The 125,910-nt window shown below is 38.2% G+C and overlaps 3 protein-coding genes and 1 pseudogene across 14 annotated transcripts; all 4 read left to right on the top strand.

Moving 5' to 3' along the window:
* Positions 1 to 1,036: 1,036 nt before the first annotated feature.
* LOC148863771 (uncharacterized) lies at positions 1,037 to 22,891 on the top strand. 2 transcript variants are annotated; one of them, XM_088976230.1, is made up of 8 exons: positions 1,037 to 1,587; positions 2,058 to 2,183; positions 4,853 to 5,053; positions 15,918 to 16,014; positions 20,524 to 20,627; positions 21,116 to 21,205; positions 21,598 to 21,649; positions 22,429 to 22,891. In XM_088976230.1, exons 1-8 carry the CDS (start codon positions 1,373 to 1,375, stop codon positions 22,639 to 22,641), a joined length of 1,098 nt encoding a protein of 365 aa, XP_088832356.1. In that variant the 5' UTR covers positions 1,037 to 1,372; the 3' UTR covers positions 22,642 to 22,891. The 2 variants fall into 2 exon arrangements, with proteins under 2 accessions (XP_088832356.1, XP_088832357.1); XM_088976231.1 differs by lacking the exon at positions 21,116 to 21,205.
* Positions 22,892 to 31,534: 8,643 nt separating this feature from the next.
* On the top strand, positions 31,535 to 100,650 carry LOC148863772 (Transducin/WD40 repeat-like superfamily protein). Of its 8 annotated transcripts, none has more exons than XM_088980078.1 (21): positions 31,535 to 31,846; positions 31,958 to 32,066; positions 45,834 to 46,119; positions 46,236 to 46,320; positions 50,387 to 50,489; positions 50,587 to 50,671; positions 50,835 to 50,921; positions 51,052 to 51,155; positions 62,346 to 62,505; positions 62,588 to 62,690; positions 62,775 to 62,994; positions 65,355 to 65,413; positions 70,365 to 70,914; positions 80,950 to 81,031; positions 81,116 to 81,292; positions 81,367 to 81,420; positions 81,686 to 81,778; positions 81,857 to 81,922; positions 93,234 to 93,280; positions 93,515 to 94,225; positions 100,151 to 100,650. In XM_088980078.1, the coding sequence occupies exons 3-21, from the start codon at positions 46,003 to 46,005 to the stop codon at positions 100,527 to 100,529; spliced, it is 3,282 nt and encodes a 1,093-aa protein (XP_088836204.1). In that variant the 5' UTR covers positions 31,535 to 31,846; positions 31,958 to 32,066; positions 45,834 to 46,002; the 3' UTR covers positions 100,530 to 100,650. The 8 variants fall into 8 exon arrangements, with proteins under 8 accessions (XP_088836204.1, XP_088836203.1, XP_088836206.1 ...); XM_088980077.1 differs by having other exon boundaries at positions 31,579 to 31,846; positions 31,961 to 32,066; XM_088980080.1 differs by having other exon boundaries at positions 31,581 to 31,846; positions 31,961 to 32,066; positions 50,408 to 50,489.
* Positions 100,651 to 105,298: 4,648 nt separating this feature from the next.
* On the top strand, positions 105,299 to 109,557 carry LOC148863773 (xanthotoxin 5-hydroxylase CYP82C4 pseudogene; annotated as a pseudogene).
* A 5,035-nt stretch (positions 109,558 to 114,592) lies between these two features.
* On the top strand, positions 114,593 to 117,750 carry LOC148863774 (cytochrome P450 CYP82H23-like). 4 transcript variants are annotated; one of them, XM_088975090.1, is made up of 2 exons: positions 114,593 to 115,661; positions 116,985 to 117,750. In XM_088975090.1, exons 1-2 carry the CDS (start codon positions 114,679 to 114,681, stop codon positions 116,995 to 116,997), a joined length of 996 nt encoding a protein of 331 aa, XP_088831216.1. In that variant the 5' UTR covers positions 114,593 to 114,678; the 3' UTR covers positions 116,998 to 117,750. The 4 variants fall into 4 exon arrangements, with proteins under 4 accessions (XP_088831216.1, XP_088831218.1, XP_088831215.1 ...); XM_088975092.1 differs by having other exon boundaries at positions 116,998 to 117,750; XM_088975089.1 differs by having other exon boundaries at positions 114,593 to 115,647.
* The last annotated feature ends 8,160 nt before the right edge of the window (positions 117,751 to 125,910 follow it).

Below are 125,910 nucleotides of genomic sequence, written 5' to 3' on the forward strand. Positions count from 1 at the left end.
GAATTTCCCTTTTAATAGAGAATATTTGGATCAAATTGTATACACAAGTTGTTTTTAATTCATTTATTCATTACAAGTAACTAGTAAATATAAAATATGCATGAGTGTTGCATGTGGTTAGGGCTGTAATAGTCTTGGACTCCAATACAATTATGGAAAACTTGCATTCGAATCTGATTTGAAATCCGATCAGATTTAAAGGCCTCGGATTCAAATCTGAATCCTAACAGACTCAGATCAGATTTGGATTTAATCAGACCTTGAATTTTTAAATATAAAAAAATTAAAATTTAATTACTTTTCAACTTATATATATATATATATATATATATATATATATATATATATATTAAATTAATGTAAATATATATATATTGAATTTATTATATATAATATATATAAAAATATTATAATTTTAAATATAATTACATAAAAATATATATTAAAATCAATAAATATTATAATATGATTGAATTCGGAATTTTAATCGAAACAGATGGAGTCAAATCCAAAAGAGTTAGATTAGAATTACACAGTTTAAATACAAACCAATCACATAAACACATGGATCTAGTATCGAATTTTTAGGTATCATTAACAACCCTACAAGTGACAATCTCATATCACAATAATAACCTCGATATCCTTATCAAAACCATTGAAAAAGATGACATTGTTTTTCAAATAAACAGCCACATAACCAACGTGTTAGAGCAAACCATAAAGTGCTACGGGGGCAGCACCAGCTTTCAGTAAATTGTTAGAGTCCACGGGGGCAGGGTCCAAGAGTTAATTTCCAAAATGACATTGTTTTGACTCAGACCAAAGTGTTAAGAGTCCAAGACTTCAGAGGGGGGTTTTGTCGCAGAACAAAGTTACGGGGGCGGGTGCAAAATCAGGTTCCGTTTGAAAGAAAAAGAAGTGTTTGGTTTGAAAGAAAAGGTAGGGAAAGTAAGGAAAAGGTAGAAAACCCTCATACCAAACACAATTAAGAGAGAGAGAGGGATTTAACACCAGTAAAGTAAACACTAACGCCGTATGGGCACTAGGCGGACATCTTCACCGCTGAAGTAGAATCGTGCAGTCGGCCCCGCGCTGCAGGTTGGTCAGATAAATAATGGGCTGAATTTCAGGATTTGTTGAGACAACGCGCGCGTCGCTAATTACATCCCTTGGCTAAAACCAGAAAAAACCAGACGATGATCATCGAAAATCGCACAAGTGCACATTCGGTTTGACCTTGAGGCCTTCTATCAGACTATCATTGTATCTATTTAGCTGACATTCATTCTTTCATGTCCGACGTTGAATACTCCGCTGCTACTTATTCTAGGGCTTTCCTGTTTATCCCTGTGTGAGTGTGTTCTTGATCATGGCGGGAATTCGTTGGCCTCCCGATGATTCGGAGCTTTCTCAAGCGAGAATTCCGAGCACCTCCGACCTCATTTCTGATGACGATCGCTCCATCGCTGCGGATTCTTGGTCCATAAAGAGCGATTACGGAAGCACTTTGGACGACGAGCAGCGACACGTCGACGCCGCTGATGCGCTCTCCACCGGCACCTTCCGAGCTGCATCCGATTACAGGTTGGTACCTCTCAGTTGCTTATGTTTATTTATTCTTTCGTTTCTGTTTGTTATTCTTCCACTGTTCGCTTTAAGGTATTGTTGAAATTTGAAGAAAAGGAACTATAATAACTTAGATTAGATGAACAAGCTTTCTTGTTTGTGGTTCTGTGTTTAGATGCATAATGGCTAATGCATTGGTATTGGTTTGCCATCCTTGAATATTGGATGGGATTGAGTTTTGGTTCCACATTTCTTTTATTTACCCCAGTGAGAGAAAAGGCTTGTAGAGAGCTCGAGATTATGGAGTGTATGCAGTGGGATGTGAAAATGTGTTTTGTTAAAAGTTAAATCATTAAGCAGTAAAGGTAAAATTGATTGTGAAACGAGGTTTTGTTGTTTAAATTTGAAGGCGGGCAATTTCATGAATGCCCACTTTCATTACTAATTGATGGATATTTACTTATCCGTACACATATATTTGGAAACAGTTCTGACAAGGAGGAACCGGATCCTGAAGTGGAGCCATCAGTGTTGGGTTTGCAGAGCTACTGGGATGCCACATACGCAGATGAATTGGCAAATTTTCACGAACATGGTCACTCTGGTGAAGTTTGGTGAGTGCTAATCGTAGCTCCAATACAACTTTGATTTGTAAAATTAGAGTATCCCCACATTTATCTTTAGCCCTTGATCATTCTAACCCTTAGATCTCATCATTTTTATGGTGAGGCTAGTTGAACCATATATGTACTTACCTCACTACTCTTTTTTTGTCATAATGAATGATGCCAATAGATACAAGGTTTAAGTATAACAAAATTTTTAGGTATCTTCTTGGGATTTTGCTATGGGGTCCAAAAATCCAGCTTGCTCTTGAGAAAGGAAAAAGGCAGTACAAGAAAGACATGCTGAAAATGATTGAATTTTCATTTATGAGATAGATTTGCACTCAAGAAGTTGCTAAATTGCCGGTGGTGGAAAGTTTGTGTATTGGAAACTGCATGGTCATCATAGTTGACAGTTACGATACTTAGTAAATGAAAAAGGAATAGTGTTTAATATTTACCTCTGACAAGGAAGAGGCAGAGATGATATTTGCAAAAGCATTGCTAGTTGAAATGCTCAAGTGAACTGTGAACAGCATCTGATGTGGCCACTGAAACTATTTCGAAAGGTTCTTTAATTGTCTTTTGTTGTAACTTTGGAAGAACTGGAGTAAAAAATTGAAAAGAGATACCGAGATACATGGAAACAAACTGTGCTCTTAATTGAATTTCAGGACAAGCATATGATCTCATAAAACTAATTAATCCTTTGCACTTACTTCTTTTAGCCTATTAGCTAAGAAAGTATTTTTATTCCTTATCTCATTTCCCTGTTCTATAAATAGGAAATAGCTAATTGACTGATATTTTAATTGGTACAAGGTGCGGCATCACTTTGGAAATTTATATTCCTTTTCCTGTTCAATCAGTTGTCAACTAGGGGTTCTTTCTATTAAAAAATGCAGAGGAAGCCCAATATGATTATTTTCTCATTCCTAAAACTATAATACTAACTTCCAAGCCTGGATTGATCCAACCTGAAATTTTAGACAGGCTGGGCTTGGGCTCAAAACCCTGTTTTTTTTTTCTTTTTCATTTTTTTGATTGGGCCTGGGCCTAGCCCTTGGGTAGCCCGATCATGACCCCACCTGAACCAGCCCAACTATAAAAACATATACACATATATACACATACATGCATGCATATACATAATATTTCTGTCTAATGGCACAAATACATAGTTACATACATACAAAATATACAACTGCTATATAATGATTTAGATTATTGATGTGAAACAAGTTTAGGCCTTCAGGGTTATAGCCTAGTAGGTATGCCAACTGACCAACCATAGTTGTCTAGCCGCCTTTGAAGTCTCGCCTCGCCTCGCCTAATCGCCAGGCAGTTTTCTATAGCGTGTTAGAACAAACTTTTATATTCTTAACTTTTTGAGGCTATAATTATAAAATAGACATTTTTAAACTAAAATATTCATTTTTTGTGTTTATATACTAATTTCTTTTTGTTATTTTCTTAGGGTTTAATAAACACAAACATTGCTAAATGCTGTATTGAACCCTCAAAGACTTCAAAACCTGAAGCAATAAGTAAGAAAGAACATAAAATGTTGTCCAATCAACACATTTTCTTCTTCTCTCATGAATATATTGGAATATGTTGATTTTCTGTACTTTAACATGAAGTTTATACTTTTCTTATGAAAATTATGGATATTTATTAAGGAAATATGATTATGGAACCTAGGGAACTACCCTAGGATACATGTTTTTACTTAAAAAAAATCCATCGCCTAGGCGACTAGGCGCCCCCCCTGTTGCCTAGCCTCACCTTGGCGCCTTGAAAACTATGTGACCAACCTGAGATTGGCCCAGGCCTGAGTCTAGGTTGTATAGATCTGTCTTGACCTTCAGCTCAATCCAGGCTTGAGCCTTAGGCCCAAGTCTATGGATTGGGCTTGGCTTGGACTTTATCTAGCCAGCCTATTGTAGTTGCATCCCCAACTCTGACTATTCTTTCCACTCAGTGCCTTTGCCTGCAGCTTGACTGTTGGCCTGTTATGTCTGTTTTGGGTGCTTATCATTACCCACCTACAAGTAATAGAAATAGTTGTCAAGATTGTCTTCTTTTTTTTTGGTAAGGAATTTGTCAGAATTTTCAAATGCAGGATTTTTGAAAGTAATGTTTCCTATAAATGCTTGTTCTGCTTGGTTATGAGATACACAACATCTTATATCTGCATCATAATTGACTAATCTGACTGTTCATCATCTTTGAGGTTTGGAGCTAATCTCATGGACATTGTTGCATCTTGGACCAAAAACCTATGTGATGACATTTTGCAAGGTCATCACATAAGTTATAAGATGCACATCATCTTATATTTGCCTAGGAATTGATTAATCTGACTGTTCATTGTCTTTTAGGTTTGGAGCTGAGGTCATGGACATTGTTGCATCTTGGACCAAAAACCTATGTGATGACATTTTGCAAGGTCATCACATAAGTTATGAGATGCACAACATCTTATATTTGCATAGGAATTGATTAATCTGACTGTTTTGTTTTTTAGGTTTGGAGCTGAGGTCATGGACATTGTTGCATCTTGGACCAAAAACCTATGTGATGACATTTTGCAAGGTCATCACATAAGTTATGAGATGCACAACATCTTATATTCACATAGGAATTGATTAATCTAACTGTTCATTGTCTATTAGGTTTGGAGCTGAGATCACGGGCATTGTTGCATCGTGGACCAAAAACCTATGTGATGACATTGCACAAGGTCGGTTGCAGGGTCTTGCTGATGGTGCCAAATCCGAGTCAGTTGAACAGGATGGAAAAATTTTATCTAGCTGGAATGTACTTGATATTGGAACTGGCAATGGGCTGCTTCTTCATGAGCTTGCAAAGCAAGGGTATTATTTGCAATTTATTATACTTTTACCTATACGCAGTTCAAAATGGTACTGTCTGCTAGTGGCAAATATTGTTCATCCTCCTTTTTTCCTTGAATTTTGAAGGACATTTGTGCCATCTCTCCCTTCCCCCTTTGTGTGTTTTGCATCCATGCATGATTATATAGCATATTGTTGCTTTGCTTTTGAACACTGGAAACTAAATCAAACACCATTCAGTTGATACAATAAAATCACTGAATTGCCCTCTTCAACTGAAAGATTTCACTTTTTTTCCTTTAACCTTGGTTATAATTATTTAATAACGAGTCTGCCCTTCCCTCAACTATGATACCCAGATGCCTGTACATACTTAGCGTACCAGTTTCAGACATGATGCTTGCTGGATACAACATTGGATGCTACATGGACACTTTTAGATATACTCTGTAGCATTAACACTTGTAAAATATGTAAAAGGGTATGCTCTAGAAAATTATACTATAATAAAATCTATTCATGTTAGAAATTTAATTAAATATAAAAAGATTTTTTGTTTCCAAGAAAGGTAGAGTGTATTGTATCAATCAAAAGTAAATGTTCCTCTGTACAATGAGTTGTTCTACATGTGTAAGCCAAGTGAGGACCTCAAAAAAGAGTCCACCTTCAAAAAAGAAACAGAAAAAGCATCATCTTTAAAGTTTAAATACATTATCAACAGGCAACCAGTCTATAACTTTTGCAACCACCAAATTGATCACCTCTGCTTCAGTTGTAGATTTATGATAAAAAATTATATTGTTTTTCTCATACCATATAGCATACTTTAGATTAACAGCCTTCAAAAAAATAATAATTCAACACAGCTGCACTGAACTTGCAATATAAAAATAGGTGGTTTGAGATATCTGCTTCCTGATTGCATACGGAGTACCTGACTCTAGAACCTTGTTAAGCATCATATCACTTGAACTGTTATTTACCTGAATCTGACCTTCAACAACTTTATCATTCATCCGCAGCAACTCTCTCTCCACTTACCCTGTGCAGCCCCATCTAGAGATTCAGCTTCTGATTTGTTAGGGCTTAAATCTATGCTGTCTTCCTTTATAATTTCAACTTTGAAACCACTGTCATTCTCAATAAGTATTCATAGCAACAAAAAAAAAAAAAAAAACTATTGTCGTTCTCAATAAGATTAATCTCTTTGTTGCCTTTCTTCTCTGGCATATCAACAATCTCCAGAGCAAGAACATCAGGTTTTCTCATGGGGACCATTGACCAATCACCGAAACCGCTGATCTCTGTTGTCAGCACAGAAGAAAGCCAGTGCTTTTCCAAGCGATTCTTATTACACTCTGCAGCTTCCTTTTCTTTCTTGTCATCTTTTCAGGCATATCTTTCTCTTTTGTTAGTTAGAATCTTCAACTAGATTGCTGCTAGAAGCACAATCAGGTACCTTAATAAACCAGCAACTTTCATATCTGCTTGGCATATATCCTGCAACTCCATTTTGTATGTTTAAGGATATCAGTAACCATCCAAAAAAGTTTGGTTAGTCACTAGACGAATCAACATTATCCAAGTATAATATTTTATTTGTTGGTCTCTGAAGTTTGTAGATCACTGATACCCCTCCTACATGTTTACAACCGCCTGTAAGACATTCCCATGTATCCTTGAGAAATCTCCATACAACCTGTCTTGGTAACCTAAGCTTCCATATGAAAAGCTGCCAAATAGACCCTACCTTTTTAATGCCAACTAAAAGTACTCCTAGGCTACAAAAAAAAAAGTCCTAGACTACAAATAAAAAAATCTACTCTGAGGCTCCTCCATGGTCGTCTAGCTCTCAGTCCTAGACAGAATGCAGATTTTGTTCTTAGATTTGATGGCATCTGCAATTCCTTTTTCCAGCCATGGGGTAGTGGCCGGCATCATATTGAACTCTGATGGGAATCTGCTTTGGGTTTTCAGTGGGCCAATTGAGACCGCAGATGCCTTGGAAGCTGAAGTTAGAACTCTTTTGTTCAGTTTAAAGGCTGCCACTTCCATTTCTGCTAGTTGCTAAGCAGTTGAAGGCAACTCTAAAAATGCTATCAGTTGGGCGGTTAATAGGAACTTTGGTCTGTGGAGATTAGCTCACTTCCTTCATGAGTCATGACCTCTCATCTATGTGTGCTCCTTCAGATGAATCCCAAGAGTAATGAATTCAGTGACCAACTCTCTTGCCAAATATGGGGTGGATAGAGATTTTTTTGTATAGTGCTAGTACTTTACCCCTGTAATTCTTTTTTTTTTTTGGTTTGGGGCTTTTTGCTCTTTGCTTGTACATCTCCTCATGTACATCCTCCCTTCCTTGAAAAGAACAGTTACCTTTTTTCAGGAAAAAAAGTGTCTCCAATTGCCCTAAAGGTTTATAATCACCACATATTGAGAGGAATTCCTGTGATGACAAGACAATCCTGACCAATTTTGGGAACTTCTCATTTCTAATGCAACTTGCAGAAGGACACCACTGAGCAATCCTAAAATCAGGGAGGTAATAATGAGACAATTCCTAGTTGAGCACTGCAATAGTATCCTCCTTACTGTAGAAGCAAAACAGAAAAATGTCCTTACCTATGGCTTTAACCTTGACTTGATAACCCAGCTTCCATTCATGAGAAACCCAGTCAGAGACAAATTTCTCTTCTGGGTCAAAACCTAAAAATACAACACTCCAGAAAAAGTAACTTGATTCCATTAATTTCTAACATCTTTCACCACCACTACTGGAAGACACCTCAACAAACTGCTAAGTGCTAACCTCCCTCGTCATCTTTCAGGCCTTCAAAGAACAAAGTTTTAATGCACAAGTGCACTTCCTTGTTTTTCCTCTCATCAAAAATCTTTTTTTTATCAGCAAGAAAAATCGTATTAATTATATTAATTGGTGAGAACAAATTAATACATCGAATTGGCTCTAGCCACCCATAAAGACATTAACCAAACCCAACCCCAGACAAAATTACAAAAGTGCCCAAAACAACTGCTTTCTATAGATCCCCTGTTTTACTAAACTATCAGCCATCCTATTTGCAGTCTTTCTTACCCAATTAAAAGTAATATTCAGCTCCTGTGACAGGCTCTCTATTTTCCTAAAGGCATGTCTATAGATCCATAGCACAAGATGCTTACTGGCCCAAGAAACAACTAGTTTTGAGTCTCCCTCTAATTCCAAGTATTGGAAGTTTGATTGCTTACCTAGTCTTAAGCCTTGCAGCGACACCATCGGTTCAGAATTTAGTGAGTCTCCCAATCCTAAGGGTCCTGAAAATATAGCCACCGCCCTGCCTGCACTGTCTCTAAAAACCCTACAATATCTGCCATTCCCAAACTTCCTGTGGAACTCCAATCAAAACACCTCCAATACCTTTCATCAAGAATCTTTACATAAGAAAAAAAATGTAGAGCTTTACTCTATTTTCTTCTTTTCTTTTATCCTATAAAATTCCTATACCAATATCATATCATAGCCACTATCTAGATTTGAACCCACTTGTTGTCAACTCCAAAAATACACATATCTTTAGGCTTTTCTTCTTTTCCTTTTTGAAACCAATCTGATTTGTACAATCTTATCCTGCAAGACCTTTTTTTTATAGTAAAATAAAAACAAATTTTCATTAAAAGAAAAGAAAAAAAGTTACATCATATCCAGGTGTTAAGGCAACACCTGACTTTAGTGAGAAACACAAAAGAACCTTTCAATTCCTCATCAAAACAAGCTATTCAAATTTCCATTTGAGAACTCAAAATTTCCCCAAGGTCCTCACTAGTAACTTATCTAGACTAGCAATACAAAGATCCAATCTGCAATAGATTTGCTAACAGCTGCCAGAATTGATTCCAACTTGCAAGCTTTGTCTTAAAAAATCCTTTAATTTCCTTCCCTCCACATGTTCCAGCAAATTGCAAATGGTATGCTGATGAGAACCCAAACTCTGTGAAGGCCGACCTAAGCCCAGCCCGGTATGCTAATGGCCCACGAACCCCTGTTACAATGGTGTATACACGTAAGAAAAATCACCACCTTGCACTTGAGAAGCTCTAGACCACGATTGAGGGAATTGCAACTGAGTTTGTTAGAAATTGCAATGTAACGGCCAACTACAATCTATATATGCTGAACCCCTTACCGAGGAACTCAAGTAAATAATAATTCCTCTCTCTCTCTCTATTTTAGGAGGTTGGGTCTCCCTCGAAGGGACCCCTGTGGTAGCAGTTCTCATCATTTTGGTATCAGAGCCTTATCATTTCACCATGACTAACTCACCAACACTCACTCAGCTTCATTGGACGACTGGATGGACTGTTTGGAGGTCGACCTGCACCAGGTGACATCTGAATTGAAGGAGCTGAAGAAATGCAGTCAGTAGTGGTGTCCCAACAACGTGAGAAATTGGTAGCTGCGAGCAAGGACAATGATGTAGAAGAATCAAGCAGCGGCAGAGGCAGATGTCCTAGAACCAATGAGGGACTATTTGCCAAGCTCGTTTTTCCGACATTTGTCAGCAGGGACCCCATTCCATGGATTTTTAAGGCAGAGCAATATTTTGAACACCATGAGACCCCTGGCCATCAGCAGGTGACCATCGCCTCATTCCATCTTGACAGCAATGCCATCCTTTGGTTCTAGTGCTTCCAGAGATCACACCCACAAGTTTCCTGGTAGGACTTCACTAACGCCCTCTGTGTTCACTTCAGGCCGACTGCATATGAAGATTGGGACAAGGTTCTCTCGAAGCTCAAACAAGTAGGGTCCGTTCGAGAAATACCAAGTCAGATTCGAGAGGCTAGCAATCCGTGTTGAAGGATGGATGGAGAAAGCACTTGTGAGGAGTTTCGTCGACGGGCTAAGAGAAGACATCAAGGTAGAATTGAAAACTTGGAGGCCTTCCACCTTACTAGCAGCAATGGGATTAGTACGTCTACAAGAGAAGTGACTGGAATGGACGAGGCGAGCAAACTGAGCCACGGGACAGATCCCGAAGTCTCTGCCTCCCAAGTCGAATGGGCTTTTGCCCAGGCCCATCACCGAACCAAACAGAGACACAGTTCAGAGCCCCAAAATACCTTTTAGACACCTATCCTAGGCCAAGACATAGGCCCGGAGAGACATAGGGTTGTGCTGCAAGGAGAAATTCAGTGTGGACCATAAATGCAAGGTACATCAGATTTTTCTCTTGCAAACTGAAGACTCTGAAGGAGAAGCGGAGGTTTCGGACTGAAGTGAAGAATAATTTGTGATCACTGAAGCAATGGAGAAAGAGATCTGGAGGTATCTCTCAATGCCCTAAACGGATTGACATCCTCCAGGATGATGAAGGTACACAGGAAGCTTTTGGGACAATCGTGACTGTTCTAATAGATAGCGGCAACACCCTCAATTTTGTAGCTCAGATTCTGGCTCACCAACTAGGTATGGTTGTTCACTATGATCCCTCCTTTGTCGTTCATGTTGCAGATGGGAACAAAATTGTATGTGATGGAATTTGTAGAGATGAGAAACTATACATTCAAGGGCACAAATTTACGGTGGACCTCCACCCCCTGTAATTTAGTGGGGCAGATGTGGTGTTAGGGGTGCAATGGTTGCGCCAGCTAGGCCTGGTAATGTGTAATTGGGCCCAAATGGCCATGGATTTTGAATTGGGGGGAAAGAAGGCCTTAGCTCGCCTACCCTGGAATATGAAGATGCCCAAACCATACTAAAGTTGTGCAAGGGAAATGGGTATCTTGTACTCATGCAAATGGACCATGAATCCATAGGCCCAACACTCAGCTTAGATATGAATTGGCAACCTAGTAACCAAGATTTTTTTTGATAAATAACCTAGTAGCCAAGATTTGATAGACCTGCAAAGTGCAAATTATTCTAAATCAGTATGCTGATGTTTTTGGGGAACCTGATCACCTACCAACCACCCGAGCACAAGACCACCGTATCTTTAATCTCGGGAGCAGCACTCACTAATGTTCGCCCCTACTGTTACTTGCACTACCAAAAGTCGGAAATAGAAAAAATTGTTGGGGAACTGTTGGAGAAGAAGCACATACAGCCCATCACCAACCCGTTTTCCTCTCCAGTGTTGTTAGTAAAAAAGAAAGATGGATCCTGGAGATTTTTTGTGGAATACCAGACCTTAAATAAAATAACATCAAGGACCGGTTCCCAATTCCGGTGGTTGATGAGCTTCGGGGGGAGTTGGGAGGGGCTCAATTCTTTTCCAAAATGGACTTGTGGTCAGGTTACCATCAGATAAGGGTTCACCCAGAAGACATACCCAAGACGGTCATTATGTATTCTGGGTTATGCCATTTGTGCTGACCAATGCACCCTCTACCTTTTAGTCCATCAGATAAGGGTTCACCCAGAAGACATACCCAAGATGGTCATTATGAATGACATTTAAGCCTTTCCCAAGGCGTTTCATATTGGTATTCTTCGACACCATCCTAATATGCAGCCAAGATTGGCCCACACATTTACAACATCTTGAAAGAACCTTGAAGGTGCTGTGGGAAAGAACCTTGGAGCTCCCCCCAACCTCCCACCTTCACCCAGTCTTTCACATAAACTTGCTCAAGAAATGCACAAGCCCACAGCCCATTGTCAACCCAACGCTTCCCACTTTCACTGAAGATGGAGAGCTGATCACTGAGCCCAAGCGCATCATGGATTTCAGATGGATTAAGAGAGGTAAGCGGGTCATTCAGGAGGCCCTGGTGGAATGGGATGGGCTACCTGCAACTGATGCTACTTGGGAGCCATATTGGGAGTTGCAAACCCAGTTCCCTAATCTCGAACTCAAGGCCAAGGTCGATCTGAAAGGGGGAGGAGATTATTAGAACCCAAACTCTGTGAAGGCCAACCTAGGCCCAGCCCAGCATGCTAATGGCCCATGGCCCCCTGTTACAATGGTGTATACATGTAAGAAAAAACACCACCTTGCACTTGAGCAGCTCCAGACCACGACCAAGGGAATCATAACCAACTGAGTTTGTTAGAAATTGCAGTGTATATATGTTGAACCCCTTACCGAGAAACTCAAGAAAATAATAATTCCATCATCTCTCTCTCTCTCTCTCTCTCTCTCTCTCTCTCAGGAGGTTGGGTCTCCCTCAAAGGGACCCCTGTGGTAAGCAGTTCTCATCATATGCACCTCCAAACCATTCTTGCTTTCTTCCTTCCTCTTATCTTTGGACATGATGGAAACATGTCTGTAGGTATCGCACCCCCTTCTTCTCCCCAACCTTTTTAATGACTCTTGGGTCCCAGAAGACCACCAACACTACCAAGAGATCCACTGCATTCACTTCCACCCACTCCCCATCCTTAGACCTCCATATCTCCTTCATTTTATATCAAAAGACTATAGTTTTGTTTCCTGCAAAAACACCAGATCTGGATTTTGTTTTCTCAAAATGTTCCTTGCTACCATTCTCCTCCATCTGTCAGGCCCTTTACGGTCCATGAAACCAGCTTCATCTTCAAATTCAACCTCCAAACTTCACTCCCCCTCTATTCCTCATCAGCAATTCCTTACTTCCCTCTCCTCCCCTTCTATTCTGTCCTTCCCTTCTTCTCTCAAACTGTTCAATTACTTTCCTCACCACTCATTCCCCTCCTAGGAAAAATAGACCCAATATTTTTTTTATTGGAATGGTAAGTTCATTAATGATAATCCAAAGTACAACTGTCAACCCCAAGAATAGTGTGTTGACCCAAGCTGCATGTTGATTACAATATTGCCCAAAACATGTTTTCCATAACAGTCCCTTGTTTTACTAAAGTATCTGCTAGCCCATTTGCTGACCTTCTTGTCCACTCGAAACACCCACCAATCTCCCTTGTTATGCTCCGTATTTCCCTTATCAACTGTCTTTGTTTCAAAGCTCCCAAGCAACCCGACTGCATCCAACGAATTAGTAACCTAGGCTCCCTTTCAATCTCAATTCGATGCAACCCCAACTGTTTGGCGTATCTTACACCTTGAAGTAAATCCAGCACCTCCGCTCTCAATGAATCTCTCGCTCCTATTGATCCTGAAAACATAGCAAATTCTGTCTTCTCCATCTCTAAATACTCCCCTTATACCTGATGGGCCTGGATTACCTATAAAGCTTCCATCAAAGTTCAATTTCATCATTTGTTGTGAGAAGTCTTTAAACAACACACTTGATTTCAACTAGTGAATAACCTTAATTGGCAGGGACCAAAGTTCCTGTACCTCACCCCAATTTCTGTAGATTTCAACAGCTGAGAAGTCTGTAAACAGCTCATTTGATTTCAACTAGTGAATAACCTTAGTGGTTATTACTTCTACAATTCCCTCCTTGGATCTTTTAGCATTTTTAAAAATCCTATTATTTCTTTCTTCCCAAACTGACTACAAAATAGCTTCTCTTGTAGCTCTCTACATGATTCTTCCACCTATTTATCCACCAACAAACCAATGCTCACTCTTCGTTTCTCTGAATTATCTTCCCCAACAGCCTTCTCAGCTTCATCTCCCACTTTCCTCTTCTCCCTCCCTTGTGGTTTCCCCATTCTCCCTCTGTTCCTCCGTTTCCCCCTTTTCAACCTTGATTCCTATCACACCTTGCCCCACCATTTTTTTTCTTCCTGTTATAGACCCTGTGTAAATCCTCCCCAGCCCTTCTTCTCTTTCAACTATTGCTCCCTTCGACTGCTGCTTCAAACCCAACTCCCTTGAGATTTCCTTCCTTCTCCAAAGACCCCCATCGCAAAGGAGAAGTATCAAGTGAACAACTGGAACCTACCTGGTTATTGAGTTCAGTGATGATGTCTAATGTTTTCGCTTCCACAGTTGTTACCAAAATTCCTTGTTCCCCATTCGCTGAACCTTCAATAACCCCTTCAATTTCTCCCTAAAGCTCTTCCCTTCCTCTCATGTGCTATTGGTCTATTGGTCCCCAACCGCTGTGTGTCCAGTCGACTCAGGCTCTTGAGAACCTTCCTTGCTTATTGCAACAGTTCATCCTTTTGATCACCATTTGCTTGGAACAGCTTTGTCTTCCTTCCTTCTGAAACTCTGATCACTCTACCATTTTCATACTTTGTAACCACGTATATCCAATTGTTTCTGGGATCAACCCCTATTTTCTGAGATCCACCCTTCTTTGAGCTAATACCTTTTTTTTCCAAATATACCCCTTAAAATTTGAGACTTTTTGTTCCGGTTTCACATTTGAAACTCGTTGCAAACTTCTTAAAAAAGTGGTCCCCACTCCCTTTTTTGTACTAAAGCTTACCTCTAATCACTAGTTCCTTATCCCCCTCCCCCGCCTCCCCTTCGAATGACCCTTGGCCTCCCTTCGACACCTCACCCGCACCCACTACCTGTCCATCTCCTCTTGTCCCACCCAAACCCACTTTAACCACATCTTCATGAGATCTTCTATCTCATTGTCTCCCCCTTTCATACAACTCTTTGTCTTCTCATCCCCTTCCTCCTCTGTTCTGCAACCCAATGGCTCTCCCTCTTTTGCAACTCCAATCTCTTCTTAAATATGACTCCTTTTCTCCTCCAGATTCTTCTTCTCTGCCTTCTAAAATGTTCTGTCTGGACCTTCAAATTATTCTCAGATCATAACATTCTCCTGCAAATTGAAGCATCAGTTTGTTTGGAATTTTAGTAATGTCCCTGACTTCGACCAGAATCCTTGCCTGATTGAGCTTCTCCAAAGCTCTGTTTTTATAATCAAACTTCAGGAATTTGCCAAAGCAATTTCCCTCTTCTTTGAAAGTTAATATGCTCCATCCGTGCAAAGGGATGCCAACTATACTCATTTCCTCTTGCTTGCTTTAATCTCTCCAGCTGCCATATACCACCAATCCAACCTTAAATCCTTTCTTTTTGTTTTTTCTGAATCCAACACCCACTCTGCATACTGTCTTCTGTGAAACATAAACAACAGCAGACCTGCATTCAACTTCCTCACCTCTATCACCTTCCCTTCCCCATTGCAGCGCCACCCAAGCTTCAAGTTTATCCGCTGTTGCCTCCTTTCCCACAACTCCACTGACTAAACTCGCTTGTAACACTTGCATTCTATCCTCCATCTTCCCTACTTTCCTCACATCAACCACAACCTTCTTCATCTTCCCTTTGATCAGATCCTCTAACCACTACTGTATCTTCCTTTCTGCTCCTTTGCCCATTGCTATATACTCAAGTTTTTTTTCACTATTTTTCCTCTCTGAGTTCTCTCCCAGTCCTTGATTCACAACATTAATACTATCCTTCTCAACTTATTAGACTATTTTCGCTTTAAATTCTTCAAGCATTACACAAATTAAACTCCAAATTATGCCAGCCTTTTCTCTATCCTTCGCTATCCTCCCTCCTAATTTCCACCCCTTTTCTGCTACTGCTACATCATTGTTCCAGAATCCTTCCCAATGATGATGCTTTTAAGAACAAAAAGCTGTGTATGTTATATATATACATACATATATAGTTCAAGTGAGCATATACTATTTGGGAGGTATTTAGCAAAGCAAGTTTTAGATTGCTCTATAAGGTAACTATAGTTGCTAGATATGCATAATTTTCATTTTTTTTCTTTCATTCTTCTTTCTTCTGGTCAAATTTATCCTCTTGTGCTTCAAATTAAGTCTCCTATTGTGTAACTAGAGTGTTCAGCTTAGTAATGGGAATATGTGTTTTGAATTTTTAGCTTATGTGGTAGTAACTTGTTAAAAACTAACATTAAGATATATTTGAAGCATTTAGTACTTCATATTTATTTCTTCCTTGGTATTATGTTTTGGATTTGAAGCAATAATAGACTAAATCGTGATGTGCTCCTCCAGGTTCTCTGATCTGACTGGAATTGATTATAGTGAAGGGGCAATCAGCCTTGCTCAAAGACTTGCTGATCGTGATGGATTTAGTAACATAAATTTTTTGGTATGTAATGATTCGTATTTTTTATTTTATGTTATTTTCCATACTTAAAAACCTTAGCCTCAAACTCGAGAGTTTTTCTCCATTTTTCTGCTGGCAGAAAGAACCTTTTGTTTTCCATTTCTTCTTCTAGCCCACTAAATGACTAGATATATTAAAGTTTGTAACTGTTATTTAAAAAATAAAAATAAAAAATCATCATGTAAGCCATTCTTTTGGATGCTTGCATAATATTTGAGTTGCTTGAAACCAATTCACTTAAAATGGCATAGAGTAAGTTTGTTTTTATTTTTTATCAGTCATACAATCAAAGAGAGCCCTCTTTCTGCAAGAATAGGAATTGGAGTATTGGATTGGATTCTGATATTACCAGAATTTAATGAGGCTTCCAAAGAACCATTTGGGTCTGACTTTTGGTCGGCACTAGAGTTAGAAAATGGAGATGTTGGTTGTTTAAGTTTCTTGTATTTTCTTTATTTGTAATATCTTTTATTTTAATGAATTTTTCTTTTTTGTGGCTTCTGCACCCTGAATTCTTGCCAAAGGTGAAGGAGTGGTGGGAGGAAGATCAAGTAGATTTCAGATGGAAGGGCTATAGATTCTATAAGAAATTGCAATTGTTGAAAACATCAAAGCAAGAATTAAGTTGTGGAATAAAGAGAGTTTTGGAAAGATTGAAGAAAGAAAACAGGAAATTCTAGGCAGAATAGAGGAGCTAGATGGTGAGGAAGCTGAGAGAAGTTTGAGTTCAGAAGAGAGGAGAGAGAGATGGGGTTTGAAGAAGGAGTTGGAAGACATCCTAAGAAAAGAGGAAGTTACTTGGAGACAAAAAGCTAGATGTCAATGGCTCAAGGAAGGGGATGGCAATGCCAGTTTTATCCATATGTTGGCAAATTGGAGAAATCAGTGTTGAAATTGGAATGGAATGGGCAAGTATTGACGAGAGATGAGGGCATAGCCCAAGCCTTTGTGAATCATTTCAAAACTCTCTATGGGAGTCCAAGGAGGTCTGGAGAAAACTTAGAGGACCTATATTGGAGGGTTGGGAACAGAGAGTTGTTGGACTCCTTGGAAAGGAAATTTGAGGTTCAGGAAGTCAAAAATGTAGTTTTCTCAATGGCGAGATCTAAAGCCCCAGGACCTGATGGTTTTATGATGGCTTTCTATCAAGATTGTTGGGAAATAATTGAGGGTGACTCGATGGAGGTGTTTGATGAGTTCCATGAGAGGGGCAAATTTTACTCAGGTGCAAATGCAACCTTCACTGCTTTGATACCAAAGAAAGTGGATGCAATTCAACCGAAGGATTTTAGGCCCATAAGTCTGATAGGTAGCCTGTACAAAATCATTTCCAAGGCTTTAGCCCTAAGAATAAAATATGTTCTTCCCTCGATGATTTCTCTAAATCAAGGGGCTTTTGTGTTTGGGAGACAAATAATTGATCAAATCCTTATTGCCAATGAATGTGTAGAGGTTAGAAAAAGGAAAAAACAAAAGGGATTGGTGTGCAAATTGGATTTAGAGAAAGACTATGACATGGTGGATTGGGAGTTTCTGTTGGAGATTCTTAAGCGTAGGGGTTTCGGAGAGAGATGGTGTAAATGGGTGAAGGGATGCATTACTTCGTGTCATTTTTCAATTCTAGTAAATGGAGCAGCAAGAGATTTTTTTCCTGCCAAAAGGGGCCTAAGACAAGGAGATCCTCTATCTCCTTTCCTATTTACTCTGGTAACTGATGTGTTGAGTGAGTTGATCATAACAGAAAATGCCAACAATATGATTAGAGGCTGGAGAGTTGGAAGGGATGAAGTGGTGGTTACACATTTACAATTTGCAGATGACATTATTATGTTTTGTGAAGGGAAAACTGAAGAACTCATGAACCTAAAAAGGATAGTCCATAAATTTGAGAGGATCTCTAACCTAAAGATCAATTGGGGCAAGAGTTTTGTGGCAAGAATAAACTTAGGGAGTGAAGAGGTGATTCGATTAGCTGGAATATTGGGGTGTGAGGTAGGAGATTGGCCATTACAGTATCTAGGACTACCTTTGGGAGGAAATCCTAATATGGATAGTTTTTGGTACCAAGTGATTGAGAGATTTATAAAGAGACTTGCAAATTGGAAGAGAAATTACATTTCTTTGGGAGGTAGGATAACCCTGATAAAGTCGACATTGGCTAACTTACCAGTGTATTTCCTATCTACCTTTAGGGTACCAGTGAAAGTAGCAAACCAGCTAGAGATGATTATGAGGGACTTCCTTTGGGAACCAGGAGACACCAAAAGGGACCACCTAGTGAAGTGGGAGGTGGTTTCTAGAAGTAGAGATGAAGGGGGACTAGGAATAGGAAATCTTAGGCTAAGAACAGCATTATTGAGGAAATGGTTGTCGAGATTACCTTTGGAACAGGACAGACTTTGACATAGAGTGATTATTAGCATTCATGGATTGGCAGACAATGGTTGAGATGTAGGAGTTGACCCAGGGGCTTCTCGGTGCTCTCCTTGGAAAGCTATTCATGGTATTTTACCTTCATTCATTCCTTATGTCAAATTTGATACTTATGCAGGAAATAAGGTCTTGTTTTGGGAAGATGCTTGGGTTGGAGACACTCCCCTTAATGAAAGGTTCCCTTTTATTTATTCACTCTCTGAAAATAAAAGAAAAGTGATCTCTTCAGTCTTTACTGATAACTCTTGGGACTTGGGTTTGAGGAGAGGTCTAAGGGAGTCGGAAATGACAATGGTGGATGAATTAATTAAACTTCTAGGGTCAACTTACCTGGATCAATCTTGTGTGGATAGTAGAATTTGGAAACCTTCCCCTTTTGGTGTGTTCACTTGCTCTTCCTTTTTTGATATCCTCATTCAATCATCAAACCCTACAAGGAGCTTTCCTTCAAAGGAGATTTGGTGTCAACCTGTACCACCAAAAGTTCAGGCTTTTTGTTGGGAGGTGGTTATCCAAAAAATCAATACTCTAGATTTGTTGCAAAGAAAAAGGCCAAATGTTTACCTATCACCTCATGTTTGTAGCCTTTGCTTGGGATCTGGTGAAACGATCACAAACCTATTGATTTCTTGTCCATTTGTATGCTTTATTTGGACTTGGTTCTCTTCTATCTTTGGTTGTAGGTGGACACCTCCCCCAGATGTGGCAAGCCTTTTTGACCCAAGCTTTTTCAGGCAACCGAAGAGGTGTGGAAGATTAATGTGGAGAGCCACAAGAGCAGCTATCTTATGGTCAGTTTGGGAAGAAAGGAATAATAGAATCTTTAAAGGCGTGGAGAAGTCCGAGGAGGCAATTGTAGAAAGGATAATTATTATGACTATTCATTGGTTGAAAACTTTGGATTTGTTTAAAGACTTCTCAGCTGAAGACATTCACAGGAATTGGGAAGTGGTGGCTTCTACAATTTTCGTGAAACCTATTGTGCAGGAATTGTGGTCCCCATCAACACAACAAAGAGTGAAATTGAATTTTGATGCGAGTTCAAGAGGTAACCCGGGCCCTTCAGGTATAGGAGGAGTTTTCAGAGATGAAAATGGCAGAATTGTGGCTTTGTTTTCAGGACCAATAGGAGTGGGGGACTCATTGAGAGTGGAGGTGATGGCCTTGCTTCAAGGTGTAAGATATGCAAAACAGTTGGGATTAACACCAAATTGAGATTGAGGGATTGTTGATCGAGTGACTGCAATCTGGTAAGTTGGGAGCCTGGATTTGTAGACAGTCCATAAGGGAAATCCGCAATACAACAAGGGAGATCGGTGCATGCTTCAAATGGACAAGGAGATCAGCTAACGGTTTATCTGACACGTTGGCTAAACAAGGGACTGTGAGGGAGAGTATGTTCTGGGCAGTTTTGTAATATAGATAACTGGGGCTCAACACCTACTTAGGGGTTGACAGCTGTACTTAAATCTGGAAAGTTATTTAATGAAGTTACTGTTTCCAATAAAAAAAAAATCTTTTTTGTTTACTTTCAATCAAAGAGTACCAAATTGCTGCAATAAATGTTAAATATAAGAGATACACCTGCACCCTGCCCAGAATAAAGGCTCCCTTACAGTCCCTTGTTTTACTAAGGTATCAGCTAGTCCATTAGCCAACCTTCTTGTCCACTTGAAACAAGCACCAATGTCCCTTGTTTTGCTAAGGAATTCGCTAAAGGACTCTCTATATATCCAAGCTGCCAAACTACCTGACTGCGACCATTCAATTAGCAATTTAGAGTCTCCTATCTCAATTTAGTGTAACCCTAACTGTTTGGCATATCTTACACCTTGAAGCAACGCCATCACCTCCACTCTCAACGAGTGTACCACTCCTATTGGCCCCGAAAATAACAAAAATTCTACAATCTTCATCTCTGAATACTCTCCCTATACCCGAAGGGCCCAGATTGCCTTCTAGAGCTCCCAACTCTGAATACTTTTCTGCTGATTCTCTATACAGTTTTTGTTCTATAGAATTTTTTACACCTATTTTTATTAAATGTATTTGTTGTAGGTTGATGATGTTCTTGAGACAAAATTGGAGAAGCAGTTCCAACTTGTTATGGATAAAGGTACTTTAGATGCAATTGGATTGCATCCAGATGGCCCCTTGAAAAGGTAATAATAACTTGAGTATTTACTTCATTGATTGTCAATTTGCCATGCACTTATATTTGTATGCTGAGATATGTCATGCTAAGCATCAGTCGTTCTTCACTGGACAGACAACTAACCTAGATATCATAATTGGGAAATTAGTTAAGATTTCAGTTTCTTTTGACTTCTTTTCTTCTTGCCTAGGTTGTATTTGGTACCATTGCCATTTCGGGCTCAAACATTTAGTGGCATTTCATGTCAAAACTCCAATACAGACATTTTGACACGAAACTTGTTTGGTTGGTACTTATATGCTTATGTGTTGAACAAATGTTATGAGCAGCATTGTGTTTGGTATTGACATTGCTAACTAAAACGTTAAAATGAAATTTTGATATTCAATATTACACCACTCTGCTATGCTGATTCTCATCCAATGGTCTAATTTAAAAATAAATGTTTTCTGCTGATTAGCTCATTATTAAACATAGATTAACATCTGGATGCAGATCTAATGGTTCTAGAAGCATGAATCAGGAAAAAGCTTTTGTTTTGGCGGTAGAGTTGATGGGTTTCGAACATGCCAGAACTAAGATGCAGTATGTAATGCAGCAGAATGTATATCTACACTGCCATATAGGACATGAACTAAGATCCGGGTCATTGGACTGTTTCTTCAAACGTGTAGCCAATGGAGGAAACATCAGTGTCATTTCCCTCAACACCCCCTGGTTTATGTTTCTAGTAGAAACGTTTTATGACTGGTTTAACTCAAAACAGTCTCAACCAAGGAGAAAATTAATGTTTAAACTCAAAACACCCAAGTGGTGTTGACATAATTATGTAGTTTAAACTTCAATGTTTTTTAGAAGCAATTGATTCACCTCCACTGCAACTAAGAAAGCTAAAGCCATGCATTTCATGATTTAAAATGCTGAAAGAAATACGAGTTTATTTTATTTTGCTCATCTTCTCTTTTCACTTTTTTCAGGATCATGTATTGGGATTCAGTCTCGAAGTTGGTTTGTCCAGGCGGAATATTGGTTAGCACTGTATCTTCTCCAAGCTTGTTTTTGAATGCAGACTCTTATTTATTGTGGTGTCTTCTGAACTGGTTTAACTATATTAAGTACCATCTGATCATCCATTTCCTTTACTTTTATATCTAGATTGGTAATGGGCTAGTTAGGATTGATGAGGTGGAATTCAGTCACAGGTCTGGGCCTCTAGGGTCCAACTCCTCTAGACTTCACCAACTAATTGAGCTGGAATATGTTCTTTTCAAAATCTATCACCCATTATGTTCTGGCTCCTGACCGTATTTGTGGTCATTTATTGTGGTGTCTTCTGAACTGGTTTAACGATATTAAGTACCATCTGATCATCCATTTCCTTTACTTTTATATCTAGATTGGTAATGGGCTAGTTAGGATTGATGAGGTGGATATCAGTCACAGGTCTGGGCCTCTAGGGTCTAACTCCTCTAGACTTCACCAACTAATTGAGCTGGAATATGTTCTTTTCAAAATCTATCACCCATTATGTTCTGACTCCTGACCCTATTTGTGGTCATTTATTGGGGTGTATTCTGAACTGGTTTAACGATATTAAGTACCATCTGATCATCCATTTCCTTTACTTTTATATCTAGATTGGTAATGGGCTAGTTAGGATTGATGAGGTGGAATTCAGTCACAGGTCTGGGCCTCTAGGGTCCAACTCCTCTAGACTTCACTAACTAATTGAGCTGGAATATGTTCCTTTCAAAATCTATCACCCATCATGTTCTGACTCGTGACCCTATTTGCGGTCATGGTTGCAGGTGATCACATCATGTAACAATACAAAAGATGAATTGGTGCACGAGGTGGAAAATTTCAACCAAAGAAAACTCGGAGGCTCCCAGGACCCTGAGGTCCCCAAGGACCAACAAGCTCTGTTCCGATACCTAAGTCATGTTCAGTCATACCCTACATTCATGTTTGGAGGATCAGAAGGATCACGTGTTGCCACTGTGGCATTTCTGCGGAGCTGAACCAGTTTTTGAAGATTCAGATTGTTAATGCTTTCATCATTGTGTGGGTGTGAGATTTACGTCTTTGTACGTGTGAGAGAATGAGGGATAGGAGCTTTTGTTTGGTTGTTTCAACTGAACATATTTTCGTTGATGCTGTAAGAAAGTTTTCAGTTCACTGACCTTTTGGAAAGTAGAATGATCCTTCTGGACTTTTGGTTTGAGGGTAATACTGAATCATCCCCATGGAGGAGAGAGTTTCCAACCAGCATATTTAAGATCTTGTATGAACTTTAAAGTGGTCTCTCCAGTTCTTGGGCTAAATCATGCAAAATGACCAATCTCAACTTGACAGGGCATTATTTTACACAAAGAAAAACAAAAACAAAAACTTAACAAGGGATTTACTTTTTGCCCTAGGAAATGCTATTATATGTGAAGTGTCAAAATTATTGATTATAGAATGGGCCACGAATCTAGGAGAACTGAATGACCACTTTTCTTTTTTCCACCCTGTTAATGCGGTTCTTGAATATGGATTATTATAACGGGACAAGTTGGGGGTACTCAGTTGGTTGGTGGTAATGCTTGTATTTCATTTGGTTTACGAACCCAACCAATGTTGTTATGCAATTGCTGGTTCAGCAATTCATGGTTCCAAACCCATTTGTTGATATAAACATGGCATTTGGCAATTATGTGGATATTTCACACATCTACAAGGCTTCAGTTATAGGTTATTTTTAAAGGGGGTGTTCTTTTTTTGGATTTTGAGAGGGGGAAAATAGGTTAATGGGATTTTGGCTCTCATTGACCGAGAACCACATGTTCTTTTTTCAGATTAATGTGGGGATTAGGGAAAGTTTATTTTCCTAGGTATCACTACTCATTTAGGTGGATAAATAACTTTCCCACCTTGGGAGAAAGTTTTTAACACTTATATGGGACAAAAATATCCCTTTTAATAATGGATTTTTATTATTTGGGAAATAAAAGAACATGGGTATACATATTAAGTGTTTTCTAGGAAAAACTTCCCCACGGTATTGTATTTACCCGAATAAATAACTTGCCAAAAAGCTAATGGGGCTAAGTGGTATTTGAAGAAGCCATAGATATTAGACTTGGCTGCCATGAAGCTCTTACTTCTGGCTTAAGTAACATCTTAGTCAAGTCAGACTCTCTATTGGCAATCTATTATAATTTAAACAAGCAAAGTTTAGAGTTCTCTCCTCTAAAAAATATCAAGGCGTGATGCGAATAAGCTGGCCCATCACCCAGCCAAAGCGCCATTTTCACCTATGAATTGTTATAGGGCAATCGACTTTCTCCTTGTGCTTCGACCCATTTGAATACCTCTGTTTTGAAGACTTGTATCCTCCTTGATTTTGTGGTATTCAATAAAGTTCTCTCTTTTTACTAAAAAAAGTATCATATAAGATTTTAGATATATCTTTTCATTTTGCCCATCCTATCCTAATTTTATGGGCGGCATCCTTTCAATCTCTTTTTTGTTGTGAACTAGCAAATATGCATATGCTTTGCCAATTCTTGATGATGTGGCTAATTTTTTACATCTTTTATGCTTTTATGTATATAAAATAATTATTGTTTATTTCACGCATAAAGTTTATAAATTTTTTCATAATTTTTATATTTTATATTTTTAATTTTTATTATTTAATTATAACATGGGAGGTTGACCTATTTAACCCTAATGGTTGAATTGCTTACCCATCACCTAGATAAAATAACCATTTTATTTTTTTTGGTTTTATATTGTAGAAGGAATCGGATATAGATCTAATTAATAAAATTTATTGGTGAGAAAAAAATTCTTAAATCAGTGTTTTCAAGCCATCGTTGACCCAAACAATTGGACCATTTCGCTTGGGAACAGTCCAGACAATTGGTTCCATTTCACCCTTGACCCATTCCTGGACCAAAAACCACTGATTTGGTCAAAGAACTGTTGGCCCAGGTTGGCCCATTCAACCCGAACAGCAGTTTGCCATTTAGTAAGGAAATAGATGATGTTGAAAGATGGAGAGGGATTGAGACAAGATTGATCTCGAATCAAAGATCACCGAGATTCCATAGAGAGAAATATTAAAGAGAAATGACATGAGCAAGATTGGAGTGGAGAGATCTCATATTCGAGATCTCAACTCTCAAATCAGTCTCTAAGATATGAGACAAGAGAGAGATACGAATGGTTGATGACTAGTCACTGTGTTTCTGTTGTTGTTATTGCCATCGTCATCAACGTGAACATTGGATCCCCCTCCTCCTAGTTCCTTCATTCCCTTATTCTTTTCTTTTCTTTATCACTTTCATTCCCTTTTTTCTTTCATTTCTCTCCTTCCTTTTTCATTCTTTCTTTCTCAGCCAACAAGATATATATCTCAGCCTCTCTTCTCATAAAAAGAAAGACAATGAAATATTTGCCCTAATCTAGCCAAACCATTGACCTAGGAACCGGTGGCCATTCCATTTCCAAATTTTCTTTTAAACCTTGCCTTAAACATAAGATTTAATGGGAGAGAACGAGAGTTAACTCCTAAAATATAATACTGAATATGGAAGGAATGAGGTGAAAAGTAATAGTTCAAATTACATTTTTTGCTCTTACAATTATATATGAACTGCCTTCAATGTTTATCACACTTATTTTTGTATAATATGATGAATATACAATATCATGGATATATCCAAACGTTTTCTACAAATTTTATGTATTCTTTGCTTTTTTTTTGTATTTTTTATCTTTTAATTTTTACTATTTCAGAATGGCATCAATGATTAATACATTTGACTCAAAAGTTAAACTATTAATGCATCACCAACCAAGAAAACAATTTCACTTTTTTGTTAGTTTAAATTTTTTATATCATTTCCATCATCAATAAAAAAGCTTCTTTGTCATCACACTTATTTTGTCTTTAATATGATTAATATAAAATATCAAAGATATGCCCAATTTTTTATACAACTATTTTGTATTCATTTCTATTTTAAAAATTTTATTAGTTATGTATAATATCATGGGTAGATCCATTTGACCTGAATGGTTGAATTCTTACTTGCCACTTGGGAGGAACAACATTTTCATGTACGAGTCATTTTTTTAAAAGCACAGGTTTTATGTTATTAAAAGTATTGGATATAGATCCAATTAATAGAAACAATTACTGATAAAAATACCTTACATATAAGATTTAATGAAAGAGAATGGGAGCTAATATATTATTATATAACAAATTAAAATAAATTGGTTTGGGTCAATAATCCTCTCCTTCGTCTATTTCCCCTTCCTAGTTTTATCCCTTGTGATTATCCATTATAGTTATAAAATCTGATGTCTCTCCAACACGTGTTTTATTGGTTTTTACACCATTTCATACTATTCTTACCCATTGTAATTAGCCATAATAGACTTACATCTCCCATAGCATCACATTCTTTTGCATTATTCTTCTCATGTTGCTTGGTGACTCTCATTCACTTTGGTGGTCCCATTTTTAAAAAGATGCATGCCGCATTTTTATGCTAAAAGGATTATAGGAAGAAGCAAGGTTTTTAAAACTGAACCGGACAATGAACTGTTCAAGGGTCTGGTTTGCAAGTTGAACGGTTTGACCACTCGAACGAAGCAAGGTTTATAGGAAGAAGCAAGGTTTTTAAAACTGAACCGGACAATGAACCGTTCAAGGGTCTGGTTTGCACGTTGAACGGTTTGACCACTCGAACTGAATGGTCAGCCCGTTTTGATAAAAAGAATTAAAAATTAAAAAACAATCAAAAAACCGTTAGACGGTTCAAACAATTCAGTCGCCCAAATCAGCGGTTTGCTGACCAAATCAATGGTTTTTGCCTAAAAGATGGTTATGGGGTAAAATGAAACCGATTAGATGATCAATTATCGATTTTTCTGGTCCAATTGTTCGGTCCGATCTGAATTTGAAACCATGGGAAGGAGTAACTAATCCCTCCTCCACTGGCACCTTCTACGCGTTTTTCATTTGATAATTTTTCCATATTTCCTTAATTTCCATCTTGATCTTTTATTATGTCTCTTAGATATTTCTCTTGATTTACTTAACTTGATATTCTTCATTAATCTATTATCATGCGATAGTTTTATTTTTGGATTATGAACTCACCGGAGAATCACATCCCCACAAGGTTTAAAATGTTGAATACAATAAGCACAATAGATAGATGTCATATTGGTTGCATCATATCATACTGATTCTGTATTAGTGGATACAGAGTGGTACCCGTTGATAGTGGGAAGTACATATTAATAGTGCACAATTGAAGAATCTTTGAGGAATGCTTGCACTAATAGATTTACGGATTGTTTTGTATTTTAGAAACACTATAATTATAAATTATAAAAATAATTTAATTTTTAAAGTGCTAAATGATTTTTTTTTGTGGAAACACAAAGGAGAGCTATGCAAGCCCGAGGGTAGCTCTTCCCCACGAATCAGTCAAGCAAATAACCCTAAACTCACAAGGAAAATTATTGGAGGAGAATACAAGACCACTTAACACTTTACGAGCCAATCAGTCCGTTGCATGATTCACCTCCTGATCATAAGCATGCCTAAAGACAATGTTAAGGTTGAACACGGAAGATAAGCTAAGGCACTCCTTGATGATGTTCTCCAATCTCCAAGGGGTCTTAACTTAACCTTTAAAACAGTCGACGACAAACTTAGAGTCTCCTTCAATGATGATGGGCTGATGTCTTAAATGATTTTGATGGTAGGAAATAACATAATATATGTTCATGGATACAAAAAAATTATGGAAAAAATGTTTTTTATTGATAACTAATAGAAATAAAAGTCATAAAATATAAAATAATTATTTTTTATCTAATTTCTTTTGGCATTAGACACTGTGGGCTCAATGGCGGGGATAAAACAAAAGTACATGGAGTATATTTTGATATAAGAAGGTGAATATTTCTTCACTATACTACATGCTGCCTTGAAGTATATCTATAAAAATTCAATTGGTGAATTAGTTAGACAAGACCATCGACCCGATATATGTATGACTGACCAAGGTTTAAAAGAAATAAGACCTGATACAGAACTGTTTTGGCCACCTGTTCTCATGTCAAATGGTCTGATCATCCGATTCAAATAGATGGTCCGTTCTGATTAAAAAAAAAATCAATAAAACATTGTCTGGATCAACAGGTCAAATGATCCAACTGTTTGGATCAGTAGATCGCTGACTAAATCAACAATTTTTTTTTGCTCTAGACAGATTTTAGGTTGAAATAGAACCAATTACCTGACCGATTCCTGAATCAACCGGTCTAACTGTCTAGTCCATTCCAATTTCCAAAACCATGTGAATGCTTGAGGAGTGAGGAAAGAGCAAGGTGGTGATTGAGGAAGCTAGATTATATTGGTTTGTGGGGTGTGGCATGAAGAGATGGAAGTTGGAGGCCATGGGGACAATATGGAGTGCAAGCATGCATTTCATTTTCATGGAGCAGTGTTTTTAGAGTTAAATCAATCACAATTTCCTACTTTCACTCTTTGATTTTGTTTGGAGTTTGATGTAGTTTCATGCATGCTAAATCCATCGAAATTTTTCTTTTGAAATTTAAGTCGTGGGAAGAAGAGAATCAAATTGGTTAATTTTGACCTATTTTGTATTGTTAGTATATGGGTTACCATGTATTGCACTGCTACCACATTAAATTAATTATGTAGCTATTTTAAATTATGCCATAATACAACAATAATATAATATTAGGAGTTAAATATAATAATAATAATAATAATAACATCATGATAGAATATTACTATTATGCCCTTGTTTGATTTTACTTCTAAAAGTACTTCTTTTAAGAGCTGAGACCATACATTAAGTGGTTATTAAGTGTTTAGTAAAAAAGTGGAGAATAAATATTTTTTTGTTAAAAGAAACATTTATTTAAAAAGTGACTTAAGTTAATTTTTTTTTTAGCACTTCTTGGAGAAGTACTCATTCCAATAGAATGGGACGAATTAGTCCCTTGTATTTTTTTAATACCCAAAATACCACCTATGCAAGGGTTTTACCTCATTCTCTTCTCATTCGAACATAGCAAATCAGCGGTGCACCTAGTTACAGGTCCACCGACGACGATTAGCAGTGAAGAAAATTTGTCAGCGGACCTATCGTTTTGCCATTTTCTTCATATTAAGCCTTTTTTTTTACTTTAAACTCCCATGTTTAATGTGTTCACAAGTCTGCATTTTGGAAGAGTTTAATGACGACAATTTCACCATCCAGCCACTGGCGACGATGAGGTTAGTTCGTCAAATTCCTCCCCTCCATGTTTGGTGTTTTTTCTTGTTTTTTTGTATGATTATTTGTCTAATTCGAAAATATTTTGGCTTCATATGAGACATCTTTTTTTTGGTTAAAAATCATGCAAAAAAAATTGTTGAAGTTGGATGAGTATTTGGTTGCATTTTGAGTGAAGTGATGGATAAAATTGTTATTTATGTCAATATAAACACTTATGAGAAAAGTAGTTTACCAAACATCCCCACCCCAATAAGTGCTTAAAAATATAATAAGTGATTTGGTAAGTGGGTCACCAAACAACCTTAAGTGGTTGTTAAAATAAGTACTTCTTTAAACAACCACTTATTCATCAAACAATGTTTATAATTAATTACATAATCTTAATTTAAATCCATTTAAACTTAATTTAACTAAGTAATTGGTAAAAAATAATAAATACTTATACACATTTTAACTTGGAACTTATTAGAAGAAAGTTATATAATAATATAATACTAGTATTTAAATATGTTGTTCTAATTAACTATAATTAGTTATATAGTGTTTTAAAAATATATTAATTATTATAATTTAACATCACATTTAATTATAAATTAAAATCCATTTAAGTCGGTTAACATTATTATATCAATAAAAAGTTAAAGTATGTAATAATCTACAATTTCATTTAATTGTAAGTTAAAATAGGTTTAACTTACATTAACAAAAATTGATTAATTCTATAGAGTTTAAATAATTTATCAAATTTAATTGATGTAAAAATGAAAACAAATGAATAAATAACTTAAAATTCTATACAAATATAATATTAGGATAAAATATTTTATAATAATAGCTATAATGTTATAATAATTATAATATTCTCACTAGACTTGGACCAAGTTGGCTCGATTAGGGGCATTCATGGTCCAGTTTGGAGAATATCTCCAACCAAACTAGTAAATTACAATTTGAAAATTTCTCAAACCAAACCAAACTATCACAGTTTGGTCCGATTTCTATTATGGGTTGGGCCATTCTTTGGGGCTTAACCCAGTTAGAAAGCAAACAAATAACATGCATACCTACATGAAATAAGAAATATAATTCAAATATCAAATTAAAAAGTTAATAAGCGTCATCTAGTAGCTATTACTTACATACATACATGTACATATGTAATATGTTCAAACATATTTATTATATACATTAAAAAATATATTTATTAATGATCTGGGTTAATATGATTTATCAAAACAAAACAAAAAAATTACAATTCGAGTAATTCTCAACCCAAGCTAAACCATTTTAAGGCCAAGCAAGGCCAAACCGCCAATTTTGATTTTATTTGGTTGTCTAGACCATATAACGAATATAGTCCGGAAGATTAGGTTTTCTTTCTTTTTTTTTCCTTCTACTTTTCTTTGTTTTTTATTTAGGTTGCATTTGTTCGAGGTGTAAATTCAAATGTTACACCATGGAAAAATGTGAACCAATTTAGTGATCGATGAAAATTGGGACCGATTGATTTTGAAAATTTACACGGATCATGTTTGATTTTGTATGGTGTAAAATTTCAAATGAGTCTCAACGGAAAAAGGTGAGCAAGCAATTTGCTTATGCAATGAATCTTACTGCTGCACAGTGAATCTTATGCAGTGCTTCAATGTGTATACAGACAAGGTTTGCGCTGATATGCCACTTGCCACCGCTGGAACTAGGTCTCAACGGAACTGATACGCCGCTCACCACTCACTGATAATGTCGAATCATAATTCATTTATCAGTGAGGGGGATTGCAAGATTTGCGTTGATACGCCGCTCGTCGCTCACCGCTCACTGATACACTAGAGTTGGAGAAGATTTCAGGCTTTACGTTATCTTCACTGGGAGTTCTGTGTTCTTCGGAGAAAACAGTGAACAGGGCAGGTCATATAGGTAGGAGATATAAGAAGGAGAAGAAAATAGAGAGAGAGAGGAAAAGGGATTTCAGTCGGAGGTGGGGAATGCTGCCATCACACTAGTTCACTCTCTTCTTCGATCAAACAAAGACATACAGCTATTGGACAGAAGAGACGCGAGGTAACCGTTGGACATAGGAAGAGGAAGATAAAGTTTTACATCGATTTTATCGATATAAAATTTCTACTTATTTTCGATGAATATACTGACAATAATGAACTTTTACACCGATTGATGAGGTATATTAACACCTCTACCAAATACTGCAAAATCAAAATGGGGTGTAAAATTTACCCCAATTCGATTTTATACCTCTACCAAACGCAGCAAAAACAAAATTAGTACAAGTTTATAACTTAATGGGAGACTTGCCATTTGGTCTTCTCCGCACACTTCAGTGATTTGTCATGCGAACACATGACGTGTTCGATTTTGATTTGTTATGCGAACACATGACGTGTTCGATTTTGATTAGAAGTGCACCCATGCCCACACCATTCGTAAGTCCAGGAGAATAGCTAAACGCCCTCAGCCGTTGTCGAGCGGGCTGTGGATGCAATCAGAAGATTCTATGTTAGTTTTACACGTAATTGACAACTCTCATGTGCGGACATTACAAAACCCTTTCCCTCTCCTGTTCTCTTTCCCTCCCCTGTCGATTCCTAATAAAAACGTCGCTATATATTAATTTTCAAGCATCGAAAAGTGAAGGCATATTTGCCGTTGGAGAACAGATACACGAAAAACAAAAAAAAAAAAAGAAATCCAAAGAGCCCGCTAAATGTTTTCTCCCGCGCAAACGAAACCAGTAACTTCTCTCGTCTTCCCTCAAACCGCACCAGCAAAAACCCTTTCAAAATCTTCTCTTTATTGATTCTAGGTTTCTAACCCTCTCTCCCATCGCATATTCGCATTTTCCTAATTTCTTCCGCAGCTGAGAAGCACCGAACTGAATTAAGAGGTAAGTCATGATTTCTCTCTCCCCCTTTCATCTTCTTCCTCTCATTCATTCTCTCTCTCTCTCTCTCTCTCTCTCTCATTTGTTTCTTTTTATTCGTCCCTTTTTATGCAGCAGACCATCAAACCTTCTCTTTGCCGATTCTAGGTTTCCATCCCTCTCTCCCTCATCTCTTGCCACTCCTTCGGCAGCTGAGAACCGAACTGAACTCATCCACGGCGAGGTAAGTCATCGATTTCTCTCTCCCCCTTTTGTTTTTTTTTTCTCTCATTCTCTCCATTAAGCATGATGCCCACAACTGTATGTCCTGCCAGTAACCCCTCACAAGAAACCCTAGAATCTGTTAAGAGGCTGATTGATATTTTTTATAGATTTTCTTTTCTGAAAATTTCAAAAAATAAGAATTGATTGCAGTAAGGAATACGTTCAGATGCTGTTTGTTTTTTTTTGCTTAAGACCACTTATGTTTGATCTGTAACATATTTCTGAAGACTATGGAAGTGTTCCTATATTCTTTTTTATCGTATATGAAAATTTGGTAACTTTTTCTTCCCTCTGTTTTGCTTCCTATCTTTATCAGTCCTTTTGAGTTGTTCTTGGTTGAATCGTGACTGGTTCGAGTAGATATAAAATTCAGAACATTATCACAACAATGCTGCCGATTGGTGATGATGTTGGAAGCATGATTTCAGTCTCCGTTGATGTTTGAAGGGGCTGAATTTCTGTTTATTGCGTTGTGTTTGCTGCCAGAGTGTTTTGATTCTAAGGATTAGGAAAGGATATTTTTTTGTGTCCCAGAAGATGTGTTTTTTGTGGGACTGTTATGTTTTGTCAGTAAATTGTAGATGGTGTTTTGAGTTTAGTATTTTATATGACTGCCCCCTTTGATCCTATATTTTTGTCTTTTGGCGTCATGGGGCTACACAATGGGGGGTAGCCCATCCCCCATTCCTTTACCCCCTAACTGGTGGCAGTGGGATTTGATTCCAGGTATCTGCTACAACTAGTCAGGGATCCTACCAACTGAGCCACCATCAGCTGGTCCTCTTTGATTCTATAGCTGGTTCAAGTAGTCAGTAGTGTTATGGGAATTTAAGAAGGTTCTAACATTCAGTCACTAAGTTATGTTGGATGGAAATAACTTTTTAGAGTGGTCTTAATCCGCGAAGTCGTCTAATGAAGGCAAAGGAAAGCTAGGATATCTTACAGAATAACTTACTGTTATGTCCTGGCTAATATGTTCTATGTGGTAGCATATGGCCAGGAATTACATGTTCTTGTCAACTTTCAAGGAGATATGGGATAGAGGTCATGCCACTTATTCTCAACCCCAAAATGTTGCCATTGTTAGAGTCTATAAACTAGGAGGGAGACTTGTAATATGCAGCAGGGAGAGGCTAGAGAGGTTTATTGTTGTATATTTCTCCTCATTATGGGTTGTTTGGGAGGAGAGTGATCATTTGGAGGCACTAGAGTTGAGGGATCCACTTGATGCTAAGTAGTGTAGGAAATCGAATATTTGATTTCATGGCTGGGCTGAATATGTTGTGTTGGCTAAGTAACATATTTGAACAATTTAACTCCTGGCTGGGCTGAATGCTAATTGTGATTTTACCAAAAAACACATTCTAAGCTGATATTCCCATTCCTACTCCTCAAATGAAGGAATGTGCCCCTCAGAGAACCATTTGGCTTCAACAAATTAAGTAGGCTCTAACCAGAGCTTTCATCTGTCATAAGATCAAAATTAAAATTATATGTGAGTTTATGTTTTTTATATATATATATATATATATAACCATATCCTTAATTTCTTCCATCCCTAATCCCAGGATGCATGAAACTAATCACAGAGGTAGAGCCATGTACGACTTACTGCTTCTTTTGCATAGGAGACACAATATGATCTTTCTTCCTTTCTCATCTGTTCCTCAATTTCATTGTAAACATCTAACTATCTAAGAGTGCAAGATATACCACTTTCATATATTCTGGTAGCTGATCAGTTTCACCAATATCCCACCTAAATACATGAATTTAGAATGATGGGAATGCCAAAGCAGAAACTCCGCAGTGACAATCTTACAAAATCCATTCAGTATGTGGTATTTACTTGAAATTAAATCCAACTTGTTACCTAAAATTTCATACAGTAGTCAATAGATATTAGAGATGTATTGATATCAAACCTTTCCATTGCATCTGTAAAGAGCTGTAGTTCTTCAAATGTACCATATGCATCATAAGTATCATCTAGTATTGAAGTCATTGCTATTACTTTGGTTAGAATCATCCGACCAACAGAGTACTAAGGTTCTGGATACACTCCCATCATCCAAAAATAACACTCTACCACTCTGTTTCTAGCATATGGTATCTTTGATCCGAATTCTTAATCTTTCCATCACCTTTAATAAAGATAGATATAAACAAGCTTGAATTAGCTGAAACTTAATTACCTTGAGGGAGTGGACTGTGGAGGGGGAACAGTGAAAGAAATTAACTCACTCACCTTGATATTTGGCTTACCTCTGTGAGATGTAACGACTGTAATCGACTGAAGATTCAAGCCATAAACATTTTGTTGGTGGGTCTCTTCCATGTCTCTAGCAAGAGAATGCCATAACTATACATGTCTCTTGGGTAAATGCCTTAGCACCCAAACCATACTCTTTAAATTAAGCATTTTGGTCAATTTTTCCACAAGGAAAAATTATCATAAAGCAAAATAATTTTTATAACTATTTAAGCCCTAGATAAAAAAACTCCTTAAAACAAAGAAGAAACACTTTTGACAAACCAGTTTATGAGTCCATAGCTTTTTCCTGTTTAGTTGGTTCAACATAGCATTTGAATTAAACTAAAGCCAACCTCATCCAATTTAGAAACACAAGACAGAGATGGCAATCATGGATAGGTTGTTTAAGGAAAAAGAGGCGAGTGTTAACATTGTAGGCAACATTTCATTAGTTTCTTTTTGTTTGGAATCTCACAATGTACCTGCAAAAGGTCATTCAGTTGATAAATAAATGAGATAGTGGCTTTGTCTCAAGGATACCTCCTTTTGCCATTTATCTTTCAATGGCAGTATATGTAGATGAATTCATCTTGGCTACAAAGTGACACATAGAAAATGAGTTTTATTATTCCTGGTCATATATCAGAGGGATTTTTTTAGAAAAAAAATGAGAAGTCTATTGGAAAAAGTTCTAAAAGATTTTTGTTACTAAGATTTCCCTTCCAATGGGATTTCCACAGTTTTTTTCCTGTTCACTTGGCCATGTGCATGCTCTCTTGTGGAGATTTTTTGCATTCTTTTCTGGCTCTATATGATATGTGCAGTAATTGTGAATATATCCTAGTAGACCTGTTTAAGGGCCGGACTCGGGCTTGGTTTTTGCCAAAATTTGAATGGGCCTGGTGCAAAGATTGAGCCAAAACAGTGCAAATCCAAGCCCGAAGCCTGGTCCATGATTAGGTCTATATATTAGGGCCAGTAACCCAGGCATTTCACATGCATAAATGCATATATGAAGCATATGTACCTTTTTTGCAGTAGATCTTATTGCATTGATAACTAAATCTAAATTTTTTTCTTTGATTTGTAATAAACAATATTTTATTTAGTATATGTACGGAGGATATTTATAGAGGACATTAAACTTGAGAAAGGTCTTTATAGCTTACCACACTCCACACCCAAAGCAACATCCTGCTGAAATACAAAGCCACTTGGTCAAAACCATTAATATCCTTCAAGGATATAATCTAATCCATCAAAAAATCATTTACACCATATAAACAGTCTTTAAATTATTTCAAAAATTTCTGTTGGGCTAAAAAGATTGTTGTTATTTATCTAATGACCTTGCTAGACAGGCATAATAAATAATCAGTGTAATACCTTTGAATCCCTAAAGCGAAGGGGCCACTTTAATATTCTTGGAATTGCATCAATCAGTGTTTTGTGTATTTCTTCCTCGTTTACTGCACAAACCACATTAGATGAGGGAGATTAAAACTTCTGATAACAAACATCTAGGATTTTGTAGCTGCAAATTCATTTAGTTGGCAAGGATTTGTATTCAACAACAGGAAAAGGGAAACTCTATCTCTATAATGGTTTAAAAGATATCAACCTCCACATGCATACAAGTTGTCAATGTATTTCTGGAGTATTGCCCTTGCATATTCCTCCAAAAAATCTTTTGTAGGTAACTCTCTTAGAAGTCCAGCCTACAAGAAGAAAGAAATGCCATAAAGCAAGTGATGTAAACCAAATTATCCTTTTGTCTAGGGATCTCAATGGGACAGATTCAATATAGGCTCACCTTATCCTATTCCTAATGCTAAGGCACCCACTAACAATCTCATGACCCAACATGATGAAATATAATTACTAAATGTGCGTTGGTTCTGTATCAAACAACCATCATGGGAAAATGAACAATGTTACCATCCTCAACTAACTGATCGATTGAGATCAAATTCGTTGTAAGTTTAGGAACAAAGAAAGTTTTAGGTAGATGAAAGCAAGAATTGTCAAATGTAGTCAAAGACAAATCATTGCAACCAACAATATTCAATTTCTCTCCATTATCAGTAATAATATGTTTATTCAGGGATTTGGGTTTAATGGACTGACCAGTGTGTGCCCCTGTCATATGGTTAGAGGCCTCGAAACCAATGATCTATAAGTGACTGGGAGAGGAACAATAAGAGGATGACTCACCCGAAAGACCGATGGTTGAAAATGCAGAGGAAATAGCTGAGGATACTAGCTGCCACATTCTTTCTTTTGTAAGAGTCCTAGAATTTTCATCCATTCCTGCTGAAGCTGTATTCCCTGTATTTGCACCTTTAGTTGCCATTTGGAAAGCTGCTGACTCTTCTTAGAACTTGAACCATTCCCCTTTGCTGGCCGGGTAGGACAATCAGGAATAATATGCCCATGTTGTTTGTAGTAGGTACAAAATTTTTTCTTCCGATAGTGTGAGACAACAAGTCCATATTCCTTGCATTCATAGCACTATACACGGGACAAGTCCTTCTTGGGCTTGGGTTTATTCATCAGAAAGGTTGTCTCTGTTCCATAATCAGATTTCGACCTCAAGGTCGGTTGAGTAATGAGTCTAGTTTCCTCCCTGAGAAGCTCCCCCAAAACTGTGTCAAGTGTGGGAGGAGTTCCCATAGTGAGAATGTTGGACCTTACAATTTCATATTTAGGTCTCAAATGCATCAGAAAATGCATGATCTTCCTCCTATCGAAGTGTTCTATCAGATTTTTGATGCAACAAGCAGAGGAGCTATTGATAAAAAAAAAAGCAGAGGTGCTTTCACCCTGTGAACTAGTTCATATTCTGTCCACAAATTCACGAAGCCAGCATAGTATTCCTGTATTTTCTTCTCAACCTGGCTGTAAGAAAATATCTTTGTCTCAATCAGATACTGACGAGAGATGTTGGACTGTTGGTACACCTTTTCCATATAGGTGAAAATCTCACTGGCAGTTTGATAACTTCTCATTGGAATAGCAATCTTAGTTTCAACAGAGCCAAGAAGCCAAGACACTACTCTGGCATTGTCGATCTTCTGCTGTTTCAGCCCCTTGGAATCAGATTCATCAGGTTGTTTTGTGGAACCATCCACAAATCCCCATAGGCCATTTCCCTCAACATAGAAATGGAACTAGAATTTCCAGAAGGCATAGTTTGCCCCATTGAACTTTATTAGTAGAATATTTCTTTTCTCCATGGCCATTTTAGCAATGAGTAAGCAAAGAAAACTAAGAAAGTAGAGCATCTGAAGGTCCAAATGAATCCAAAACTTGATGGAATATGTGTGCCTAATCACACACCACATGGAGGAATCAAAATCCAATAAAAGAAAACAACCACACAGGGTTTTCAAACTGATAACAATCCAAAAAAGGAATGTTTTCTGGACTGTCAAACAAGAAGAAGGGAAAAACACCCTTCAAAAGGAATCTGAACTGAAACTAAATTATAGATCTATATAGATCTGACCTGGGTGATTTCAGATCTGAAGTTTCACAGAGTTTGGAGTAGCTGATCGAGAGAAAAAGAAGAAACCCTATTTCTGATGGCGATCTTCCATAGAAAGAACAACAGAGATGTGCAGATCAGTACAACAACCTACGAGATCCAAAACTGAAGTAGATGGGTCGATCTCATAGGCCTAAACTGGTTTCAATCAAGGACAGGTTGAAAAACCTGCTCTGGTTCCATGTCAACTTAGTTCAAATCAAAGAAGAAAAGCTGAGAATGAAAGGGTGTGTTCTCTCTTGAATCACACACCCAGAAATGATTAACTTATATAAGAAAGAATACAATGTCATGGAAAGGACAGTTGTGCCCTTATCTTACAAGAAATAATAAAACAAAAAGTAATGCACATAAGTTACAACATAAGAGAGTGGTCCCAAGAGCCAAAAAAAGAAAGAAGATGTAAGAAACATAAATCAGTCTCTACAGGTTTTACGATGGATTTTTATAAAGACTGCTGGGAGATACTAAAAGAGGACCTAAGGCTGGTGTTTGATGAATTCCATACTAGAGGAGAGATTAACCTTGGGCTAAATTCCACCTTCTTTGCCTTGGCACCCAAGAAAAGTGATGCAAAACATTTGAAGGACCATAGGCCGAACAACTTAGTTAATAGCCTGTATAAGATCATCACTAAGGTGATGTCTATTAGAATTAGGAAGGTGCTCCTAGAAATCATAGCAAAAAACCAAGGAGCTTTTGTGAATGGGAGGTAGATAACAAATCATATACTTGTAGCAAATGAGAGTCTGGAGGATTTCAAGAGATCTAGGACAAAAGGGGTGGTTTGCAAATTGGATTTGGGAAAGACTTATGACTTGGTTGATTGGTCCTTCCTGTTGGAGGTGGTGATCAACTTTGGGTTTGGAGACAACTGGTGCAAATGGGTGATGGGCTGCATTAGGAATTGTCATTACTCCATCTTGGTAAATGGGGCAATGGTGGACTATTCTCTAGCTTTGAGAGGGATTAGACAAGGAGACCCTCTTTCCCCTTCTTTGTTTACATTGGTCGCAGAAGTGTTGGGGAGACTAATCTCCAAAGCAGTTTCTAGGGATTTAATAAGGGGATTGAGAGTTGGAAGAGATAACATACCAATACACATTCGCAATTTGCAGATGGCACAATTCTTTTTTGTGAAGGAGGGGACCTCAATAGGATCAGAAGCCTGAAGTTCACTATACAACTTTTTGAACAAATGTCAAACCTTAAAGTGAATTTTGAGAAAAGCTGTATGATTGGAGTCAATATGGGAGAAGGAGAGGTATGTGAGTGTGCATACATTTTGGGGTGTGTAATAGACCTGTTCATGGGCCCGGCCTGGCTCCTGGACGGGCTTGGACACACAAATGAGCCCATGGGCTTGACCCCGGGCCAAAAAGCCTGACCCACAATAAATTCGAGTTGGGCTCGTGATTTGCCAAAATAGCCCGGCCTGACTTATAAACTAAACCAAAAACCCTAATATCCTAAGTGACCCTTCTCATTCATCTCTTTCCACTTTTCTAGTTAGCCTAACTGCCTAGTGCCGAACCTCTCTTCTCTTCACATCCTTCTCTTTCTCTCTTTCTTTCTCTCCCTCGTTCCTCTTCTCACTTCATCTCTTTCAAATCTCAGACAGCGGCGGTGAGTTCTCTCTCTCTCTCTCTTGCTCTCTTGCTCTTTCTCTCTTTCTCAGACGCGAACTGATTCCACTTTTCACAGTCAAAATCGCATCTCACCGCGAACTCAACATCGACGGTGGTGGTGAATCCTCTCTTTCTCTCTCACACACATAGACACGAACTCAACATCGACGAACACAGTCATCGGCGGTGAGTTCTTTCTTCTGTTAGGTCGGGCTTCGGGCTCGGGCCTGGGCTTCAGGCTTTTTATTAGGGCCGGGCTTGGGCCCATGTTGTAGACCCGTTGGTCGGGCTGGGCTCGGGCTCAGGCTCAAGCCTAACAAAATCATGTTTATGAAGAGTAAAAGCCCGGTCTGACCCATGAACAGGTCTAGTGTGTAGTATTTAATTGGCCCTTAAACTACCTTGGTCTGCCATTGGGAGATAATCCTCAGAAAGGTGAATTTTGGGTTCCGGTTGTGGAGAGGTATGAAAAGAAACTTGCCAATTGGAAGAAAAACTGTTTGCCTCTTGGAGGGAGAATCACTCTAATTAGGTCAACGCTAGCTAACCTTTTTGTATATTTTTTGTTAGTCTTTAAGATTCCGGTTAGGTGGGAGGTTTTCATTGGGAGTCCGGGGAGAAGGACCATAGGGTTAGGTGGGAGGTGGTGTGTAGGAGTAAGGAGGAGGGAGGTATGGGAATTGGGAACAAAAGGAATAGGAACTTAACATTACTAGGGAAATGGCTATGGAGGTTCTCATTGGAGAAAGAAAAACTTTGGGTTAAGATAGTGGGAAGTATCCATAGGGTGGTAGACAATGGATGAGATTCTGGGATTCTATCAAGGACTACAATGGCATCTCCTTGGAAAGCTATTCAAGCTATTTTGCTCGTGTTCTCTCCCTGGATCAGGTATGACTTACACTCAGGCAACCTAATTAAATTATGGGAACATTTGTGGGATGATGATTCTTCCTTGAAAGATCAATTTCCAACTCTTTTTGCTATCTCTATCCTTAAAAATGAACCAATATCTTCCTTCCTTGTACCTTCTGGATTCGGCTGGAGCCTAGGGTTGAGAAGAGAATTCAGGGACACAGAGTGAGGCTGTACTTTAGTCTTATTAACCATCCTTGAAGGGATCTTTCTAGAGCCAACAAAGGCAAACAATAAAATTTGGACACTCACTCCCTCGGGTTCCTACACCTGTCCCTCTTTCTTTAAGGCCTTAATACAAACTTATTTTGTTAGATTGCCCTTCCCTGTAAAAGAGGTGTGGTGTAGTAAAAGATCAAGACTGTAATCAGTCTTGAATCCTAAAAGGTTTTAGGTTTGTAAAACAGAAGAGAAGATGAGAGAAAAAGGAGAGAATAGAAAAGAAGCAAGAGAACACAAGTTGCTGAAAGGAGGGACAGATTCTAACAGATCTGTCGCCGCCACTCTCTTAATATTTATAGGTTTATGTTTAGTACATGATGAAAGGACACATCCGCCCTTGGTACTTACATAATAAAGAAAGTAAATAAAACTGAAATAAATAACAGCTGAATTAGCAAACTGACTCAAACTGACATTACTATAACTGAAACAAGTAGTGCTGTCCTACGAACACAGTGGGGACCACTACAGTGGGGCCCACATCAGTGTTCTCTACACTCCCCCTCAAGTTAGGAGTAGATATCTATCATGCCCAACTTGGATAGGTCTGTCTCTTACTTTTTCCTTGGTACAACCTTGGTGAGGATATCCGCGAGCTGCATATTGGATGTGTTGTACGGAAGACACACTTTTTGTGATATAACTCTTTCTCGCACAAAATGTCGATCAACTTCGATATGTTTAGTTCTGTCATGCTGCACTGGGTTGTGGGCTATATTAATAGCTGCCTGGTTATCACAATACAACATTAAGGGCTTTTCATAGGCAATACCCAACTCTTCAAGTAGTGACCTCAGCCATAAGATTTCAGCCACTCCATTAGCTATTGACCTGTATTCCGCTTCAGCACTGGAGCGGGAAACAACACTCTGCTTCTTACTCCTCCAAGAGACAAGGTTACCTCCCACAAGGGCACAATATCCAGAGGTAGACCTTCTATCATCAACACTTCTAGCCCAATCGGCATCTGTATAGACTTCCACCCTCATGTGATTATTGTTCTTGAGTAATATACCTCTACCCGGGCATCTCTTCAAGTATGCTAATATTCATTCTGCCGCAAGAAGATGAGAAGTTCTAGGGGAGTGCATGTACTGGCTGACAACACTAACTGCATAGCTGATATCCGGCCGAGTGAGACAGAGATATAGAAGCTTTCCAACCAACTGTTGGAACATAACTCTGTCCTCAAGAGGGTCCCCACCCTCTGCACTAATCTTGTGATTTTGTTCGATGGGTGTATCGGCCGGCTTAACACCCAGCTTTCCAGTTTTTGCCAACAGATCTAGAACATATTTTCTCTGAGAGATAAAAATCCACTGCTTGGATCTAGCAACCTCAATACCCAAAAAATACCGTAGTGCACCAAGATCTTTTACCTCAAACTCTTGATGAAGGAGCTGCTTGAGAGACTCAATCTCATGATTGTCATTTCCTGTCACCATAATATCATCTACATATACTGTTAGTAGTGTCAGAGAGGACTCCATCCTTTTGATGCCAACTGTCACGGGGGTAGTTCTACAGCGGAAGAACCCGTGCGGCGTCCATGCCAAGGTAGGCCAGAACAAGCCTTTATAACGCATAGAGGCTAGGAGTTGCCCGATGGGATGGCTCCACCAAAGTTAGTAGCATTGGATCATGACCTTAAGTCCAATGGCCGGGGCACTCTCCTGGCTCAGACCGGTCCATGGGAGGCGCCACTTACGTGCTAAAGGGGGACAACCATAATGCAAGGCGACCATGCGTCGATGAGGTGACTTGGCACCGATGTGATGGGTCTCCTGTATGCCGATGATGACAGGCACCTGTGTGCCATGATGATAGGCTACTGCTTGGGCCGGAACACACTCGTGTGCCAAGGGCAACGAGGTAGCTCACTCAGCTTGGGCAAGGGACTGGCGTGGTGAAGGGACGTGCTTGAGCCAAGCCCGCATGCCAAGCCTCCCTTGAGTATTGGCAGCGCACTGCCGGTCCAACACTATCCCCATGAGTAAGGGTGCGCCCATGAGGAACCCTGGTAGCCATCCTAGCCATTAACCAGGGTTGCCTCGCAAGGGGATGAAGGTCTAGGAGTGCCAAGGTTAGGCACCCAAGGAGGTCGACCACCCCTCCTCAAAGAGTGCGTTAAGCTTCTGGTGGTCTGCCTGAAGATGACATCAGTTCTCCCAAAAATCTTACAGGCGAAAATGACGAGCATGTCCCTAACGTAAGCCTGCCAAGCGTAGGCAAGGCTAAGCCTGTTTCAGACTGTCACAGGCTCCCCCACTCAATCCATTGTCGACCTCGAGAATGGTCTTCACGTGAATGTGTGTTTGTGTCCCCCGCCATCCACTTCTCCACCAGTTCCTGGGCTCACCTGGTCAACCCGGGTCTTGCCTATGTTGGTGTCCATTTATGGGGACAGAACCATTTCACCATGCCGACTTGCCTGAACTTCACCCCTCCAATGTTGAGGTTACTCAAACCGCGCAATGGCTATGCCGTTGAATTGTGAAAGAAGGGTCCTCGAAGAAATGTGTGTGGTGCTTCGCGGAGGTCCGCCCCATGTATCATCTCACCTCAAGGCTCAACCGTCTTCTTGGTAGCTTTTCAGTGATGCTACCGAACACGTTGATAGGTCTACTCCTCATGTTGGCGATGATCTGGGTACCCTTTCACCATGCTGACCTGCAGACTTCACCTCGCCCTGTGCGGGTTACTCAAACCTTGCCATGGCTTATGCTCTCTTAGCCCTCGAAACTACGCTTTGCCTCGCCGACTCGGGCTACATCTTCACTCCGAGGGGGCCCCACTACTGCTGCCTCAAGGAGACTAGACCGCAATCTGTGCGAGTGTGGCAACTTTCCCCCATTAGTTGCCGAACATGCACTCGCCTTGTGATGCGCTTTCGCTGTTGCAAGTGATCCACCTGAAACTTTGTCGGTGTAGGGCTGCCATGCTCCAACGGCCAGCGTAACCACATTCCTAACAAGGCCCATGCGTCTGCCCTCGCATGAGGACAACAACCAATGCGTAACCACCCGCAAGGGAAGTTGTTTTAGGGTCATTGGAATGGGAACGCGAACATTGAATGGCCTCTTGCTAGGCCTGATAAACAATATGCTCGGGCAGTGTACCCACATTCCTATCAAGGCTCACGCGTCTGCCCCCGCATGAGGACAACAACCAATACGTCTACAACCGCAAGGGAAGCTGTTTTAGTGTCATTGGAATGGGGACACGAACACTGAAATGGCCTCTTTCTAGGCCTGATCTGAATTCTGCTCGATCCTGGGTGGAAGTGCCTAGGGACCGCACCCCACAAAATGCTGTTTGTCGAAATGACCGCTTCAACTGGCTCTGGGCTAATCTGCTGAAAACCAACTATGACTGCAATTGGCCAACCTGGCTCTGATACCAAGTAGAAGATCAAGACTGTAATCAATCTTGAATCCTAAAAGGTTTTAGGTTTGTAAAACAGAAGAGAAGATGAGAGAAAAAAGGAGAGAATAGAGAAGAAGCAACAGAACACAAGTTGCCGAAAGGAGGGACAGATTCTAACAGATCTGCCGCCGCCACTCTCTTAATATTTATAGGTTTATGTTTAGTACATGATGAAAGGACACATATGCCCTTGGTACTTACATAATAAAGAAAGTAAATAAAACTGAAATAAATAACAGCTGAATTAGCAAACTGACTCAAACTGACATTACTATAACTGAAACAAGTAGTGCTGTCCTATGAACACAGCGGGGACCACTGCAGTGGGGCCCACATCAGTGTTCTCTACAGGTGTCAACCTATACCTCCAAAGGTTGGGAGTTTATGTTGGGAAGCCTTTCTGAAAAGAGTTAATATAGGAGATTTACTTCAAAGAAAAAGACCCAATAGTTGTTTGTCTCTTCATTGGTGTGTCCTTTGTAAATCTGATGGTGAGTCTGGATATCATTTACTAATTTTCTTTCAGTTTGCTAATGCCATTTGGGAATGGTGTACTTCTTTGTTTGGGTGCAGGTGGACCCCTCTTTGAATGTGCAAAGCTTATTCAATTCCATGCCTAATTGCCTAACAGAAAGGGCCAAGATCATGTGGAGATGTGTTAGGGCTGCATTTTGTTGGACTGTTTGGGAGGAGATAAATTCATGGATTTTCTCGGATAAAGAGAGAAGCTTGGAAGAAATATTGGAGATTATTCACATTAGGGTGATAAATTGGTTGAAAACTTTGGAATTGTTTGCAGATTTCTCAGTTGATGAGATGCTAAGGAATTGGAAGGAATTTGCAGAATGAATTTCGGCTAAGAAGGCATCAAGTTCTTGCTGGACCCCTCCACCTGGCAGCTTTATCAAACTGAACTTTGATGGCAGCAGTTGGGTAATCCAGGGCCCTTAGGAATAAGGGGAGTGATAAGAGATGAAAAAGGGAATTCATTAGCTATGCATTCTGGTCCAATTGGGGTGGGAGATTCCTTGAGGGCCGAGCTACTAGGAGCTCTTGAAGGGGTAGAAAGGGCCAAGAACATGCATATTAATAAATTGATCATAGAAAGTGATTCTGAAATTGTAGTGATATGGTTAAAATAGGATAAATCCAAGCTCTAGAACTACAACAATGAAAAGAGGAAACTTAAGTGGCTGACTAAGGATATGAAGTTAGTTGTACATGGGTTAAGAGAAGTGCAGACTCATTAGCAGATGGTTTAGCTAGGCAAGGGGTGAACAGGAACTCTATGTTTTGGGCTGTTTTGTAATTGACTTACGGTTTGGATGTACATTGATGTATTAGGGAGCCAAGATTTTTTAGCTCCTTTGCTATGTAATTTATCATTCCTTAATAAAATTCACTGTTATTGATAAAAAAACTAACAAAATGGTGAAATTTTAGAGAAACTTCACCCAACATTGTCGATATTGCAAACCGTGGTTAAAAGAGATGAATTGGGTGGCTAGCATGGGCTAGGCTGAAATTAAAGGGTGTTTGGATCTTTATTGTATCTACATTATTCTTTTTTACTCGATAAGTTTTAACATTTATTGGTAAAAATGTTTTACATGTCTTTTGTAACAATAATATGAATTATACACACATAGATCAGACTTTACTTATAAAAGAAAAAGTAACAGTCATTGTTGACACTTGACAGATATTGTTTTCTGCTATTTTTTCTGTGTTTAGGTTGATCTGGTCTTGCAAGAATTCATAGTCTATTAGCCAATGCTTCTTTTAGAGCTTTTTCGTTACTATGATCTTCATCGACCACCACAATTTGTCGAGGATATAAAATGAAGAGAAAAAAATCAGAGCCAAGTGTTCATGTTGTTGATTGTTCTATACTTAAAGAACAATGGCTTTGCCTTTCCAAGTGGCTGCAGTTGTTGCTTCTCCCTCTTATCCAAATTCTGTAGCTTGGTCTGACGAGAACTTGGTGGCTATTGCATCTGGACATCTTGTCACTATACTGGTACACCAAAGAATTTTAAATAGTTCTAATAATAATGGAAATTCTTGGAGCTAAATTGCTTTTAGAAGTGATATGGATCTTTTTGTACTTTATATAATCTCTTTGCTGATTCACAGAATCCAGCTTTACTTTTTGGACCTCGAGGACTGATTACAGTCCACCCTAGCATACCTTTTCCGATTGGAGTGATCAAGAAAGAAGGTACGTTTCAATCATTTGCTATTTTAACTACTTTTAGAAGATGTGGAGATAACATTGGACACTGTAGAACTCCTTGTGCAGATTTGGCTTGTTTTTTGAGTAATTCAATACTTTACCTTTTTCCTTAAAAAAAACCTCTCTTATATTTCCCAGAAGCAGAAAATTACAAGAAACGATTACAATTGTGCCCAAAATGGATGAGTTCTACTTGTCCCCTGCCTAGCAAGAGATTCTGCAACTCTCACCTCCATATTTTGAGTTAACCATTCAATTTAATTTTTTTTCTTTTCATTATTGAATATCCAATGACTTGGTTCTTCTTTTTGCAGCCAATTAACCACCAGCTTTGAATCTTCCTCAGTTGTCAACTTCTTAATATATAGAGAATCTGCTTTTTGCATTCCTTCTATTTTTTTGGATGGCATTATTTCTTGGAATCTAGGGTTAAGGAGAGGCCTTAGGAATTCTGAATTTGAACTTTCTTTGGACCTTCTCTCTTCTTCGGATGATGTTTCTTGATAATTGGATTATTGATTCTTGGGTGTGGTTTACTTCTCCATCAGATTCATTTTCTTGTGCCTTTTCTATTAAGTTCTTGTCTTCCATTGATCCATCTCTACGAGTTTTCCCATCCAAATCCATTTGGCTAGGGTCTATACCACCCTGAGTTATTACTTTTTTGTTGGGAAGTATTTTATTTGAAGATCAATACTTTGTGAAAAAAAGGAGGCCTAATTGGGGCATCTCACCCTAGTTTTAAAATGTTGATGTTGGTGGAAATGCCAGTCATCCAAATATAGGAAACACTTTGGGAATTTTGGAAAATACCTTAAGGAAATATTGTAAAAATTATAGACATGGTGGGAACATTGTAAATATGCAGTTCATCAAATAAACATTGTAAAATATGCAAAAATATAGAATGATATTTTATGAAGTGGTAAAAGAAAAATAGGCACACCTTTCTACAATATTATCTTGTTCCAAATCATTAAACAAAACTAAAAAACTAAGGTTATATTCAAAAGAAATCGTTGTCAAGTTGTCCCATAAAGCTTAAGGTTCAAAACTGCGTGATAAACTGAGTTAAAGCAAAATTTAAACTCATAGAATTCAAATGGTTCTAATAGATCAACGAAATAATCTATTACAAAAACGAAAACTAATATTTAACTGTATGTAATGAATATCAAGCTGGCTCAAAGTGGTACAAACCATCAAGTTTGGCAGGCAATAACACTGTCACTCCACATATCTTGTACTCCACATAGTGCTAGTTAGTGTTCACTGGTTCCAGTAAAATTTTGTGTCACTCATTACCCATTGAAATGGAAATATGTTATGGAAACTGTTTCTTGTACTGCACATAGGCTGATAGTGTTCACTAGGGAATATGCCGATTCCAGTAAAATTTCGTGTTGCTACCCATGGAAATGGAAATATGTCGTGGAAATATTATGGAATTTAGGGACATTTTAAACCATGCTCCATTCTCTAGAAAGCTGTTTGTTACCTTGGAGTCACCTTCGATGATCAATCTAGTGAGATTCATTTATTGCCAATATGATTAGTGATTCCTTGGAGAATAGCTAACAGCTGTGCCCTTATGGAGTCCCCAACACCTATTAGGCTTCAAAGGATTGACTTAATGGCTCCATTTTCATCTCTACAGGAACCTCCCACTCTCAAGGGGCCAGAGCACCCATGCTGTTGCAATCAAAGTTGAAATTTATAGATTCTCTAGTGGTGACAGCCACAATTGTTGTGCTGCCACCTTTGTTAATGAGGATCCTACTACCCCCCATTTACGAAGGATATCATCAGTAGAGAAACCTCGGAAGATACTCCGATTTCACCCAATGTGCTACTCTCTCTAATGATCTCAAAAATAGCTTCTTCTTACTTGTTCTTTGGAGACCCTTGAATTTCTCTTTTCTCTTAATATCTAAATGATTGCCACTCTTGTGCATCTTCAAAATAATCTTCCCTCTCTTCCTTGGCCACCTAAATGTTGATGAACATAACAAGCTAGCCACATTTGGAGTGTTCCTCCTGCATCTAAAAGAGAGAAAAACCACTCCCAAATACATGTAGTAAATGGTAGCAAGTCTCTTCACTTTTTTTGCAATGAATACCAATATGTGGAGAAGGAGTCCAATTAGGCCACTTTTTCTCTGAAAAATATCACAGGCATTAATTTTTTCATGGAGCACCTCCCAACAAAAAGCCCTGATCTTAGGAGGGATAGGTAGACTTCAAACTTCTTTACCAGGAAAGTGCTGGGGGGTGGGTGGGAAGAGTGCAAGGAGCCTGACAGGAGACACAAGTAAAAGATCCTGAGAGGTTAGCAATCCATATATTACCAAGTTCCAAAACTGGACTAAGATCTTATTCTAATTGGATAAGGTCAAAGCTAAACCTGATCTGATTATTAACAGACGCAAGTTCCAAAAATCTGAATTCAATGTGATTATGTCAATTGATTGTCTGAACCTGAATTAATCATTTCTGAAGTTGAATTGGGCACTGGTTTTCGGACTCAACTGACAGCCCTATATGTCTCATTTTTCTTGAAGCTATTGGTTCTCAAAAATCATGCTTGAAGCTGTTATCTTCCAGTTATCACTTCATTCTTTAGCCTATTCTTCTGTATCATTTTTTTATGAGTGGTAAACAACTTTATTAATTTGAACAAGTGCGGTGATGTAGATAAGGAGTGCAAAGACGAGAAGGGATTCTTGTAGCTGACTCCAAATAATTTGGATTAGGGCTGAGTTGAGTTGGTATAAGTTCAAAGGTGTAGAGAATGTTAAGTTTAAATGTATCAATCAAAATCTCTCCCAACAAAAGATTTAAGTTTGTAGGGCAAATAGCTGATATTTGATTGTAAAACGCCGAATAAGTGGTGTCTCTTCAATTTTTGATCAATAATGAAGTGAATATAAGCCCCTGCTAAACCATAACAATTTAGCAGGAAACTGAACAAGTATGAAACAGCCAATACTGATAACTTATGACCTTATGGCTGCAAATGTTATAAAGAACTAAGATTTTTATTCTGCCACTGGACCTGTGCCCCCACCCCCCCCTCAAACAAGATTCTTCTTGAAAATGAATTCTCCAACCTTACTTTTTCCGTGCATTGATAAACAGCAAAGTGAATCACATTCCAAATGAAATTGCCTAGAATCCCTATCTAATGCTGGATAAGAAGAAATTGCTTGTTGCATAGATCTATTGTCAGTAGTATTGATTTGTATTAGGACCCATGGCTCCATTGTAGTTTTGCTTCTCTCTTGTTGCTAATTTGTGTAGTTTGGGCTCAAACCTTGTTTACGTATTTTCTTTCAATTAAATTTTATTTCTGATATATCATGGACTACAAAATTGTTCTATTGGCTTATCAAGAGTTCGCTACCTTTTGATTTTTATTGTCTGCTGCTTATTTCAAGGGAAAATGTGTAATCTTCTTTTATCATTCACTTCATGAATCAAAATACAGGTTATTTAGTCTTCATATGAATTATGGTAGTATGAATTCTAGTGACAAATGAGTCACAAAGGGTATGAAGGTGCTTGTTAACCAAATACAAACATCTTCGTATACTGTTTCATTTATATCTCTTGTATTTTTCATAATTCCACAATATCTTCCATGATGCAGGGAAAATAATCACTTCTCCAAATCTTAATGTGAAATGATAATAAAGTCAAAATGAACTTCTTTTCCTTGTTCGCAAATTCATTTGTTAAACTTGTAGAAATTCTGATGCTCGATATTCAATGGACTAACTATAGTACTTCTTAATCTCTAATTCGTATGGAATTGTTTTGGTGTTGGACTTGTAATTATGCTATAATCGAAGTGTCAGCTACTAAAATATTTGAGAAATGATGATTGTGATTTATATTATAATGACACAAATAATGTCTTATTGCTTGAAACCTTTATGGTGATGCTAAGAACATCTTATATGATCATTTAGTACTCACTTAGAGTGTGAATTGTTATTTCCTATGTAAGTTTGCTTTTGTCCACGCTGATGTCATCCTGGCAACTTTATAGATCTTCTTTCTGGATGTTTAGCACCTACCTATTTGGCACGTGAAACTCGTCCTTGTGTTCGCTCCATTTCATGGTCTCCTCTAGGATTAGCTCCCAATTCAGGGTATGTATAGTGCATTATACTGTAATATTTTCCTACTTATGATGGCCTTTTTCAGAACACCTCTGGTGGGTGCAAAGTCATTTTGTACTTGTTGTAGATGCTTGCTTGCTGTTTGCACAACAGAAGGTCGTGTGAAGATTTACCGTCAGCCATTTCTTGAGTTCCGTGCTGAGTGGGTAGAGGTATGCACTAAAAATGACTGTTGTTGACGTCAGTATTGATGTTGGATCTTATTCTTTGATTCATGTATTTGATATGAGCAAATTTGTTAACTTCATTATTTTTCTCTAATTTAGGTTGTTCTAAAATGGCTGGTGATGGCTTATTCTTTTCTTTTATTTGTAGGTTGTTGACATTTCTGTCATTCTATGTGATTACCTCAGAAGTATCAATTTTGGGGAGTTGGAAATGACTTCCACAGAATCTTGTCATGTGAGTTCTCTTTTCCATCATTTCCTTAATTATTGTTTTATTTCATACTATGGTGTTTCAATATTCTTTTATAAGATCTTTGTTATATATTTCACTATTAGTGAAACATATTTTGGGTTTTTTTTCCTAGGAGGAAAGAGATAGAGACAACATAGAGCCTGGTTATGTCGATAGTTTGAAGATCTCTAATTTGAGAAAGGGCCGTAAACGGGCAGTGCAAAACTCGGGAAAAATGTACAGTCGTATGCCCTTTTCTCTTTTCTTTAGATATTTGGTTACCGATTTTTCTACCCTAGTTTCTCTGGTTGATTTGACTGCATCTTTAATTTTGTGGTTTCTGTAACTGGAATTGTTAGTAAAGCACATAAATAATAATAATTAATTTAGGAAAGAATGTTTATTTTGTTTCTTCATTTAAGTGTTTTGCTTATTATTGTTAATGTGAGGGTGGGCCTTGGTGCAACGGTTGGGTTGCTCCATTGCGACCTGGGTGATCAGGGTTCAAATCTTGGAAACAGTCGCTCTGTATGTGCAGAGGTATGGCTGCACACATCTCTCTCTCCCCAGACCCCGCATTGGTGGGAGCCTTGTGCACTGGGCTGCCCTTTTTCTCATTATGGTTGATGTAAATATGGACTACATCAGTGGAATATGTACTTTAGTAGGGGTGTTTCTGTCATTGTACGAAATGAATTAATTGGCAGCAGAGTATGTTCTTATCTATAAATTACAGAAACAGTTTAAAACTTGGCAGCAGAGTATGTTCAAGAACACAAAAGAAGAAAACTGATTGCAGCCTCGAGGGAGAAATCATTATGCTCCCTAGATGATGTTTTGACTTGTATGGCAGCTAAGTCAAGACTGGAAGAGGTTCATACCCTTTGTTATTTTGCTTTGTTTTTTGAGGCATCATCTCGTTCCTCTTTGTGGGATCTCTATTATGTAATTTTTGTTGGCTCATATTAACCATTCTTGATAAATCACTTTATTACTTATAAAAAAAAAGAGGTTCATACCAAGACAAAGCACCTTTTTCAGGGTCTAGTTTTTTTCTTTTTTTCTTTTTTTGTAATTTCTGGATTGGGAGGATGATTATGAGGGGCAGGGAAGGTTAATGCTGGTCATTTGGGGAAGATGGAGGAGTCTTCAACTAAGAGGGATCGAGATCTTTTGGTTATGGGGGACTTGACTCTTCTGAAGTACAATCAGTGGATTCAGTGCCAGATCATGAAAAGGAGGTCTTGGAGAAGGAAGACCTAGATAAGGTGGAAGAAGATTTGAAGGGGCAAGAGAGAGATGGGGAGGAGATCCTTTATCAAATGAGACTGGTTGAGGAGAATTAATCTGGATGATGTGGTATTAAAAGAAGTCCAAGTCAGCAAACTTTTGGGCCTTTTCTTTTGTCTGGGGAGGATTTTGCTAGAAAAACATTTTTGGAGATTGAAAGAGGTACGGATGATAAGGCTTATTGAGCTCGTTTGTGGCGATGGAGATGTTTGGAAGAGGTGGGGTCTTATCTTGGGGAGAAGTGGGTGTTAGTGGGTGGTTAAGAAGGTTTTTGGTATGTAAGGGTGCTGGTGGACGTTCCTTGTTCTTTGAATGGGTCATGTTTTCAAGGGGTCTTTGGCTTGTGGGCTGGGTTGTTTCATCTTTCATTTCTCTAGTAGGGGTGGGTGTGCCTTCTGTGGTGGTTGCATAGATGTTTTAGATGGTACATGGCTATTTTATTTTTGTCTTGTGATAAAACTCAGACCAGATGTTGTATAAGTTCAGATTAGAAGAAACAGGAGAAGAAGAGAGAGAAGATGGAGAAGAAGAAGGAGAAAAGGTCATAGCCGAACTAGGGTGAAAAATTCAAATCCCTCTAGTTGGCCCTTCTTTTATTTATACACTTCTAAGATATACAAGAATTACCATTGTGCCCCCACTTAAGTGAGAGCCACATCAGTTGAACAATACATATATAGCTAAACATAAAAGGACTATACTACCCTTGTACAACTGACTAACACTCCCCTCAAGCGGGTGAGTATATGTCATATAGTCCTAGCTTGTTACATATGTAGTCCACTCTTCCCTGATTCAACCCTTTGGTAAGCAGATCTGCCCATTGATTTCCTGTGTTCACATATGCTGTACTTATCACTCCATAGAGCACCTTCTCACGTACAAAGTGGCAATCCACTTCTATATGCTTCGTCCTTTCATGAAACACTGGATTAGAGGAGATATGAACTGCAACTTGATTATCATAGTATAACTTCATTGGAGTGTCAATCGAGTATCCCATCTCCTCTAGGAGATGCTTCAACCACACTAGTTTGCATGTTGTGTGTGCCATAGCCCGCCTCTGCACTGCTTCTTGCTACCACTGTCAGTTTCTTACTCTTCCAAGTCACTAAGTTCCCACTAAGAAAAGTGCAATACCTTGTAGTGGATCTTCTGTCAGATATGGGCCCGACCCAATTAGCATCCGTGTATCCCTCTATCTCAAGGCTTCCTCCACTCTTATATAACAAACCACGACCTGGGGCACCCTTCAAATGCCTCACAATTCTTAGGACTGCCTTCCAATGTGGGATTCGAGGGTTCTGCATAAATTGACTCACCACACTGACCGCAAATGAGATATCAGGTCGTGTGATAGTTTGGTAATTAAGTTTACCCACCAACCTTCTGTACCTTTTCGGATCCTCAAACTCCTCACCTGTATCACTACCCAATTTAACATTCAGTTCCATAGGTGTTTCAGTTGGTTTGGCACCTAACAAACCTGTTTCTTTTAGCAGATCAAGAACATATTTCCTTTGGCACAGATTAATACCATTGTTGGACCTTGTAACCTCTATCCCTAGGAAGTATTTTAATTTGCCAAGATCCTTTGTCTGGGAGTGATCATGCAAGTTAGTCTTCAACCTGTCAATCCCTTGTCTGTCACTACCTGTGATAACAATGTCATCTACATATACCACCAATAGAATCTTCCTAGCATTTGATTCATAGCTGAATACAGAATGGTCAACCTGACACTGTTTCATTTCAAACTTCTTCACTACTTCACTAAATCTCCCAAACCATGCACGGGGAGATTGTTTAAGCCCATAAATAGCCTTCTCACCCTCCCCCCTGGGCAACAAACCCTGGTGGTTGCTCCATGTACACCTCCTCAAGAAGATCACCATGTAAAAAAACATTCTTGATGTCAAGATGAAAAAAGGGCCAATCAAGCATTCTTAATCAATACCATATTGCTGTGAATAACCTTTGGCAACTAATCGAGCTTTCAACCATTCAACGCTCCCATCGAGTAAATACGAGTTAGGGCCAAGAGTTCTTCTTCCATTGCTTGGTGGCCACCCTTGAGAAGTGAGGGCTTCTTGGCCATCCTTGGGAACAGATACAAAGGGTAACATAGAAACAAACTGTCGATGGGAAGCTGAAAGGTGAGATACAGAAAAATAATTGGAAGTGGGGTGGAGAGTGCAACTGCATTTACCCTTCCGCAAAGCAATAGGAAGATCAAGGTCAGAACTTGGGTTTGGGGTTAGGGTGGGAACAACTGCCGGATCTGTCAATGGTGACGAAGCTGGGGGAGGAGCCGGTGCCTGACGATGTGTATACACTTGCCGGATAGGTGGTCCTCTCTCAGGTGGCTGCACTAGAGGCAAAGACTGGGTCATAACTGGAACAAGAGGAATGGGATCCTCAACATGAATTGGAAGAGGGGGTGATGGCAACGGAGGAGAAGAAGTATCCGACTCGGAGAAGAAAGGAACAAACTCAAAAAATGTAACATTAGAACATGGAAAAGAACGCTGAGAACGAGGGTTATAACACTTATACCCTTTTTGAGTCTTGGAATAGCCAAGAAAGACACACTTAGTGGATCTAGCATCTAACTTGTCCATTCCAGGCCCAAGATTATGAATGAAACACACACAAACAAAACTTTGGGAGTAAGGGGAAATAGAGACAACGTGGGAAACAGAACAGAGAAAGGGGACTGACCTTCAAGGATAGACATGGACATGCGGTTAATGAAAAAACAAGATGTAAGTACAACATCACTCCAAAAGGGTTTGGGGACATTCATTTGATGTAAGAGGGACCGAGTAGTTTCCAAAAGGTGACAATTCTTTCTTTCAGCCACCCCATTTTGTTGAGGTGTGTAGGTACACGAGGTTTGATGGATAATGCCATGTTGTTCCAAATATTCTTGAAAGGGTGGGGAAAAATACTTGCGACCATTATCAGAACGAAGAATTTTAATATGTACACCAAATTGATTGCGAATTTTAGCATAAAATTTCTGGAAGATAGAAAACAATTCACTCTTTTCTTTCATAATATAAAGCCATGTCATCCTTGAATAATCATCAACAAAAATTACAAAGTACTTGTAACCATTATAAGACACTACTTTGTTTGGACCCCAGATGTTTGAATGGACTAAAGAAAAAGGACTTGATGTACGAATATCAACTCTAGGACTAAAGGAGGCACGGTGATGTTTCCCAAACTGACACGACTCACAATTTAAATTAGAAAGACGACTCAACGACGAAACAAGCAATTGAAGAGCTCTAAGAGATGGATGACCAAGTCTGCAGTGCCATTGATGAAGGGAGAGAGATGACTGATGAGCTGTTGTCGAACCACCTCCATCAAGATAATACAGTTCACCAGTTTCATACCCTCCATTAATCTTCATCCCCATCTTGAGATCCTGAAACACACAAGAGGAGGGGTAAAAAGTTATTAAGCAATTAAGAGACTTAGTCAATTTACTAACAGACATCAGGTTAAAGGGAAACTTGGGAACATATAAAAATGAGGAGAGGGATAATGAGTTTGTGTCAACATTACCAACACCACGTATGGCTGATGTAGAGCCATTGGCAAGAGTAACAGATTGGGAAGTGGAGGATGGAGTAATGGATGAAAACACACCTGGAGTTCTAGTCATATGATTGGAAGCTCCAGAATCTATAATCCAACGGGAAGGTGTGGATGCCAGACAAGCTGTACCTGTGTGTTCAAGGGTAGCCGTGTTCTGTTGAGATGTATCTTGAATGAACCGGTCATACTCATCCCGTGAAACATTCACCATCTTCTTTCTGGAAGCATCTGTAGATGTAGTGGGGATTTGATCAGTAACTTGATAGTCTTGTCTCTAGCTATCACCATTTACAGTTGCATGATTTGCCCAAGTTGATGGTGGGCCATGTAGATCATAGCAAAAGTTGAAAGTATGTCCCTCCATACCACAATTAGTACACCTTCTCTGAGTATTACCACATCCCCTACCACGGGCTCCCCCTGAATCTCGTCCTCCAACACGACCACCACCACGATTATACTTGCCACCACCACAACGATCATACATGGGTCCCCCACCACTACCACGACTATGCTGACCTCCTCTACCACCACGACCTCCCCTTCTCGTAATTGCAAATGCAGACCTATCTGACATAGTGGAAGTCTATGTGGGTCCAACTGAAATCCTCCGAAGACGAGCAAACACTTCCTCAAGAGAGGGGAGAGCAGATCCACCTAGTATCTGTGCTCTTACGGGTTCATACTCAGACTTCAGCCCTACTAAAAATCTGTTCACGTCTAACTGCTCTCTGTTGCTGAATTTTGACATCAGGTGTAAGAGGATGATAAACATTCAACTCATTTCGTAAGTTTCTCACATTGGCATAATATTCCTCGAGACTCTGATTCCCTTGTTGTAGATTGAAGTACTCTTGGTACAGTTGGTAAACCCTAGTAGTGTTATCTTGTCTGGAATATAGTTTCCTTGCATGATCCAGACTTCCTTGGCTGTATCTAAAAACATGAAGTTCACACTAATTTTGGACTCCATGCTGTTCCATAGCCAAGTCATAATTTGAGCATCCTCCTGCTCCCATTCATCATATCCCGAAGAATCAATTGGGGGTTTATCTTCCCTCACATGTTTTACCTTCTTTTGGCTTTCAGGAAAACTTCAACAGACTTAGCCCAAGGGACATAATTCTCACCATTCAGTTTTATAGAGGTCATCTGCACATTCAGATAATCAGAAGGCACCATCACACTTGATTTGTATTCACTGTTGTCTCCCATGATTGCACAAGAAGACAATGGGAAGCTATACCACTAAATTGTTACTCTACTGCCCTAATAAATCACCACTCCACACGAATGACTGAACACCACTAGGGTTCCTAGTACCAGGTTTTAGCAACAACACTCACAACTATTCACCATTGTTTCAGCAACAATATTCACAACTGTTCAAGGTTCAAAATATCGATACGCTTGATACGCCGGTATGGGCGTATTGGGCGAATCGATACTCCTTTTGGTGGTTTTTTTAATTTTTTTTGCCAACTGGTTCAGGGGAGTCGGTTTAGGTCTTCGCCACACCCTGAACCGCTCAGACCACCGATACATCCATTGTATCGGTGGGGTGCCGAAACGATACGTATCGGCCAATACGAGCCGATACGTGTCGATACTTTGAACCTTGCAACTGTTCACCACTTTTAGCAACAACACTATTGTTGCCGTCTATTGTCAGCACTAGAAACCCTCACAACACACCTCACAAATAGGATATTCAGTTCTACAACATATAAAAAAAATTTGCTACATACCACAACTTAGTTCGAAGATCATCTACCTGTCGAGTAGAGGGTACCAAGTCTGCACTGTCACCATCACAAAACCAGCCCTCTTCGAATTGCCGAGTAGAGGGTTTTCTACCAACCACACAAAACCACAACGACTGCACTCATTGGAGGCATGGAAACCCCCAGAAGGAGAAAACAACCAGTCCTTTTCTTTCTTTCTTTCTGGAAAACTCTCTAGGTATCAATGAGAATTCTGCAAAACCCTAGAAAGGAATGCGTAGAACAGAGAGAAAGGAGATGACTGATCTGAACTGATTATCGTGGCTCTGATACCATGATAAAACTCAGACTAGGTGTTGTATAAGTTCAGATCCGAAGAAAGAGGAGAAGCGAGAGAAGGAGAAGAAGAAGAAGGAGAAAAGGTCACAGCCGATCTAGTCGGCCCTCCTTTTATTTATACTCTTCTAAGATATACAAGAATTACCATTGTGCCCTCACTTAAGTTTTTATTTATACTCACTCAGACTAGGTGTTGTAAGGTGTCAATTATTATTAATAAGTCTTTATTTTCAAAAAGAGGAGCATTCTTTTTATCCATATTTTTCTAAAGAAAGGAAAAAAAAATCAGAATCAGTCTGTCTCAATCTTGAACTGAAATTTTCCAGTGCATGGGTGTATTTGGTTTTTATCCACTACACTTTTTGCAAGACATAGGATGCGCTCTCGTTGAGTTTAGTAGAAGATAATGCAATTGGTAGTCTAATTTCCAGACAATATTTCCCACTTGGACTGTTCTTCCCTCTAATGGTGTGTCATGGACTGCAAACAACAAATACAGCAAATTGCTATTGTAGAGGAATCTAATCACACTTAACCTGAAGAATATTTATTTGAAGTTTGCATCTGCCTTAGACTCTTTGGTGCAATTATAAAGTCTGGATTGTCATGTAAAGGGCCTGGACTGGGTTAGAGGACCCTTGGATTGTGTGATTATACCTGGATAGGAAAACAAAAGAACAACAGAAGTAAGTATAGTTGGCTAGAACTAAGATTGAAAGGCCGTTTAAGGCTACTTCATGAGATCTCTTGGTTAGAAAGTCAACAGCCAGCTGTTTCTGCATCTTTTTTGCATGATTAGTTTAAGGCTTTAAGCATTATAGTTGCCTGACACAGATTTTTTTTGAAGATAAAGTAAAGATTTCATTTAAATAAAAAAAGAAATTACAAGGTGATAAGGAATCACCTGTGAGAGGAACATACTGAAAAAGAAAAGTCTTCAACCAACACCACATCCATCTAACCACCGCACACAACACAGACAAACAGAAAACGGAAAATTCATGCAAATATTCATCACACCACTAATGCCATCTTTCAACCATTCAAACACAAACCACCACCACCCACCTGAATCCTTCCCACTTTTAACCTCTAAACACCAACAAAACCTAAACAACGCAACCATACCAATCCCACACACCAGGTTGAACAGTCTTTGCAAGGATTATTTCACAACTTCAGCAACTTGAGCAAACTCCTTTTTACTTATTTTGACTGTTCTCTTTGACCTTTTCACCTTTTTGTTAGGTCTGACCCAAATAAACCCTTTTTCAGCCTAGTAAAATTGCGAAAAAGGGGGAATGGGTAATATGGAAGCTAAGGAATGAGTTCAGGCGCTTCAAGCAGATATCAAAAGACTTGATAATCCAAATAAAGTGGATTAGGAGGTCTGGAAACAGTATGGCTGATGGTTTAGCTAAACAAGGAATTCAAAGACAATCCATGTTCTGCGCTGTTTTGTAAATAATGTGATAGAGTTCTTCTTGGGCTTTCTGTTTTCTGCCCACAACTTCTTGTTGTATATGTTCTTTTTAATCTAATGAATCAAATTTTGTGTTGCTGATAAAAAAAATGCAAAAGCCTTTGTAACCTGAATAGGATGATGATTCTTTAGAGTTCAGTCATCTGAAATGTCGATGACATTTGAAACCTTCTCAACATTCTTCGAACTCTAAGTGCAATTATTTCCTTTCTTGAAGCTCCTTAAAACTTAAATCAAAACCACTTTCTGCCTTATTTACTTTCTCTTTTTCTTTACTTTATTCCTCCAGCTTTCTAAAAGCCTACTTAACCTTCCCCGCCTAGAAAAAACAGACCCAAAATTTTACTCACATCCACCTATCTATTCATGATTTCTAAATATCCATCCAAATTTCAACTGGATGTCTCATCAATGTGCACCTCATCATCACTGTCATCCCTCAGTTCTGACTCGATTTCATCTTCGCTGAAATGATTTACATTAGTTTACATTCACTAATAATAATTGAATGGAAATTAGTTTAAAACATTATATATGTTACAATATTGCTTATATAGTTCCTGGAGCCACTTTGTAACTGTGCTTCAGGCTTGTGTTTGTTTGGTGTTTACAACTCTGTCCTAGGGGGAGGTAACACCTCATGTCTCTTCCTAGGCTTAATGTACTGCTGTTTTTTGAATTAATAAAACTACTCTCATTTATCAATAAAAAATGTTGCCTAATTGAGTAATTTACATTTTGTAAATATTATCTCCATTGATTTACATTGCTTAGTAATTCTCATATAAATTCATATATTAAGTTGAAGAAAAATTATTAATGTCCTTAAGTGGATCAATGGTGAATTTAGTCCATGGCTTTTGTAACCATGAGTGCGTGGGTTCAAATCTTAACTTCCTCAAAATATAGGATTTGTTTTTAGGAAAATCTATACTTTGGGGGTCAGTTCCAACATCGATTCTGAGTTTGGTACCAAGACTGGTTCCACCCAGCCCAACAAAGGCCGGTTCCGCCGGTTGGTTCAGGTAGCATAAACCCCAGACCATGGAACTGGCTTGGGTGGGGGTTGGTTCAATGAAATTGGAACAGGACCTTTCCAGGTAACAGAGGGTAGGGTTGGTTCCAATTGGTAGTCTTCATCTACCTCCTCCTCAACCCTTGAGGCTTAGAAAGACCAATATTACCTCCCTCCAAAGCCTACACCTCAAATTTATCCATAAACTGCAAAGTTTGTTCATCTTCTGTTACTAGAACAACATCAGAAGTTCTTGTTGCAACCTCTCATTTGACCTGTCTTTGTGATTCTCCTTACAACCCTACCAAAGGAACATTAAAAATAGTTTCATCACTTTTGTTAGCAATCTTATGATCTCAACAAACATCACCTGCTTAACCAAACATCTATTTCCTGAGCCCAACTAGGCTCTACAATTGAGGGGGAGACTGGCATTAGGGACTTTAATACCCAAGGGTAATTGTCCTTGGTTGGCAAGCTGGGGGGCTGAGAGAAAGTGAGAAGTTGGTTTGAAAAGCCCCTTGCGCTTTTTAAAACACTTGTCTATCCAAGTGGCATATTTCGTTTGGACTATGGAGTTGTTTGCCCCATCTAAGACTGATGATGTTATAAGGGAAGTGTACCTCTTTTTAAGTTTAATGAAAAACTTGTACTGATATTTCAGAGAGAAAAAGAAATCGAAGGGAATTGACTGATTCTGTTCTAAACAGGTAAAAAATACAAGTGGAGTGGCACCCATTATGGATGCCATTTATCAAGTTGAATTTTGAACGGTGCGGCTTAGGCGACCCAGACCCTTCTGGGATAGGAGAAATGGTTAGAAATTACTTGGATGAAGTTTTGATAATTTATTCTGGACCTAAAGTTGTTGGAAATTCAACTAGAGCAGAACTGAAAGCTGTGTTGGCAGGTTTAGAAAAGGCTAAGGAAATGAGACACAGCAATATAATAATAGAAGGGGACACTAAGGTCAGTAATGTGGAGTGACCATTGGAAGCACAGATACAAAATCATAGAAGCAAAAGAGATTAAAGGAATTAGGAGCAGCCATTCAATGGACACCTTGGTTTGCAAGCTGTCTTGATGGGCGGGCAGAGCAGGGGGCTACAAAGAAGTCAATGTATTGGGCAATAGTACAACGGGGGTGGGGGTGGGTTATTTGATACTAAATTTCACAAGGATGGTTAGCCAAGGTTGACCATCTATCCACTCATGTTGTACTCTGAACTTTACTGGTTAGTAAAATTTTCATTGTTACTGATCAAATACATTCACACACATACACATGCAAGCTGGGCATGATTTGTTACAAATAGGTGATCTACATTTGGGTATTTTTCCTTGATCGGAGGTAACCTTGTCATATGGAGGAGCAAGAAGCAGTTTGTAGTGGATTATTCCAACATTGAGGTAGGGTATAGGGTAATGGAACATAAAGTATGCAAACATTTCTGGATAAATATAGTATTGTAGGAGTTGGGTTGTGCTGTAAGGTGCTATGAATTTGTATTCTGACAATAAGGCAACAATTATCTTTTCCGAACATCCAGTGTAGCAAGACAAGACAAAGCATATGGAAGTAGACAGATACTTCATTAGGGGGAAAATAGCCTTCAATTTATTTGTTTAGCTTTTGTAAAAACAGGTGACCTCTTGTTCTTTGAAAAGCTGTAGGAAAGGCTTAATTGATTAATGTACTTACCAAGTTCAGCTGGACATGCGTAAATGCTGTTGTAAGGGTAATTTGTTACTCTAGTATTTTTACATAATGAAGAAATAGAAGGAAGAGACAGCCAAGAATCTTCCTACAGTTATATCTGCAAACCTTTTCTCTTATCTTCTCTCTACTCTATTTTCTCTTCTCATTGTTATTTTTTTAAATCACAGAAGCGGTTTACCACCCACATTTTTAGCACTTCTTTCTTTATCCTTTAATCTTAATTCTTTTAACAAACACTGTTCAGAGTTGACAATACAAGAACTTTGGCAAACCAAATATCACAAGGAGGAGACGGTGTGGATTCAAATGGTAGCTTGCTACCATGTAACAAAAAGTTGATTACAGCATATAAAGAAGTAGTCTCCTTCCCTTGCTCAATTTTCAAACAAGGATCTCCAGTAGAGGTTTGGAATCTTATTTGTGCTTTGAAAGTAATATGTTTATCACATTTTTCCAATGTTTATACATAGTACTGTGGATTTACAGGTTCTAACACATATTGGGGCTAAGCGCTTTTGGTTCAGTGGAAAAATAGAATGCATGGATGGTGCAAAAGCTCTTGTTCGCTTCTCAGAATTGATGGATAATGGTATAGTTGAGTTTTTAATTTGATTAAGATACATATGAAATGGCATTTATTATATTTTCACATTAGTGCATTTTATTATTCCAGAGAAGCAAGAGGAATGGGTTGATCTCAACCCTGTAAATGATAGCACAAAAAATTCAAGCGTTATCAGCAATACTATGGCTGATCAGGATGCTCCTTTGCCAAAAATTCGTCCTTCCATGAATATGGGCAATCTTCCAGATCAACTTTTTCTGGATAAATGTCATGGGGTGGAGGAGGTTCTCAGAATTGGGCAAGTGGTGGAAGCTTTTATGAATAATAGGTAATCTGTATTCATTCTGGATGAATAATGTAAATTATGAACCTGCTCATTAGTTTCATAGGCAATTCATATTTTTCTATCGATGCATAAATTCTGTTCATCATACACACATATACATGCATACAGATAATTTTTTGTTTGTTTCTGATGCAGTAGCTGAAGAGGCATAATTGGAATTTTATGATATTTTATGTATTTCTGTATTTTTTGACAGTAGGGGTATTTTTGTCATTTTGCAATTTTTTGTGGGTCCAATAATAGGGTTTGATTGTCTAGTTATAGTTTATTTATGTTTAAAATTTCAGAGTCATTGCATAAGTAGGATTAGAGTTATTGAGTGTTCTTTGAATTGAAATAGGATATGACAACTTACTTTGTGTCCTATTAGGATTAATGAGTCTAACAGTTTGACTCCTAAGACTATTATGAGTCAAACAGCTTGACTCATAGGATTATTATGGTTTTAGAGTCTATAAATATGTATGGACGTTTTACAGAAAGGCAATGAATTATGTTGAGTTTTCTTCAGCTTATGCCAGTTATGTTGAGTGATTCCAATGCCCTAGAGTGATTCTAGTTATGGTGAGTGATTCCCTGAAAGGCAATGGATTATTATGGACGTTTTCTATCTTATTCCTTCTTGAAGCCATTACAGCCATAAACAGCCAAAAAATTCTGATCCAGAAAGACCATTCAACATTTTCTAAGGACTAGAACTGAGCTGGTGCTACATCAGTTTCACTATTCTGTATTGATTTCTTAACAAGCGTGTTTTATCTTTATAGCTGTTATGCACTGCTAAGGAATTGTCAGTTAAGTTTTTGTTTGTTTAAATGTGTTGAATGCTGTTTACTTTATCTTGACCAATTGCTAATCATTGATTAATGAACACCTCTCTTTATTGCATGAACTTATATTTGTAGAATTGCTCTACCAATAACCTCTTTATTCAACATTAAAGGAGACAATTAATCAGAAATGGTGAAAGAATCATGCTTGAGATATTATTTTTGAGGATCATGGCAGTGAAGCTAAGAACCAAGTGGTGTGTTGGTTTAGATTAGCTGAGAAGCTAAGAGCCCGTTTTGGAGGGCTTCAGCTTTGATTGAGCTGCACCAACTGAGCCATATTGAAGAATCTTCTAAAACTAACTTCACCAGAAAGTCGATTTATTAGCTCAATTAAAGTGTAATTGGGCTTTCCGGGTTTTTCATTAAAAACCCGGCTGGACATGCATCAGACTCTTCTAGATAGACGTGCCCATGTTGGACATGCATTGGAGGCTGACACTCCATGGATTCTTGAGGAGAGTTCTACATAATATTTAATTTCTATCTCGTTGATTATTTGACATAAACGAACAGATAATGTACAAGATGAATGCCATTTTCTAGTATCAAAGATAATAACAAAGACACTATTTTTTTTGCAGGTGTATAATGTTAGAATTAAAAAATATGAACTATTTAATTAGTATATACTTTTCCATAGATGTGCCTGTGAGTATGGATGCTAGTCAGGCCAGGTTGGGTCAGGTTGAGGTCAATCTAACCCAACCTGAACTGTGGAACCCTCAACCCTAACCTTAACCTGACTTGGAGTTTCAGGTTGGGTTGGCATCCAGTTGGACTGACTTGTTTACTTCCTTTTGCCGAATATTCTTATTTCCTAGACTCAAGGATTGAGGTTAATTTATTTTTAGCATTATTATATGTAAAAAGACATAGTTATCATTGCTTTTGAAAAAAAACGTCCTCAAACTTGAAATTGTTAACATCGATATATACAAACATACAGATAGATACATAATATTTATACATGCATGCACAATATTTATACATACAAATATGAAGCTAAGTTGGGTTCAGGATGGGTGGGTTGGCCAAGGTCTCTAGTCTACCCTAAGCCAACCTGAAGTTAAGTCAGGTTCATACTTTTCAGCTCTAACTCTAATCCAAACTTCAATCCAACATAGCTGGACCCAACTTTTTCAGGTTGTGTTTGGGCTAACCCAGCCCAAGTTGCAGCCTTATCTGTGAGTTCGTGTTTTCTCAACTTGCTGGTTAAAGTCCCATAGACGTGTCAGATTCCAACTCCCTTGTCCATGTCCAACACTGGATTCTACTACCTAGTGGGGATCAAGGTTTCTTGTCAGATCTGCAAGTCCTACTTCTCCCATGTGGGTGTGATTGATGAAATGATGTAATTTGATCCACCATGCATACAAACTGAGCAGAATGCTACAGGGCTGTACTTTAACTTAGGCTTTTTGATTCTAGATTTCAATTAATTTTTGAGAGTTCGCTTTCTCAACTGTGTTATATTAATTTTAGAGTTGGTATTTATATGTCAATGTGCAGATGGGTGGAAGGCTTATTTATGGGCTTCAATGGTCATGCTTTACTGGTGAAACTTACTGGTATGTTTTGGCCTGATTGTGTTCCTGAACAAGTATATTGCATTTGCTCTTAAGTATGATGAAAAACAACCTATTGATCCTTTTCTTGTATAGAAGCTTTTGGTAAGTTATCATTGCATCATTATACTCCTTGCTTCATTATTACCAATCAAAAAATTTAATATACTTCTTACTGGTGTGCTGCAAGTTTTTTGTTTTTGTATGCATTAATTATCATCAATGTTTTATTAGGCATGGGAGGTCTACACCTGGAGGCATGCCTCCAGTTGAGATGCCCCAAAAACTCCCTGAGGCACATGCTAGAGATGTTGATGCCTTTGAGGCATACACCTCATGTACCTTGTACAAAAAGAAGGGAAGAAAGAAAGAAAAGAAAAGGAAAGGGAAGGGAAGGGAAGGGAGAGGCATACATGTCAGGTGCTTCATGCATGCCTAATACTAAAAGAAAAGATGATAGAAAGAAAAGGAAAGGAAAGGAAAGGGAAGGGGTGGGAAAGAAAAATGAAAGAAACAAATGTTTTTTGTCAAAATGAAACAACAAAAACAAGATGACATCCTCTTTCCTCTTCATCCTTTTCTTTTCTTCCTCCTCCTCCTCCTTGTGCTCAGGAGGCTCACACATCTTGTGTACTAGGTCTGTTAATGGGTTAGGGTCTGGTTTGGGACAGGGTGTACCAGTCCTGAGCTGATAAGAGAACCCCCTGTCCTGGTCACAAACCAGACCCTATAGGTTCTATAATTTCAGACCCAGAACCGAACCAGTTGGTAATCTGAACAATCTTGTCTGTCCTGATAAGACCTGATTATATCTAACCACCTGCACAAAATAATGGTGAATAATATGGAAGGAGTAAAGCCTCAGCATCTCTCCACACCTAATGGATCTGAACTGTTTTTGTAACAATTGTAAGTTTGTAACTAAACAACTAAGACAACTACTAATATTCTTTCTAGAATCGACAGAAAATGATAAGTAAGAGGGTTGATCAACAACCTCATTCACATGGCAGATCAAAGATCAACAACTTCTTTCACATGGCAGATCAAAGAAGATTAAAAAAAAACATTAGCCTCATTCACCTACTTCTGCATCACAATAAGTATTTCAGAGTGATGAAGAGAAAAAGTATCTAGCAATCCACAAAACAGGGTTTCTTCGCTGAAGGGTGAACAAAGAGCCACATAGGTGTTGTGGCTAGCTGTGTGATGGCCAGGGGGTGGGGTTAGGTCAGAAGTTGACCTGCTCATGGGCCAGGCCGGGCTTTGCTTCTATATTAATAAAATGTGTTTAGGCTTGTGCATGAGCCCGACCCTACCACTGGGCCTAGATCTTGAGCCTGAGTTCGGCCCTCGTATAAAGCCTGAAGTCTGACCAAGAAGTTGGGCAAGAAGATTCTTTTTTTTTTAAATTTTTGTTCAACAATAAAACTAATTTATTTATATTAAACGACCTCAAAACCCAAAAAATACTAAAAGATCTCGTTTACATGAAAAAAAAGAAGAGGAACAAAGAAAAGAAAAATATATATATATTATAAAATATATTTTTAATTATATAAAATATTATCAAGTTGGGCTTGGGATTGGGCTTAGTGTTTTGGACCCGAGCTCAAGCTTGAGGGCCTAAAATCTTGTCCATGCCTGACCATGAATGGGTCAGGCTAGGTCGGCCCGTTGGGCTACCAGACCCATGAGCAGGTCTAGTTAGAATCCTGAAGCTTTAATCACTTAGTTTTCTTCAATATGCCTTGATGGATAATCAACTAAGGGGTGTTATTAGTAGGGCTGTTCACGGGTCGGGTTGGGTTGGTTTACTGAGGTTTTTCCAACCGACCCGACTTGGTCGGGTTACCTGAGATGGAAACCAAAACTGATCCAGTGTTAAGCAAAGCCGACCTGGTCGGTTTGAGTCGGGTTGGGTCCGTTTCGGCTCTAAGTCCATCAGGTTCCTATTTTTTCAATCTTTCATGCACCTAAATAGACCCCCTTTGTCATTGGATAAAGTAAGAAAAAAATACTAAAATAGAAGCTTGGGAGCATGTTTCACTAAAATTGTGACATAGTGTTTGCCTGCACACATACAGAATCTTATTAAAAGGCAGCTGTACCACAAGTTAAAAGAGATGACTGAATATCTCCTTGCTCCGTGGGTAATCTTACAAGACTCTTTCCATGGTAACTTTGAGAAGATGGGAGTTGGGAGAGCCAAGTTCAAATGATGTCTTGAAGTTGAGACTTGAGAACTTGAAATTTTAAAATTTTGATTATTCAGTTGAGAGTCAAATTGTATTAGAGAATAGAGATTGTGCTTGAGTTGAGGGGCTAAGGGGGGCGGACCAAGTTAGAATTAGAATAGAAGACAGAAGTTATCAAGAAAATAGAAAGTCAAACTGTATTAGAGAAAGAAGACTGAAATTTGTATATTTCAAGAAACTTTCTAAGTTCTAATCTAAGTAAAAAAGGACACCTAATTCTAATTGCAATTGCCTAATTGGTTTCCTATTTGGTGTAAAAGACTATAGAAACTAGGACTCTTTGATTCTTTTCTTTAAACTTTTCCAAAAAAATTCCTTGTCTAGTTGTCTTACAATACTTGCCATTAATGTTATTCCTAACTAGAAGACTAGGTTAGGTTGTAATTAGGAATTAGGATAGAGACAACTTAGCTAAGTAGGAACTAAGTCGTTCGGTTTGGGTCGGTTTCGGTTTTCACACAAGAAAACCAAAACCGACCCGAACCATCGGTTAATGAATTTGTACAACCCAAAACTGACCGGTGCTGATGAAGGCCCGACCGACTCGGGTTGGGTCGGTCCGGGTTGTCCGGTTTGGTCGGGTTGGGCCTTCTTATGAACAGCCCTAGTTATTAGTTTTGCAGAACACATGATCCCACAGATTGAGAATAGGTGGACCTGAAGATGAACTAACAAGGCAAAGTTGAAGGGATAACTTTCCCTGTATCTTTGAGTTCAAATGGACAGAGCAGCTAGGGTTTGGCCTTTTGTTGAACAAATCTTTTAACCCCAAATAAAAATTACTATTTTGTACACAAAACCTGGAATTGGAACTGATCCAATGGGACAGAATATGGAACCAGAATCTATGCAATCAGTTTGGTTCTGTCTAGTAGATCTGACCCATTGACAACCCTATTCTGAACTACATCTCATGTCTCCAGGTAGTGGAATGCCTCATGTCATGCCTGTGTTTTAAAACTTTGATTATCATTTGTTTTCATGGAAGCTTTTATAATCTATTTTGACTGCTGATAAGAAAAAAAACAAGAGGGAATAACTAATTCCTATTTGGTTTGCTCAAGTGGTTATATAATTTCTAGCTTAAAGAAACTTTATATCAAATATAGTTGTTTTATAACTTAAATCACTAACGGTAAAATATCATCTGGCATACTAGCATGAAGTGTGTCTGTTGTCAGACTTTGATCACTTTCTCACACTATTCAGACAATATTTTACCATTGCACCAACCAGTGGCCCCATGAATTGTTATATAAATACCAATGTTCAGAGAACCAGACCAGACATAGAACTGGAAAAGGGAGGGGTTCGTGGTTCAAAGGTTCAGTCGGGGTTGAACTCTGATGACATGGCTATGTATATATATACTATTGGATCATATAAATACTGAATATAATATATTTTACAAATGTTATCATATCAAAATATGGTGGATGGATGGCAAGTTAATTTTTAAAGCAAATGACCAAGGTTCAAGTTTCTGAGCTGACATTTTCTTTAAACATGTGTGTAATAAATTAATATATAAATATAAATATAAATATAAATATAAATGTAAATGTAAAATAGAGTCGTTAGTTTACACAAATAAAGAAGTGGACTAATGGTAATTAAGAAATACATAAAAACAAGAGGTCATGAATTCAACTCTTGTCACATGCGTTTTGAAATTTCAAATATTTGATGACCCGAGTGACTTCATGAAACTAGGGCTGATTCGCCAGTTTCCCAATTAAACTTGCCGGTCATCCAGTTTTCACCAGGTTTTATCAAGTCTGGTTCTTGGTTGTGACCGAACCGGCCAGGGCCTCGGTCACTGTTCAACTGGACCGGATTGCTGGTCCGATCCAGTTTTCTAAACATTGATAAATACATTGTCAGATATGTTTATGTTTGTATTTTATCACCTCAAGGACACATGCTAGTTGCCAAGGTGTTGACTTTGTTTGCCAGTACAAAACAATGTTTTTGAACCATTGTTGATCTAGACAGTTGGACCATTTGGCCTGGAAACCGTCCAAACAACCGGTTCCGTTTCACCCCTAACCCGCTTCTGGGTCAAAAACCGCTGACCCGGACGGTCGAACCGTCAACTCGTTTGACCCGAACAGCGGTTCGCAGTATAAAATTGCAGGAGAGAAACACACGAACTCAGACCTGAGTTCATGTCTCAGATCTGAGATCTGAGATCTGAGTTCGTGTCTCAGATCTCAGATCTGTGTCTGTTGCCTCCGCCTCGTTGTTACCGTCGCCATTGTTGTCGCCAGTGAACGTCGAACCACCCTCCTCTTCCTTCTTCCCTCCTTCCTTTCCTTTCTCCTTTCTTTCTTTCTTTTCTTCTTTTTTTTTTTTCTTTCTCAGCCGACAACATCCTCTCCTTTCTCAAATGTCATAACTCATAGTCTCATATAAAATATTTGCCCTAATATGCAAACCGTCTGAACCGTTCGTACTGGACGGTCGAACTGCTGACCCGGAAACTGGTAGCTAGAACGGTTCCGTCTCCAGGTCGGTTTTTAAAACCTTGATACAAAGTGCCTGGTAACTTTTGTTACAATCTGTTGTACTATATTCATTTATTTTTACTTATGTGTTGTTTCCCTAGTCTAGCAATCACCTATTTCAGTATATATTTGTCTTACTTTGCTGGCATATCATGATGGTGCTGAATGTTCTTTTATTTCTTGCTACAGGTGATAGCATCTGTCTCACATTAGATGCTAACATAGTTCGAGTGGCACCATTATGGAATGCTGAGCTAAGAGCATGGCAAGTTACTCTTTTGAGGATCAAGACTGAGAAGCTCAGAGAAAATAGTCTGGGGCAAACTTCTTCTGTGCCTACATCTGAAGGGAAACATCCAAAGAGGATGAGAGAAAATGATTATTCTCCATTGCTAAATGCAGGGCAGTATGCTTCTCGCAATGCAATTTTATCATCAACTGTTGTTGCCTGGTCACCTTTGTTGCAAGTATCATCTGATGCTGATATTACACCCACAGATAGATTCAACAGTGACTGCACTCTTCTGGCAGTGGGAAGCAAATCTGGTAAAATTTCTTTGTGGAGAATACATGAACCACACTGCTACTCTACTGAGGACAGCAAGGTTTCAGTTGATATGATGCTCATAGGATTCCTTGAGGCTCATAGTTCATGGGTCACTGCAATTAGCTGGGGAAAATTTAAATGTGATGCTTCAAATTCTAAGGTTCTTTTGACTACTGGGAGTTCTGATGGGAGGTGAGTTAGGTATGACAGTGGATAGTGTTCTTTTCTCCTCTACTAGGAAGTCTCATTTCTAATGTGCATTTCCTTTTTCTGATTGTTTTTGCTTTTGATATTGTCTGGTATTTGTATGTTTTGCTGGTGTCAAAAGAAAATCATATTTTTGATTTCTTTATTGATTTGCTTCTTTAGGGTTGTTACACACTGGAGACTACAGATGCTCTGAAGTGTATATGCTAGCTTTCTTTATCATATCCTGATTAGTTGATATTGCCTTGCATAAAATTGAATGGCATGTTTCTTCCTGTATCTATGAATTAGGTCAGTTAATAAAATTATTTTTGGATATTTCTGGATAACAATGGTCGTGTTGGCTGAGAGAACCTCTATTTTTTTTTTGAGAAAATGTAAAAATATTATTGATGAAAGTCCTGTTAAAGTTTTATATCATGTATTCTTGACCATGTTGTCAGATAAGTGGTTTTCAAGAGAGTCTGGATGCACCAGTACATGTTTGAATTTTTGAATTTTAGCTGTTTAAATGCATGAAATTCTATTCTCTTAAGTTCTAGAATTCATGAAGAAATTGAATTTGAACATAAAGCTCCTAATTTGATAAATTTTTGCTTCTTGAGAGACCTGGTACATACACCTATTTCTGCAATCACCAAATTCTACCCATTAAATTATGAATACCATTGAAGAGGAACTGAGGAGTCTTATGTTCATTGCTTATTGGTATCAGATGAAATGATATGAAAATATTATCCACTTTTATGAAAAACATCCTGAAACCAAACAATCCAACTGATGAAAAGCTCAACTTAAACTTTGTTCATTTTCTCATCATGCCCACTGTCAAATATAGAAATCTCTTGTCTCATCTGGGTAACTTTCTTTATCTTTCTCCCTTTATACCGCTCCATATGGTCCCAGCATCAAACTGCCAAAAACATTTGAAATTTTTCTCTTTTGTTAGGATTGATCAAAACCATGGGCTCTATTTTGGCTTGTGAGAAAATTTGGGCGGGATGGGATGGGATGAGAAAGTGTGAAATTTCCACAGAAAATTCCTTTTCCCATGTTTGTTTTGGAGGAAAATAAATAATTGAGAGAAAAATGTTTGGTTTGCTTATACTTCATTGCTATTTAAGTGTAGCCACTAAGGTCAATTTTCAGCAAGTAGAGGGAACCCATGGGACCTCTTAGGGTTTCTTAGATTGAGATGCACCTGCCACCTGGACTTGCTCTAGATGCAATACTTTCAAACTTTGAAATCCAACTCATGTTCAGTTTGGTCTAACAAACCTCACAACATGACCCAGTTCCAGTTGCATATTAAGAATTGCCTACATTATTGGGCTATTTTTGATAGGCAAACTAGCAATTTCATTTCACATCAACGAAACAATTTACAAACAATGTTTATGGGCAGATACATTAACAAGAGATCATAAACATATCTTAGAACCACTTGCCCAAAGCGAGAAGCTAAATTTCTAATTTTATTTAAGAGAAAAGTCATTTGTCATGAGAGAGCATGCTATCTTGTCTTCAAAGTCAAAATTATTCTTTTTTTCATTAAATCGCTGAAAGGAATGATATTTGAAGTTCAGAGAAAAAATTCCAATGGTATACTGGAAATTACATCTGGAGAAATAAAGTTAATAAACATCAAATCCAGTCATGTACACAGCCACCATCCGAGTACCCTTTGTTACCCAGAATAAACAGGAAAAATAATAAGACATAGGTCTGTCATAGACACATAACACACATTTGATAGAGATGCTCTTATAACACACAGAACAAGAACACTCTACAAGAAAAAAAACACTCAAAACAAAGCTTAAATGGGCTCATCTTTCCTTGACCCATTTAACTCAAAATCTACTCCACACTACCATATTTATAAGAAAAATAAAAAAGATTAGAATAGTCACACTTTCCCCTAAAATATTTACACAACTCTCCTAGCATGTCACCTCTTTTACCACCACCCCCATTTCTGCCACTATTGCTTCTACTACTGGAGGTTCAGGTGCTGGCTGTCGGAACTCTGTGCAGTGGAATTCAATTTGCAGCCAGTGGTGCAAAGGCGTAGAATCCATCAACCCCTTCTTGATATCTGTCTGTAATTCTCTCAAGGGGATTGCAGCCAAGAAGTTCTTCATATACTCTTTATATGAATCCTTCCCTCTGCACATGATCTCCTCTTCAGCTTCACTGTTTCCAGATTCATCTGGTTTTGTTGGTACTACAGACCCTGCGTCTGGGACCTCCTTGGGGTTCTGCTGGACCTTTCTGTATTCCAGATTTCAGGATATAGACCTGGTTACATCCTTCAAAGAACCTGTCTCCCAACATGCCAATTATGTAGTAAGCTTCTAGTTGAACCTCGGGAATGAAAAAATAGTACACCAGCTGACAATGTAGATTTGGGGGTCCCCATTATTGGGACTCTCCAATCCAGTACGGCTGATCTCATCCCAGATGTTGTCAAAGGACATTGCACCATTCAAAAAATGAAAACTCCCTTAATTCATCCAATCTAGATGAAAGAATTTAATGAAAGACTTTCTTGGGAGAACAGGTGCAAAATGAGTAAAATATTGGATAACCCTCTTATGCATTTGTTCGATGAAAGATAGCCTAAAACTGAATCTTCAATTAAACCACTTCTTCATCAAATGAAATATAGTGATATAAGAAAATAGAGAACAAGTAGTTCCATTATATTGTCAAACGACAAAGAAACAATATAGATTTGAACCTCTCCCCCAAATCTTCAGCTCATCCCAGTCTAACATGTTACCAACATCATTAAACAACCAAAACGGAATGAAAACAAAAGTAAATGGTTTCAATTTGCAAAAGAAAGGGATGAAAACGTTACCTCAAGTTTGGGTTCGAACACTGTTTTCTCGGTAAACACGCAACAGGATCTCAGAATAGTGAGAGAAGAGGAGGGAGAAGAGAGAAGAGAGAAAAGAGAAAAATGTTTTGGAGAGAAAAACATCAGTTGGCGGCTCCAGCCTTTTTGATATTTATATTAGGCGACCATTCAAAAAATAAAACAATGTAAAATTACATATGTGCCCTTGCGGCACTAAACTAAAGTAAGACTAGCTTATTCAACACTCCCCCTCAAGTTGGGGCATAGATATCAATCATGCCCAACTTTGACACATAAGTCATCATGCCACGAGTGATGCAAGCCTTTTGTAGATATATTTGCAAGTTGCTCCTTAGAACTAACATATGGGGTGCACACTTCCCTATTAACAAGTTTCTCTCTAATAAAATGTTTTTCAACCTCAATATGTTTAGTTTTATCATTAAGATCTGGGTTGGCTGCATTGTTGATGGCAGCCTTGTTATCACAATACAAGGACATGGGGCTATCAAATGGACAGCCCAGTTCGCTCAACAAATTCTTTATCCACATGGGACATTGCTTTATACTCAGCTTCAACACTAGACCTAGCCACCACACTTTGTTTCTTGGTTCTCCATGTTACTAAGTTTCCTCCCACAAAAGAACAATATCCACTAGTGGACTTTCTGTTGTCAACTGATCCAACCCAATCAACATTTGTATACACTTCAATCTTTAAATGCCCATTCTTCTGGAATAGCAAACCAACTCCTAGAAACTTCTTTAGATATCTGAGGATTCTCTTGGCTACCTCTAAGTGTGTGGTCTTAGGAGCATGCATGAATTGGCTAAGAACACCTACGACATAAGCAATATCTGGCCGGGTCATGGACAAATATAGGTGCCTTCCCACAAGTCTTCGGGATTACTTTACATCCTTGATAACCTCACCACAATAGTCACCTAGTGATTTAAAAGGCACGCCTTAGGCGCACAAGCAAGGCGCATTTTGGGGTATGTGCCTCGCCCATTTCCACCATGTCTATAATTTTTACAATATTTTCATATGATATTTCTGACATTTTTGACATGTTTCTTAAAAGGCCATGGAAGTTATAAAGTCATTATTTTTTATGTGAGAAACAAGAATTTCAGACCCCAACATACACTTGTTCGGGCTTGCCTCGAGGGGTGTGGTACGAAGGCGACTCAAAGAATAAAGAATGCAATATGTTTTACATCACATTAACTACTTGAAGCAATGCAATTAAGTCAAAAAAGAGATTGTGGGTTTTACATGATTGAAAATGCTTTATATGTTTGCTTTTGTTTTTAAATTTTCATTTGAATACGCTTTACATGTTATGTTTATTTTAATTTTAGATAATAGGTTTTTTAAATCATTTATTTTAAAATTTAAGTTTATATTTATTATTATTATTATTATGTTTAGTATTTTTGAAAGTTTTGCTTTTTTATAAATTTCTTTTGAATTTATTTGACTTATTTTTTATTTTTTTTTGTAATTTTGTGCATTTTTTAGAAAGGCGTGCGCTCTAGGTGCAAATTAGCCCTTGCGCTTTTAAAACACTATAGTCACCCAATTTGTGATTTGGATCAATGGGAGAGTAAGCTGGCTTAACCCCTAGTTTTCCTAGTGATTTAAAAGGCACACTTCAGGCGTGCCTAGGCGCACATGCGAGGTGCATTTTGGGGTATGCGCCTCGCCTAGGTCCTAGGTGCACCTCTTTCAAAAGGCGCGCACTTGGTGTGCCTCAGCCCAGGTGTGTGCCTTTTTAAAATTTTGCGCTTTTTGCTTTTTTTTTGAGTTTAACGGCTGGACCGGAGGCTCCGCCCCCGGACCCCTAGAGGCAAGCCCGAACAAGTCCTTGTTAGGGTCAGAAATTCCTATTTCTCACATAAAAAATAATGATTTTACAACTTTCATTGCCTTTTAAGAAGATATTTTATTGCAATGAATGAATGAACAACATAAGCAAATAGGGGGTTCTCTCCACTTTGCTTGTTCGGGCTTGGCTTGATGGGCGTGGTCGGGCGTCCTGGGGCGGAGCTTCCCTTTGCACGCCTAGGCACCCTAGGCGCATGCCTTTTGAAAGAAGTGTGCCTAGGACCTCTATGCACCTAGGCACACCTGAGGCGTGTCTTTTAAATCACTGGGAAAACTAGGGGTTAAGCCAACTTACTTTCACATTGATCCAAATCACAGATTGGGTGACTACAGTGTTTTTAAAGTGCAAGATCCTTCACCTCAAATTGGGGACCTAAAGTAACAGGACCCCAAACATCATAATAAACAATATGGAATGGAAAATCAGATTTATTATTCCTTGAAGTAAAATTATATCTACAATGTTTGCTCAATTGACAAGTTTGATATGTGAAATCTGACATTGACATTGACTTAAATAAATCTAGTAACAAAACTTTGAACGATTCAAAAGATTAATGACCCAAATGACTATGCCATAAATGGACTTGACTCTTAGTAGGCAGACTCTTAGACTCAATAGCCGCAAGACTAGCTTTATTATCTAGCATGTAAAGACCATCCACCATACAACCTCTATCAATCATCTTTCCCGATACCAAATCCTGTATCACACAAGAGGAAGGGAAAAAGGTTATTGAGCAATTTAACGAATTTCTTATACTACTAATAGAGAACAAGTTTATAGCTAGTTTTGGAACATATAGTACATAAGAAAGGGTGAGTCCAAGAAGAAGGGAGATGATTCCTTGACCAACTATGGTGGAGAAAGAACCATCAACAAGTTTCACCTTGTCTCGACCAGATGATAGATGATAAGATGTGTTTCGAGGCTCACCTTGTCAAGGGAGATGGTTCCTTGACCCGTCATATGGTTCGAGGCTCCAGAATCTATTATCCAAGGAGAGTTTGAAGGATGTGAGGACACGTGGAAAGTTGTGGCAGAATTACCATTACCTGATGTAGACAGAAAGGAAGTTGAGGGGGGAGAAGCAGAGTCCATCTGGCGGATTGCCCTCCCATACAGCTCCAAATGGTCACGGAAAGAATTAATTGTATCTTCCCTGGGATCAGTCATGAAAGGTATCATGGTAGTGGTTGATGATTGATGCTCCTGAGAGGCTAAGTTTGTTGCATTAAACTTCTTTTGACCTTTCTGTCCCGACTTCTTATTTTGGTCTGATTTTTTACTCAGCTCCTTCGCCCACTTTGGCTTCCCATGAAGTTCCCAATATGTATCCTGAGTATGTCTAGATTTCTAACAACGTGTATCCCGACTTCTTATTTTGGTCTGATTTTAATCCTTGTCACCAACTTACGAATATTTTCAGACAACGAAAGAACCCTGGAAAACATATTAGATCTAATACTGTTAAGGGTAGCCCATTGGCCGAAAACCATGGAGCTGTTCTCAGATTATTCTGTGGCTGATTTGGTAAGAAATTGGAAAGTGATAGCTTCCTCTGCCCTATGTAAGAGGACTTGTTGTCCTTCTTGGTCCCCTCCTCCCTCTGGGTTCATAAAACTGAATTTTGATGGTAGCTACTTAAGGAACCTAGGGCCTTTTGGGATTGGGGGAGTGTTCAGGAATGAGGATGGGGCTATCATTGCTATGTTCTCAGGCCCAATTGGAGAAGGAGACTCTCTTAGGGCTGAGATTCTTGCAGCCCTGGAAGGTATCTAAAGAGCAAGGGAGCTGAACATCAAATGTTTGGTCCTTGAAGGTGACTTGGAGGTGGTGATTAGGTGGCTAAAGGAAGAAGACAGCGGTTTGTGGAGTTATAACAATGAAAAGAAAAATTTTAATGGCTGAGTAGGGATATTGTGTTGCATTACAGCTGGGTGAAAAGGACTGCTAAATCATTTGCTTATGGGTTAGCCAAGCAAGGAGTGAATAGGGAATCCATTTTTTGGGCTAACTTTTGAGTTTCTTTTTTTGTATTCTATTGGTGGGGAGTTAAGACATTTTACCTCCCCTTTTTGTACCTTAAGTTTCACATAGGTTCATATCATTAATAAAGTTTCTTGTTACTGATAAAGAAAAGTCACTCCTCTTGAAGGAATTACCACCTCCCGTAGCAACACTCACAACAGTCACCGGTCATTAGACCCGCATAACCCACTCACCTGGGTACAGAAGGATCAATTCGATCCACAAAGTTGAGGAGAAAAGGATAAAAATACCTTTCACAGCATTTGGCTTCCCTCCTTGGTGTTTTCTGGGCCCACGACCTAGAGGGTAGAGGAAGAATCACACAGCAAGCCTCCTCACGTCAACCAGAAGTTCCTTTTCTTTCATTTGATCACGAATGGGCAAAGAGGGCAGCTGAAGAAAGAAAAGGATCTCAGAATAGTGAGAGAAGAGGAGGGAGAAGAGAGAAGAGAGAAAAGAGAAAAAAGGTTTTGGAGAGAAGAACATCAGTTGGCGGCGCCAGCCTTGTGGCACTAAACTAAAGTAAGACTAGCTTATTCAACAAACATGATGGTGGATTTGGCTTCAATCTGCAAAAAAAAAGGGATAAAAATGTTGGATCTAGGAATCCAATGTGTATTTTATTAATTTTGCAGATGGAAATCCTACACACATCAACGGGAAAAATGAAAACAAAGGCTAGTGGAGGTCACCGGAGAAGAAAGGAGTTTAACTCCAGCCAAACTTTTGTTGGAAATTGAAGAAAAATGATGGGGAAGAAGGAAGAATGGACAAAAAACAAAACAGCAGGATAAACAATGGAAGTAGAAGAAGATCTGACTGTTGGAACGGGTTGAGGTCAAAGAAGAAGAGTCTTTTGAGGCTCTTTTCTGAAAAGACCTAATAAATTTTCTTAGTAAAGTTTTCTCACCAGGGTCGCATTGTTTTAGTGCGATCCCGCCTACTCAGTTTTGGTATCCCACATCCCAGGTATTTTTCATACCATCCACTTTATTTCCCTCAAAACAAATAAAGGAAAAAGGAATATTTTTAGAATATTCCCCTTTTCCCATCCCCATCCCACAAACCAAATGGAGCCTTAGAAGTAGTTCTTGAAGTGGCACTCAACCATCGGAGGGTTGGTTTTCACTGTATACAATCAAGGAATCTTGACTGTAGATCAAGTGAATTGATTTGATATTTTTGAGATCTGTGGATAGGAAGTGAGTTCAATCAAGGTTTTGATTATAATCTTGTTAGAAGCAGTACTGGGGAGAACTTGAATGCATTGGTTCTTTTGGTAAGCTTAGTTATATTATTAGTGATGTTGTATAGCCAGAAGTTATAGATCCACATTATGCCAAGTGGATGCAGGAGAATGATATTGTGCTGCCATAGCTTGTCAATTCAATGTATCTATATATAAGCAAAAACTGCCTATGGATGAAAATTGCAAAGGAGTGCGAAGGGCAAGACTTTTGATTCTTAGAAAACTAACTATTGAAGGAGACTCCAAATTGGTAATGGACTGGTTACAGAGAAGGGAGGCAAAGATCTGGAACTGCAGCAATGAGAGGAAGGTCAGATGGCTGATAAAATACATGGAAGTGATGATACAATGGGTCAAAAGTAGTTCTAATTCCTTGGCCTGATGCTTTAGTCAAACAAAAGGGTGGGAAGAGATCTTCTATTTTGGGTGCAGTTGTAAGAAAAAGAAAGATTTTTGGGGAGCTATAAGAGGGTTCCTCTGTCATTGACTATATTATTATATTGTAATCATTGCATATTTTCTCCATTAATGAAATGCACAGTTATTGGCCAAAAAAATGTGGTAGTGATGTACAAATTAGGGGTAGAAGTCACTGGAACTCTACTTTTCTACCTTGTAGTGAATCTGGCAAGAAATTAATCATTAATCATCTGGAGTTAGTAGAGTTTGAAATTGCCAATGGTAAAATACAAAATAAATTTCATTTGAACATTAATGTGTGGAATTTGAACATTAGTAATGCAAATAATTAATTCCTATTAGGCTTCTATCTTACTTACCAAGGCTTCAAAATATACTTCTGTGTGGAATTAGGAACTTGCCTCCTAACTAACAGGTGTTAGAATTATATGCAGCCCCCAGTTAATAACAATGTTCCAGCATGTCCTATTGATTGCAGCTATTGCTGACATGACCCCGGCCATCATTGACCAACACTTTCCTTTGTATGGATTTAAGCTGCATCATGACATCATACAGGAACAATGGAAAGAATTTCAGCTCATTATCTTCCCTTCATTTGATTTATTTCTTTGTACAAATGTCTAAGGCAGTACACAGAACAAGAAACTATCACGAGTTTTAAGTATATTAATATGGACAACAGAATATCAGAGCTTAAATGTGTGGGAAGGAAAGTCTGAACCTTACTGAAGAAAGCAGGACCATTATGGTATTACTGGTATTATGAGTTATGACATACAAAGTGTTGTATACATTACTTGTTTTACAAGTGTTGCTTCTGTGATTGTAATCTCCCCAGCTATAGTAGCAGATATAAACTCTAGACTCCTTATGGGTAAGACCTGGAATAGAAAAAAACAACTTATTGTTATCCCAAAAATACCTAATGATATGCATTAATGATTTATATGGAGAAAACAAAGCAAACCTGGCTAGTTAGCTGGTTGATTCTGTGATTGTAATCTCCCCAGCTATAGTAGCAGATATAAACTCTAGACTCCTTATGGGTAAGACCTGGAATAGAAAAAAATAACTTATTGTTATCCCAAAACATACCTAATGATATGTGTTAATGATTTATATGGAGAAAAGAAAGCAAACCTGGCTAGTTAGCTGGTTTGCCAAGAAAAATTACTTTTATCAGCGACTACATTATTATTCCACGTGTACTGTCATATACCGATGTTTTTGGAAGTTTGATTCTAAATATAATTTGCAGTTGTGGTCCGTAAGTTATCCTTGATAAATCTGAAAATTTACATCATCTTTACCCTTTTTAATTCATCGGATAAGATTTTTGATAACCTATTGCATTGCACTTCTGTGGTTTGGGGAAAAATGAAATGCTCCTTCAGAGCGTTGACCAGATACTGAAACTTAGGTTGGTGGCAAGTTTTGTATCCATTGGATAGCATTAATGGAAGGTTCTACTAATAGAAATTAGAAATCAAATTCTGACACTTTTCAGGAAAGCATTTAACATTTTGTGTTTCTTTTTTTCCCTTTTGTTTTATTGTCAGTGTTAAGATCTGGCTTGGAGATACTGGTAGATTGCTCAAATCATCAGAAGTTAGTTGTGCTTGCTTTTCCTTGCTGAAGGAGGTGGTATTATTTTCTATATATGCATTGTTGGTTTCATTCAATTGATATTAGAAGGGTAGTTGACATCTGTATTTGTTTAAATAGGTGTTAAACACTTCTCCAGTCCCAGTGTCGGTACTGTCAGTAATTGTTCCCATACAAACCCTGGATGAAATGCTCCTGGCAATTGGAAAAGGATCAGGATCATTGGAAGTATGGAGGTGTGGCATATCCAGCCACAAGTTCCAGAAGTTTGGTTCATATGGTGCCCATGAACATATTGTAAGTCAACAGTAGTGAGGTTCTACTTTTGTCACCTATCGATGATTTTCACATGTTTTATGATCTTATAACAGGTTACTGGTATAGCTTGGGCATTTGATGGTCGTTGTTTGTACAGCTGTGGCCAGGTATTAAGAAAGGGTTAATTTTTACTATCTTGATGATTGTTGTTCTGAAGTTTTCTCTTATGTTATCTTTTATTCGTCTTGCTATTTCTCTATACATCTTGTGTGTATCAACATGTTGATTGCATTAATGTGCAATGTTATTACCAAAAGAATGGCATTAATCTGTCATGTTCCATATTCCATTTTATTTTTCCATTGCTTAGAGGGTTCTTTTAGCCAATTCTGCCATTACTTAGAGTTGGTCCTGTGTTGATGATGATGATAGGATAATTCCATGCACAGCTGGATTTTACATGGGAACTCCCTGCATGAAGTGCCTATTCCTTCGAATTCTTTTGGCCTGAAAAGCTCTTTTGATGTATGATATGATACCTCTTGGTCTTTTTCTAATTTTGCATTTCCTTATTTACTTTTTATTCATTGAGCTTATTTGCAGCATCCACTTGTATACGATTCATGTTTTGGTCTAGCAATATCTCCTGGAAACTTGGCGGTTGCTGTGGTATGAAAATCTTACTTCTAGAAACTTTGTCAATACTGTTATTAACAAAATTGTAATTATCATATAACTGTCAGTTGGTGTTGGTGGTGTTTCTTGGTTGGACAATGCAAGATTCGTTTCAAGGTTTAAAATGTTGGTTTCGGTGGAAATGTCGATCACCCAAATATAGGAAACATGTTGGAAATGTTAGAAATATCGTATGTAAGTGTTGTAAAAATAATGTTTTAGAAATCGACCTAGAACTGGAACCAGTTTGGCCACCAGTTTCCGGGTCAGCGGTTCGCCCATTCAGATTTAAAATAATAAAAAAAATAATTAAAATAAAAACGACCAAAAACCGTTGTCCGGGTTGATTGGTCGATAATTTGACCACCCAGGTCAGCGGGTTGCTTATCAAGTCAGCAGTTTTGGCCCAGGAATGGTTTTAGGATGAAAATAGCTGGTTGCCTGGATGGTTCCCGAGTCAACCGGTCCGGCTGTCTTGACCAATCCGGATTTCAAAACCTTGTGTAAAAATCATAGACATGGAGGAAACATTGTGAAATATGCAAAAATATAGAATGATATTTTATGAAATGATAAAAGAAGCGTTGGTACACTTTTTGAAGTTATTATCTTGTTCCAATTCATTAAACACAACTAATAAACTAAGGTTATAGGCTAAATAATAGGTTGTGAAGTTGTTCTGTACCTTAATAGTCAAAGCTACATTATAGAATGAGTTCAAGCAAAATTTAGACTCGTAGAAAATGCAAATTTTTCTAATAGATCTACCAAATAATCTATTATAAAAACAAAAACTAATATTTAACTACATCTTTCTAAAGAATATCAAGCTGGCTCATTGATGGGGATCGGTCCATGCATTATAAGACCTATTCTTGTAAGAAGAAGGCCAACAAACAGGTTCTGATTTGGCATGGAGAAGACTCTTGGGACTTGGACTGATCTGGTCAGGGGTATTTTCGTCATTTTGACCAGCCCAATGTGGACTTGGGCTATAGCATCTTGTTCCTATAGCTTAGTAGTGCTTGCCTTTCAATTTTCAGTTTATTTGCATTAGTAGATAGAAAATTATTGTGTTTCTTGATGTACAAGACAAAGAGTGACACTTTTTGTAATTATGGTGAACAGTGTTCCGTGCCACATAAGTCACTCTATAAATAGATGTATTCTCTTTCTTTTAAGGGTAATGAATGAATGAAGATTTCTTAAGAGCTCTCTTGCTGTATGGAGTGATTCCTACAAACCCTAGAGTGATTGTAGGACCCCTTGGAGTGATTCCTTGGGATTTCTCTCCCTTTTTCTCTTTCTCTACCCTTTCTACTCTCTCTTCCTCTCTTTTTCTGTCTTGTGTTAATTTGTTCCAACCCTACTGCATGAGTTTTGGTATCAGAGTATTAGGTTTTCAAATGGCTCATTACCATGGTAGAAACATGAGAGGAAGATTAAGCGAACAAGCTAAAGAAGAGTTGCTGCTTGCACTTATTAATCGAGTGGACACCGTAGAAGCTCAAGTAGAAGTGTTGATTGGAAGAACAAGAAGAGAAAAACAGCACCAGTGTTCTACACGGAAGAGCTGAAGTAGAGGATTCTAACACCAATAACCTTACTGGTCCACATGTGAACCACCCATTAAGGACTGCCATCAAGCCCCTAAGGTCTCAAACTCTACAAACTCAAGGTACTTTAAATGATTTCTATGATGAGTTGGTGGAGCATTCTAAGACTAATATAGATGACCATCGAGATGACATTACTAGTAAAGTGAAGATAGAAGTTCCTAGTTTTAGAGGTGATATCAATACACGAGGAATACTTTGATTGGTTTGATATGTCGGATGAAAGACGGGTTAGATTTGCTAAACTTAAACTTGTAGGCCATGACAAAGTCTGGTTGAGTGTGGAGAATAGATTACAGAATATGAGTAAGCGTCCTATCACCCATTGGGAAGATATGAAGCATTACTTGGAGGAGAAATATTTGCCTAATGACTTCCAAGATGCTCTTCATGATGAGATGATGACATTGAGGCAAGGCATCTTATCTGTGTCTGAGTACATGCAGAAGTTTGGTGAGCTTACTATTAAATGTCAGTCTACAGAAAGTGAGAAGCACAAAATTTAGCCCGATTTCGGAATGGTTTAAGGGCTGATATTCAAAGGGAAATGATGTCTGCACGAGTTTATGATGTGGATGATGCTTTTCAGATGGCTCTTAAAATAAAGAAGAGCTTGAAGCAAGTGAATAGTAGGAGGTTTGGTATTCAAGCTGTGGAGGCAGCAACATGTAAGAGTTTAGATGAGGGTAGAGTCACTAGTCCTACATCTCATAATGCAGTTTTAGTAAGGTCTAATGGTTCCAAGTATCAAGGAGCTGATAACAAGGGGAAGAACATCATGATTGATGCTAATAAAAGGGGAACAACAGAAAATACTTGTTTCAAGTGTGGTGGAAAGGGCCACTATGCATTTCAATGTCAAGAGCGGAGACAGACTTTGCAAGCTGATATTTGATGGTGGTAGCAGCATGAATGTGGTTTCTGCAACAACTGTTGAAGGGCTCAATTTAGTTGCACAACCTCATCCTCAATCATACAAGATTGCTTGGTTAAACAAGATACTTCAGGTAGAACAAAGGTCTCTTGTTTCTATTTCCTTTGGGTCTTATGTTGATGATATTTGGTGTGATGTTGTTCCTATGAATGTTACACATATTCTGTTAGGCCGACCATGGTTTTAAGATAGGGATGTATACCATTGTGGGAAAGAGAATACATATTACTCTCTATTTAATGGAAAGAGAATTGTTATTAAACCTATGTCACCTGATGAGATCAAGAAGCGAACTAAGGCCCCTCAAAAGGCAGCTCCAGCCCAAAAACAAGTAGTTGAATAAAAGAAGCAACCTCTTTTGCTGTCCAAGAAGCAAATTGAGGAGGAGAGCAAAGGCCCATGCCTTGTTTATGCCCTAATAGTGAAAGAAGTGAATAAACCAGCACATGCCCCTATTTTAAAGGTGCCAAAAGAGGTTGAAGACTTGTTGGTTGGTTTTTCAGATTTGATTCCGAAAGAGTTGTCTAATGAATTACCACCTCTACGTGATGTCCAACATGCAATAGACTTGATTCCCGAGTCTCAAGTACCTAATTTGTCTGCACACCGGATGAGTCCCATAGAACATGTTGAGTTGAAGAGGCAAGTGGATGATATATTGAAGAAGGGCTTCATTAGAGAGAGTCTCAACCCATGTGTTTTATTGGCTCTACTCACTCCCAAGAAGGATGGCTCATGGAGGATGTGCGTAGATAGTAGAGCCATCAACAAGATTACAATCAAGTACCGGTTCCCTATTCCACGCTTAGATGACATGCTGGATATGATGTGTGGAGCTACTATTTTCTCTAAAATTGATCTTAGAAGTGGATAACACCAAATTAGGATTCGACTTGGAGATGAATGGAAAACTGCTTTTATGACAAAGGATGGCCTCTATGATTGTCTGGTTATGCCTTTTGGCTTAACTAATGCTCCTGGCACTTTCATGAGAGTTATGACTCAGGTACTTCATTTCTTTTATTGGTTGTTTCTTGGTTGTTTACTTTGATGACATTCTTTTATACAGTCATACTCCTAATGATCATCTTGACCATTTACGTCAAGTGATGAGAGTTTTATGCCAGGAAAAATTCTACATCAACTTAAAGAATTGCTCTTTTATGACACCTATTGCTATCTTTTTAGGATTTTTTTTTTTATCCTCTGAAGGTGTGAAGGCTGATCCTGACAAGGTGAAAGCTATACTTGATTGGCCCACTCCCACTAACATCCATGAAGTGAGAAGCTTTCATGGATTGGCTACTTTTTATAGGCGTTTCATAAGGAATTTCAGCACTACTATGGCACCAATTATAGGAGCTATGAAAAAGGGGGAATTTGTTTGGTCTAAGGCTGCAACTAAAGCCTTTGAGACTGACTACCAAGCAAAGGGTGACTGAGACCCCAATGTTACATTTGCCCAACTTTTCAAAGATCTTTGAGGTGTTTTGTGATGCTTCCCAAGTTGGAATAGGTGGTGTGCTTATGCAAGAAGGACATCCTATAGCTTTTCACAGTGAAAAACTTAATGAAGCTAGACAAAAGTTCTCCACATATGACAAAGAATTCTTTGCTGTGGTGCAATGTCTTTGACATTGGCGTGATTATTTAATTACTCAAGAGTTTGTTTTGTATTCAGATCATGAGGCACTCAAATATCTCAAATCCTAGAAGCATCTTAGTAGTCGACATCAGAAATGGGCTGAATCTTTAGCAGAATATAACTTTGTGATTAAGCATACAGCTGGTGCCGAGAACCGAGTAGCCGATGCATTGAGCCAAATGGTGTATATACTTCATTCTATGTCTGTACAGGTTGTGGGGTTCAATCATTTGAAGCAAGATTGTGATGGTTGCAAGGATTTCAGCATCATTTATGGTTCTTTACAACTTGGACAGCAATCTGAATATCCTTGTTTTTCTATCCCTGATGGTTATTTATTCAAGGAAACTTGCTTGTGTGTTCCTAACACCTCACTACATGGTTATGTTATATGGGAGTTACGTGCAGGTGGAATTGCTGGGTATTTTGGTTGGGACAAGACCATTGCTATGGTAGAAGATCACTTTTATTGGCCTAGCCTTAAGTCTGATATTGAATGTGTGATCAAACAGTGCAGAGTTTGTCAATTGGCATAAGGGAGAAAGAAACATACAGGGTTGTACACCCCTTTACCAATTCCGCATGAGCCTTGGCAAGATCTCTCTATGGATTTTGTCCTAGGTCTTCCCAAGATGATAAGGGGTCATGATTCAATTTATGTTGTGGTAGATAGGTTCTCAAAAATGGTCCCCTTTATTCCTTGCAGTAAGACATTGGATGCCTCACATCTGGCAAGCTTATTCTTTAGGGAAATTGGTCGTTTACATGGTGTTCCTATTACTATTGTTTCTGATTGCCATGCTAAGTTTATGAGTTACATTTGGAAGACACTTTGGAAACTTCTCAATACAAAGCTGAAGTTCTCATCTTCTTTCCATCCTCAGACTGATGGCCAAATTGAGGTAGTTAATAGGAGCCTCGGTGATTTGCTACGTTGCTTAGTTGGTAACCATACTTGCAGGTGGGATCTCGTTCTACCTATGGCTGAATTTGCTTACAATAGTTCAATTAACAGGTCAACTAGAAGAAGTCCCTTTGAGATGGTTACTGGAATTCAGCCTAAGAGGCCTATTGATTTAGTGTCTTTGCCACAAGAAGCTAGGTCTAGCATAGAGGCTGAAGGCTTTTCTTTGCCACATGAGAGAAATCCATGATGAAGTTAAGTGCAAGATTGCTCTTTGCAGTGATGATATGGTTATGGTGCGTATACGCCCTGAACGCTTTACTAAGGGCTTTTATAAGAAGCTTCACTCCAAGAGTGCAGGTCCATATAAGATCACTAAGAAAATCAGTTCTAATGCTTATGTCCTAGAGCTGCCAAGCGAAATGGGAATTAGCCCAATCTTCAATGTTGAAGAGCTAAGTGCATATCATGGCCATAGTGATTGTCCCATAGTCCCATTGCCTAAGCTACCTTTGGTTCCACATACTAATGTGCCTGAAGATATCCTTGATGTGAAGTTGATTTCTACAACAAGTGGGGGTTACCAAAAGTTTCTTGTAAAGTGGAAGAATCTACCTCTTTTAGAATGTTCATGGATTACAGCTGAAAACGTGTATCATCTTAATCCAGAGCTTTATGAGCAGTATCATGCCCTTAACTCACCAGGGTCGAGTTCTTTCAAGTTAGGGAGAGATGATGGGGATCGGTCCATGCATTATAAGACCTATTCTCGTAAGAAGGCCAACAAACAGGTTCTGATTTGGCATGGAGAAGACTCTTGGGACTTGGGCTATAGCATTTGAACAGCCCAATGTGGACTTGGGCTATAGCATCTTGTTCTTATAGCTTAGTAGTGTTTGTCTTTCAATTTTCAGTTTATTTGCATTAGTAGATAGAAAGTTATTGTGTTTCTTGATGCACAAGACAAAGAGTGGCATTTTTTGTAATTATGGTGAACAGTGTTCCGTGCCACACAAGTCTCTCTAAATAGATGTATTCTCTTCCTTTTGAGGGTAATGAATGAATGAAGATTTCTTAAGAGTTATCTTGCTGTACGGAGTGATTCCTACAAACCCTAGAGTGATTCTAGGGCCCCTTGGAGTGATTCCTTGGGATTTCTCTCCCTTTTTCTCTTTCTCTACCCTTTCTACTCTCTCTTTCTCTCTCTTCCTGTCTTGTGTTAATTTGTTCCAACCCTACTGCATCACTCATGGTGGTAATCTCTCCCCTTATTCATCTTTGTACTTTATTGTCCTTACTCTTTATTTAGTAAAATTGCTTTCTGTTATTGATAAAAGAAATTGCTACTTGCATATCCACAATATTGTCACCAGCTTATGTTATAATACTCTCTTGTAGTCCACATGGTATCAATAGTGTCCACTGGAGAATATGTCGATTCCAATAAAATTTCATGGCAGTATTCATTGAAATGGAAATATGCCATTGGAAATATTAGAAATTTATGGACCTTTTAATATTAAAAGTAGTATTATTTTATAAAATACATATATTTTAAATTTAATGTTTTAAAAGGCCTATTAGCTCAAATTTGAATATATATAATGGATATTCAAAGTGAAATGAACAAATAAAATGAAATATAAGATGTAATACATGTTTATGCAGTCAACAATTCAAGCACGTGAAACTTTTAATCTCTTTGTTTCTTTCGCAAACACATTACTGGCTATCTTAATTCTATGCGTCAATTTATATCAATCCCCTTGAGGCAAGGGCAAACAAATCTGTGCTAGAGTCTAAATATTCAGCAGGTTTATTATAATCAGTTTCATCGGATTAAACAGTACAAAAGTGAAGGTTTATGGGTTAAGACATTGGACTGCTTTCAGAATTGCATTCTAAGAGCATGGAATGAGGTAGCACAATCTACTAGAGAAAAAGAAAAATAAGAGTGGAACATAAACCCCAAGAAGGTAACAATGTTAAACTGAACTTTGATGGAAGCTCCTTGGGCAACCTGGGCATGGCAGGAATTCAGGGCCAGTTGGGGTTGCTAATTCTTTGAAGGCTGAAATGTTGGCATTGCTATAGGGTCTTCGGCTTGTAAAGCAGCTGGGCTATAGACAGGTGGAGGTGCAAGGCGCTGCAAGGCAGCATCTTTACTGGGCTTCTTTGTAATCAAGTTATTGTTAATGGGGATGGCATTCTTGTCATTAAAGCCTATAGTTTTCTTTTATCTAAATTAATAAAACATCTTTTTGCTGGTAAAAAAAGATGATGGATCTAGGGCCTTTTAATTATTTCCTTGGAATTGAGATTGCTTCTTTAAAGAAAGGTGTCTTCATTTCTCAAAGGAAATAGACCCTGGACCTTTTAAAGGATACTGGGAAATTGGGGGCAAAGCCAGCTGATACACTCATTGATGCTAACCATAGACTTAGTGATTGTGATAGCTAGCCTCTAGAGAATGTTAAACAATTTTGTTATTAGTAGGAAGGTTATTACGTTTGTCTATGACTCAGCTTGATATTTGTGTATGTAGTGGGGGATTCTCAGTTCATGTACTCTCCTAAGGTTGCTCATCTTAAGGCTGCAGAAAGGGTCCATTGGTATCTAAAAAAGTATCCAGGGGCTGGTCTCTTGTTCAAGAAACATAACCATATGAAAGTGGAAATATACATTGATGCTAATTGGGCCGGATATCATCTATGGGTGACAGAAAATCCACTAGTTACATGGACAAGCAGAAAGCGAAGTGTGGGTTGCAAGATGCAGTGCTGAAGCTGAACATAGAGCCATGACTCATGGGCTGACCAAAGTTCTTTAGATCAAAAACATGATGGGAGAATTGGGCTTTACTGTGGATAGTCCTATGTCACTCTATTGTGACAACAAAGAAACCATCAACATAGCTACAAAGCCGGTTCTCCATGATAGGACTAAACACATTGAGGTTGATAAGTATTTTATAAGCGAAACGTGAGAGGGGTGAAGCATGTACAACACCCTATGTCAACTCAAAGGAGCAACTTGCTGTTGTTTCATGGCACAATGAGTTATGTGACAAGGCAAGCTTCATTCATTTGTATGACCCAACTTGAGGGAGAGTGTTGTAGTGGTCACATGTTTGTCACATGATGTCTCAAGTTAAGTCAGGTAGCATGCTATGTCACGTTCTCCTTAAATAGGGGCATTCTTGTACTTTATTGCTGTTAGCAGTCACCTTATATATAATAAATTAATGTTTGACCCACCATGGCCACATGTTTTTTGGCTCCCAAGTTCTATTCTTTCTCCTTTCTCTTTTTCTATCAATCAATAATTCTCTAGGTTCCACTTTGAACTCCTTGTTCAAATGGGTTCCTAGTAATGCTAATTTGTGGGCAGCCTTATTGTCAAGAGCTAGAGTTTGGAGGGAACACCTAGAATGGAGTTGCCTGTATTGGATTGTAATTTGTAAATGTTTGTTCTCATTTGTATTGTTTTATAGCTCCATTTATAGAGAGATATTGTGTAATCTTGGTGAGCTGTTGGGTGATCATTTTAATGAAATTCATTCAGCTATTTATTGAAAAGAAAAAGAAAAAAACAAGATCAATCATGAGAAAGATGAAGATAGCTGACCTATATAGTTGGGACAAGGCTTAGATCAAAGTCCAAAGTATCAGAAATGCAAGATGTATCGGTAAAGCAATTTTGAGAAACGTATCGGGATATGCATGGATACAAATGAAAAATCAAGACATGCATGAATACATGACGAAATTCAAATGGGAAGTGGTGAGCTGAAATAAAAAAGAAGGGGGGGGGGTAGGGCTAGGGAAGTTAGTCAATAAGAATGGAGCTCTTCTAGGCAAGTGGCTTTGGAGGTGGACATTGGAAAGAGAGAGGTTATGGCATGAGGTGGTGGCTAGTATTCATGGATATCTCGATGAGCTTTTCTCACAACACCTTGGGAGGCAATTTTTGGCACTGTTCTGAAATTCCTTACCTTTGTAAGGTATGCCATTTGCTCTAGTAATTTTGTTCTTTTTTGGGAAGATATTTGGATGGGCACTCAACCTCTAAAAGATTGTTTCCTCTCTCTCTACTCTATCTCCCTTTTTAAAAAGATACTAGTTTCAGGGTTTCTTTTGACCCCAGTTCTCCCTTTGTTTCTAAATTGGGAATTTGGGTTTTGTAGAGGTTTAAAGGATGAAGGACTTGCTTGTGTTTCTGAGCTTCTACTTCTTCTGGGCTCTATTTGTTTAGACATCTTTCAACTCGATAGATGAATTTGGACTCTTAACTCCAAATGGCTCCTTCACTTGTGCTTCTTTCTTCAAGTCCCTTTGTTCTAAGAGAGGGAAACTAATGTGGAAGTGCATCAGAGCAGCAACTTTGTGGATTATTTGAGAGGAGAGGAGGAATGCTAGAATATTCCAAGAAAAGGAAAGAAGCATTGAAGAAGTGAAGGAATGTATCTTTTGAAGGGCAATTCTTTGGCTGAAACTTCAGATTTGTTTAGGGATTACTCCTTTGATGATCTTTGGAAAATTTTTATAGAGGTGGCCTCCACCTCATCCAAAAAGAATAGATTACAAGCAGTTTGGAGACCTCCTACAGAGGGTGTGGTAAAGCTGAATTTTGATGGGAGCTGTCAAGGTAATCCAGGACCTTCAGAGATAGGAAGGTCTTAAGAGACAAGGACAGCAACATTCTATCCCTATTTTTGGGTCCAGTGGGAGTTGTTGATTCTACAAGGGCCAATATACTGGTTGTAGTAAAAGGGAATAGAGGTTGCCAACCAACTAGGAGTGGAAAATTTGATAGTTAAGGGCTATCAAATTTGACTCTTAGGTGGTAGTGGGCTGGCTGTTGAATCCAGAAACAATCTTTTGGGGCTACAAGGATCTTCACAAGAAAGTTAATTGGCTCACAAGGAACATGCTAGTTAGTTTTCAGTGGGTTAGCAGATCAGTGGATGCTATGACTAATTCTTTGGCTAAACAAGGGGTCTCAAGGGTTGAATTATTTTGGGCAACCTTATGATTGTGTCCTGTTAAGAGTATGCTTATGTTCTCATCTTTAAGGGAGGTAACATCTCATGCCTCGTCTTAGGGTGAATGTATACTTCCTTATTTTATTAATAAAATCATTATTCATTTATCAAAAAAATATAATTTTTATATGACTATAAATGGGTTACATAAACATAAAAAATCATACTTTAATGTTTTATATAAATTGTGATGCATCAGAAGACAAATGATAAATGTTGAAAAATGATGGAAGAATTAAGATTTATATGTATATACCTTAATTTTCATAACATGAATATAATTTGTATTACTTCTTTTTAGTATATAAATTTTAATAATCAATTTTAGCATTTATTATCAAACATTCCATAAGAAGACAGTTTTTCTTAAGAATCAAAATGCATGTTTATGACAAACAACAACGGTATGGTGTAGTGGTGTACGGTAGTTACAAACTAATGACTAGGGTTCAAATCCTCCACTTGTAGTTTTAGGCATGTTTAATGGCATTGATTAATTCAAATTGGAATTTGGCTATTGCTCAAATGTAGTATTAAATAAAGGAGATAGTTTAAGGAATGTAGCATTAAATAAAAGTTATGAAGAGAGGGGAGAGTATTTATAAAGGTTATAGGGAATAATTATAGGAGTTGTTAGAGAGAGAAAGGGAATAGTCTTGTCATAATAAAAAAATTGGAATGTATCGGCCGACACATACATAGTGTCGGCCTATATTGGGTTCATATTGGCTGATATAGATCCAAAATGACCTGATACATACCCGACATGGGCCTGTATTGGACTTATATAGACAAAAAAAAAATGAAACCAAGGTTTCGTTGTGTTTCATGCATCTGGCTCCCACAGAAATGATAGGTATCGGCTGATACGGCCCAATATGTTGTGAAATTTTTTACCTTTTCTTAGATGATTATTATAAAGAGGATGAAGATTAATAAAGAGTTTTTTTTTTTCATGTGCATGAACTTTAACAAGAACATGTCGATTTACTCTTATTTCTAAAATTGTTTGTATTCTTCATTATAATTGTTAGCAAAAGGGCAGAAGTAGTATTTGGTATTGGCACTACTGTGGGATATAATAGTTGCTCCTTATTTTCAAGCTTATGCTGTTATTTATCATGGTTTTAAGAAGCAATTAATTGTGTACTTGATTGTTCAGGCTCGAAGCTTTGATGCTGATCTTCTGGATCCAATGTATCAGGCAAGGTGAGAATATTGCAAGAATACGTTACCAAATCTGTGCTGCTTGAGTAGGATAAATCAGATATTTTAGTCTGGTGTATATGCTAATATTTCTATTATCTTGCTTGGGTATATTACCAAAAGCATCATTGCATTCTCTTTATATAAAACATATTATATACTCAAAAAACAACTCTAGGTTTACTTACATGTGTCTATTGCTCACTTGAATTCTTGAATCTATTGAAATATTTACAGAACTCAAAAGGCTGCTGTTGAGTTCTTCTGGATTGGAGGACAGCAGGTTGAAGTTTCATTGGACACATACCCTGATATTGGAACTGAAGGTCTGTCTGGTTTCTTGGGAAAGGAACTGGCCTGTTGGGAGGCTAACATTTTGTGGTCTTTAAAGAAATATGAGTATATAGATAAGCCATTGGTTCTATGGGATGCTATAGAAGCATTGTCAGGTTTCAAGCAAGCAGCACCAAAATATGTTGAACGTGTATTGACTAAATGGATCTCAAGTTGCCTTGTGGCATGCCATGCAAACTTCCCATCAGAAAGTACTTTGTCATGTGCCCCAAAATTTATACACAAGATTCATTCCCGCCAGATGCACATTCTCAATGTTATCTGTAGACGTTTAATACTGTCTGAGCTGAAGGCAGATATACATAACTTCAGACATCACAATACAGAAAGCTTAGATGGTGTTGAAGATGAGCAACTAAAACTGTGGATTGAGTTATTTATTAGAAATGAAAGAGAACTGCTAGAAAGGCTAGTTACTTTTAGCTTTGCAGTTCTTTCTAGTCATGTAACTTCTTCTGCCAATAATATTTCAATAGCTAGATACTGGACCCCTTCTGGGGTTGCGCAGATGGAACAGTGGATTGGAATAAATCATGAATGGGTGCATGACCAACTTAAACTCCTGAGAGCAGAAATTAAAGATATCCATACAAGGTATCCTTAACAACTTTGCTTATGTTTTGTAATGATCAAGTCTTCCATTATGTTATTTTCATTAATGATCATAATGTTAGTTCTCTGCACTGTCCAAGTATTTCCCAGTTATGGGAAGTAGACATTTTGGAATTGGCTAATAATAATTTTCGAAGTACACTGTCAAACTGGCAAAAAAGAAAACACTTGATTCTATAAATAATATTAGAAGATTGAAAGAGAAATAACTTTAAAAATATTTCCTTTTTTTCTATTTTGACCTCTGAAAACTCTTCTAAATGCTATCACATGATGTTAGATAACACAGAAGCTCTTTAATTATATGTCATGACCTGAATTCTACTAAGAGTATTTACACTGCATAACATAACTTCTATTTGGTAGTTCCATGTCAGTGGGTAGACATTTTTCTTTTATCTATTACTTATTGTCTGAGTTAATGGCTAGCTGCCACTAATCTCTTTCTTCAATGGTCTAATGGCATATCTCCTACATTGAAGACCCAAGTTCAAGCATGTAAAAATGCAGGTTCAACTCCATGGTATTGTTCAGGGTTCTGTTGAATCCCGTCCACCTGACTCAGTAGAGGATGAGAACTACTGACTCCGAACCTTCTAGCAAAAACTGTAATGTTTCTTTGTCATTGTACCATCATCATATGAGCATCACTGAAGAAAAGCAGTGACCTGTTCAGTAAGAGAGTTTGCAAATCTCTTTATCCTGCGTCTTTTTTTTTTCTCAATAACCGGACTTTGCTGTTTCTTTTTATTTACTCTTAACGTTTCATGTAACCTAATTTTTCTTCAATCATTGACATCTCTTTATTTCTCTTTAAAAAGAAAATGCCATTTCATCAGATGAACAGAGTTTCTTGCTTCTCCAACATAATGCAGAGCAGTTAAAGAAATTAATGGAAACTGAGAAAGAATTTCAAGAAGAATATAGTAGAATTTTATATTGTTCAATAAAATTGAAAAATAATACTTTTCTGAATGCTTCATCTTTGCTATGTCATGACGCAATGGCAAGTAAATAAAACTATAATTCTTTGCACAAACAGAATATTCATGAATTGAATGTCACATTTAATATTATAGTTGCCTGAAATCTTTGTTCTCAACTTTCTTAGCTATTAATTTTGATTTTTTGCTCAGGTGCCGAGTTCTATTTTATCTGCATTTTTTATTACTTGAACCAGAACTTAAACCAGTTTAACCTATGTGAAAATTATGTTCTCTATGAAGACTCTCGTTGTCGTAGTTTAATAGACAATAGATTTATGGTCAGAAGCTTGACAATGAATATTGGTTTAGTCATAATATAATTTACAGTAAGTCCCATTTGACTTGATCATGGTAAGGGTCTCCCATTTGGTTTTGACAAGGGAAGGAATTTAAAGGGGTAACCATTGGATCCTTTTTCGTTAGGATGGAATTAGGTTGATGGCTTCAGCTCTAAAATGCTTATATACATCAAATAACTAGGGTTTTGATGGTTCCAGAGGAAGGATAAAATTAAACTTTGATGGTTGTTGCTTAGACATGGGAGCATCAGGTATTGGTGGGGTTCTCAGAGATCATGGTGTGAATGCTTTACTTAACTTTTCTGGTGCAACATATGTTGGAAACTCTCTTAAGGCAGAGTTTTGAGCTCTTCTGGAGGGGTTAAAACTGCCCTTTGGTTGGAAGAACAATATAGTAGAAGGGAACTGAGCCGGTTGTCATAAACTGGTAAGGGAAGTAGGTCTTTCGACTCCTAGGTTATCAGTAAGAAGAACAAAAGCATTAGCTACAGCCTCAGGATGTTCGTTCAGGCGGTTTTTAAGATGGAAATAATTTAGTTTATTTTCCAGCGAGGGCTGAGTTTGCATGAGTGATCCTGTTGTAGAGTGTACCAGGCCCAATGGGAAATTTATAAAGCAGAAAATATCGGGGAATGATGTATTCAGCATGACACTGTTTTTGGAGTTTTTAAGCATTAACAAAGTTACTTTCTATTGTTGTTTATAAAAGAGGCCTAAAGATTAAATCTACTACAACAAACAATAAAAATATATTATTTATCATCAAAGTATCATTAAAAACCAAATACAAGTCTTACATCATGACACCTTTTTTTCGAGTTACTTTTTGGATGCAAAATGATGTGTTATAGAGTTTTTTAAGATAAAATAAAATAATAGTTTCATAAAAAGAAAAAAGAAATTACAAGAAAAGGTTACCAAAAATCACCGAAGAGAAGAAATGCTACAAAGCCTCCATCAAATTGAGAATCTCAAACACATAATTCACACCTACTGCAAACAACCTAAAATCTTGCCCAAGAAGTTAAGACAACTATCCAGATCCCAACCGAGCTTATGAAAAAAACCAGCAACCCCATTCCAACTGTGAACCGAAGGAGCAAGAAAGGGTTCGGTTGAGGAGAAGAAAAGTTATTTCACCCAGCCGACCCACTTTGTATTTATGCTCTGTGTTGGATTGCAAAAGACAATATTGTCCCTTGTTAAGTATGGGACACACTTAAACTCAGACAAAACAGACCATTCAACATTAATTAACTTTAATTAGATGGACAAATGACTGAACTACCCTTCTACTGTTGATCATAACACTCCCCCTCAAGTTAGAGAGTATATATCATATAGTCTCGGCTTGTCACATATGTAACCCACTCTTTCTCGACTCAGCCCCTTTGTAAACAAATTTGCCCACTAGTTTCATAAACTCACATGAGTTGTATTTATCACTCCATCGATCGCTTTTTCTCGTACAAAGTGGCAGTCAACTTCAATATGCTTTGTTCTCTCATGAAAGAAAGGATTTGAAGAAATGTATACAACAACTTGATTATCATAGTACAACCTCATGGGCCTGTCAATTGAGAGCCCCATATCTTGCAACAAATTTTTCAGCCACACTAGTTCACATGTAGTATGATCCATAGCCCTGTACTCTGCTTCTGCACTACTTCTTGCCACCACTGTTTGTTTTTTGCTCTTCCAAGTTACCAGATTGCCACCAATGAAGGTACAATATCCTGTAGTAGACCTTTAATCTGACATAGATCCTGCCCAATCGACAACCGTATACCTTTCTATCTCAAGAGGTCCTCCACTCTTGTATATTAGACCACGACCTGGAGCACTCTTCAGTACCTGATTATTCTTAGAATTGCTTCCCAATGTGGAACCCGAGGATGCTGCATAAATTGACTCACCATGCTTACAATAAATGATATATCTGGTCGAGTAATAGTTAGGTGGTTCAATTTTCCCACCAACCCCCTGTACCTTCTAGGAGGTAGATCAATGACATATTTCCTTTGGCGCAAGTTAATTCCTTGCCTTGACCTTGCAACTTCTATTGTTGTCAATGCCAATTATGACAATATCATCCACATACACTACCAACAAGATTTTCCCATCTTCTGAGTCATGGCTGAACACAGAATGGTCTACTTGACACTGTTTCATGCCAAAGTTCTTCACTACTTCACTGAATCTACCAAACCACACTTGTGGAGATTATTTCAATCCATAGATCTCCTTCTTAAGTCTAACAATCTTTACCATCCTCCCCCTTAGCAACAAACCTTGGTGGTTTCATATACACTTCCTCAACTAGATCACCATGTAAGAAGGCATTTTTTATGTCAAGCTACAAGAGAGGCCAACCATGCATTGCTGCTAATGAAATCATTACCCGAATTGAACTAATCTTAGCCATAGGAGAGAATGTTTTCATATAGTCAACCCCATATAACTGAGAATAACCTTTGGTCACTAAACTGACCTTTAATCGTTCTACACTACCATCTGGAAGATACTTCATTGTGTATATCCACTTACATCCAACCACATGCTTACCGGGAGGGAGAGTGGTAAGTTCCCACGTGTGATTGTGTTGCAAAGCAGACAATTCCTCTTCCATTGGTTGTTGCCACCTTGGAGAGGTAAGGGCTTCTTGGACAGTCTTAGGATCGGAAACGGATTGCAAAGATATAAAATTGTGATGGAAAGCGGAAAGGTGAGTAGCAGAAACATAATGAGAAATATGGTGAGATGTACAACTACGTTGACCTTTCCGCAATGCAATAGGAAGATCGAGGTCAGAAGGAGGAGGTGCAGCCATAGGATCTGTCGACAAGGGTTGAACTGGAGGAGGGGCTGGTGCTCTTTTGTGAGTATACACTTGTGTGATTGGTGGCCTCTCAATATTAACTTGCACTGGTGAAGGCAGCGACAGAGATGGAACAAGAAACATAGGAAGGGGGTCCTCAACTGGAACTGGAAGTGGAACCATAGGAGTTGGAGAAGGGACATCAGTATTCGAGAATAATGGAACGGACTCAAAGACAGTGACATCATAGCACACAGAGGATCGATGAGAGTTAGGGTTATATAGCACTTATACCTTTTTTGGGTTCTGGAGTATCCAAGGAAGATGCATTTAGTAGCATGAGCATCTAACTTGTCTAGACCAGGCCCTAAATTTTGAACAAAACAAACACACCCAAAGACTCTAGGGGTAAGAGGAAACAGATAGAGTGGGAAGCAAGATTGGGAAAGGGAACCGTCTTCCAAGGATGGACATGGGCATCCGGTTGTTGAGGAAACATGATGTTAGGACAGCATCACTCCAAAAATGCTTTGGGACATTCATATTAAGCATAATGGACTGAATAGTTTCAAGTAAGTGTCGGTTTTTACATTTTTAGTCTTTTGCCAATCTTTATAACATGCTTGTTTTGCTTTGATTATACTTTGAACATTTCAGTTCCACCAAGTCTCTAAATCATTTTGCCATTTTCCTTCAGATTCTCCTGAAATATTTTTTGCTACTTATTTTTCCTTCAGTCTTCATATTATTACTCTTCTATTTTCTTTCTACTATCATCGGTCTACCAATTTTCCTTCTACCAAATCTACCCAAGGTTCATAGTATAGATATACCTCTGTATCGGCAGAGGTGTATTGGTACTTAAAAACATGCACTTTTATTTATTTTTAGTTTTTTTAAAAGTTGGTTTTCATGTCTTTTTTATTAAAAATTGGGGAAAGGGTTTTTATCGATACATCACCCATTCTCTTTTTCTTTGTAAGGAAAAAACCTATTTAACTTAACTTTGATCTACTTTTAAATATTAATCATTCTTTATAAAATTTGTTGAAGATCCTCGATTCAGCTACCTAAATTTGAATATTGAAGTTTTCATTTAGCCCTTGGGGAAAAATGGGAAATGCTTATTATGTATGAGCAAAATTTTGAACCATGGAAACCCCCACCGTCCCACTGGCCGGCAGAAACACACAAACAAACAAACAAAAGGTCATGGGTCTACTGGACAAGACATTGGAAAATTCAACTCGTTTGCATATTGAAGGTTTCAAGACCTTGTTTGAGCCAGACTGCTTGGATTCAATTTTTACAAATAATAAGATCCGACTAGAAGTTGCATTGATGAACCTTGAATCTACAAGTTCTTGGTATAAAGTTTTATATCTGAAGTAACACTCTGTGAAGTCCCTTGTTAATGGCAATTTTTATATAGAAAAAGTTTTCATCCAGTGCTTGTCCTGGATATCAACTGGCTTGGGAGGGTTGAACGGATCTTAAAGTAAAGTTTTTGGATTGGACTTGGTTCAATCTGAATTCAATCCTGGTTATCGTCCAGGGCTATTGTCATGATCAGAGTGGATCCAGATCATGACCAATCCCTTTACACCTCTTTCCCATGCGTAATATATGATGTTTATATTGTTTTTGCCCATTCAATTTAGTTTGCTGGCCGTCCTTTTTTCCCAACTAATTTCAAGCATTAGATGCCACTTAAAATGTTTTTCCTTTTGTAACTGAGGTGACAAATTAAACTTAAAATGATTGTTTCCTAATTTCTTTTATCATGTCTTTGCTTCAACAACAGGCTGCCCTCCATCTGTGAATATGTTACAGAAGAGAAGTGTAGCTATTGTTCTTCACCAGTTCCATTTGAATCTTCAGAAGTTGCTTTCTGTAAAGGTGCAGCATGCGGAGTTGGCCAAAGACATAAACTAGCAAGGTGTACCATATCCATGCGGGTTTGCCCCACTACCCCACTATGGTTTTGTATATGCTGTCAAAGGTGGGCTTCAAAATTGGCGCCTCAAATTCTTTTTAGCATGTCTAAATCTCCTTCAGAATGCAAGTTTTCTTTAGACGTCAAGTCTTGGAATCAACTTTCCTTAAAACCCTTTTGTCCTTTTTGTGGGATTCTACTACAAAGATTACAGCCAGAGTTTTTACTCTCGGCGTTGCCGGTGTAACTTAAATTTTCTATTTCGATTCTTTTATATTATATATTTTTAACATAATGGAATATTCCAGATCTGCATCCCCACCATGTAGTGGGACCAGAGAGGGGAAAAAGGCCAGATTTTCATACCATACTTTTAGTTAAGTTTTGTTATTGAGTTGAGGTTAGTCATTGATGTGGTGAAGGGTAACAAAGTCGGTATTAGCTGCACTTGTTGGCTGTGTTAATGGCTGTTTAAACAATAGGCCATATACCCATATACACTTGGATGACCAACTTGGAACATTTTTATTGGTTAAAACAGCTCCTACATGAGTATGCACTTGATGGCTGATGAAATCGGTTTCAGTGCACACAAGACCGTGGTCACACCGTTTGCATGGTACCAAGTACCAACCTTAGCCTGGCCTGGGCCTGAGCTTAATTCGAATGCATCAAATTACAGGGTGGGTTGGGCTAGTCTCAGGTCGGAAAAATCGAGATTGACCTCGGGTTTAGGCTGGATTCGGGCCTTAAGCCTAAATTTTAGGGCTGGGCCTGGGTTGACTATAAACCTGGTTTAACCTGCCCGATGTGCACTCTTAATTGGGAATATCTTCCCATAAAAAAAAAATTACAGGTATGGAGATTTTCAATGCACGGTGTAAAAGGCTGTGCGAACTGTGTGGACAGTCTTGTGAGTACCGAAGCCGATCTCATGGCTGACCGTAAGCAGGGGTGCTATTATTGGTTATCCCACTCATTCAGTTCAGTTTCTTATGTGATTTTCTTTTATTATCTTCTTTTTCTTTCATTTTTTTTTTCTGAGATGTATGTCTATTTCTTCCCCCATCGCATGGCCAATCAATGAGTCTCTTTCAATTCCTGAAAATCCCTCCACCCCGCTGACCCTTTCATTTTTCCATTAGTACTCCTGCGAGTACGTGTTAAAGCCAAGCCCTCAAAGAAGAGAGACCGGATCTGCTCCTCTCACAAGGCACCTCACATGCACTTTACATACTCCTATACTTATAAATTATTATTCATGGGAGATGTTTCCAATGCACAGTGGATGTATATATGAGGCGCTCAATTGTGAGGAGCAGATCCCGAATGCTTTTCGTTTCAACATGTGGCTAGTTTCTCTTATGTAGGAAAAGGGCTAGGTAAGTTTTAATTAGGAGTAGTAATTCGTCTTTCATGTGTCCTGTTGTGTGTCATGTCAATGTAAGAGTATTGTTGACATGAACATGACATAATGATTAATTAATTTTCAAATAACATAATATGTTTATTACAACATGACTCATTTAGATGAGCCAACATGATTTTGACACAAACGCAAGGTAAATCCAAACGGACCAAACCTACTAATTTTGTGTCATATTCAAGTCTGGTTTACATGTGCCAAATATTGCCAATTCTAAGTTTAGATCGGATTCGAAAGTTGCCTCCAAATCACATTTCTAACTCCAATAGAAATCCCAAATCCCAATATAATGACGTTCAATACTTTAACATTGGTGTGTGCCTCATTTTGTAGATGAAGTGGGTTTTTAGTTCTAAATAAAAAAGGCTATTACCATTTACCCTATGTTAAACTAAGAGTGTTTGGTCATATGCAAAGAAGGCCATCTATAAGAAGAATTGTAGTAATAAATTATTTAAGTGTCATAACTTGATAATTGATTGAATAAAACATAATGGCTAAATGGAATTCATGTAGCTGAACGTATATAATACGGCTTAGATGATTATAATGACGATGATGCCAATGTTCTATAACAAGAACCGCACAGTTTGCATGTTTCGACGGACCATTGGAGAAAGTTCTTTGATTGTGACATTTGGTTGCAGTGCAATCTTATTTGTACTAGTATAAATGCATGGGAGTGCTTGTGAAGAGAATACAAATTCTGGTTTTATTTTGTTTTAGATTTTATTTCATTATGCTTTACATCTTATTTTACTTCAGTTGTATTACAATTAAATAAAATAAGGCAAATTTTGGAATAAAAAATAAATCAGAATTTGCACCCAAATCATTTGCACCGCAACCAAACACAACCTTAGTGTTTCTTTCAAACGTCACAAAACTAGCATCAGCCAACCCCAGCATCAGCCAACCCCCCCCCCCCCCCCCATTTTTTGTGGAATGTTATATTATAGGTGGGGATTTGATAAATAAAACCGGAAAATCATCATGAGGTTGGACCAATCATAAATTTTCCCTCGAAAAAATCCACTAAAACAGTTCTATGTCAAAGAAAGAGAGGAATAGGGGAGATCACATCAGGACCCCACATGCACATTTCATCAGCATGCATTGGGAACATCTCCCATACTTGTCATCATGAGATGTTCCCAATACACGATTAGGATGTGCTTTGATGCACATCTCTACATGCATTGGGAACATCTCTCGTACTGGTCGTCAGGAAATGTTCTCAATACACAGTTGGAATGTGTTGTGGGGCGCTGATGTGATATCTAACATCCCACATTCATATCTTAGAGTGCATTGGAGAGTTCACATCTTCGCTCCACATGCACATCTCCGCATACATTGGAAACATCTCCCGTGGTTGTTACTGGGAGATGTTTCCAATTCACTGTTGGGATGTGTTGTGGGGTATTTATGAGTTCACATCTTTGCCTCACAATGGGTCACCCCACAACACATTCCTGTCGTGTATCGGGAACATCTCCCGATGATAGTATCAGAACTAATGATGTCACCATCGGGAGATGTTCCTAATATACAGTAGGAATGTGTTGTGGGGCGTTAATGTGAACTCGATATTTATGGGGCACAGATGTGAATTCTTCCAATGCACATCTTAACATGTATATTGTGGGGCATTCTGTTGTGGGATGTGCATAATGTGTGGCACTGAAATATCCCTAACACATAGTTGGGATCACACTACTGTGGGGCACCCCATGTGTGGCACTGAAATGAAATCACATCAGCGCCCCAGATAAACATCTCATGTGGTTCATGCCTTCCTGGTTGGAATGAGCTATGATGCATTGCTAGGCATCTGCATAGCGTGCATTGAGAACATCTCCCATTCCAAATAGGGTAGTGTTTTTTTATGGTCAGAAATAGAAACTGGCGTCATTAAGAAATAACTAAATAATGACCAGAAGAGAATGAAGCAATTAATGCATCCAAATATATAGAGGCGAGGACCTCCGAACTTTCCTACCTTCTTCAGTTAGTGATGAAGGGCATTTTGGTCCTTCCACACAAATAGCAACACATGGACGTTATCGACAACACAGTGCCAAGTCAATAGACCAGCTCAACAAATAAGCTAGGAGCACCTTGCACAGGCCGACCTCAACCTCGACCTTGACAAGGCAAACTGGTGGTCTGCTAAAGCCACGACCGACCAACCAGGGAAACAACCGAGCGAATGTGAGCTTGGGCAACCAGCGAGGTGAGCTCGCCTAACCGTTTGCATGCCCCGCCCCAAGGGTGCCATTGACGTGGCCATTGGAGCAACTCACTGAACAGAACGCCGCAATCCAAGCAAGCAGGCCCCAACCACCGTGGAAATCTCATAATTGACTCCCTACGTACCTCATATTACGGAAACAACTCTACCAGAAGCTCAAGAATGTTATTAGAGCCCCCTGAGCCCCTAAAAACCATAAAAAGGGTTCGAATTCACCTAAGGAGGTATGTGCACTAACACACTCAAGATCTCTCACATTTCTAAGAGATTTTCATATCGTCTTTCTAACTTAAGCATTGGAGTGTTCTCCCCAGGTAAAGACTACTCAAGCACTCTCATCTTCTTTTCGTTGTAGCTTACTTCAGCTTGGACACCCAAACATCAGCTTTATTGTATAGCTCGGCTCTTCTAGATTGGAACCTTGTTCAAGTTGAATCATAGTACACGAGGGAGCGACCAGATCGTGCATCATCAATTGGCATCGTCTGTGGGAAACGCGGCAAAAAGCTAAATTCCCTTCTTTTATTTTCTTTCGAAAGCCCACTAATGGCATCAAGGAACCCTTCTGCTAACAACATTGTCAATGGCCAAATTTCACTATCACCATAGGCCAAATTGACGTTCCCTTACACCCAATTGAAAACTAGACAATGTGAGCGTGCCTCCTCTTGCAGTCGAGCCCGTAGCAGCTCCCGCAATGGTTAACATGCAACAGTTCAATGACCTGGTATGATGCATGCAAGGGGTGACTGAATAACTCAGGTCTTGGGAAAATAGATTCGCCTTCATGGCTGGATAGCAACAACAACAACAGCAACAAGACAACAGCAACAATGATTTCCATGGGAACCCCTCCTGCAGGTACCACGGAACAGTCAATAAGTACCTCCGAACAGTCAACAAGAACCTCCGAACAGTCAGCAAGTACCTCGGTACAGTCGACAAGAATCTTTGAACAGTCAACAAGTACCTCCGAATAGTTAGCAAGTACCTTGGAATAGTAAACAAGTACCTCAAAACATCCAAAAGGCACTTCCCCAAAACATTTGCCTGAACCTGCCCAACCATGGAAACCCAACTTGCCCACGAGTTCACAACCAGGTTCAGGTCCCTAACGGAGATGATAACCAAGATCACGTTGATGGTGCATCCCAAAATGATTAGTTCACAATAGAGAGTCGAGAATGAGGTTCCTATTGGGACTGATACCGCTAGCACGGCTGAAGGTGTTAGAAAGAAACATAAGAAGAGCAAGCACCGCGCCAGCAAGAAAAGCCAGCTCGCCCCGACGAGAAGTGAACTTCAAAAGGGAGGAAACAACACAACCACTAGCAGGATGGTTTCCCTCTTTGAACCCTGCTACTTAACTCGGGAGACTCCATTGGCCCCTGAGATCCTTAAATCTCCACTGTTGTCGAAGAACTCCAAAGCACTAGCCCTTGAATCTTACAAAGGCAAGATGAACCCAGTGGAACATGCCAACAATTTCCAGGCTCTCATGCTACTTCATGGAGCCAACGTTGCAAGTATGTGTATAGCTTTTTCGACAACATTGAAAGAAGAAGCTTGGCTCTGCTACTCTAGACTAGCCCCTAGTTCCATTAAGAATTGGGACTAGTTCACCAAACTTTTCATTAACCAGTTCACTGCGAGCAAGAGGCATTCCAAGTTGGCGACCTGTCTACTAAACGTGATCCATAAATCAAATGAAATGTTGAGAGACTATATCAAAAGGTTCAACACAGAATGCCTCTAGATCCCATACTTAGATCATGTCGTGCAACTTATCACAGCTAAGAATGGGGTACAACATCCTGAGCTGAAATGGGAAATTGAATTATACCCCCCAGCTACCATGGAAGAGTTTCTTGACATAGCACACCAATTCATCAAAGCTGAGGAAGAAGTGGGGTCGAAGCCAGTAGTAGCCAGAAAGACAGGTTCGAGGGACCATTAACATGATCACTAGAGGTTCGATTGTTGCTAGCTGCACAACTTCAGCTGGAAGAAAATTAGTTAGAGAACTAGAGTAGGAAGACAACCTGTTGAAGCGACCTAGGAGGGAGGAGGTCATCTACTTCACCGAAGATGACATGCAAGGGATCCAGTACCCGCATGATGATGTATTAGCTGTCAGACTACTCAGTAATGATTTCAGGGTCAAGAGGATCCTAGTTGATTTTAGCAGCTCCATCGACATACTTTTCTTGGAAGCCTTCAAGCGGATGGAGCTCAATGAAACTGACTTGCAACTTGTTGACATCCCACTGGTATGTTTCAGCAGTGAGGTAGTCTGCCCTCTTGGCAAGGTGAGAGTGCTAGTAGAGGCAGGCTCGCCTCTCCACACCATGCATTTCGAACATGACTTTCTAGTAGTTGCCACCTTGTCCCCCTACAATGCAATATTAGGTCGACCTATCTTGCACACTTTGTGATCTGTTGTCTCGACATACCACCTAGCGTTGAAGTTCTCGACAGACACTGGCAAAGGGGTGATGTGTGGTGATCAACTGGAACCCAGAAAATGCTATGTAGTGGCTTTGAATATCGAATATCTTCCTCCCACTGTGGAAGGGAAGGTAAAAGCACAAGGAGCCCAAAATCCTTTTCATCTAGACTAAAGTAGAGAAGGCCTCAAGGCTCAATGGGAAGCCCCGGTGGTGACACAAACTAATCAACCAAACCATAGTTCAGACCCCGTTTGGGGCAAGCTAACCCAATGACACATAGTAGTGCCTTAAGACAACAATTATAAATGGATGGAGAGAGAAGCGAAGACCAGGTGCCAACGATTCCTTGTAGACACAGAACCCGTCTTGGCCATGGTCCCAAGGGTAGTGATCGGCGGCAGGTGCAATCCAACGGTATTCATTGGGAATTTCATATCTTTGACATATACTGATTATCTCCTCCCTAGACAGTTGGATTGGCTCAAACATGTTTATTACCATCTCGAACTCTTCCCTTTTTCCCACCAAAGCACCATCATAATAAACCATGTACAAGCCCTCCCCCAAGTAGCTCGACTCACTGTCCGACCTATCACCAGACAGCCTATGTTCAGGAGAGCAACGAGACATGACGGAAATCGGAAATACTCACCAAAAAGATGAAGGGGGACCAAGGATGACAGCAGTAGAACTTAGATCAGTGGAAGAATGGAGCTCACTTTGACAGATTGACTCCGATCACCAACTCACAAGCCACCAACCTTCTCCAAAAAATCCAAGAAGCAACAGTGTACGAGTAGGGACCTCGGTAGGGACCCCATACTTATAGCTCGTAGAAGACAAAAGCGACGGCATGGATGAAAGCTACTGCTGATAGGGGCGCACAAGCAAGAGATCCAACAACACAGACGCAAGACAACCTGGCAATAGCTAGAAGGGAGTGTGTAGGCTCAACATTTGAATGCGCTCTCAAAATTAAAACGCCCACCAAGAGGTTTCTCCAAGCGCGTGCATGAAAATTTTCCCGTTCATTCCCAAAAATTCAGAAGATTCAAATGGTGCGGTTTAGGTTGCGAGCAGAACTTAGGCGAGCTGAACCACCCATGAGGCAAGCAAACCAAATACCCTAGAAGAACCTACTCTCTTCACCAGATGGACATCAACTGGAGAGTGGGGGGCAATTGATGAAGGAAATTTTGGTCCTCCCACACAAATAGCGACATGTGGACATTATCGACAACACAGTGCCAAGTCAGCAAACCAGCTTGACATATCAGCTAGGAGCACCTCGCACAGACCAACCTTGACCTCGGCAAGGCGAACTGTTGGTCTGCCAAACGATTTGCGTGCCCCGCCCCGAGGGTGCCATTGATGTGGCCATTGGAGTAGCTCGCCGAACCGAACGCCGCAATCCAAGCAAACAAGCCCCAACCACCGTGGAAATCTCGTAATTGACTCCCTACGCGCCTCATATTGTGGAAACAACTCCTCTAGAAGCTCAGGAACGTTATCAGAGCCCCTAAACCCCTAAAAACTATAAAAAAAAGGGTTTGAATTCACCTGGGGAGGTATGCGCACTGACACACTCAAGCTCTCTCACATTTCTAAGAGATTTCCATACCGTCTTTCTGCCTTAAGCATCGGAGTATTCTCCCTGGTCACTCTCATCTTCTTTTCGTTGCAGCTTACTTCAGCTCGGACACGTAGACATCAGCTCGGCTTTACCAGATTGGAACCTTGTTCAAGTTAAATCACAATACACGAGAGAGCGACCAGATTGCGCATGATCAGTCAACACAAGAGTAAAGCCATGGAGTTGGGGCGGTTCATGATCTATTTTCAGGAAGTAGTTGTAATCTTTGGGCTTGTTTTACTTTTAGCCTTCATCTCTTTCTGCTACCATCTAGTAGTAGGAAGAAGAAGGAGAAGGAGAACCAACAGCAAACCCAGACAAGCACCCCAACCATCTGGTGCATGGCCAATCATCGGCCACCTCCATTTCTTCCAGCCTTCATGCTCCGGCTGGGCATGCGCCGAGCACTGGTGGTGAGCAGCTGGGAGGTAGCAAAGGAATGCTTCACCGCTAACGACAAGGTCTTCTCCACTCATACAAGATATAACTACGCCATGCCGGCCTTTGCTCCTTACGGGCCCTACTGGCGTGAAATGCGCAAGATATCCACAGTTGAGCTGCTGTGCCATCGAGAGCTCGACATGCTCAAGCACGTCTGGACATCGGAGATCGGCCTGTCTATGAAAAACGCTAATTCACACATTCACATTCACCATCTTTTGTTTTGGGCATTCGGAGTCTTCGGACCCACCACCATCTAATGGCTCTGATTGAATAAACACTTAAGCTTTATACCATTTATGTGAATCATGCATGTTTTAAGTCTTTTGAATATGAATATGATTTATAGCTAGACAAATTCATCATATTAATATAATTTCCATGTATGAAAATTTAATTCTTGTTATAGTCAATTCATACAATAATTATATATTCTTTAGTTGTTTAACCATGCATCCAGATGTAATTTGAGTAATTAATGCATGCAGGGTCTCTCGTCTTAGGAGGTAGTGAAACTACAGCAGTAACTCTAACATGGGCACTATCCTTTAAAGAAGGCCCAAGAAGAAATGGATAGCCAAGTGGGAAGGGATCAGAACTTGGTGTATCTTCAGGCCATACTCAAAGAAGCATTGCGCTTGTACCCTGCGGCAGCAATTTCTCTACCACGCCAATAAGCCATGGAAGACCGCACCGTACGTGGCTGGCTTCCACATTCCAGCAGGCACACCGCGCACAGCTATTAGTGAATGTATGGAAGTTGCAGAGAGACCGGCCCAAGCATTTGGCCACACTCAGGCCAGAGAGATTTCTCACAAGCCATGCAGCAGATATATTGATGTAAGGGGTCAACACTTCGAACTTCTTCCCTTTGGGTCAGGTAGGAGAGCGTGTCCAGGGATTTGTTTCGGTACCCAAGTGTTGCACTTGGCATTGGCTCGATTGATCCAGGGTTTCGGAGATGGTGGACATATATGACTCAAGGTATCGGACTAACTAACCACAAAAAGAACCCATTAGATGTCTTCCTCACTCCTCGTCTTCGATCCTCCCATGCTTTATGGGCATTAAGCACATGCACTACTGCCACTAGGGATCATAACATTAGTTTATACTTATTAAAAAGTCAATACTGGATTTTAATTAAGACTTGGTAAGTTGTAGAATCTTTATTCCTTTTATTTAGGGGTGAGAAAATGGTTTTATTCTAGCCCGAACCGAATGAAACCCTGTATAATTCATATAAAGGCATGGTCTTGAAAACCGGGTTGGACCAAAGGTCGGACTGGTTAATCTGAGAATCAGTCAGGCAATTAGTTCTGTTTTATCTTAAAACTGCTCCTGGGTAAAAAATTATTGATTTGGTCAATGACTCACTGACCCGGGTTATTAAATTGTCAACCCATCAATCCAAACAATGGTTCTGTCTGATCCAGATTTTGAAACTTAAGACAAAAAATTTAGATTGATGTGATGATAGAGAAAATAATTATCATATGATAATCTGGATGTGAAGCCAGGACCATACAAGATATCTAAGGAATCTTCATATGACAAAAAAAAAACATGATAACAACTTTGGCCATGTGAATTTTGTTAGGGAAACAAGGCAAGGCCTTAATTCTAAGTAGGGCTGCAATAGTCAAACCGGATCCAGATCAGATCCAACCACATGAACCCGACCTGATAATTTGAAGCTTAGATTAATATTCAAAACTTGATTGGATCTCACGGGTCAGATTTGGATTTAGTTGAAGTTTGTTTCATTTATACTATATACAGCAGATATATACTTGCCTTGGTTCCATGAAGGATTTAAAATTAAAGCTGTCATATATTGTATAAGATCTTATATTCTTACCCTTTCATATATTTTACTATACCACATGTGCACCATCCGTTTATACTCAACGACGGAATGGGTCGGGAAGCCCGAAGGTCTAGTCTGACCTGACCTGTTTATTTTTGGGGATTGGATAAAACTTCAAATCTATGGGCTCAGGCTTTAAATACTAGGTTTGGTCATTCCGATATTATTATATAGAATAAAAAAGTATTTATGTTATATAATTTATATTTATTTTTTAAATTATTAATAAATATTAATTTATTATTAGGAAATACAAATTAGTTTATTAATTTATTAAATTATTACTAAATTGATATAATATTAGTTTATAAAAGTACATTGAAAATCATGGTTTTGAACCATTGTTGACCGGACAGTCGGACCATTCAGCCCGAGAATTGTCCAGGCAACCGGTTCCGTTTTACCCCAAACCCAGTCCCTAGCCAAAAAGCATTGAATCAATCAACAATTTGTTGACCCGAGCGGTCGACCTGTTTAATGGTTTTTGGCCTTTTTTATTTTTTTTATTTTTCTTAATTTTTTTGTTAGAACGGGTCGTCCATTCAAACCGGACGATTGAATCATCAACTCAAAAATTGATGGTTAGAACGGTCCCATTTTTGGGTCATTTTTTAAAACCATGCTGAAAATAAGTCATTTTCTATAGAGGCTGGGCTTTGGGCTCAAGCTCAAGATCTAAACCTGATGGTCGAGCCAAGCTCGGGCCTACACATTTTCTTTTGATAAAGAGGCAAAGCCTAACCCGGCCCATGAATAGGTCTAAGTGGAACCAAGTATATTTCTGAGAGATCTTTGCCCCCCCTACCCACCAATAAAAATGTGCTAAAATGTAAAGGATCACTCTCTAATGCTCCACCAATTCCTAAAATTAATATATATATATATATATATATATATATATATATATATATATATATATATATATATATATATATATATATATATATTATATTTATTTATTTAAAAAAATCTATAGTAGAAAATTAGTAATAGTTAATAGTTATTTTTAAAAGCCAACAGTACTATATAGTCGTGTTAAAGCTTAGATCATGATGATTTCTCAATATTTTTAAAATAAAGGAAAATTAAAATCACCTAAAAAATTAATCATGTTTAACTTATGCATATAATAAACTTGATTAAATATAAAATATTAGATTCGTTTATTATATACATTATCTATATTGAATGTGTATATATAATTATGAATTAATATGTTTATCACAAAATAATAGGATAAATCTATGATGCCGGAAAGGTATAATAGTGGTATAGTTTTGACTAATCAACTACTCCCCCTAAATTTTCATGAATGCCACCTGATTGTTTACCACTTTTATCATATCCATTGATTGGTTATAAATTTTTTTTGGATATATCTTGTATGGCATAATCCAAGCCAAATTTAACCAGACTTGAATATATTATAGTATAGCCAGACGTAATTAAAAGTAATTGGATTATATGAACAGATCATCCAAATCTAAAGTTATTGGATGGAACGTCGACTTTTGGACTTATTTAAGATAAATAATAGTGGGACATGAACAAAAAAAAGGTATACATCACCAAATGGGTAAGTGGGGTTACAAGGTGGATAAGGTTTTCTACTTGGTCAGCAGCTTGGCTTCTTTAAAAATGAAGGAACCTTTGAAGGTTAAATTTTCAATAGGGTAAAAATGTCATTTAATATAAATATTGGCCACGGTGACATTAAAAATGGAATTGAAGTTCAGCGGTCATAAGCTTTCTAAACGCAAAGGAAAATAATTATACATGATCTAGACGCTTCCTCTATGGTTGGGCCGAGTTGATGTTTAGACGTTCAAGCTTAAATAAGCTGTAGGGAAAGAAGGGTGAAAGTGCTCAATTAGTTTTTACTTGGGGAGAACACTCCGATGCTTAAGTTAAAAAGGCAATATGAAAATCTCTTGAGAGTGTGAGAGAGTGAGAGAGCTTGAGTATATCAGTGTGCATACCTCCGCAGGTGAGTTCGAACACTTTTTATAGTTTTCTGGGGCTCAAGGGACTTTGATAACATTTTTGAGCTTTTGGCGAAGTTGTTTCTGCAATATGAGGTGCATAGGGCATCAATTATGAGATTTTCACGGTGGTTGGGGCTTGCTTGCTTGGATTGCGGCGTTCAGTTTGGCAAGATGCTCCAACGGCTACGTCATTCGCGCCCTCGGGGGTAGGGCATGCAAACGGTTAGGCGAGCTTGCCTTGCTGGTTGCCCAAGCTCACCTCAGCTCGGTTGTCTCCCTGGTCAGGTTGGTCGTGACTTTAGTAGACCACCAGCTCGCCTTGCCGAGGTCGAGGTTGGTTTGTGCGAGGTGCTCCTAATTGACCTGTTGAGCTAGTCTGTTGACTTGGTGTTGTGTTGTCGATATCGTCCATATGTCACTATTTGTGTGGGAGGACCAAAATACCCTTCATCATAAAATGTTGGTGATAAGAAAAGGGTTTTGGATAGGAAGATAAAACTACATCATCATTTGTTTTAAAGAGAAATTTGATTTATTTAAAACTAATCTGTTCGGGGCTTATTCACTTTTTGTAAAAGTTATTTATTCGACTAAATGCATTTACCTAGATAAATATTTTTTGAAAAATTCTTATCTAAGTAAATACATTTATTCATTTTCTTTTATTTCTCAGATTAGTGTGAAATTAACCATTTTAGCCCTCAAAAACCAAAATCCTATCGACCAACTTTTCCCTCTCAATATCTATAAAAACTAATGAACCCTCAAAAGAAGCGACCCTCTCAATCACTAAGAAATAATTTTACTGGCTCAACATTTCTTGTGACCACGGCCATAGAACAATTCAGAGCCTCAATAAAATCGAACACATTACATCAACTGATTTTTTTTTCAAGTTATAAAGCACGTGTATCGATAATTTAGTGGGATCCTATGCCACACCACACGGTCAAAAGTAATGTTTATCCGATTTTACAATCTTAGGTGCTTTTTTTTCAAAAATTGGTCCATTAGAGATCCATTCAATGAAAATTAAGGCCACCCAAAAGTCCATCTCTAAAGCGTCCACTATATATATAATGCTGTCACTGTCACGTGATTAGAAACTTACTTGAAAAATTCAAATAAAACACTTGGATGGAGACAAATAGATTGATTTAGATTTTATTTGATTTGGTGATTGCTGGGTGGAGGGTACCCCGTCTTGTATAGTCTAGCCTATTTCTTCTTGTCTACCAACAAACGAGTTCAGATCTGTTTCATACCAAACTCACAACAGAGATCAATTGAAGTCCCACAGGCAAAACTGTATTTCCTGCCCACTAGTATTCAGACTTTTAGGTAATCTTTTGCTATCAACTTCTATGTGTCGAAACCAGATCGACTGTAATCCAAACTTCATGTAAATGTGCTACAGCAGATTGTTTTTTGGATTATTCAGTCCATAATTTCAAGCGTTTAAATGCTCTTGGAAAATCTCTGTGTCATTTGTGAGGATTGGGGAATTCTTTAAAGCTAACACAAATGAAGGTTAACTGTATAGTTTTGATAGCCCTATTTTGGTTTTGTCCGTAGATGGATTTTCTCTCCTAATACTTCAAATAGAAATTCAGTTTTCTTCATACTTTCCTTTTCTCCCCCTAACATGTCAGAGCTCATCCTACTTAATGGTCTTAATTTTGAAGGTTAGGCTTATTTTACTCTGATAGCAACCAGTAGCAGTTGATTCCTTGTCGTCAGATCATCCAGAGTGTGTTATGGGACATGATCCTGTCGGTTGAATCGTTCAAATTGTCACTCGGCCAAGATTTTGGGTCCAGTTTAGTCAAATCCCATCAGACGGTCAAAAACTGTTGACTTGGTCAAGAATTATTCGATCCAACCCGTTCAACTGTTGATACATTTGACCCGGTCATTGGCTCGCAGGTTGCACACTCAATGATTGGGGTGTTTTTTTTTTTTATATTTTGAGTCACTTTTTGAGACTTATGTGTCCCAAGGAGTCATAGGCGCCTTGTCCATCTATTTTCACAAAAAAAAAAATCTTTTTTAGTCTCAAATAGCAATTTTTAATATTTTTTATAAATAAAAAATACTAAGTTTAAAAATATAAATTAAATATAAAAATATATATTACATATCTAAAACATATTTATACATTATTTATTAATAAAATATATATTAATAGATGTATATACACCCAGCCGGTTGAACAGGTGACTCGCGCGACCGAGGGGCAAAAACGGTTCAATACAAGGTAGGACGTGATATTATTAGTGACTGCAAATAAATAGAGGGAAGACCCTACTCGCCTTTATTCAGTGAAGTAATAAAGCCATGGAGTGGTTCATGAACTTTCAGGAAGCCACAGCAGTTGTATTCTTTGGGCTTGTTCTAGTGTTGGCCTTCATCTCTTTCAACCATCTACTACCAGAAACCAACACCAAAGCCAGACAAGCACCCCAACCATCTGGTGCATGGCCGATCATCGGCCACCTCCATTTGTTCCGAGCAAGCGAGCTGCTACATCCAAAACTGGGAGCCATGGCCGACAAGTATGGACCAGCCTTCATGCTCCGGCTGGGCTTGCGCCGAGCACTGGTGGTTAGCAGCTGGGATGCAGCAAAGCAATGCTTCACCACCAACGACAAGGTTTTCTCCACTCGTCCAAGAGCTGTAGCCATAAAGCACATGGGATACAACAACGCCATGCCGGGCTTTGCTCCTTACGGGCCGTACTGGCGTGAAATGCGCAAGATATCCACAGTTGAGCTGCTGTCCCATCGGAGGCTCGGTATGTTCAAGCACATCCGAAAGTCGGAGATTGACCTGTCTATGAAAGATTTGTACACTCGGTGGGTGAAGAACGGCCATGGGTCCCCGGTTCTCGTGGAGATGAAACAATGGTTTTCTGATTTGACTATGAACATAGTGATCAGGATGATCGCTGGGAAACGATATTTTGGAGCAGCCAATTACACGGATTTTAGCGAGGAGGAGGTGCAAAAGTGCAAGAAAGCCATAACTGAGTTCATGCATTTGGCCGGAATATTCGTGGTGTCGGATGCACTTCCTTTTCTGGGATGGTTGGATTTGCAGGGGCATGAGCGAGCCATGAAGAGAACTGCTAAACAGTTGGATCATATGCTTGAGAGCTGGTTGAAGGAGCACCGCTGTAAGAAACGAGCATCGGAAGGAATCGCCACAGCGGATGAGAGAGATTTCATGGATGTGCTTCTATCCATTTTGGATGATCACCAATGCTTTGGTTACGGTACTGATACCGTGGTTAAAGCTACTTGTCCTGTGAGTATACATACGTACGTACAACCCGAGCCATCAATGTTATTAGCCATTCTTATACAACAATAATTGGCCTTTTTTTGTCTTAATTCGGTATTGATACCGTGGTTAGAGCCCTTTTTTTCTTTCGGTAGACGGTCGGCATCTTCTGTTTTGGCCATTTGGACCCACCATGGATTGAATAATGTCCTTTCATCTTATCCTCTTAGGTGGTGTTTGCTGTGCTTGACATGTCTTATTAGAGATGTGATCAGATATGGTATCACATCTATCATTTCAAACTCATTTTAAAGTGATGAAATGATATTAATGCTTTTATTATCGTTATTTATTTAATAATAATAAAAATAATAGTTAAATAATATCATTAAATGCATATTACTAATTAAATATTAAATAGTGCTATTATTTATTTAAATAAATATATAATAATAATTTTATTATTATTACTAATTTTTTTGTTTAATAAATTGCTTTTTAATAATATTTTATTTATCATTCTTTTAAATATTATAAAAATCACTTTGTAAGGGGTAAAATAGTAAATTTCATAGTTTTAGAGATTGGGGTATCGCTCCAATTCAAACGAACCTCTGACTGACTGATTCCACTTCTTTTCAGATTTCAATCTAATAACTTTTTGACTTTTCAGATATATCAAACACCACCTTAATTAGGTTAAATACTCTTAAAGTACCCTGGGTTTTACAAAATTAATTGATTAACTGTGTCCCTAACATTTGAAAAAAAAAAAAATAAAGACTTAAAAGTACCACTAAAGTTTTCTATCAATAATACATTGCCCTTTAAGTATGAAAAGAAAGATTGAAGTATTCATTTTATCTTCATTTATTCTTCAACTTTTCAAAACATCTTCCAACACAATTTCCTTCTTTCACCTGTGATCACAAAAAAGTTTTTTCCTTTTTTATTTTCTTATTCCTATCAAAAAAGTTTCTTTGTTTGAACTTAAAAAAGAAAGCAGTAAAAGAAAATAATTCATGGCTTTAGTGTGTATGTAATTTGATCTGTTTTTAGCCTCAGTTTCCTTGAGATTATCATCTAACTAACAAAATTTACTTCACAGAAAGAATAAAAAATGGTCTAACCAAGTATTGCACTGCAGCGGCCCCACCAAGAAGTCACTTCATATAATTCATTCAAGGTGGGGTCGTGATAACAAATCAAAGGCTTTGATGGGTTGATTTTAAAAGATCAAATTAAGTTAGGTTGGGTATGTAGAAACTTAATTTTGTATATATATATATATATATATATATATATATATATAATTATTTAAACCGTCTATATATATGTGACTGGATGAGTATTAATTGCAGGGTCTCATCTTAGGTGGTAGTGACACTACATCAGTAACTCTAACATGGGCGATATCCTTACTACTGAATAATCGCCAAGCTCTTAAGAAGGCCTAAGATGAATTGGATACCAAAGTGGGAAGGGATGGACTGGTGGAGGAATCAGATATCAGGAACTTGGTCTATCTTCAGGCCATAGTCAAAGAAACATTGCGCTTGTACCCTGCGGCAGCAGTTTCTGCACCACGCGAAGCCATGGAAGACGGCACTGTGGCTGGCTTCCACATTCCAGCAGGCACACAGCTATTAGTGAATATATGGAAGTTGCAGCGAGACCCAAGCATTTGGCCACACCCTTGTTGTGAGTTCAGCCCAGAGAGATTTCTCACGAGTCATGCAGCAGATATTGATGTGAGGGGTCAACACTTCGAACTTCTTCCCTTTGGGTCTGGGAGGAGAGCATGTCCAGGGATTTCTTTTGCTATCCAAGTCTTACACTTGACATTGGCTCGTCTGATCCAAGGTTTCGACTTGGGAACCCCATGCTGGGATGCGATGGTGGACATGACTCAAGGTATCGGACTCACTAACCACAAGAAAACCCCACTTGATGTCCTCCTCACTCCTCGTCTTCATCCCTTGCTTTATGGGTATTAAACAGTACTATTATATATATGGATCATATTAAGCACTGTAATAAAATGTGTGAGATATGTAACATTATTGTTTACTACTTTACTTTATCATAGTTTCTAATAATCCATCCTTGCTTATTAGTAAGTCAAAATTAGATTCAAAAGATTTGGTAAATTGTAGAATCCTCGTTCCTTTTATATATTGACACACCACATAGGCAAATTGACAAATATATTTGGTTCGACAGATTTCTGTACCCCATTTATAAAAATGAGGATGGTAACATGTTTCGTCAAAATTTTTTATTTTTCTTTTTCTATTTTTATTCTTTATCATTTTTTTAACTTGATTTTCACTTTTCTTTTTTACTCTTTGTTATGTTTTTTTTTTATTTTCAATTTTATTTAATTAACGGTTAACATATGTAATTGGATAAAACAAATAAAATAATAATAAGGCTGTTCTGGAACCTACTCCATGCCTTGTCTGATATTCTCCAGAAGAACCTACCTGACAAACCTCTTCATTGATTAGAACTAATACGTGTCAAGTATCGGATGGTTTGCCCAAATCACGAATTTGAATTGAAGGGAGGAATGGATTTTTTCAACCTCTCTTTTCATCATGGAACAATCAATTAGATGATTAAATGAAGATTTTTTTTTTGTTTTCTCCCATTTTTTTTCAATTGTGTACATTAACATAATAAGTTGTATTGAATCAGGAAATGCTCTTAAGTTCCTTATATTGATTCGTTTTAAGGTGTTTTTTCTCAATGATCATCGGGCTAATCCGGTAATCTAACACCCTACCAATGTAATACTATAGGGGTTGTACTTGGTAGGACCGTAGGAGTTTGGAATGCATTTTGTTGGCAGGGGATCCGGACTCTTCTATATAAATCGAGCGGATGTTCGATTCGAAATTGAATATAAATAAATCAGGATCAACCAATATCCTACCATTAGTTGTTAGATATGCAAATAATGGCCCCACTATTGACGTGCAGAACAGTAGGAGGCAAAAGGCCAAATGTCATCATTCACATATGAAGCGAAGACAAATTCTAAAACCCTATTTCTCTCCTTTAAACCCCTCTCTTCATAGTGTATATCTTATTCATTCCCCCTACTTTACGGTAGGAAGAAGGAAGAAGAAATGGTGTCTATCTTATCCTACGCACCTTTCTCCTCAAAATGAAGAAAACAATATAAATTACAAAAAAAAACAAAGAAATACAAAAAATATAGAAAATCATAAAAATTTCTATACCATGTTAAAAAATGAGAATGTTGCAATTGGTTTGGTCAAAACACCCTAATTTTGCATTCCAACTTTATCCTCAACTTTCTATATTTTCCCCATTCTATATATTGTCATTGAAAAATAATTATGAAAAACATAAAATGAAGAAAACAATAAAAATTACAAAAAAACAAAGAAATAAATAAAAAAATTACAAAAAATATAGAAAATCATAGAAATTTCTATACCATACTAAAAAATGAGAATGTTGCAATTGGTTTGGTCAAAACACACTGATTATGCTTTCCAACTTTACCCTCAACTTTCTATTTTTTCCCATTGTATATATGTCATTGCAAAATCGTTATGAAAAACACATAAAATGAAGAAAATAATATAAATTACAAAAAACAAAGAAATAGAGAGAAATTTTAAAAAATATATATATATATAGAAAATCATAAAAATTGAAGAAAAAAACATAAATTACAAAAAGAAAGAAAACCATAAATTATAGAAAAATGAACAAAAATTATAGAATAAAATAAAAGTTTATATCTACTACCATATATAAAAAAATGATAATGATTCAATTAGTGTGGTCGAAAGACCTTGATTTTTCATACTAATTCTACCCCTTAGTTTTTTGGTTATTCCGACATATCCCAATTCTATATGAGGGAGCATGATAGTTGTTGGCAAAAAAAAAAAAAAAAAACAGTCTTTTCTAAAAAGAAATTGGGTGGGTTAGGTACTTAGGTTTGGGTTGAGCTTCAACCCAACCCACCTAAACTATCAACCCACCAATGACCCATTTTGGGTTCAACTCAAACCTACCATAACCCAACCCAACCCGCCCAACCTTTTTACACATAATACATAAATTCTAGAAAAATATAACTATAAAAAAATACATAATATATAAATAAAGATATCAAATGTAGAAAATAACATAAATTAAAGAAAAAATAAAACTACAAAATAATTATAAAAAACATAGAAAATGAAGAAAATAATATAAATTACAAAAAAACAAAGAAATATGCAAAAAAATATATACAAAAAATGTAGAAAATCATAAAAATTGATGAAAATAACAAAAACAAAAAAAGAACCATAAATTGTAGAAAAATGAAAATATAGATATTTCATTCCATGGGCCATGCTTGTCAATTAGACCAGGTCGCATTTAGCCACAAGGACTGTATGTTATCATGTGTGCAATTGTCTTAGAACTTGAAAAGTATGTAAAATTTCATCTATGCCCAATATATAAAAATATAATCATCCATCACCATCAATATCAAATACCTTGTGCATCCTAGAGGCCATTCGACTAGTAACCTAAAACAAGACCACCACATTTTGCATTGGGTTATGTGTATAGGGGTGTTGGGGGATCATTAAAAAAAACCATTTCTTATATTTGGGAGGCATTAATTGTCTTATGTGACACCAATTTGGAGCCAACGAATTTGAAACTATAAAAAACTATTGTGTAGCTTGTTATGGGATCTTTCTCTATTAGTTTGTAGCTTTTGTATCATTCTTGGCCCGTTGGATTTGATGGTGGGTATTTCAACAATTGTTATTGATACAGTAATATTTTCCCATAGCGCACCCCTCCAAAAGATGAGGTGCACTATTTAATCCCTAGAATCACAAACTCTTCATGGTACGATTAGTGAGCCTATGTGCACCTTGCTCTGCCCCACCTTTGATTTCCTTGTAATACATGTTGTCTCCATTCACTTTTCAGGAAGTTAATTATTTGGGTAAATGTACTTACCGGATAAGTGCATTTATCTATGTTCTTTTATTTTCAAGGTAAATGATACAATGACTGTTTTAGACATAAAAAGTCATTATTAAAAGGGATAATTTTGTTTCATATAAGTGTTGACAACTTTCCCCCTAGGTGGAAAAGTTACTTACCCATTCAAGAGAAAACATATATTTTATGGACCCTACATAAATTTGATAAAAGAACACGAGTATCTTGGTCAATAGGAACCAAAATAACATTAACCAACTTTCTTCCCTTTCAAAAAAAAAACAAAAGAAAAAACAAATTGGCCCATTATGTAATACCAAATAAAAAGAAAAAATGTAAAAATCTCACTTTTTTTAAAGGACTCTATTTGCTTGCTGTGGAAATCTGAACCTGGAGATATAAATTTTGCACTTGGTTCAATTTTGCATTTATTTGTTTGTAATTATAATTTATACTTTGGATTGACACAACTTTTTTTTTTTGCCTCATTTGCACCATTGATAGTGCAAGTTTTACATCAGTTTTTTTTATGCATCATCTGCACTACCAGTTAGTTGAGTTTGGATCTAGTCTCAACAGCCATTGTAGTCATACATCGAAAACATCTTGCCAAGAAAGACAAGGGAGATGTTCTCAATCACTCAATGTACGACTGCAATGGTTGTTGGGACCAGATCTGACTCTAGCTTATTTAAATGAAACAAAAAGTACAAATGTTGTAATCAAATTTTGTAATTGTTGGACAGTTGTGCCCTTAGCTCCAATCAGACTGATGTATCTTTTGGCATTTATTGTAAATAAATAAAGTACATAATTGATTCATGTCATTGTGGTGTTTTTCTGTGTAATACCCTTAAACTAGACACTTAATGAGACTCGTGTTAGTTTAGAATCTTCACAGCCATTTGATAAATCTGAGGAAATTTATCCTATCAGGCTAACACTGATGTACCACCAAGTTGGTTGGGGTGGCTTGTCTCAACTACCAGGGTGAGACCTGAGGTACATGCAGTGTAGGTTTTCTTGAAACCCTGAACCGGACCGAAATTCCAGTATTGCCCTGGACCTTGGAAATAGATGGGCAAAACTGAAATGTTACACTTGACCCCTAGACTCGATTATGGTACTGCACTAGATGCCAAATTGGCCTGTCTTTGATATGCCAATCAGTGAGATCCTTAGAGATGTCAAAACTTGGGTATGTTGGGACAGTCCGAGGATTCGTCTAAGTGAGTGATCATAGTGACAGGATCAACCCCTTTGTTGGACAAAGTGAATGATCGGAGATGCACTCTCTCTAATGGAAACATAAACTGCCGATAGTTGATTTCAACCGTTGGAATTTGTTTTGCAAAATATATTTATATAAAGATATATATATATATTACAGCACTATTCCTTGTAGCCGAGGGAGAGGTCCTCTCTTGTCGGGTAGTGTTTGATCATTATGGGCTGAGAGATTAAGTATAAGACCATTAAGGGTAATGCCTGATGGGTTAATCTTGCATCTACCCACAGTCCTTGGGTTTTCATAAGGTGGTTGGACCCATAGACCATTTAGTGTAAATGTTGGGCCCATTAAAAGACCATTGTGATGGACTCAGGGGTTCATTGCCTCCTACAGTGAATTCGGCCAAGCCTACACCATACAAAGAGAGCCAACTAGGCAACAGGTTAAGAGGTTAAGTGAGCACATAAACTTAATGGGCCTAAAGTCCAATTCGAATTGGGTTAAATTAGATTAATTAAATATGGGCAAATCTGGGTTTGGATCAACAGATAAGGATTTTAAGTTAAATTAGATTAATTAAGTCTTATCCACTTAAAGAGTCCAGATCCAAATAAATATTTGGATCAGGAAATCCCTAATTTGATTAGGATTAAGTTGATCTTAAACTACAGATAAGATAAGGGATTAACATTATCACTTAAAGAGTCCGGATCCAAATAAAGATTTGGATCAAGAAAAGTCCTAATCAGATTAGGAGGTTGTTTCTTTAAGGCTATAAATAAGAGAGCATGGCGGACATGCAAAAATACACCAAACAAGAAACAGAAAAGTACAGAGCTCTTCCCTGTTTTTTCCGCCCCTACCCAGTTCGACCTCCACCTGTGGGAGTGATCAAGAACTATTCTTGATATTGCTTCTTGGCAGAAGCAGCAATATGAAGTCGTGCTCATCAACCTTCTACCCCATTCTTGCTAAAGAATTTGGTTCTTGCTGAAAAGTCGTCCTGCTAGTCCTGCTTCACGTCACACTGTGTCATCTTCAATGGAAGCAGTTTTTTATTTTCTCTTTGGGCATGAACACCTTCATTGGGAGTTACTGCTACTTCGGATCAGGTATATCCCTCTCCTCCCTTTTGGTTTCATGGTCCGGTTTGGTCCAAGATTAATGCTTGAAAATGCAATTTTTTTTTAAATAGGGAATGTGATTCTCATATGGGAGAGAAAAAAATTTTTGAAATTTTGTCCAACCTTCTTACAGGGTTCGGCCTTCCATATGATGGATCTCTCATCTCCCTTTAGTAATTTGGTATGAATGCAAATTACACTTATAAACAAATGCGTGCAAATTACATTTATAAACAAATGGATGCCTTATCTGCATTACCAAGTACTCTGACTCTAGTTTTTCAAATGCAATGCAACTACCCTTTAATTAGTCGGGAATCAAGGAATGAGGTTGTATTTGACCACTCAACATCTCTCTTAGATTGGTTCATACAACTGCTTATGCACAGATTGGCAAAATGGAACAAACATTTGTTGGAAATCAAATTATTATACAATGAATATATAAAAGTTGAATGATTATGGTTGTATAGAAGAAGTTTTCATGGTGAAATGGTGGAGTGTAGGCTAAGCCTCCTTTATGGGCTGGTTAAATGGGACACATTCTAATGGGAACACTAGAATAGGCATTGATCTGATTCACCATGCTCACAGAGATGTTATATGACAAGAGCAATTGGTTTCTTTTGTTTTGCAATCAAATTGAATAAATTGAGGCCCAAGCATGCTTGGTGTTCTGGTGGTGTCTAAGCTGGCTTAGGTTGATTTCTCATCCTAACCGATCTCTCATCTTTTTACTGGGTTGAACATCAGAATAACTACCTAGAGAGGGCCTCTGAGACCCCTTTGTGCTTGCAAATCACTTCGGTGCGTGCCTTGATTTGAGCCACCTCAAATTAGGTAGCACCACTTGGAAGGTACAAAGTATTAAATTCTTGATGGAATTAGGTATTTCTCATTTTTACTTGGAAAACAGTGCTCTTATGGGAGCCACTGGTGGCATATATACAAGGCAGGTGATGGAATGGAAGAGTTTGATCATGCCACTTTATTTTTATTTTTTTTAAGCAAAGATCACACCACTGAATGGTTGATGCATATGACGTTCAACATATGTAAGGATGTCAATGAACCCGACCCTATAGGGTTCTGAGTCAATACAAATCTACAGTCCTTCAATTGTATTAATTTTTTATGAAATACATTTTGAAAATCCAAGAATAATTAATTTAAGATGGAATTTGGTTTATGGGTTCCTAGGTGTCATTTCGTAGTGAAAGAGGAAAAACCAAACAAACATGAAAAGAAATCTTTACTTTAATTCAAGTTTATGAGATTACAACAATGTATGAAAAACTGACCCAGCGGCTGAACTGTTTTTCCCTCTGGGTCACAGCCATCACTCGCCAGTTCAACCACCTAGGTTGAGCCGGTCAAACCATGTCAGTCATCCTATAGATACCCCTATATGACCCAATGGGCCCGAGTAGGAAAGCCTGAATCTGGTTCAAGTTGATGAAGAATCTAATACCCTAATCTGATCCTACAAGGTTAGGTCAATCCAAGCTTACCATTTAACCCAACCCATTGATCTATTACGTGAGATTAATACAAGCTTGGAACTTTTAAAAAACAAATAAAAAGACCCAATAGGTTCAGGCCTTCCAGGAAAACCTCCAAACATCTTTCATCACCTACACTGCAAGGTGGATAGGTTTGGGTACTGGGTAGCTGCAGACTCGGACTGCACTGGAAGGTTGAACATGTAAGGTGAAACCAGTAGTAAATGAACCAAACTAGCCACAAATAATCCTGTAGTTGAGATGGCCATCAGATGCCTCATCATCCAATAGGATATCCAATTCATCTTGTTGGGCCTTTTTTTGTTAGTTAAATTTCATTAGTAATTATAACTTATATGGTAAAACCTAAAGAAATTGTGGGGAAAAAACAGCTCAAATTACTTAGACACTAAAGCCATGAAAGTAGAAGGGTGCCTATCTAGTTTCTCTCTCTCCCTTTTTTTTTTTTTTTTGTTCAAACAACGGAGAAATTTTCATAGGATTAAGATAGGTGGTGATCAAGAACCCTCCAACACAAGTCATCCTAGCATGTATAAATGAATATTTTAAAAGGCTAATTGTGGAGGCAACATGTAATCCTCAAGGTATCTTCATATTGTATATATTTTACGCATACACACATGTGTATAATATATTGGAGAGTGAGTCTGCAGTTTTGATTTAGTAAATGAACCAAACTAGAGGTACATGGTCTCTCAGCATCTTACACAAAAATGCCTCCTTTGGAGTCGATTGATTTCTGGAGTCTTAATTAAATTCTAGTGTTGTTTGGCCAAAAGAGTTAATGGGCCATTTGAAATATCTTTCTTCCTTTGTTTGCATAAGGTTTTGGACATTAATGGGCCATTTGAAAACTGTTGAAGTTGCTGAATTGAAAGACTCATTGCTTTCTATTTTAATTGTTAAAATTGTTAAAATAACTAAATAATAAAATTTTCAAGATTTCAGTGGTCTACCTAACTTCAGTTTCAGCCGTTAAGGAGCTCACAACCTCTTTATAATCTTATTCACAAAAAAAATAAAGTGATAAGTTTTTCAGCATCTTCAGTTGTTATCAAATGGCCCCTAAATTTAGGACTGTGTGGAGACCAAGAAATAAGGTAGCTCATGAATTAGTATCTGGAAGCTTTGTTAAGTTTGGCAGGTTTTTTTTTCTTTTTTTTCTTTTTTTTCTTTTTTTTTTTTTTTTTTTTTGTTTCCCCTCCTACCTGGCTGGAGGTTGTTCTTGAGGAAGATTGTGTTGTGTTTGATGTCGAAGTCTAGCGTTGGGGTTAGTTAAGGTTTTATGGATTTGTTATCTAAGGTTTTGTGGAGGTTTAAACACTATCTCTTATCCATGCATCATGGTATTTGGTGAGAGAAATTTTGGTATCTCCAAATGACACTGTGATACGTGGCACCTCACAACAACATG

This window comes from Nelumbo lutea, chromosome 3 (assembly GCF_056320005.1).
Source record: "Nelumbo lutea isolate HS-2025 chromosome 3, American lotus-T2T, whole genome shotgun sequence".
Taxonomy (NCBI): domain Eukaryota; kingdom Viridiplantae; phylum Streptophyta; class Magnoliopsida; order Proteales; family Nelumbonaceae; genus Nelumbo; species Nelumbo lutea.

Excerpts from the sequence above, each read along its gene's own strand:
- LOC148863772 (XM_088980078.1), top strand. The coding sequence starts at position 46,003 with ATGGCTTTGCCTTTCCAAGTGGCTGCAGTTGTTGCTTCTCCCTCTTAT. Across the intron at positions 46,120-46,235 it reads GACATCTTGTCACTATACTG|AATCCAGCTTTACTTTTTGG; the intron begins GTACACCAAAGA and ends GCTGATTCACAG. Across the intron at positions 81,032-81,115 it reads GCTTTTCCTTGCTGAAGGAG|GTGTTAAACACTTCTCCAGT; the intron begins GTGGTATTATTT and ends TTGTTTAAATAG.
- LOC148863774 (XM_088975089.1), top strand. The coding sequence starts at position 114,679 with ATGGAGTGGTTCATGAACTTTCAGGAAGCCACAGCAGTTGTATTCTTT. Across the intron at positions 115,648-116,984 it reads TGGTTAAAGCTACTTGTCCT|GGTCTCATCTTAGGTGGTAG; the intron begins GTGAGTATACAT and ends TATTAATTGCAG.
- LOC148863771 (XM_088976230.1), top strand. The coding sequence starts at position 1,373 with ATGGCGGGAATTCGTTGGCCTCCCGATGATTCGGAGCTTTCTCAAGCG. Across the intron at positions 1,588-2,057 it reads CGAGCTGCATCCGATTACAG|TTCTGACAAGGAGGAACCGG; the intron begins GTTGGTACCTCT and ends ATTTGGAAACAG. Across the intron at positions 21,206-21,597 it reads CATGCCAGAACTAAGATGCA|GATCATGTATTGGGATTCAG; the intron begins GTATGTAATGCA and ends CACTTTTTTCAG.